At 49.9% G+C, this 142,720-nt stretch overlaps 1 protein-coding gene and 2 pseudogenes across 1 annotated transcript; 1 reads left to right on the top strand and 2 right to left on the bottom strand.

The window, feature by feature from the left end:
* Positions 1–2,310: 2,310 nt before the first annotated feature.
* LOC123928579 lies at positions 2,311–2,434 on the top strand (annotated as a pseudogene).
* Positions 2,435–68,044: 65,610 nt separating this feature from the next.
* On the bottom strand, positions 68,045–86,316 carry LOC123927640 (annotated as a pseudogene).
* A 16,679-nt stretch (positions 86,317–102,995) lies between these two features.
* On the bottom strand, positions 102,996–134,673 carry DPT (dermatopontin). Its single transcript, XM_045982781.1, has 4 exons — positions 134,314–134,673; positions 123,200–123,325; positions 105,927–106,034; positions 102,996–103,253 (listed from the first exon to the last, which is right to left on the bottom strand). The coding sequence occupies exons 1-4, from the start codon at positions 134,616–134,618 to the stop codon at positions 103,187–103,189; spliced, it is 606 nt and encodes a 201-aa protein (XP_045838737.1). The 5' UTR covers positions 134,619–134,673; the 3' UTR covers positions 102,996–103,186.
* Between the last annotated feature and the right edge of the window lie 8,047 nt (positions 134,674–142,720).

Raw genomic sequence — 142,720 nt, 5'->3', positions numbered from 1 at the left:
TGGGATGGAATGTTCTGAATAGATCTGTGATGTCCATCTGGTCCAGTGTGTTATTTAAAGCCTTTATTTCCTTGTTGATCTTTTGCTTGGATGGTATGTTCATGTCAGCAAGGGGGTGTTAAAGTCCCCTACTATTGTAATATTATTATTGATGTGTTTCTTTGATTTTGTTATGAATTGGTTTATAGAGTTGGCTGCTCCCATATTAGGATCATAGATTTTTAAAATTCTTAGATCTTCTTGTTGCACAGACCCTTTAAGTATGATATAATGTCCTTCCTCATCTCTCCTTATAGCCTTTGGCTTAACACCGAATTTGTCTGATATAAGGATTGCCACCCCAGCTTTCTTTTAATGTCTGTTAGCAAGGAAAATGATTTTCCACCCCCTCACTTTAAATCTGGAGGTGTCTTTGGGTCTAAAATGAGTTTCTTGTAGACAGCATATTGATGGGTCTTGTTTTGTTTTTGTTTTTGTATTTTTAATCCATTCTGATACCCTGTGTCTTTTGATTGGGGCATTTAGCCCATTTACATTCAGGGTAACTATTGAAAGATATGAATCTAGTGCCATTGTATTGCTTGTAAGGTGACTGTTACTATATGTTGTATCTGTTCCTTTCTGGTCTGTTACTTTTAGGCTCTCTCTTTGCTTAGAGGACCCCTTTCAATATTTCCTGAAGGACTGGTTTGGTGTTTGCAAATTCTTTTAGGTTTTTGTTGTTGTTGTTGTTCTGGAAGGTTTTTATTTCTCCTTCTATTTTCAATGATGGCCTAGCTGGATATAGTATTCTTGGGTGCATGTTTTTCTCATTTAGTGCTCTGACTATATCATGCCAGTTCTTTCTGGCCTGCCAGGTGTCTGTGGATAAGTCTGCTGCCAATCTAATATTTCTACCATTGTAGGTTACAGATCTTTTGTCCTGGCCTGCTTTCAGGATTTTCTCTTTATCTCTGAGACTTGTACGTTTTATTCTTAGATGATGAGGTGTTGACCTATTTTTATTGATTTTGAGAGGGGTTCTGTTCCTCCTGAATTTCGATGCCTGTTTCCTTCCCCACATTATGGAAGTTCTCCACTATAATATACTCCAGTATAGCTTCTGCCTGCACCTCTCTTTCTTCTTCTTCTGGAATACCAACTGTTCTAATATTGTTTCATCTTATGGTATCACTTATCTCTCGAGTTCTCCCCTTGTGATCCAGTGGTTGTTTATCTCTCTTTTTCTCAGCTTCTTTATTCTCCATCATTTGGTCTTCTATATCGCTAATTCTCTCTTCTGCCTCATTTATCCTAGCAGTAAGAGCCTCCATTCTTGATTGTATCTTACTAATAGCTTTTTTTGATTTCAGCTTGGTTAGATTTTAGTTCTTTTATTTCTCCATAAAGGGATTCTCTAGTATCTTGTATGCTTTTTTTCAAGCCCAGGTAGCATCTTTATAATTGTTACTTTGATCTCTAGTCCTGACATCTTACTAACGTCTGTATTGATCAGGTCCCTAGCAGTTGGTACTGCTTCTTGTTTTTTATTTTATTTATTTATTTATTTTTTGAGGTGAGTTTTTCCACCTTGTCATTTTGTCCAGAGAAGAATAGATGAATGACTATAACTAAAAGGGTAAAATGTTCCCAGAAAAATATACACTAAAAATATATATACTAACAGAAGGGACCCAAAACCGGGGGGGGGGGGGTAGGGAGAAGAAGGGGGAAAAAATATGAGTAAGCTTGTATAGAACAGAGCCACACACTTGATTTTGGTCTTTGGAAGAAACTGCATTCTGAATTTTTAAAGTAAGATAAATTTAAATGTATACAAAAATAGGGGTAAACATGATAAACAGATGGAATACGATTGTAAAGATGAAAATTAAAAGATTTTTAAAAGGAAATGATAGGATGAGAAGTTAGTGGAAAAAAGAAAGAAAAATTTTTGAAAAAAAAAAAGGAGAGTGTGATCAGGCTGGAGACTAGAACAAAGGGATTTACTAGATTTAGGATGTATTTTGGTTTGTTGGAAGAAACTATATCCCAAAACTTCAAAGAAAGAAAAATGTGTGTGTGTGTATAAATGTATATATATGGTTAAATACAATGAAAGGAGAGATATGACTTTAAAAATGAGAATTAAAAAGATTTTTAAAAAGATATTGATAAGATAACATGTTGGTTAAAATAAGAAAGAGGAAGCATTTTAAAAATAGAAAAGAAATAATGAAAACTTAAAAAATTTACTTTGAAAGACTAAAGAATCATGGGGAAAAAGCCATGAATTCTATGTGTTGCTTTCCCGAAACTCATTGATCAGTGAGCTTTGCGCAGTGACAGTATCGTAGCCAATGAGGTTTATCCGAGGCGCGATTATTGCTAATTGAAAACTCATTGATCAGTGAACTTGGTCTCAGCTGGACATTCTTGCTGATCTTCTGCGGGAGGGGCCGTTGCCCTGATTCTCAAATGTCTTTGCGGTAGGCGGAACCGCACTGCCCTTGCCAGGGGCGGGGCTAAGCAATCCGCTGGGGGTCGCGCTCGGAGCTTTTGTTCCCTGAGCGCTTTCCGTACCGCTTGGGAGGACGGGAATGAAGATGGCGGCCGCGCAGTCTCCGCTGGAGGAGCGAGAGCTCGGGGCCCTCCTCAGTGCGCCTCGGAGAGAAGCCGTCAGTCCCTCCCGTCTCCCTGGTCTCCGGCCGCGCTCCGAGCTCCCCCGGGCTGTGACCGAGCGTTTCCGTCTCTGGGCGCGGCCCGTGTGGCGTCTCCAAACCCAGCGATTCCCGCCGCGCAGCCACGCTGCTGCTCCCAGAGAAGGAAGGGGCGTCCCCGGATCTGCCGCTGCTTGACTGCGCCGCGGACCGCGGTTGATGCGCGCCCCGAGCCGAGAGCTCCCCGGCTGCCCCGCTCCGACCCCGGGAGCGCCGCCGCCCTCGGACGCCCGGTCTTCCTGGGACCCTGAGGGACCCGAGGCCACACGGTCCCCGCGAGGGCTCCGCCCCGCTCAGCCTCTGGAGCGACGTCCCTCCGGAGCGGACTGTAACCGTGGGGTTTGGGCCGCTGCTCTCTCCCCTGCCGGTAAGTGGCCGCCGGGCCCCTCCCCCGCGGTCTGTCTGCCCCGATGCCGCCTCCGCCTCCCGTCCCCGTGCCTCCGCCTGCCGGAAAGTGTCGCTTTTCTGTCGCTGGAGTCGCCGCCGCGGGGCTGGTCGGTGCTCAGGATGGTTTGGGACCTGTCCGGGGACTCGGGATCCGGTGACAGTCAGGTCTCCCGCTCCTCCGCCTTCCCTCTTGGGCGGGTTTTTGTTTTTTTTCTTTTTCTCGCAAGCAAAACTGCAGTAACTCTTGCATTAATATTGTCTCTTAAGACACTGGGAAACACTGCGTTCAAAGCTCTGATAACCGGCTTGTGGCACAGAAGTCCCCGTGTGACGGTGGGAGACCATTCATCCTAGTTAGCACAGCTGCACAGGGCCGGTGAGTCGGGTCCACTTACAAGCCGTGTGAGCTGCGGGGGTCTCTACCTGTCTACGTGTTTTTTTTTTGTTTGTTTGTTTTTAAAGATTTTATTTATTTATTTGACAGAGATCACAAGTAGGCAGAGAGGCAGGCAGAGAGAGAGGAGAAAGCAGGCTCCCCACGGAGCAGAGAGCCTGATGCGGGGCTCGATCCCAGGACCCTGAGATCATGACCTGAGCCGAAGGCAGCGGCTTAATCCACTGAGCCACCCAGGCGCTCCGTGTCTACGTGTCTTACACGTTCCTACCCTTCTAATCTTGATGTTAGGTTGGATTTATGTAAGTGTGCGGAATTTCTGATTTTTCTGAAATGCGTTTATTTCAACTTTTAAGATAAGAAGGTTGACTTCTTTACAGACTGGAGCAAATGTGAAAAACCCAAGGTATCACAGCTACATTTCTTATTTTTGTGTAGTGCTTGATGTATGCAGACTCAAAGAATTCAAAATCATTGAGACCATTGACTCTGATTTAAGAGAAACAGAATAAACAAAACTTTGTCCAGTGGGATCTGGTTTAATTGCTGTTCCCATTTACACTTAATTCCTGTTCTCTCTCCTGGTCCCAGGCAACCACTAACAGGCTTTCTGGACTTCCCTTTCCTGGGCATTTCATATAAAAGGAGTCATACAATATGTAATCTTTTGAGTCTTTGTCCTCTCACTTGGCACTCTTTTTGTGAAACCCGAGGCTGTAGGGTGCAGCAGTGGTCTCTTTCTTTGGGGGCTAAACAGTACTCCATTGCGTGAATATGCCACATTTCATCGATCTGTCCACCACCTGATGGACTTACTTAGTGGTGACTATGAATGGTGCTTATGTGGCGCTTCAGGTACAAGCCTTTCTGTGGACATAGGTTTCGTTTCCCTTGGGTACATACCAGCGATGGAGTTTCTGGGTGTTATTGTAAGCTCACGCACAAAATACAAGAAAGGGAAAGACTATTTTTCCAAAGTGACTGTATTATTATACGTTAATACTCAGCAACGTGTGAAGATCCAGGTTTCTCCATATCCTTACCCAAACTCGTTCTTACCTTTTTTTTTTTTTTTGTTATCATGGTCATTCTAGTAGACGTGACACAGAGTCTTGTGATTTTAATTTGCGTGTCCCTAAGGGTAACTGCAGACCAGCTGCATTTGAAGGGCAGGAGACGAAATGGCCGTCGTGTGGCTGGCACAGGGCAGGTCTCCGAGAACCTTCACTCCCTTTTTGGAGTCAGCAGGGGCTCCAGACCTGCACGTCTTACTTTTCAGCTTCTCATTCGGCTTAGCTTCTGTCTGAGGGGGCTTGGCACTCCCACTACTTAGAATCTTCCCTTAAGGCATGTTCATGTTCTCTTCTGCTTTGAATGGACCTAAATATTTCTTGGGACGAGGTGAAACACACATACACACACCGTCAAGAATACTCTCGAAGCAGCCCCAAACCTGTCACTTTAGAGTCGCACACTCGGAAGGTGGGATGGCTGGACACAGTTCTCCTGTGGCTGTGAACTTGCATTTTCTGTATGTGAAGTTACGTAACTGTTCAAGGGACACGGACCCACGAGTGAGGCTTCTCTGCTGTCTGGTTTGCATTGGGCAGCATGAGCTCTTCAGTTCAGATGTGGTCCTAGGAACAGGCCTGCTGGCTTTAGACCCGCAGCTCTGAACGCAGCACCCGGGCCCCTTGCAAACCCCCGTCCCCCCAGTATGTCTGGGGATCCCCAAGAGAGCTTTTAAAATGACAGTGGGAGCCCTGGAACTCTCTGCTGTGGCTCCTCTTGCTGTGCTCAGTGGCCCTCATGGCCAGCAGAGCTCCTGGTTTGGGCGCTGACAGGTGTGCTCTGAGCTGAGTTCCGTTTCTCTGGCTTGTCTCTGTCGCCTTGCGGAGCAGGTGGCTTACGTGGCCGTGATGCTCTTTGTCTGCAGGAATGAAAATGTGGCCTCCGAGCGTGTGGCGTTCCGGGGGGGCTGGGCCCCACAGCTCAGCCAGGAGACGCTAAAGGGGTACAGTGGTTGTGCACACTTTTTTCCTTGGCCCTGAGCTCGTCTGTCCCGCTGCTCGTCTGTCCCGCTGGCTGAGCTCGTCTGTCCTGCTGGCTGAGCTCATCTGTCCCGCTGGCTGAGCTCGTCTGTCCGGCTGGCTGAGCTCGTCTGTCCCGCTGCTCGTCCGTCCCGCTGCTCGTCTGTCCCGCTGGCTGAGCTCGTCTGTCCCGCTGGCTGAGCTCGTCTGTCCCGCTGGCTGAGCTCGTCTGTCCCGCTGCTCGTCTGTCCCGCTGGCTGAGCTCGTCTGTCCCGCTGCTCGTCTGTCCCGCTGCTCGTCTGTCCCGCTGGCTGAGCTCGTCTGTCCCGCTGGCTGAACTCGTCTGTCCCGCTGCTCGTCTGTCCCGCTGGCTGAGCTCGTCTGTCCCGCTGGCTGAACTCGTCTGTCCCGCTGGCTGAGCTCACACGAGTTCCAAGCACCAGTTCTTAAAACGACTTCAGGACTCCCTCCCATTCAGAGAGTTTGGTCATCACAGCAGACGTCCTTTTCCCATTTCAGACCTGTCCCATGTTCCTGCAATCACACTGCAGTGTGACTTCGGTGACCGCTCTCCCCCCATGACCGTCAAAACAAAGGGGTCCACTGGCAACTTCTGCATGTGTCTCAGAGCCAAGGATGGGTTTGTTCTATGTTTTTCCTTCTTTCTCTCAATTTCTCACCCCTCTTCTACGCGCATTGACATTGTTGTGAATCACTGGATGCTTGTGGGTGGGGGAGGGGTGCTGTCCTCTCCACGAAGGAGGCGCACTTGCCGGCCATCCCATCATGCCTCTGTTCTCTCAGATCCGATGATAGGATTTGATCTAAGCACAAACCCACAAGCTGACGGGGAAGTTACAACACTGGCATACGGACTCCTGCAAAGAACGGGGACAACCTAGGGACATTGCATTTTCTGTCACTGTCGGTTCAACGGGGCTAAACCCAGTCTATTCATTCGGACATAGACCACAGAACCTCTCCTGTACCAGCTCTCACTCAGCATTCTCCCGGCCAGTTCTTGTATCCCAATGTGTCACAATTATTAGAGTCTATGGTTTTAAATTATTTTTTTCTCATAGGCACTCACAAATTCCTTTACCCCCCCAAAACATAAAAAGGTAAAACTTATTATTATAATAGTAAACCTAGAGAACACACAGAAGTAAAAAGGAGAAAACAAAAACCATCTATCGTTTTACCATCCACGGAGACCGCGGGATGGCTACCATTTCTGTTTTGCTTTCCCTCTGCCCTTGTGACTTTTTAAAATTTCAATTGGGATTATATTTAATTTTGTGCCTTACTCTAAAAATTAGTAAAAGGTTATAAACCAAGATGCCTTTAAGATCTTACTATTGATTAATTTGACTGAAGAAATAAATATAAAATAAAATGAAATTTTTGTACAGCTAATACAAACCAGCCCCTACTGCTGAATTTTCCTTTGAGCCAAACCCAGAAGCCTCTTTCAGAGACTAGCCCCTACCCACTCTGCAGTCTCCTCGACAGCCACGAGAAGAAGAACACAGTAAGACAAAAAAAATGCAAACTGACGTTTTCAATTTCCGTCCCGTCTCAGTGTAATGGAAGCCCTTTGCCTTCCCTTCCGGCGAGCGTGTGGCCAAGAGCTACGGTTGGTAGGTTTCAGGACCTCCAGATGTTGGGCAGAGGGCCAAATCATAAATGCCTCTCAATAATTCTTACTTTGGCAAGGTTTTTATCTCTACCCATGAGATTTCTGAAAAATGACCCGTAGGTAACTTGAACTGAGTAGACCAACTCCTGTTTCAGGAGAACTGAGAAAGGGGGACTTATGATGACCCTCTGCCTCTTTTCCAGGCTGATGTTCACAGCGTGTTGTTGGAGAACAGATCGGTCCTGTCACCGTTTCATCTGTCTGTCTGTCTTTTTTTCTTTCTTTCTTTCTCTATAGCTAGCTTTATTGGAAGAACAGTATATAACACAAAACATACAAAGTATGTGTTAATCAACTGTTATTGGTAAGGCTTCTGGTCAAAAATAGTAAAATTAATTTAGTGATTACATTTTTAGGGAGCCGGAAGTTATACTTGGATTTTTGACTGCATGGGTTGGGTGTCTGTGTCCCAAACCTTCACTGTTTGAGTCGGTTGTATTTGCCCATAGGCACTAGTCTTGGGCTCTGAGTTCCTGTGGGAGGCAGCGAATCCAAGCCAAGACGCTGCTTTCTCTTAGTCATCAGTGTGGGGGTGGACTGGGTTTCTGATGTTATTAATCCCTGGTTTGTTGCATTGTATCCCGTTGGAATTCCTGCACTGACCTCATTCCTTGGGTCTTCCAGACATGAGGTCCATTCTGCTTTCCTAGTTAGTCTGACTGGTAAACCGTTCTGGTCTCTGCCTCTCTGCTATGTCATCTTGTAGCTTTTCCAAGTTCTGGCCCTATTCCTACCTCATAGCCATGAATCTACACGGGCTCCTGTCCATTTTTCTTCATTCTTACTATAAAGTCATCTGCTCTTCGACACTTGTCGTTTCTGTGTCGTAAGAACAGGAAAGCATAACATTGCGTGGTAGGTGGTCTGGTGAACTTTGGAGACCAGCTGCCAGGCTTCAAGTCTTGACCGTGTTCCGTGATGGTGGTACTGTCTTCTCCTCTCCCTGCTTCAGTTTCCTCACGTGTGAGGGAGAACGAGGCAAACATTTGTTCGGTTTAAATGAGTTAATTCATTTAGGACAATCCTGATAGGTAAAAAGTTTTAAATGAATGTTTTCAACGCGACTTCAGAATCTATACTTGTTTTGTTTTCTATCTTGATTCATCGAGGATATTTTCTTAACACTTTGATAATTTTATTCACTCACTTAAGGACCCTTGCCGAGTGAGTGTCTGCTTCGTATTCCTGCTGCTCTTCCGTTCCGTTGACAAACGTGCCTTCCGTGACGCAGGACCGCTTCAGGGCGGAAATTAGCTAACCAGCTTGGTTTTGGCAAGAAAGGCAGGCATATAAATTTATAAAATAAATAAATATACAAGGATGCAAACTTTTCTTAGAAACAAAGAATATATGTTGATTCTTGAAAATGAATGATTCTATATACAATGCCTATAGGCTAAATGAAACAAAGCAACATTATGCTGATTTCTGGAACACACATTCTCCCACTATTAAAAGAAATTTAAAAGAAATTAAAAGAAACTTTTGTTTGCTCTAACACTTCCTCTTTTTTATACTTATGAGGGGAACAGAAATGTCAAATTAAGCAGGGCAGGGAAGACTGTCCATCCCGTTCAGGGAAAGCTGAGGCAAATGATGAGTTAACCATCTGACAGGTAATGTTCTCTGCTTTTCTGAGATTTGTAGTCCAATTTTGCAACTCCGGTTGGAATGGGTAGAAGTTGGTACTGAGTTCACTTCAGTGGTAGGAAAGCGTCCAGACCCACGGTGCTCCGTGCACAGCTCCACCTTGGACGTCAGTCTCTGGTAAGTCGCAGGTTCCGCAGGACTGATGATGGCTCTGGAAACAAAAGCCTCCCCCATGCTCCCTTCCCAGGCCAGCAGCATGAACAGGTAGTGAGTTTGTCATTTTCAAGATTGCACAGAGACACAAATAGCACATCTCAGTCTACAAACAAAAGTGTACAAGAAACCTAGCTTTCTTGCTTTCCAAATCTCTAGTCCATGTTAATTTCAAGCCCCATTCAACTAGGATAGGGCAGTGTCTTCTCAGTCACCTTGGAGTCTCCTCTCCCCACTGCCATTACCGTCTGGGCTTTAGTCTAGTTAAGAGAAGGAATAAAGCCATCACACTGGGGCTAGGGTCCCTCTAGTCCTTGGCTCACACCGGCACACCAGCATCTGTGTCCATATTTACCCCTTTGCCCCCCAGCAGTGGGATTATACTGCTGCTTTTGTGCCCCACTTGGGGTCCCAGAACTTCCGCTGGGGCCCAAGCTCTGTCTTCAGAGTGTTATCGTCTCGCCCATCTCAAGAGCTAGTTCACACTCACTTCCTGCCAGAGATGACTCCTTGTCTCTCCAACGCTGTCTCATCTCTTTTTCCTCTAAGATTCTACCACATTCATCTGGCACTTGCCATTCAGACTGTCTTGTCCTTAAGCTTTTCCTGAGTGTCTGTAGGTCTTTTTAGGATAGGGCTCCACATCCTTTACCTACAGTTCCTCATTAATATGCCCTCGTCAGTTAAATTCGTATTCCGTCTGGCAGCTAAGGAGCCCACGAGCTCACACAGAGCAAAGTAAGGAGACGCAGGTTAACAGGGAGAAAATGCAGACACGTGTTGCAGGTTATCAAGCTTATGCACCAACAAACCAAAAACATGCTGTGTGTATATTTCATCTTCTGTACTACACTTTAATTCATAGGTGGTGTCTCTGTGTTCAAGATTTTTTATCTTTACCAGGATCCAGCCTGGTGACTCAGTTCACTGGCGCATCTGCTCTATGCTGACCCTGTTCTAAGTACCATGAAGAAATAAAAAGGAAATTAAAAAGTAAATAAAAATTCCAACCAAAACAATATCTCAAGAAGTTGATTGGAAAACCACGTACACAGAAATGATGACTAGATAAGCCCAAATAATGGACTCCTCCATCATCTCTGTCAGTAACACAGCAAGTTCAATTTTTAGTCTGGTTGTCTCATTTCTACCAAGTGCTCCTGCACTAGGCCCTGGTGATACAGAGGAAAATAGGACGTGGTTACAGGTTACATTTGATATGACTGCTTGGAATTTATGGTTATAAATAAGAACATGGCTACACAAGAAACTACTATTTCCTTAAATCAAATGCTCGTTTTAAGAGGTACCCCCGGGGCCCAATTTACCCCAGCTGGAGAAGGGAAACATATAAAGTATGGAGCTCTCAGGTGGACCAGAAGACTGATCTATAACCTCTCCAGCCAGAAAACTCACCAAACACCGAAACATATAACATTGTATCAGCTTCTGGTGTAATGATATAATGTTGCATGTGAATTATAGCTCAGTAAAGATAAAACCAAGCAAATTTTTCAAAGACGAAACCAAAACCAAACCAAAACAAACAACAACAACAACAAAAACAAAGCTCCCCCAAACCCCCCAGATGTCCTTCTTGGGTAGTTAACTTCAGGAGCAATTTTCTCCATATTGTTGGTTACAGACCTTTGTTAAAACCTGACTCACTGCTATTTGGGTAGGTCTTCCAAAGACTACACACACACTGTTGTGTACACTGAGACGCTCTGGCTGTAAAAGGGAGCACGCTTATTACGAATTACTCCGTGACAACAGCAACGTAAAGCCTGGAGTATGGCGCCCGAGTCCTGCAACGCTGTCAAAGCGAAGGAAACTAATTAAGGGCAAAACAAAACATCCCAAACCCCTGAAATCTCTCCCCAGTGGGCTATCAAATCACAGCAGACCCAGAAGTAGATTCTCTTCCTGTTGCAGTAAGAGGGAAACAGTTTCCCCAGAAAAATTTCACAAACGTTTCTGCCACCTGCAGGGTTTACCTTTTGTGAATTTCCCGAACTGGGGCTTTACTGCTCCCAGATCTGGATTTGTCACAATGTTTACTTATCTCTGGGTTGGTGAGGAAAGAACTTTAAAAAACTGAATATTAGATGCCAAGAAGACAGTACTATTTGGGTATGTTTCTATGGGACACTGAGTTTGTGAGCAACGCTGAGAATTGAATATATACTTAGGTAACTTCCCTGTAGGCTATTTTAATAATATTATAAGTTAATTTCTTTTGTAAAGTAGGACATACATGCTTATTGTAGATAATTTTTAAAAGCCAGAAGGATATACAGAAGAGATCAGAATCACCTGTAATCCCATCACCTAGAGAGAAAACATGCTGGAATATTTCTGTTTGTGTGTTTCAGATAGTTGACATTATACCGTTCACGTCCGTTCTTCTTTTTCTACCTGCTCTTATACTTACTACTACGCCACCTTGATTTGACGGTTATTTGATATTCATTGACGATGACAGCTAATGTTTTTTGATGCTGATATATATCATGTAATTTATCCCTGTCACAGTCCTAGGGGGTAGGTGATTTTATTAACCCATTTCGCAGATGAAGAAATTGGGCAAATATGGGTCAGGGAACTTGCTCAAGGTTTCCCTAACATTAAGTGCGGAATGGGGGTTGATCCAAGTTCGAGCCATCCTAGAGCCCAGCCGCTACACATCAGACTGTACTGTTATTGGTCAGGTTTTGGTTTTGCAAGCAGAAGCCCCTCAGCATTTTTCAGTGTGGGCTCTAATACCGGGAATGTAAGGTTTATACAGCCTGTACACACCTCCCACTGGAAGCGAGCAGTGATCAGGGAAGCCCTAGGCCTAGCACACAGGCGTGCCAGACCGAGCTCAGCTGCTGCCCCGCCAGCCGGCTGCTGATGCTCACGCTCACGCCTCAGCTCCTGCCGCCAGCAATGGCCTGTCCTTCCCTCCTGCCGCCAGCAATGGCCTGTCTGTCCTTCCTGACTTGCAGAGCTCGGGAAGTGCCGTCCACTGATCATGTCCACACATGCTTCCTGCTGCCAAGGAAATCTGAGAAATGTAGTTTCTAGGCCTTCAGCTCCCACGGTGCAGGGCAGAGCGCGGCTGGACAGGGAAGGCCATGAGATGCCCAGGGAAGGTGCGGCCCTGGGTTATGGGACAAATCGTGTCGTCCGTTGCAGTTACTTCTCTGAGCTCTGGTTGCAGGAGATCCTGGTAACTCGGGTCGCACCGCACAGTCCCTGCCTGCGAGCGCCTTAAACACCCGCCGCCTTCCCGTCCTCCCTGTGGCTCGGGGACCTTCCCACCTGCCCTGCCATCCCCCACCAGGCCGCCTGCCCGGTTCCCAGCGCGCGGCCACCGGAGGGCAGCACCTGCCCGCCACGGAAGCAGCCGGCGCCCACTTGGCCTGAGGGGGGGTCTCCGGGGCGGACCTTCCAGGCCAGGCGCGGGTCCCACCCCAGGCGTTGGCGCCATGGTCAGCTGCTTTCCCGCACCGGCCGGTGTCTGGCTGGCTCCGGCTTCCTTCTGGGGAACGCTCCTTCAGCCCCTGCGGGTGCACCCGCTTGAGGGGGGCGACGCAGGCCTGGGTGGGGGCAGGCGCTGCGTCATCCCGCATCTCCCGCGCTCTGAGTTGCCGCCACACTCCCCTCTGGGACACTCCTGTCCCTGTGGAAACCAGCTGGTGCAGAGGACAGGGTTGACTGCCGGGATGTGTCCTGACAGGCGGCTGTCCTGGTTCCCCATACCCTGGCTGCAGGGAAATTGGGGGCATCGCTGTTTGTCCACATTCTTCCCGTAGATCCCTAAATAACGGAATTGCTGTATAAGAGAAAATAAACATTTTTACGTGGTGGTAGGTATTGGCAGTTCAGTTCCACACAGTTTTACCAATTCCTACGCCCACTGGCTAGTAGTGGTGCTTCTGCTTGAATCCTGGCTCCCTGCAACCTGGGCCTAGTGGCGTTGGATCTGCCTCTGCTTATCATTATGTAGACGCTGCCCCATATTTATGTGTGCATGAACATATAGAATTATGTATTATATACATCTTATTACATGACAGGCACCAGAATATCTGTGTATGTTTCCCACAGGCTGCTTCAGTCCCCCTGTTAAAGTGAATCACGGGCTAGTGCTCTCTCTCCCATATATCTCTGCAGCTCCAAAACCAAAATCTCAAAATCTGAGGAAAGAAACATCCCCATATGCCCATAACTGTGGCAGTCCTCACTGCTAGTGAGTGCAAGGAATTCTTCCGCAAGTTGTAGGGCTGTAGCACGAAGGAGTAGGTTGAGCTGTGGTGACCCAAACCCCAAACCCCAGTGCTTTAAACCAGATACGGTTGTTTCTCTTTGTCAGAGCAACAGTCAGGAGCTCAGCAGGATCTCATCTGGTATGAGATTCACTGAACCAGGGTCATTCCACCTCCCATTCCCACGCTGACACCCACGTTCCACCCAGCAGGAAGCAGAAAGGGAAGGCATGCTCCTGCTTTCCAGAAGATGCTTCGCAGAACTTACACACACCTCTTGCTCCTGGAGCTCGCTGCCCAGAAGGTGGTGAGACGGCCGAGTTCAGCTGCAAAGAGGGTGGGAAATACAGTCTTCTTTCCAAGGGATCATTTTCCAGCTAAACATCAGATGAGTTCTGTCCCTGCCCCAGAGGCGCAGAAGTATAAGATGGAACATTTGCTCTTACGGGACACGATTTACTTATTTCCTGGAAAACCCGTACTCTTCTTTCACGTAGAAAATACAGTGCCGTAGGTAAGAACCTGTTGTTTTTCTTTCTCTTACTTACAATCTGCTTTTCCTTTGACACACGTTGTCGTTTCCGAGATGCTGCAGACTCATTCTGGACTTCAGTGGTGGTGATCTCTCTTGCTTTGCTTCCTTGGCGAGCCCGGCCTCTCTGTCTCACCGTGACTGCTCTGAGCGTAGACACTCAGCTGCAGCGGGGGGCTGTGAGTCTGCAAGTTTGATTCCTGTTCTTTCCTTGATGAAAGAACAATGCAAATGGGCTAAAATATCAGGAAGCAGAGAGAGAAAGTAAGAGATAAGAAGGAGACAGCAGGTCTGTGTGATGAGCGATGAATACAGCCTCCATCATCCAAATTAAAAACCCGATTTGGGCAGGCCGAGGAGCTTTAATGGAAAGACAGACATCGGTAGACGGGGCGGTTTACAGAGGCAGGGTCCCATCGTGGAATTGTACGTATCTTGTGCATCTCACGAAGCGTACAGCAGCCAGAAATTAAGATAATATGGTTTCGTAAATGACTGGCCATGTAAGTTAAGACTGTGGTATGAGTTTTGTGGATTAGTGAGCTCAGGCAAAGAACAGACATTAGCTTGAGCAATGGAGCCCAGAGGTCTTCAGTCTGTTTCTCTTCCCAAACCACGCAGCGAACATCTTCCTGCTGCCCGAGTGGTGGGGCCAGGGTTCTCTATTGCATTTTTGCCCATCTCTATTTTCAGTTTTCTTCTACCTCTCCTGCCACGTATTGGTGCGCTGTACTCTGCTCAGGAAGTACGCTAAATGAAACAGTCTGTGCGCCGTCGACACAGTGATGATGGACCTGAGTCTAGAGTGAGTCGCCTAGAGAGCATGTGTTCCCAAGCCCTCAGACTTCAGGGATTCGAACCCTGGAAATTCTTCCAAGATCAGTGGGTCTCCAGGTGCCCCCAGTCGGAGTTGTTGCTGTAGGCTTTTAGCCACTGGTTTAGACCGGCTTCCACCCCACCCCTAGCTCTGGGTGTCTGTCCGTCTGACTGGGTTATTGTTAAAGGTGAGTAAATTCAGTCAAAGCCTGTCTGGAAGGAGACTTAACACCCTCAGCACTCAAGGAACCGGACTTCAGAATGCGCAGATGGACAAGGAAGGGACGCACACAAAGTCAAGTGAAGGGGATCTGATGAGTCCTGACGTTGGGGCAAAAGTGGGTGAGCCTGGAACACTGGGGCTCAGGACAGCGCGGGGATTGCGGGTGAGCGCACGAGTCTTTGGAGTCATCCATGCTCAGTCACAACCGCGCCTCCTCACAACCATGGGGGGAGGACAGCGGGGGTGGGGGGGGAGGGCTACTTTATTTTACAGTCGAGTGCCCGCCCAAGGTCATACGGTCGGGGGACCGGGATGAAAATAGAACGCAGGCATCCCGACTTCCAGGCCAGGGCTCTTTCCGTTATGCTGCAGCGGCCTGATTCTAAGAGACCCACATCCAATGCCCAGAAAATGCCACGCGGAGGACGGCCGCAGCACTCCCAGCTTCAGTCGGGGGCTGGGGGGTGGCGGGAGCCAGGGGAGGACGTGGGGATGCCGTCCTGCCGTCCGGGATGTGGAGTCTGTTTTTATGGCTCATGCCGCTCCAACTGGCATAAACAAGGCATAGCTGAAGATTAAATGTCCTGAACACGATTAGCCCGTTAGGTCTCTTGATACCTTCCCCAGACGGCTCTGCTCTTTTACGTTCCCGGTCAAGTCTTGTTTATTCGGTTTCTCGCATGTTCACGAGGAGATGTCCTCTCCACTGCGTCTCTTCAAGGAGCCCATATTTCCTCCTATACTCTGGGAAGGAAGAAAATTCCTTTTAGTCCAGAGTCAGGTCATCAGGAACTTTTGTGTTGCCATCCCCTACCCCTGCCTCGGCCACCAACTTGTCTCTGTCTGTCCGGAACTTTCTCCGCCGAAAGTCTCATCCTTTAATTCGGGATAAACGGGGTTGTTGGTCATCCTTCCACGCTGGGATTTTCCGCGTTAGCTCCTCTTGCTGCCTCGGGGGTTATGACGCGAACCCCGCAAGATGCCTTGTGCTCACTCGAAAGACGTTCGGTGCTGTCTGCGTCTAACAAAGGCAGAAGGAAGGTGAACTGGGCAGCACAGCCTCGTGCTCTGGAGGACGAGGAGAGACCCCATGAAGGTGAAGGGCAGGTTCTCTGGGGCCTGGGCTTCCTGGTGGGATTTGAGGAGCTCCTCGGGGCGGAGGAGAGTGGCTCTGGGCGCTGAGAGGTGAGAGGAGGAGAAAACAGCAGTTCACTCTTGCCTGCAGGAAGTTAGGACTATCCCATTACCTGAGGGAAAATTCTTGTTTCCAGGGTAGAACATTCTAATAAAGTCAGGCAAGGAACAACCACTTATGACGTCAGTTAGCCAGGGGGTGTTTGAGAAGAGTTAGCACAAACCAGTTTGTCCTTCGTTTCTCTGGGCGGCTTTCCCTGGTGCAGGGTGGGGCACCTGCAGGCTGTCCGGGCAGGTCAGGCCGGGCTCTGTGCTGGCAAAGAGCTCAGAGCACTCGCAGGGATCCCCTTCCCAAGTGTTCCGTTTCTGAGGTCAGAAAGCTTTGCTGTTTCGGAGCCCGGCTCTTGGACAGAGGGGAGGGCAGAGGAGGGCAGCCCAGCAGCGTTTCAGATCCCCCTGTCCGTGCAGGAGTCTGGATGACTGAGAAGATGAATTCACTGCAGGCGTGCACGGGGCTTATGTAACCTGCAGGCAGTGAGCGGCTCCACGGGCAGGGCCAGCGACGCGGGGGTGGGGACCCGGCCGGCAGGCACCGCACTGCAGATCCCCACAGCGAGCAGGCTCGGAGGCTCCGACCCACTACCGCAGTGGCGCAGTGCAGAGCCGCAGCCGGGCTGGGGGAGGGAGCCCAGGAGCTTCCGGCAGCTCCTGGGGCTGCTTTGGCCATGCTCATGGGGCAGGGACGGTGGGGAAAGCTGCCTCACCGGGCCCCTTTGTGACCAGAGGTGGGGGCACGCAGTGTGGGAGGGAACTGAGGAGACAAAAGGGAGGGGAAAAGCCCAGCGGCCCTGGAGCTGCTTTGTTGAGGGGTAAGGGATGAAGGCAGCAAACTGCTGTGACTGATTAATAGCGTGATTTCTCTTTGGGGGCCTCTCCCCCAGTTCCTTCTTCCCTATAACCGCAGCCACACTCCTCCCCATATCTAACTCTCCCAAGCCTCAGCCGACAGCCGCCCTCCCCAGCACTACCACCCGGTAACTGGCCGAAGCTCTGCTGGGGTCCTCATGTCTGGGGACAGTCAGCATCGCCGCTGGGGAGGCATCTCCAGGCTGGGGCAGTCAGGTGGTTGCAATTCCACAGGATTTATTCGACTTTATTCTTTGCGAGGAACCAGGTGAGGCCCTTCAGGGCATGTTTCTGCCCTCTGGGTGTTGCAGGACAGTGGGGAGAAGTAGGACGGGCCCAGATAAATGCAGCATCGAGCCTCACATGGTTCTTGCAAACCTGGAGGGAGATACAGACTGCTATACCTTTTCCTGTAGGTTCAAATGCGTAAATCTCTTTCCTTAAAAAAAAAAAATTATTTGAGAAAGAGAGAGAGAGAGAAAGAGGGAGAGAGTGAGTGTCGGGGGAGGGGCGGAGAGCCAAGAATCTTCAAGCAGACTCTCTGCTGAGCACGGAGCCTGATGGGGGGCTCACCCCCAAGACCCTGAGATCATGACCTGAGCTGAAACCAAGAGCCAAACCCTCAGCCTACTAAACCACCCGGGCGCAACACCTCTGTCCTTCCAGCTGATTTGGAGGACCAAAACGTGGATTATTTTGTCTGATTTCTGCAAATCTGATTGGGTTGTCAATAGGACAAAAGCTATAGGTGATCATTGAACTTCACTCTTTTTGCGAAGGCGAAGAAAGCATCAGGCGGACCCGGGAGCGAGTCTTGGCACGGCGTTCGCTTGCTTTGTGCCGTCGGCCGAGTAGCTTCACTTGTCAGTCTTCGCAGCTGAGAAACGGGGCTTTGCAGAAGGCGATTAAGAACACGGGCTCTGAAGTCAGGCTGCCTGGTTTAAATGGGAATCTACCGCTCACTCACTGTATGACTTTGGGTGAGTTGCTGAACCTCCTGGTGCCTCAGTTCCTTCATCTGGGAAGTGGGCATATTAATACTACGGAGCTCTTAGCACTGCGATAATGATTAAATATCCTGACATACACACAGAACTTAAAACAGTGGCTGATACAGAACGAGTGTTTTATCATAATGACAACAACAGTAATTTCATCACAAGGTTTCTGTGATATATAAAATTAGATGGTGCACATAAAAGCACCGGGAAACTAAATGTGAAGACGCGTGACCATCTCCTTCTTTCACTTACAATGAGTCAGGAAACAACAGAACAGCGTTTCTGTACTAACATCCTGTTCCCAGAATTAAGTCTAGCATGAGTAGGTAGTTTTTCCTTCTTTTGCCACTTTTCCTTCTAGAAGATGGAAAGTAAAGCTGATATAGGGAACGATTGTTAATACGATATCATAGCCCTTAGCACTATAATTAAAAAGCCATGCCAAAGTACAGTCTTCAAAAAGGCAAAACTTGTGAGTCCCATATAAATGCAAAAATGAATAAATTTCCAACATTTTATTGAACCCGTGATTAGGGAACGAGCAAGATGCTGACGTCCGTGTGAAGGACTGTCTGAAGAACACACCGACACACACAGTCAGGGACAGAGCGACGGACCTGCTGACGGACGCAACCCTGGTTCAGGTCCGGGGGGCCGTCCGAGACAATGTTTGGGGTTGACTTGTCTGTGGGTGGAAGTCAACCACTTCTCTGCCCAGGAAACGCCCTTGTGCTCCTGTGGACGAGGTCACTCGCTTTACTCCCAGTTTTCCGAGCTCGCCTTCTGACGAGCTTGTCTAGTGAGTGGAAACAGCGGAAGACACACCGTTCTGCAGAATCCAGTGACCCCCAGCGAGCCTGTGCGTCCCTGTCGGGTCGTCACCGGAAGAGACTCCAGTAAAAGTCCTGAATAATTAGAGATAAATGACAAAGTACTTTGTGCTTTGGAAAGAGGGGAGATTTGTCAGCGGGTGGTGTGAAATGAGGTGAACCTACATTGGTGACGTTACCCGATGCACCAGTTTGGGTCCCCAGGATCCAGGCCGCCCTCCTGTAGCTGAGAAGCCGTCCCAGCGTGGTGGGTGACACGGGACAGCTGACAGCAGAGGCTCCGTGCTGCCGACAGACCTCTCAGGGACACTGCACGGCACACTCACTCTTCTTCCGGGGAGGAGTCGCGCCGCAAGCCTGCCTGGCCGTGAGACAGGGCCTGATGCCGGCGGGGGGCGGGGAGGGCACGGAGGACCCCTGTGGGCTGATCCACACAAAGCCCCTGAGCAAAGCTCCCCATGGCTTCCTGGCTTCCCCGGGCACAGTCGTACGTCCACGAGCCATGTCAGGCACCTTATTCAGCCTCTATGAAGCAGGAGACTTTTCCCCAACTCCTTCAGATATAATCATGGGCTAGTAGAAAACACTGAGAATCAGCACGATTGAGACTTCTTAGAAAGTTCTCCTAGAAACCCAAGGCTGAGTTTTCCCTTAGTCCCTAGAGGGGAGCTAGCTGTGTTGTTCGAAGCATGGTTCGGGAGCCCCTGGGTAACAGCCACTTTGAGTGTTGTCCCCAAACTGTGAACACGAGGACATTTAAACAGTCAGGGAGTCAGACTCTTCCTCGTCTCCTTTATTTGGAGGTGAGACCAGTCGGTTTCTCAGAGGTACCCCGGAGATGAAGCCGCTGAGAGACAAATGGCGGAGGGAGCCGTCCTCCGTTCGTGATGCTGGTACGACGTATGTCCTGTAGGGCTTCTTTAACTCCTCCTGATTTGGGGGAACCGGGAGAAGCGGAGGAAAACTCGGTGGATCAGTCAAATACGATTTATTCGTGGGCAAGCGAGGAGACGGGTTCCCTTCCTCTTTTCCTTACTAGGGCCTTACTACACACTTACTAGTGTGAGTGAATGTAATGGGAAGTGATGGGAGGGGGCGTTCAGAGCCTGTTTTCAGTCGTCCTTGCCCAAAGACAGCAATCAAAATGCAGGTGAGCGCTCTCTATCTTGCCAGAGGAAAGGGACACAGACTTGACAATGAAGGGGAAAATGGCTAACTCATGTTTCCTGGGGCCTCTCTGCCCACAAATGGCCTCTGGCCTGCATGCGGGGGATGGAGAGCCCGCAGACACGCTCTGTGTCCTGAGCCAGTGGCACCCTGTATCGACTGCCTGCTTTCTGCCCGAGAGGCTAAGTGCTGCCCGAATGCTCCCTTTCACTCTGCTGCAAGAGGGGCTGGAGCCAAGAGATCCTCTTTCTTCCTTCCTTCGCCTCGACCTGAGCAAAGATCTTGGCAGCTAAGTGGCTTTCCCCGAAGTCCCCCAGGCCCCGGGCACTTCTCTAACCAGAAAGGGCAGTTTGGAGCATTGCAGTCTGGCAGCATCAGAGATCCACTCTCGTTCTGACCTTCACTCTGAATAACTAGAGTCTTCTCATCTCACTAAACAAAGGAGATCTGGGGCAGCACGGGACAGAATTAGAACTGACCCACCAGGAGATCAGAACTCAGTCGGAGGAGGACAGCGCCATGCTGTAACTCAAAACGGAGAAAACTAACCAAATGGAGCCAGAGAGATGCCTCCTGATCTGCACTTTTTTTAGCAGAAAAAGGACTTTCAACAAACCGCTCCAACAGACAAATCAGCCGGGGATGAAATTTCCAGGGCGCCTCCTTCCCTGGCAGGAGCGATAAGTCACTCCCGGGCTGAGCAGCTGCTCGCCATCACTTAGGACTGGTTCCTTCCATCCAGTCCTGGGAGAGCCCCCGGCCCCTCCCCTCCCTGCCGGCCAGCACTGCTAAACTTAGCTCTCCCAGCGTGTGCACGGTCTATATTTAGTGCGTAAGAGTCAGAGCTCAGCATACAATCATAACGCCATCAGTCATCCCTGTATCCAAGAGCTACTAGAGAAGAATCCTTCCAAAGACCAGCTTGCTCTCCGCTAGGGTGGAAGCCATTCTAAGAGCGGGGAATTCACAGGGCCAGAGCGGTTTTCTCCTTACCCAGTAATGTCAGGAGCGCCCGAGATGACCAGGCACGCCGCCAAGGAGCAGAGCGTGGCTCCCGAGGGCCAGCGGGCAGGGGGAGAGGAGGGAAGGAAGCAGGAGACGAGAACGGCCTGCAGGTCCCGCCGCACTTGTTTTGTCCCCGTCGAACCTGCAGGCAACCGGGATCTAAAGGCTCTAGCTTGGATGCCCTTCTTCACGGGAATCGCCTGGAGGCCACTCGGTGGATTAAGAGCTCCCAGCCGCCAACCCGGCCTGCACACAGTGTTTCCTCTGCCACGCAGTATAGAAACTACCCCGTGCCCTGTAATGTGCAAATAAATCACTGGGGATGTTGTCAAAATGGAAGTTCCCGTTCTTTGTGTCTGGGCCTCAGATCCAGCATTTCTAATGAGCTCTGGGGGGAAGACTGGTCGGGCAGAGGTGATATCAGGCTGACCAGCTGGTAGCAAATCCAGACATTGCCTCAAGGGCCGAGCCTGCAAGTTCATGGGCGAAGGTCTTGTAGGAGGGGTGTCGGGAAAAGAGGAAAGTGACGAGTATTCGTTTACCGTCCCTGTCCCCATTCCTCCAGCCCACTGCCACCACGACTGCAGGCCAGCGGGACTGAACCAAGTGAGGGGGAGATCCCCGTACGTGGGGAAGAAAGTTCGTGTCCGAGCATTTCAGTTCCGGCCCGGAGCTCCTCCCGCTGTCCCGCCTGGAGACCTTCCTTGTGTCAGAACAAGCAATGTTGCCCAGGTCCCTAGACCACAGCTGGGGCCGGCGGCGGGGGCCCTGAGTTTTCCCACTGCTGAGGGGCCGTCCTAGCGGTCTAAGCCAAAGGGGAGGTGGGAGGAGGGTTCAGGATGCCGGTGAAGTGACAACAGGGAACGGGGAGAGACAAAATTCACCCGACAATGGAGATTTCATTCAGGCGCTTGCGGGAGGGAGAGCGTTTGTTCCTGAGCAGTGTCTCAAGGACGAGGAAAGTGACGGGCATTACGGAGGCGAATACATGAGAGTCGTGAGAAGGGTCTCCCCTGAGAGTAGTTAGAATACTGGGGGGCACGGCGGTCCCGTGCAGTTGGCCGCCTTAGAAACTCAAAGGGCAGGGATTTCTGAGAACCAAGGGGTGGGAGAGTTTCTGAACCTTTGTTGTTTTCCAGAAGCAAAGGACTCAGGTGGGTTTCAACCGGTCAGAGTATGAGGTGGTGACCATGGGCCGTGGGGCGGGGGTGGCGGGGGGCGAGAGCAAGCCAGAGCGCCCGAGAACTGGGGCCGTCTCTGCAGCACTTCCTGACGGCGGCGGGACGGCGGGGCTGGCCAGAGCCCGCGGCTGAGGGCTCGCCCTGAAACATCCCCTGCTTGCTAGGCCGTTGGTGGGTTCAGACTGGCCACGGTGGGAGGATTTACAGCAGGAGAACTGGCGGACACTGTGAATGGGCGTTCCTCTCCTGCCCACTCACAGACAGCGCTTACGCGCCGATCAGCAGCTCACTGCCCAGAAGGCCCTGTGCAGGAGGCAGCGTTGGAAATGGACCTTGAGAATTGGGGAAAGAAGCATGTTGCCTCTCTCCTTCCCAAGTTAATGCCAGAAGAGAGAGGGTACGTCCTCAGACTCCAAAATGGAGCGTCTGGAGCTGAAACGGGAGTACAGTGAGCATTGTTTGAAGTGAGGACGTATGGTCTGGACGAGAATCTTGGTCTCCGTTTTGAAATGGGATGAACGAGTTGTCAATCATTTAGATACTGTACGTGTGTGCCATTCCAGCATCCAGAGAATTCCATTCAACGGACATCTTCTGAGCATCTACATTCTGGTGATTTCATTACAAGATCGGTAGTGTCTTCTGAATTCTCAAAACAAGATTGCTTTGTGTTCTTTATTGTTTGACTCGTGTATTTTGTGCCATTATGATTACTTTTTAAAAGTGTGTACAGGGCGCCTGGGTGGCTCAGTGGGTTAAGCCTCTGCCTTCAGCTCAGGTCATGATGTCAGGGTCCTGGGATCGAGCCCCACATCGGGTTCTCTGCTCAGCAGGGAGCCTGCTTCCTCCTCTCTGTGTCTCTCTGCCTGCCTCTCTACCTACTTGTGATCTCTGTCTGTCAAATAAATAAGTAAAATCTTTAAAAAAAGTGTACACAATTATATCTACCACCTTCTTAATGAGGAACCTGGTATTCTGCCTTATTATGATGTAGCCAACAACATAGTTTAGTAGGGGCATGAGGAAAAATCCATGTTACGTCATATCAGAGTAGGACATTCAATACTTCTGGGGCATTGCCCTTTTGAAGGTGGCTATACGGTCCAACCAGTTAGCCTCACCTTTCCTTTACCCCGACCACTTCACAGTTCTTTATTATTATTTAAAAATTTAATTCCTGTAGTTATCATAGTCTTATATTAGTTTCCAGTGTATGAACCCTAGTTCTCTGTCATAAGAAGCATTCAGTTGTTCCTTATTTTTTTTTAACATGTGAACTGCTAAATCAGGAGTGATCAGAGACAAGAGTGGGATCACATCAGGACAAATGAACTCCGCTGTGGAAACAAAAACTGAAACAGACCCTTTAAAGCCTGTACCAAGTCCAGAACTCTGCTTTGGTGGATAAATAGGAGTTAACTAAAAACGTAGGAGGCGAAGGGATTCCGGTGAAGGGAAGTGCATTCGGTCCTGCGTTTGCACTATTAAGCGTTGGTTATTGTTTTAATTGAAACTGGAATAGGCTTGAGATAAAACCAGAAGTGGGAAAGAAGGAGGAATAGTTCAGAATGAGGCAATGCTCAACATCACTCAGAGCCTTACGGTTTAGTCTTACTTGGGAGTTTGAGCTTTAACCTGAAAACTTGAGGGAACTCTCAGAGGATTGGAATCAGAGCCGTAGAGGAGGCGGTTCTGGGCAGAGAGGGTTACACGGACAGCTGAGCACTGGGGAGCCGTGCGGGAGGCCAGCAGGAGGGTTGACGATCTGATTCTGCAGGTGTTAAGGGAGGAGTGTCTGCTGTCTTGGTGACGTGATTGATCAGTCGATCGGATATGGGGGTTGAGAGAGAGAAGAGAATAAAAAGACTCGAAGGTTTCTCTGTGTAAAGACTGAATGGACGGCATATCATTTGGTAAGATAGGGAATACAAGAGGATTTTGGTCAAAATCATTCCACATGTACCCGGTGAAAAGCATCTTGGGGAAGTTCACAAACTTCTTATAATTCTGTATCCGCCGAGTGACTGCATATGGTTTCAGCTTCCAGCCCGAGCGCGACTTAGCGGCCTGTCCTCATGATGGTTGATTATGGGTATACAACAACGATGTGCGTAGATCAAGTCATACACGACTAAGAAGGCAAATGTGAATCCATACACCAGTGAAACCCTGCACAGTCGCTGGACGCTCTGCTGAGGGAGGAACCACCTGACCGAGTCACCAGAGCCCATGGGACTCCACTCACTGCTTATAACTGCTCTTAAATGTCACTTGAGCTTCCATTTTGTGATGAAAAAACTTTAAATAATTTTGTTGATTGATCTTTTAAAATGTCAATGGAAAGAAAACACGTTACTATTTTTAACAAAATTAACTCCCTGGAACCCACTTTTGAACTCCTGGGCTTCTGCAAACCCCCATGATACAAACATTGATATTCCTCATTGGAACAGAGATCTGACATTGATTTAAGACGCGTGGTCCAGAGCTGTAACACCGAAAACCACTCTTTTGAAAAAGAAAATCCATCCAGAGTTAGATTCACTTTTAATGTAATAGTATCTGTTTGCTACAAATTTGATTGATTTAAAATATATTAGCTTACTCAACGAGCATGATCAATATTGGTGGAACTTTCCGATCACATGGATCTCTTCATTATTTTGACTTTCACCCATACCACTCACAAGCGTGTCTGCATCACACCAATCCTCTCTGCCTTTTCTGCCTCGTTAGAACGTGTGTCCTCTTTCCTGCCTGTCAGCTTCACTGTCTTTTTCAACCGAGCCTCCAAGTTCTGTTCCTTCTGTTTCCTCCGGGGCCACATACGATCTCTCTCTGCAGGATGTTCGACCTCACCCTTCCCAGTAACCATTCTGAATGTGAAGGTGTGCTCACGTCTCCTCTGTCTTATGGAAGGGTTCCCACCTGAACCTACTCTCCTGTTTTTCCCTTCTGTCCACAGCCACGTTTCTTGAAGCAGGGGTTTAAACTGGCTGTTACCATTTTATCATCTCCAAATAACTCTTTAACTCCTAAGCTTTCTGTTCCCACCACTTCCTTGAAACTGTTATGATGGTCATCTCTCCATCACCGAATCTACAGGCCACTTGATCTACAGTAAAGAGCTTGGATTTGGTTGACAGTGAACAGAGGAGTGTAATGCACCTGGCGCTTTATCAAGGTCACTCTGAGAGGTGCAAGTGTTGAGTCAGGAAGATCAAGTAGAATGCCATGAAAATGTTATTTATGATATAATGGTGGCTTGAACTACCATGGTAGCAACGTAGATGGTAAAAAATGACCAGATTCTGGGATGTTTTAAAGGCATAATTGACAGGATTTACAGACGGAATGGGGGTTGACTGTGAGAGAAGGACAGGAGTCAAAGTGATCCCAAGGTTTTGACCTGACAAAATGGGAGAATACAGGTGAATGCTATTCTTTCAAGTTGGGCCATCACACACACACACACACACACCCCTCCGACTACCCTGCTGTCCCACTACAGATGGTAAGAACTTTGGATGATGATACTGAGAAGCATGGAGATTTTAGAGCAGAGGAGTGACACAATCTGATTTACGTTTTAGAAGGTCACTTTGCTGATAGAGACGGTACATTAGCAAGGATGGAAGAAAGGGGATTCGTGAGATGGTTTTATAATAATGCAGGTGAGAGGTGATGGCGGAGGGAGCCAGGCTGGGAACAGTGGACGAGCTCAGACGTGATCAGGTCCTGGCTACAAACTGAGAGAGGAGATGGCGTGGCTTGCTGATGTGACGGATGAGTGACGAGGGGTCCGGGTTACCCTAAGGGTTTGGCCCAAGCTGCTAGAACAATGCAGTGACCATTTACTGAAATGGGGAGGACGATGAGATAAGCAGATTTGGGGATTGAATGGGAAATTAGGAGTTTAATTTTGGGGCATGATAAATGTGCAGTACTTATTTAAAAATCCAGGGGACTATTACCTGGAAATTGTATTTATGAGTCTGGTATTTAGAGAGTCGATTAAATTTGAGGTGTAGACCAGGGGATCATCAGCACAGACCTGGTATTTAAATCGATGAGACTGGACAGGATCACCACAGCAGTGGGGACAGATGGTGAAGACACCTGAAGGGTTAGCCCTGGACCTGTGTGCACTGGGGTCGGAGAGATACAAGTAGGAACCAGTAAAGAGGATTGAGAGCTGCCAGTGAAGAAGAGAAGGAACCAAGAATGATGTTCCCGAAAATAAATGTGTCCGGAAGGAACTCGTGATCCTCATGGTCAAGTGCTATTGTTAGGTTGGGCTCCATGAGTGGGAGAATTAATCCCTGGATTCGGCCACATGTGTGTCGTGCTTGGGGTTTTGATGAGAGCACGCGGAGAAGGAAGTTCTGACTGGAGTGAGTCCAAGAATGGAAGGGAAGACGCCGTGTGCCGACAACTCGTGATGACTGTTGCTATAACGGGGAACAGAGAAATAGGACAGTAGCGGAAGGCAGAAGTGGGGTTGAGAGACAGGTTTAAAATGAGATAAACAACAGTATGTTTGTGTGCAGATAAGAACATTCATTATGTAGGAAAGAGAAGAAACATTGCAGGGATCCAGATCTGTGAGAAAGCCCGAGGGGATGGGTCCTCGGGCACCAGTGGAAGGGCTGACTTCAGCTGGGACCATGGGTAGTTCACACACCGTGATGGAAGTTGACAGCTCGGACAGGAGAGCTGCTGGTAGGTTGGTAGGCAGGAGCATAGGGAAGTTCTTTTTTGATTGTTTCTAATGTCTACAGGAAATAAGAGTCAATGTCATCAACCAAGAACGAGAGCTGTGGTTGGAGGTTTCAGGTGGAGGAGACGGTGTGAGATTCTGGTCCAGGACAGGATGTAATAGGACGGGAGGGCACCACCAAGGGCCTCAGGGAGGCGAGCGGCTCTCCATGGAAAGGGACACTAGTTAGCCTGGTTATGTGTTTTCTCCAGCCGGGCTCAGGTTCGGGGAGAAAAGCATGGGCTACAAGCTCTCTTTCTTTTCTCATTTTTTTCTTGAAGCCAACAAAACTCTTGAAGCTCTTGGCAACTTATTTCGAACTCCGGGTGAATCCCAGATGAGAGCTGCGGGTGCTGGGGGTTCAAGAGAGCCGGCCCTTTCGTTGGAGCATCTGTCCTTCCCGCCGGTCGGCATTCATCCGGCAGGCCAGCCTTTCACGGCGCTGGTATTTAAGTATCCAAATGTGTTCTAAGCCAGACTGGCAGTCCGTCTATGCAGTCCCTGCCGTTTCCCTTTGCCCTAGAGGGGACTAAGGGACCCTTGGAATCTTGGGTCAGCCTAGTCTGGTCTGCGCCAAACAGAATCCACTTGCCCAGGAACACTAATAGATTGGATTCAGAGATAGACAAATTTGGAGTTTTTGTTATGGAAGAGGGGTGTCAGGGAAGGAGGAAGCTGGGGGCGGAGTGAAGTTTGTATATGATTTAAGTAAAATGGGCTTCAGGGAAAATGTACACCCCCCAAAAACCCCTGCACAAAGTAAGTGAGATAGGAGGTTAGCCTGTGACCTGGAGGTGTAGATACGTATCGATGCCCTCGTCTCTGTCGGCTGGCACGATTGTTTCGTGAAGTAGTTGGCATCTGTACCCCTAAAGTACTCGTGTCTGGCAGATAGGAAAGCTCAATACGTGGTAGAAAACATAATAATGAAGCTGATACATTGTTATCTTATCATTAGGACTTGCCTGGGGCTGAACGGCTTGTTGTTTCTGTGTCTTTTTGCAGACCATAAAGAAAATATTACTTAAATAACAAATTAATAGATTAATTGATCTGGCCGTCTACAAAGATGACATCCACAGCTCTATAACAGGACACGAATGTGATCCGTGGGTAATGCTGGGCAGAGAGACGACGTGGGGCAGGCGGCCAGGCACTCCTGAGCCACCAAGGCACCGAGCCAAAGCACTTAACTTTAAGAACCTCACTTTTCTGGGGCACCTGGGTGGCTCAGCAGGTTAAAGCCTCTGCCTTCGGCTCAGGTCATGATCCCAGGGTTCTGGGATCGAGCCCCACATCGGGCTCTCTGCTTAGCGGGGAGTCTGCTTCCCTCTCTCTCTGCCTGCCTCTCTGCCTACTTGTGATCTCTCTCTGTCAAATAAATAAATAAAATCTAAAAAAAAAACAAACCTCACTTTTCTGACGTGCGAACTAAAGAGGAACACCTGCCCTCGAGGTGGTTATCAGGGTGAGTATGTCCATATATACGGTGTGGTGTGAATGGTGTTGGGTACAGTGTATCCCCAACAATGGTAGCTGTGATCACTGATAATTTTGGTGGGTTCCCTGCGTGGGAAAACCCTTCCTCTCTTCTCCATGTGCAGAAATCGTTACCTTTCAGGGCCAGCTCCATGCCGGCCTCCACCAGAACCCTCTCCAGATTCCCCAGGTCAGATTTAAATCTGCTCTTCCTCTGGGCTCCTGCTACACTCGGCCTCCTCCCCACCCCCATGCAGCTTGGAAGTCTTTTTTCTCACATGTCTCTTGAGCTAGATTTCAGAATTTCTTTCATCCATCTCTGAATTTTCTTACCATTTAGCAGGACGGCCGGGATGCAGCAGGCATCACACAAATGTTTATAGAATTCACTGAGAGTTTACTTTCTGATCTACTTTCTCTCTTCTCCCTCATTTCCCCCGTGAGAATTTTGAGAATGCTCTGGAGTAGTGAGTGGTCGCATGGTCTCTGGTCTCTGAAGCCAGTAGACCTCTTCTGGAATCCCACGTCGGCAGCCGCACTGCATCCACTCGGCGTGCCGCAAGTCGCTGACATTAGCTTTCCATGTATCACGTCATGGTTATTCCAGCCCCCATCATCATCGCTAACACACAATTGTATCCTTCCCTTTCGTAATCTCAGTAGCGAAGAGGACACGTAAAACGCCGCCGGAGCATGGTACCAGAATGATACTTATGAGCCCTCACTTGATCTTGGAGACCAAGGTCGGCACCGCTGGCTCGGGCCAAGAAAAGATCACTCCCCCCGCATGTCAGAAAGGAAGCGTGCGGTTTTAGGCAGCTCCGGTTGCTTCCTGCACCGCTGATCCGAGTAATTAGAACAGATGAAGGCGGGCAAAGTATGGATCCCTCTTCCATGCCAGGGACAAGGTGGCATGTTGTGAAGACGTACAGCTGAAACTCTGCGGGCAGGTGTCAGTCACCAGATCTCCAGGGACTGGGCGAGGCTCAGATTTGATGTGGGAAAGTGACTTTAAAGGGGGGGGTCAGAGGACTGTGTGTTACTAAGCTGCCACTGGGACCTCCTCTGCCTCAACTGGGCTCAGGTTATTAAACATCTAAGCATAGGGGAACCGTGGGTCTGATGCACACGGTGGGGGGTGTCATGATGTACACGGTGGGGGGTGTCATGATGTACACGGTAGGGCATCATGATGCACATGGTAGTGGGGCATCATGGAGAGACCAGGAGATTCAGTCCCGAACTCATCGCTTCCAAGCTCTATGGCTTTTGCAGTTTACTTAATCTCAGGGAATTTTAGTTTGCCAAGGGCAGTTGGGGGTTAGAGATGATGTAACACACCCGTGCTCACTGACCAGGAGTTTTTGCTAAGGACTCTAATACCAGCAACCTGGTCTTTCTGATGAGAAGAAGAATCAAAACCGACTAACCATAAACAACATCAATTTCAGCTGAAGTGTTCTGACTGCTTCTGGTTTTGGCCCTGGGCCTCCTAAGATTCTTCTTGCCTTGGATCAAAACCTCAAGAGATACTGGGGCACCTGGGTGGTTCAGTGGGTTAAAGCCTCTGCCTTCGGCTCAGGTCATGATCCCAGGGTCCTGGGATCAAGCCCGGCATCAGGCTCTCTGCTCAGCAGGGGGCCTGCTTCCCTTCCCCTCTCTCTGCCTGCCTCTCTGCCTACGTGGTCTCTGTCTGTCAAATAAATTAAAAAAAAAAAAAAAAAAAAACCTCAAGAGATACTAAATTGGCTTTTTTCTATTCTGGATCCACTTCTGTACCCCAAATCTCAGCTTAGAAAATTCTCGAAATTTTTCTTAGGGTCACTGAGCTGGGGTGTGGGAGGAATCAGTGCCCACTCATTTGTACCATAGAGAAAATTGCTCAAGAGCACGGGGCTGCTGATGGGAGATTAGTGGCTTCATCTTCCTACACAAAGGACATTATTAATCTCACAGTGACGCACACTGTGTGACTCTCAGGCAGCTGCGGAGGGGAGGGATGGGAGTTGATCCACCATGTTACAGGAGGAGGAGGAGGAGGACTGACATATTTTAAAAAGGGGAGATGAGGAACATGGGAGTCACTGGTGGGCAAAACTAAAAGGAGGAGGAACAGGTAAACTGCGAAGGGAACCAGGAAAGAAGGAAGGAGATGGGAGAAGGAGGAAAGCAGAAAAGAGAAAGGGAAAAAAGGGCTTAGGGAAAGGATAGGAAGGAAGCATCATTGTTTAGGACTGAAACTCAAGCTGCGGTATGACCGATAAAGATTAAATTAGTAAAAAAACAAAAAACAAGGAATCAAAGAGGTCCCAGAAGGAAGATGTTCAGGAACATCTAAGTCAGGGGTTCTTGAGAATTAGATGAAATCCATGGATGAAAACAGAGCGTGTACATTTTAATTGTGCCCAGTCTCGGGGGTCTGTGGATTCCCTGAGGCCGTTCGTGGACTCCTCTCTTCACATATTCTGCTTTCCACATTCACGTACATTATTTTGAGACAGTGACAGGTCTGGAGCTTTCTCAGGTATATCTGAAAGTCAAAGAGTCATTAATATTACCTTTTTGGTGTCTTTTCAATTACATGAATATCACTTTTTCAAATCTAGTCATATTTATTTAGTCATATATATATACATATATATATTTTTTTAATTTCAGGAAGTATGGGTAGGTTTTTTTTTAAAAGATTATACTTATTTATTTGACAGACAGAGATCACAAGTAGGCAGAGAGGCAGGCAGAGAGAGAGGGAGAAGTAGGCTCCTGTGGAGCAGAGAGCCCGATGCGGGGCTCGATCCCAAGACCTAGGATCATGACCTGAGCTGAAGGCAGAGGCTTTAACCCACTGAGCCACCCAGGTGTCTCTGGGTAGTTTTGTTTTTATTTTAAATAACTCTTAGTAAATGGTTCAAATGTTTTGGGCCAAACAAAAAAGGATCCTGACCACTAATGAAATTGATCATTTGGGCGTGTAAGCCCTGACAGTTTTATCCTATTTCTTTTCGGTGCTGTACATGTCTGACTTAAGCTTTGATTTCCGAGATAAGCCCTTCAAGGAAGCATCTCCTTCGGAGACCCCGTCTTGGGTCAGCCCGGTACGGACACAGCTAGACGAAGAGCCCAGCCGCCACCTTCCCAGCCCCAGGCTCCTGTGTTTCCAAGATCCTGCTCGATCGCCCTAACTGACCGCCCGCACCGCTCCTTTCTTTCTCTTCCACGCCGCCATCCACTGGGACAGAGTGAGCTGCTCACCCGGGGTCCCCCGCTGTGACCCCAGTAAAACAGAGCCCCTGGCCCCTGTGCCCTCCCTGCTCTCTCGCACCGGCTGGCCGTGTGACCCAGATGTGCGAGGCAGTTTCCGGGTCTTGTCAGTAATAAAGTTCATTTTCCCAGTTTGCTGACGGCTGCGGAGGGCTGCGGCCACGCGAGGAGCACCAGGGCAAGTCACCCGCACCGCCGGCTCGCGGTCAGCTGAGACCCGCACAGACAGGACGCGTCTCCCGCAGCCGGAGGGAAGCGGGCAGCTGTCACTCTCACTCAGAGACGCAGGCGACATCCTGAGTCCTCCACGGCCATTCGGAGGCCTGCAGTGCCGCACGTGTCCTTCCCCAGATTCGTTCTTTTCTCCGGGGGACTCATCAGATAGTCACCTGACTCAGAACTCATAAGATGGTTCTGTTACTGACCGCGGAACGTTCACCGCCAGCTCCCACTCTTCTCATCCAAAGAGGGACTGAGTGGGGTTATCCTGTGGAACTTATTCTCATGAGTTCATTTACTGGTCGTTCTCCAAGTGTAACAGGTGTAAGAGACACTCAGACAACTTGTTAGATTATGCATTTCCAGGTCTCGTCTGTCAGAGTCTGAATCAGACCCTTCAAATGGGGCTCAGGAAGATACACATTTCAATTAAGCATTTTAGGACACCTTGACGCAAGTGATGTTTGGGGTGTGCAGAAGAAACCCTGTAGTTTGGCTGGTCTCAGTTTGTTTTTACGGGTAGAATAATGGGATTTACTTCATTAGATTGTAAATGTCTTGGGTGCCATATTCCTGCTGTAATTCTTAGCGTAGTATCTGGCATAGAGTGGGTTAAACTCAGTTTCTTCTCACAGTCCTCGGTTCCTAGTTGTTAGTATGAGCAGGGGGTGGGGCGCTGAAGAACCAAGCTTGGCTCGGAGGCTCTGGGCTGAACAAGAGATTGGGGTAAACGGTATGGCGGAGCTTTTGGCGTGTTGGCCTGGAAAATGACCTTGGTTTTCAGAACATCGAATTTTACCTATATTTTTATGGGAACGGTAATGCTTTTTATTCTCCAGAAGCAACTCAAGTCTCGTTTTTTGTGTCTCCCACCGTGCCTTACTTTGGTAAGATCTAATGTTGATGTATGATCTCCATTCCTCCCAACCTTATTTGTCAATGTCCTTAGCAAGAATTCTGTCCAGTGAGTGCTCTTTCTGGTTTATACCAGTCCTCAACAGTTTACGTATCAGACGTGGGGTGAAGGGTTGTACGTATCACATCCTAGTAAACACACGAGCTAAATTCTCAGTGTGCCCGGAGTTCAGGCCACGGTAGAAGAATGGACTTGGATGCATCCGGCCCCAGGGAGAGATGACGGATGACGGCAGGTAGAGAATCTGACTTGGAGGTATTGCCAGTCTAGCGTCAGTGGCCAAGACCTGTCCAGGTACCTCAGGAAACCCAGCTCTTTGAGAGACAAACCAGAAGTCACGGATTCTTGAATTATACCCAGGAAAGAGAAATTACATATGTGCTTCTAACTGCATCTTCACAGAAGTTCCAGAGAAAAATCAAGTGATTTTAGCCAACTAAGGCAACCTAGAGGGGTACGACACTACAGAGCCTGGAACAGGGACACGGGTGGACTGGACGACCTTTTCCTGCAGAAGGAAACAGATCAAACCAGGAAACCATGGATCCAAAATAAAACGTTATCCTGACAGCATTCCATCATTGGGCACCACAGAAAACGTTAATATCAGTCCCTGAGAAGCAGTTAAGCCAAATTAAAAGTTAACATCAGAGTCCCGCATACTGGAAAGGATTTGCTGACCACCTGCTGAAGGAAGTTCTATAGATCCCCTCTCTTTTAATCCCCTGCCTACAGGCTGGGCCGACAGGGACGCGGGTGCTCACTGCTGGGGACGCCAGCGCCGCCTGCGCTTTGAGTTTCTCCGCTGAAGAACTTAGACCCCGACCCGCGGTGGGAGGAACCGTCTGTGTCAGTCGTGCTTTTGTCAGTCTCCAGCTTATCCTGTGAAAGAATGCACAGAAGGTGGGAATTCTTAAGGGTTTTGGTTTTTTAAAATATTTTTATTTATTTATTTGACAGAGATCACAAGTAGGCAGAGAGGCAGGCAGAGAGGAGGGGGAAGCAGGCCCCCTGCTGAGCAGAGAGCCCGATGCGGGGCTCGATCCCAGGACCCTGAGACCATGACCTGAGCCGAAGGCAGAGGCTTCAACCCACTGAGACACTCAGGCGCCCCTCTTAAGGCTTTTTAAAAAAATTTTTAATAAAGTTTCTATTTTGAGTCCTGTTAGTTAATATGTAGGAATGTATCAGTTTCAGTGCACGATATAGTGATTCAAGAGTTCCGAAAGTCACCAGGCTCATCCCCTCGGGGCACTCCTGGATCTCCATCACCTGTCTCACCCATCCCCCACCCAGCTGCCCTCTGGGAACCATCCGTTTGTTCTCCACAATGTGGATCTCTTTCCTGATTTGTCTCTCTCTCTTTTTTCCTTTTGTTTATTTGTTTTGCTTCTTACATTCCCCATATCAGTGAAATCATATGGTATTTGTCTTTCTCTGACTTACTTTGCTTAGCATTATACCTCTAGTTCCATCCATGTTCTTGCAAATAGCAAGATGTCATTTGTTTTTATGGCTGGATAATACATTACACATATATTTGTTTTTGTATTTGTATATGTTATATATAAGTATACATATATATTTACATATTTATATATTATATGTAAATGAATACAAAATTAGATGTATAAATATATAATAACACAAATATGCATATTATATACAAATATATATATATAAATTATACATATATAAATTATACACCTTTTAATCCATTCATCAGTCGTCAATGGACACTTGGGCTGCTTCCAAATCTTGGCAATTATAAATAACAATGCTATGAGCATAGGGGTGCATATAAACCTTCGACTCAGTGTTTTTGTATTCTTTCAGTAAATATCCAGTAGCAGAATTGTTAGCTCATAAGATAGTTCTATTTCACACTTTTTGAGGAATGTTCATACTATTTTCCACAGTGGCTGCACAAATTTGCATTCCCACCAACAGTGTAAGAGGATTTCTTTTCCCCCACATCCTCACCAATATCTGTTGTTTCTTGTGTTGTTGATTTTAGCCATTTTGCTGACAAGTGTAGGGTAATATCTCATTATAGTTCTGACTGGCATTTCCCTGATGATAAGCGATGATGAGTATCTTTTCATGTGTTGGCCATCTGGTTGTCTTCTTTGGAGAAATATATATTCATATCATCTGCCCATTTTTTATTGGGTTATAGTGGTTTTTTGGTGTTGAGTTGTATAGGTTCTTTATATATTTGAATACTAACCCTTTATCAGATTTGTCATTTGCAAATATCTTCTCCCACTCCACAAGATACCTTTGTTTTGTTGATTGTTCCCTTTTATTTTTTTTTAAACATTTTATTTATTCATTTGAGAGAGAGAGAGCATGAGAGGAGAGAAGGTCAGAGGGAGAAGCAGACTCCCCATGGAGCAGGGAGCCCAATATGGGACTCAATCCCAGGACTCTGGGATCATGACCTGAGCCACAGGCAGTCGCTTAACCAACTGAGCCACCCAGGTGCCCAATTGTTCCCTTTTCTATATAGAAACTTTTTATTTATTTTGATGTAGTCCCAAGTTTATTTTTGCCTTTGTTTCCCTTACCTCAGGAGACATTACTAGAAAAAAGTTGCCAGGGTTCATGTAAAGAGGTTGTTGCCTGTGTTCTCTTGTAGGATTTTTATGGCTTCAGGTCTCACTTTTAGGTCTTTAATCTATTTTGAATTTACTTTTGTGTATGGTGCAAGAAAGTGGTCCAGTTTTGAAAAAGAATAAAGTCTAAAGTTTAAAGACTTAACATTATCAGATTTCAAGACTTACTTATAAAGACAAGTTGGTGTCAACATATATACAAAAAAGGATAGAGCACAATAAGAACACAAGAGACCCGAGGAATAGGCCCACATATGTATGGTCAACTTATTTTTGATATTTATTTTGGCAAAGGAATTCAGTGGGAAGAGGATAATCTTAGAATAAGTGGTGTGAAAATAATTGATATCCATATACAACAAAAAGATTCAAATCTTACCTTACATCAGATATAAAAATAAGTTTGATATGGAAAATCATAGGCTAAGTGTAAAAGTTAAACCTGTAAAACTTTCAGAAGAAAAAAGAAGAAAATCTTAGTGGCCTTAGGTCTGGCTGAGAAGGCTGGAGCCCAGTAGGGGGGTAGTAAGGAGCTGGACACGACTGAAGTGGGCAGGGTTGTTGAAGTTGAACTTACCTCTCAAGAGTGTTTTACAAAGTTGTTGACTATTTCCAGAAGGAAGTGTGTAGCATTTGGTTGTCCCTTGATTTATAGTTTAAAAAGCTCATTCTGAATGCCATTTGGACAATGTTCTTTAGTGAGGTTAAAGGACAAAGAGGCTGTTCAGTTAGGAGGCTGCGGTGGTGGCTGGGTGAGAGATGCCGGCGTCTTCCTGGGGGTGGTTCAACTAGAGATGGAAGGGAGTGGACAGACGCGGAGTACGTTTAGGGAGTGGAGGTGAATGGACCTTGCAGGTGGGTTGGAGGTGGCACGTGGTGGGAGAGCGAGACAAGAGTCAAGAGAAGCTGCTGGATTCTGGCTTAGACAGTACTCGGTGGGGTGGATTGATCCCTGAGCTGGGAAACAAGATCGGTGAAGGACTTTCAGATACAGTAGCTCTTTGGCTTTTACAACAATCCTTGCCAGGTAGTAAAAATTTAAGTCCTGCTCTACACATAAGGTAGTTAAGCTTCCACCAGAAAAGATCTGATTCTAGCCACCTGGCTGGTAAATGGAAAGGCTGTGTGACGATCTCGGGCTTCTTGGGGTGGCTGTCTGTTCCTTGTCTCCCGACCCAGTTGACTCCCGTGGAGCCAGAAGGAATTCTGATTGTCAGCGCCATCGCCGCTGCTGAGGACAGTCACTTGACTCTTCTCTGCTACAACTCTATTTCAGGTTAATTTACCTCGTACTTATGACGTTGACTCTCAGACGCTTTAACAGCTATTTCAGACTTCTGTTTCTGCTAACAGATGCACTGTCCCTGTTTTTGGAAGTCAGATGACGCACGGGAAAGGTAATGTGATAGGAACGTTTTGCCCCTCATAAATCACTGACTCAAGTCGTAACAGATTATGAGAGATACAAATATCCTAATGGCCCTTTGATGACACCTAGAAGGATGCCAGTACATACTTGGGTTCCTCTTTGATGTTTTACTAGTATTGACGTGGGATAATACGGACCATCCAAACGCGGTTTAAGATGCTTCACACGCATTATCTCTGCTACGTTTCACAACAACTCCGGAAGGCTCAGGGAGGTTAATTTCCCCAAACATCTAGAAAGTACCTGTGTGAGTATTTGATTTCAAGTCTGTAAAGCCCAGCCAAGGTCGTGCTCCTTCGCTATGACACTACTTACCGGAGGGAAGAAATCCAATGCTGCTTCGGTCTTGCCCCCTTGACCTTCAGTGTCCCTCTCCTGCCTCCCCTCCTCCAACTCGTCAGCATTAGTGAAGGGAAGTAAGCACAGTTCCTGCAATTGCTTGCTTCAGTAGAGAATTTATGATCTGGGGACACCTGGGAGGCTCAGTCAGTTAAGGGTCTGACTCATGGTTTTAGCTCTGGTCGTGATCTCGGGGCCCTGGGATTGAGCCCCTCATTAGGCTTCATGCTCAGCAGGGAATCTGCTCCCCCGCTTTCTCTCCTTCTGCCTTTTCCCTGCTTGTGGGCTCTTTCCCTCTAAAATAAATACATGAATAAGTCTTTTTTAAAAAAGAAGTCATTATCTGGAAGTATTAGAAAACTTGTCTCTCAATCATTTTGTAGACAACGCCTGTACAAGGGTCTTTGATCTTCTGCAAGAATGACACCCATTCGTTATTCTGTTGTTTTATATGCTGTCCCCATATTTCTTCCTCACAAACACTGTGTGGAAAAACTCTGTTACTTAATGCGGGTGAATTAAAATAAAATTTTAACACTGTCCTTTAGAGATTTTTCCAAGTGCCCTGGGAATATGCAAAACAAGTGACCTGTTGACTTTAGATCTATAACCCGCCACGCTGTCTACTGACAGCTTTCCACGGAAGATAGGACGTCATCAACATTACGTCCGTGGAAGTTTGGTTAATAAAACTAACCGAGGGCAACATTTAACCTGTGTTCAATAAGGAAGATCTGTCTGGTTATCTTTAGTGGAAACTTGGGTGAAATGTAGACAAGCAATTTAGATATGTTTTTAAAATTTAATTTATTTATTTGACAGAGAGAGAAGTCACAAGTAGGCAGAGGCAGGCAGAGAGAGGAGGAAGCAGACTCCCTGCTGAGCAGAGAGCCCAGGACGCTGGGATCATGACCTGAGCCAAAGGCAGAGGCTTTTGCCTACTGAGCCACCCAGGCGCCCCAGATATAAGTTATTATTAAACATAATATTAACATATTATTAAACATAAATCTCTTTTGAGGGTTTTGCTTTCTTTTCCCATCATGTAGTGGTAATTAGCCGAGTTTCGCTGGGCCGTGACTAACCCACCCTTCTCGGCAGGCTGGGCAGGAGAGCAAGATGGCGCTGGTGGGACCTGTCAGCCGCCCAGTTCTTACAGTGCTCTGACGGTGACGACGGAGGTTTCTAGAATAAGAAATTCAGCTCTGGCTGCTGTGTTTTCTCTAAGTACAACACAGTACAACACAAAACAGAGAGCACTCTCTTCTCTTTTCTCCCTCATGCTTGTCCTTGCTTTCTTCTGATCCACCCACGTGTGGGAGGCTGTGTGTGTGTGTGTGTGTGTGTGTGTGTGTGTGTGTGCGCGCGCGCGCACGACCTTGCTGAACTTTCCCTTAGAATAAACGGTTGGGCATCACTAGTCCTGGGCTCTCTGGAGATTTCCAGAGTGACACACACACGTCTTCTCCCCTTTGTCCTCGATGCAGCAGTTGCTTTTCTCACGGCAGAGGCGCTAACGTTTTCAAAGGTCAAGCGCGAGCCAAGGCCAGAGCCTGCTGCGGGAACAGCTTGTGACCTGACGGGAAGGACAATGGTGTGTGAGAGTTGGAAGGAGACATCGGATGTTTTTCAGTTCAGCTTCCCACTTGGGAATGTCCCGAGTTCCTTTTTTAATTTTGAAAACCATTTTACTGGCAGATATTTGAGAGTATTAGCAAAGGTTAAGGAAGGCCAGGGAAAGGTGTCTGGTGACGGAAGGCTGGAGACGGCGCCCGTGGCCGGGTGCCCTTCCGTGAGGGGCAGGAGGCCAGGAGAGGAGCGAGATGGTGCCGTCCCCGCGTGTGCGGCTGTGTCACATGGCATCCCGCAGGGCAGCCCCGCGCTGCCCGTCCTGACACTGCCCTGCATCTCTCCTCTTCCCTTGCCCGTCCCCACAGCGTTCCAGCTGTCCCAAGTGTCACACGTTTGATGTGAGACGTCGCCCACTCTTGGTTGAGGAAGAGCAGACCCTGCAGAGCCCAGGGAGGGGAAAGACAGCGTCGGAGGACGTGGTGTGTGCATTCGAGCCGGCCTCGCAGAAGCGTAAGCATTGCTTCCCTGATTTCCTCTCCAGCCTGCCTCAGACTCACACACTAAACTCAGAGATGAGACTGATTTTGAACCGAGGCCGTTTTCACTTCAAGGAACTTGCAGAACTGCCTTTCTTTGGTGAGGAAATGTGTCCGGGATTCCTGCAAACAGTGCAAGAGGAACGGAGAGGGGGTGGAGAGCAACAAGTGAAAAGATTGCTGACGATGAGACCCTAAAAAATAGGTGGGATCTAGGTAACTTGTGATGGAGAAATAGTGGCTTTAGCGTGTAGGCGAGGCCTGTCTGTAGGAGTAGGTCTGAAGCGTCTTGGGGGACGCTGGTACCTGGCAGTGAGCTACGGCAGGACTTCTGGAGCGGGAGGGAGGGTCATCTGGGATGGAAGGAAGGGGAGGAAGGAAAAAACTCACTTTACTTGGGTTCACGTTCTGCTGAGACTTTGTCTTGGCATCGGAGATCTAGTCTTGCCCTGAATGGAAATTCGCTGTTTCAGGACTTAGGAAGTGTTCCACCTGGCATGTGCTGGACCGTCGGTTGCTGATTTAGCGTCTCTCCACCCTCACTTCCCAACAGACTCAATTTTTTTATATACAAACTTTTGGGAGAGCCACTTGTCTAGGGAAGCCTCCCAGGGCCTCTCTGGGATGGAGGGTGGCGGGGTTCAGACTGTTGTAAGCCAGTCGAAGTAGTTCTGTCCTCCAGGAGTCTTTGGTTTGGACACAGACAAAAGACAAACCCGGCCATCATCACATGAGGAAACGTCTGTGGGGGCTCCTAAGAAGTTACCTTGTTTTTTTAAAAGATACACAGAGAAGATGGTTTTCTCTTCCTCTGGATGTTTTAGTGTTTGGATGATGTCATATGAGGAACTACTGTAGAATTTCTAACCAGGACAAGAACTGCCCTGAGGACAAAATGAACCACCCAAAATGGCGGAACAGAGGGAAAGAACTTGGATCCTTACTGCTGTTGTTGAGCGATTAAATCAACTGAAATCACAACCACTCAACCTCTAGAGTTCTTGCTTTGTGGCATAATGAATTTTCTTAGAGGTTTTGGTGGTTTTTTTTTTAAGTTTATTGAAGTAAATTAACATACCTTAAAATATATACTTTTTTGCATAGAATTCGATGAGTTTTGACAAATGCACTAGAGTTGTTCATCTGTTGTGTATTGTTAAAGTATGCTTCGTGATTGATCAATTAACTCATTTTATTCAGATAATTCTATTGTGCATTAACTATAGCAACTAGGTTCTGTAAAGAATATAAAATGAGTCATGGCATGGCCTTTTGCCTCAAGCAAATATTCATTTATTTCATAGGAAATACACAAATAAAGGATGATTCTGTAATAGGATTACTTGAAAAGAAAACACACCAGAATCCTTAGTTTCACTCATTCATTCATTTCATCCTTAAATAAATATTTGTTGAGTGCCTATTACATGTCTGTTCCTGTAGATCTGTAAATAGATAAAACCTACCCTTCCCTCAAGAGAAATCTGAAATATAAATTAAAACTTAAAATACAATGAAATGTTTTCTATTCAGAGTTCTAGTAACTTTTTATCAGCGCATTAGTTATGACATATATGAATTTATACTTTGAAATAGTTTATTTGTGCAGACTTTTTCTGTTCTCTTGTTTATAAGACCCTGAAGGAGTTATATAATCCCATATCAGACTCATCCTATATCCTCAGAATAACTAACACATTGTCTTGTCTATAACAAGTGCTCAAAATAAGTATTTGTTTCATCAATTAAATATTTTTTGGTTAATGAACCAACTTTAGTAAGCTTTGAAGGACATACCACATTTGCCTCAAATGCCTGGATTTTCTTTTTTTTTTTTTATTTGTTTATTTACAGCATAACAGTGTTCATTGTTTTAGCTTCTGATTAAAGTAATGGGACTGAAAAAAAAAGGTAATAACATTTATGATAAAAAACTTTTCAAACAAAAGTTGTAATTAATAACTATCTTTATATTGGTGTTTCTAAGCAACATTTAAAATAAATTAAGTGTTCCATCTCTAACTTTTGACGAAGACAAATTAAGTGTCCTGTCACGTTGAGAGTTGGCTGACTAATGGTTTAGTGAAATTCCTTTGACCTTCATTGAAGCATGATTTCTCATATCAATGGAACCCAGTGTTGTCAAACAGTGATATATAATTTTTCATAATTCACTGTATTTTTAACTCTCCTTTCACATTCTTCATGATCTCCACATTATGCCCTTTGGATCTACTGGCTTTTTAAAAAGTTTTTATTTATTTATTTATTTATTGTTTTTAATTTTTTAAAGAATTTATTTATTTATTTGACAGACAGAGATCACAAGTAGGCAGAGAGGCAGGCAGAGAGAGAGGAGGAAGCAGGCTCCCCGCTGAGCAGAGAGCCTGATGCGGGGCTCGATCCCAGGACCCTGGGATCATGCTGAGCCAAAGGCAGAGGCTTTAACCCACTGAGCCACCCAGGTGCCCCAAAAGTTTTTGAGTTAGTTAACATACAGTATTATATTAATGTCGGGTGTATGATATAGTAATTCAACATTTCCATACATCACCCAGTGCTCAGCACAGTAAGTACGCCCTTAGTCTCCATCACCTCTTTCCCCCTCCCCCTCCCCTCTGGCACCCATCAGTTCGTTCTCTATCATTAGAGTCTGTTTCTTGGTTTGTCTCTTTTTTTTCCCCTTTGTTCATTTGTTTTGCTTCTTAAATTCCACATACTGAAATGTGATGTCATATGATATTTGTCCTTCCCTGGCTGATTTATTTTGCTTAGCATGATGCTCTCTAGCTCCAACTGTGTCCTTACAAATGGCAAGGTTTCATTCTTTTTTATGGCTGAGTATTATCCCATTTTATATGTATATAAATATAATATATTATATATTATTATAATTTTATATGTTTTTATATATTATATATAATGTGTATACACACACACATGCACACACACACCCCACATCTTCTTTATCCATTCATCAGTCGCTGGATGCTTGGGCTGTTTCCGTATCTTGGCTATTGTAAATAATGCTGCTATAAACACTGGGGGACACGCATCCCTTTGAATGAGTGTATTTTGTATTCTTTCAGCAAATATCTAGTGGGATTGCTGGATCACAGGCAGCTCTATTTCTAACTTTTCGAGGAATCTCCACACTGTTTTCCACAGTGGCTGCACAAGTTTGCATTCCCACCAACAGTGCAAGAGGGTTCCTCTTTCTCCCCATCCTTGCCAATACTTGTTTCTTGTGTTGTTGATTTCAGTAATTCTGACAGGTGGGAGGTGGTATCCCATTGTTGTTTTGGTCTGTATTTCCCTGATAGTAAGTGATGATGAACATCTTGTCATGCGTCTGTTGGCCACATGGGTGTCTCACCTTTGGAGAAAGGTCTGTTCATGTCTTCTGCCCATCTTTGTAAACGGATTATTAGTATTTTGGGTGTTGAATTTGATAAATTCTTTACATATTTTGGATATTAACCCCTTATGAGATATATGTCATTTACAAATATCTTCTCCAATTCTGCAGGTTGCCTTTTAGTTTTATTGATTTTGTCCTTCATTGTGCCAAACTTTTTATTCTGATATAGTCCCAGTAGTTATTTTTGCTTTTGTTTCCTTACCTCAGGGGACCTGTCTAGAAAAACGTGGTTATAGCTAATGTCAGAGAAACGATTGCCTGTGCTCTTTTCTAAAATTTTTACGTTTTCAAGTCTCACATTTAGGTCTTTAATCTATTTTGAATTTACTTTTGTGTGTGGTGTGATAAAGTGGTCCAGTTTCCCAACACAATTTGTTGAAGAGACTCTCTTTTTCCCATTGCATCTTCTTTCTTACTTTGTCCAAACTAATTAACCATACAGTTGTGGGCTTATTTCTGGATTTTCTCTTCTGTTTCCCTTGATCTGTGTGTCTCTACTTGTTCCAGTACCATCCTTTTTTGAGTGCTACCGCTTTGTAACGTGACTTGAAGTCCAGAATGGTGAGCTTCCAGCTTTGATTTTCTTTTTCAGGATCGCTTTGGCTATGCAAGGGTTTTTGTCATTCCATACACAGTTTAGGATTGTTTGTTCTAGTTCTGTGAGAAAAAAATGCTGTTGGTATTTTGATAAGGAGTGCATTAAATTTGTAGATTGCTTTGGGTATATAGAAATTTTAACAATATTTGTTCTTCCAGTCCATGATCGTGGGATGTCTGTCCGTTTCTTTGTGTCTTCGTCCATTTGTTCATTAGTGTTTTATAGTTTTCGGAGTGTGGGCTTTTATGTCTTCGGTTCAGTTTATTCCTAGGTATCTTATTATTTCTGATGCAATTGAAAATATGACTGTTTTCTTAATTTCTCTTTCTGCTGTTTCTCTATTGGTGTAAAGAAATACAACAGATTTCTGTAGATTGATTTTGTATCCTGTGACTTTACTGAATTTTTGTATCCATTCTAGCAGTTTTTTGGTAGAGTCTTTTTGGGTTTTCTATGTATAGTATTACGTCATCTGAAAACTTTACTTCTTCCTTGCTGATTTGATGCCTCTTGCTTCTTTTTGTTGTCTGATTGCTGTGGCTAGGACTTCTAGTACCATGTTGAATAAAAGCAGTGAGAGCAGACATCCTTGTCTTTTTCCTGTCTTACGGGAAAGAACCTTAGCTTTTCCCCATGGAGGATGATGTTAGCTGTGGGTTTTTTATAAATGACTGCTATTATGTTGAGGTATGTTCCCTCTACACCTACTTTGTTGGGGTTCTTATCATGAATCGATGTTATACTTTGTGAGATGCTTTTTCTGTGTCCTTTGAAGGGATCATATGGTTCTTATCCTTTCTCTTATTCATGTAATATGTACCATATTGTTTGATGCAAATATTGAACCACCCTTGCAACCCAGAATAAATCCCACTGGGTTGTGATGAATGATCTTTTAATGTTTTGTTGGATTCAGTTTGTTAGTGTTTTGTTGAGGATTTTTGTATCTGTGTTCATCGGGGATATTGGCCTGAAGATGTCTCTCTTTTTTTTTTTTTTAATATTTTATTTATTTATTTGACAGAGAGGTCACAAGTAGGCAGAGAGGCAGGCAGAGAGAGAGGGAGAAACAGGCTCCCCACTGAGCAGAGAGCCCGATGCGGGGCTCGATCCCAGGACCCTGAGATCATGACCTGAGCCGAAGGCAGAGGCTTAAACCACTGAGCCACCCAGGTGTCCTTGAAGATCTCTTTTTTAGTGATGTTTTTATCTGGTTTTGGTGTCAGGATAATGCTGGCCTCATAGGACGAATTAGAAAAATTTCTTTCCTTTTTTATGTCTTGGAATAGTTTGAGAAGAATAGGTATTAATTTTTCTTTAGATGTTTGGTAGAATTTGCCTACAAAGCCATGTGGCCTGGACTTTTGTTTGTTGGGAGTTTTTTGGTTACTGATTCAATTTCTTTGCTGGTTATTGGTCTGCTCAAATTTTCTATTTCTTCTACTTTCAGTTCTGGTTGTTTTTATATATGACTCTAGGAAATTTATCTATTTCTGCTATGTTGTCAAATTTGTTGACATATTGTTTTCACAGTATTTTCCAATTGTTTGTGTTTTTGTGGTGTTGGTTGTTATTTCTCCTCTTCAATTAGTATTTTATTTATTTGAGTCCTTTCTCCTTTTTTTTTGACAAGTCTGTCTATAGGTTTATCAATTTTATTGATTTTTTTCCAAAGAACCAGCTCTTGGTTTCTTTGATGTATTTAATTTTAATTAATTAATTGATTAATTTTTTGGTATGATTCATTTCTGCTGTGATCTTTATTATTTCCTTCCTTACACTGGTTTAAGTTTTGTTTATTGCCCTTTTTCTAGCTCACTTAGGTGTGAGGTTAAGTTGTTTGAAATTTTTCTTGCATCTTGAGGCAGACTTGGATTGTTATAGATTTCCCTCTTAGAATTGCTTCTGCAGCAACCCGAAACTTTTGGACCATAGTGTTTTCATTGTTGTTTGTTCCCATGTAATTTTTATTTCTTCTTTCATTTCCTGGTCAATCCATTCAGTGTTTAGTAACATGTTTGTCAACCTTCGTTTTTCCTTTTGGCTGACTTCTAGCTCGCAGCACGGTGATGAGAAAATAAGCACAGTGTGATTTCGACCTTGAATCTGTTTTGTGGGGTAACGCGGTCTCTTCTGGGAATGTTTCATGTGCACCCGAGAAGAATGTGTGTTCTGCTGTGTGGGGATGGAATGCTTTGAATACATCTGTGAAGTCCATCTGGTCCAGCGTGCCACCCAAGGCCATTGTTTCCTTGTTGATTTTCTGTTAAATGGTTTGTCTTTCCATGTATGTGGGGGAATCAGGGTCCTGTACTATTATTGTACTATTGTCAATTAGTTCCTGTATGTTTGTTATTAACTGTTTTATGTATTTGGGTGCTCTCATATTCGGTGCATACATATTTACAATTGTTCTATCTTCTTGTTGGATTGTCCCTTTGATTATTATGTAGTGTCCTTCTTTGTCTCTTCTTACGGTCTTTGTTTTAAAGTCTAGTTTGTCTGATATAAGGATTGCTACTCCATCTTTCTTTTGAAGTCCATTTGCATGACGGGTGTTTCTCCATTCCCTCACTTTCAGTCTGCAGGTATCTTTAGGTCTAAAATGATCTCTTGTAGGCAGTATAGATGGGTCTTGTTTTTTTGTCCATCCTTTCACCCTGCGTCTTTTGATTGGAGCATTTAGCCCATTACATTCAAAGTTATTGACAGATACATACTTATGACTATTTTATTACCTGTTTTGTGGTTGTTTCTGATCCTTTTTTGTCTTGTGGTTTGTTGGTTTCCCTTATTTGGGTTTATTTCCCTCTTTTCTTTGCATGTTTATTAGTGGTTTTGATTCATGGTTACCATTAGGTTTTACGTAAGCTCTTCTGCATATAGGAGACTCTGTTAAGTCAATGGTCATTTGTGTTGGAGTCCATTCTTTCCTCCCCTTCTGCCCCACACCAACATTATAGTGTCACATTTTATATCCTTTATGTCGTGAGTTCCTTGACTGAGATTTTACAAAAATATTTACTGCTTTTGTGTTTTCAACCTTTATGCTGTCACTTTTAGTCTTTCCTGTCCACCTACAAATATTCAAATATTTCTTGCAGGGTTAGTTTAGTGGTCATGAACTTCTTTAGTTTTTATTTGCCTGGGAAATTCTCCATCTCTCCTACTCTGAAATGATAGTCTTGATGGATAGAGTTTTTTTTTTTTTTAAGATTTTATTTATTTATTTGACAGAGAGAGATCACAAGTAGGCAGAGAGGCAGGCAGAGAGAGAGGAGGAAGCAGGCTCCCTGCGGAGCAGAGAGCCTGATGCAGGGCTCGATCCCAGGACCCTGAGATCATGACCTGAGCCGAAGGCAGTGGCTTAATCCACTGAGCCACCCAGGCGCCCCTGGATAGAGTATTCTTGACTGCGGATTTTTCTCCTTCAGCATTTTGAATATATCATGCCACACCTTTCTAGCTTGGGAGATTTCTGCTGAAAAATCCCCTGCTGTCCTTATAGGTTTCCTCTTGTATGAAATTGTCTTCTTTTTTTTTTTTTTTTGGTCTTGTTGCTTTAAACGTTTTTCTCTATCACTATATTTTACCATTTTACTTACAATATGTCTTGCTGTGGATCTATTCTTGTTGATTTTGTTGGTGGTTCTCTGTGTCTCCTGGATCTGGTTATCTGTTTCCTTCCCTAGATTAGGGAATTTTTCAGCTATTATCTTTTGATAGAAAATAAATTTTCTGTCCCCCTTTCTCTCTCTTATTCTTCTGGGATTCCTAAATGCAAATGTTACTACATTTAATGGGGTCATTGAGTTCCCTGAGTCTAGTCTTGTTTTGCATAATTTTTTTTTTCTCTGTTTTGTTCAGCTTGATTACTTTCCATTACTTTGTCTTTTAGGTCATTAATTCACTCCTCAGCCTCTTTAATCCTTCTGTTCAATCCTTCAAGTGGTTTTCTTTGTTTGTTGAGCCCTTTATCTCTGCTGGGTTATTCTTATCTCTGTGTTAAGGGAACTCATTCATGTCTTCCACTCTTTTCTCAAGGCAAGTGAGTATCCTTATGATCAATATTTTAGATTCTCTATCAGGCATGTTATTTGTATCTTTTATGCTTAGATCTCTGACCATGACCTTGTCTTGTTCTTTCATTTGTGACAAATTTCTGTCTTTTCATTTTGTCTAGATCTTTGTGCCTCCTTGTGTATGTTTGAAAGTCAGCTACATCTCCTGTGCTTGAGTGTAATGGCTTTATGAGGAAGAGGTTGTGCAATGTCCTGAAGGGCCTGGAACTTCTGGAAGTGTCCCCAGTGTGTACTGTGTGTGCTCTGCTGTTGTGTCCTGGCCACATTGTCCTCTGTCTGCAGGGGCTCTCTTTGCTTATTGTGGACAGTGTTTAGTCCCTGGCCTGTGTGTGGTGAGTTTTAACTAGGTATGCTCTGGTATGCTTGTGATATACGACCTATCTCCACCGCCACTGGAACTGAGGCCCTGCAACACCGCAAGCTGAGAGACACGGTGTGCACAGCTGTTTGGGCCAGTCTTCTGCGGCATGGAGCCTGCTGCTCTGGGACTGCAGTACGTGTGACTGTGAAGGACAGTTCCACTGGAGTGCGGGGGGCAGGGGCTGGTGTAAGCAAATTAGGTAGTGAGTGGCACTGGTTCCTGCAGGGTGGCCCGATGCTGATGCTGCAGAGCGGGAAAGGGAAATGACATCTGCCACTTCCTTTGTAGACCCAGAAGGGTCGCTCCATGAATGCTGCCTCTCTGGGACATGCTTCAGGTTGGGCAAATAAACTCCCCTCTGGGGCTCTTTGGGTCTCTGTCTCCATGCTGCGTGTCTGTGGGCTGTCTGCCTGCCTTCTTGTCAAGAGCCCTGTAATGCCTTCTAGATCCAAGCAGGCTGAACTTCACAACTCCAGGTTTTAAGCACTCTTGGTTGCCAGAAGTCATCAAGTTTGGCCTCTCTTGCTTTCCCAGCCACTTGCTATGGGGGTTCATTTCCCTGCGAGCCCCACATGCTAGTGTCTCTCTCACCCTTTTCTGCGACCGTGGCTCCCTCCCCACTGCAGCGCTCATGACCCGTTTCTCTTCCAAATTGCATGTCCGCACCTCCTAACCTCTTTCATGTGGCCTCTTCTTTCTCTTTAGTTGTGGAGTTTGTTCTGCCGGTCTTCAGCTCAGTCTCTGGGGCACGTAGGGTGATTTGATGGCGATCCAGCTGTATTCAGTGAGGAGGTGAGCCTGTAGTCCTCTTACCCTATTACTGTCTTCCCCTCTTTGGGTCTGCCTGGTCTTAACATCTGGTTTTTGAAGACTGCTACATGCTAGAACATATATGATTTATTTCAGTTCTCACAACAGCCTTGTGAAGTTTACAACAACTCCAAAACATCAACTTCAGATGCTAGTAATGTAAATGCTGTGCTTCTTTCTAAATGGTAGGTGGGCTCTTGTCCAAGGCTGCATTATTACATAGACATTTGGAGTGAAACAAGGAGATCTGGTTCACTCAACTAGGCAGTTAATTTAAACCCTCTTGTTCTTGTTCTGATAGTGCCTTAGTCAACTGTTCGAATTCACCTGCTTTAGCTTTTGTGTAGTTGTGTTTCATGTCCTTCTGAAGAATGGGACTCTCCAGAGGCTGGCCTGCCCCTTAGCACTTGCAGAGGGCGAAGGGGAGGGAACTGGAGAGAGGGGGGCATTGGCCCCGGCACTGCGCTACCAGCAAGATTTAGGAATGTTTTCCCAAAGGGTTACACTGGGAGGCTGTGTAGGGAGGAAGGCTGTTATGTTTGAAAACATTTGAGAAGTGCCCTGTATCGTAAGCTGCCCTGCAGCAAAGAAATAATTTTTAAAATTTTTATTTATTGTTTTAATTTATTTCCAGTGTTCCAGAATTCGCTGTTTATGCACCACACCCAGTGCTCCATGCAATCCGGGGCCTCCTTAGTGCCCACTACCAGGCTCCCCCAACCCCTCACCCTCTTCCCTTCCAATACCCTCAGATGGTTTCTCAGAGTCCACAGTCTCTCATGGTTCGTCTCCCCCTCCGATTTAACCCAGTTTTTTTTTCAGACTTTACCAAATCAAACCAAACCAAGGAACAAAAACCAACATCCCCGGTGGGTGCCTGTGTTGGAAACATTCAGTTATCCGTGGACGGGTAGTCTGGAACGCCCGAGCCAGGTACTTCTCTCGGCACCAGGGATTACAGCCCTTAGGAGTCTTGCTATATAGGGCTATATCATGGCACACACTAGGAAACCCTGGTCAAGGAGTTCTTCATCTATTTTCCGTAAAGAGGGAAAATTCAAGGATATGGAGTTCTTGGATTTTTAAGTATGTGGAATGATGACTAGTCACCAGAGTAGTGGGGTCTCATCCTGCTTTGACCTCTGTCATATTCTCCAGAAACAGAGGAGTTACAGCAACCAGAGAGTCTGAGGGCTTGGAAGGATGCTTCTCTCCTCATTCTGCAGCCCCGTCTGACCCACCTGCACGCTCGTATTTGTTGGCCAAGTCCATGAGCCTGGCACCAGCTGGTCAGGCAGACTCCTCCCTCGGACCTGTCCTTGTTTCTTCCTGACCTGCTTTTGTTCCCGTTCTCATCCCGACTTAGCCGGGAGGTTTTCGAAACACCGTAAACCTCAGCCCATCTTCGACCCATTTAGCCTTTATATTTGTATCCATTTTTCTTGGTTGTTTCCTACAGACCGAAAGGAAAAATGAATTTGGTAGTTAGGTCACGGGACCTTCAGGGGAAGGGTTTCTGAATAGTGGCAGAATTTGAAGTGAAATGGAAAAGGATTGAGTGTTGCGTGGGATTAGGAAGTTGGTGATCAGTGTGAGAACGTGGGATTAGGAAGTTGGTGATCAGTGTGAGAACGTGGGATTAGGAAGTTGGTGATCAGTGTGAGAATTTGGGGTCAGAGTGAAGAGACATATGAGAAGCTCACTTCGCTAATATAGCAGGTCGGCCCGCATGAAAACTCACTGACGTAGGGAATAAGTTAGCTGTAGGGTGAAGTCAAGGATCCTGAGAAAGGAGATTTCTCTTCTAACTGAAGGAGAAGGAGTCAGGTTGGCGGAGGGATTAACCACGGAAAGGGGAACGTTATTCTTGGCTGAAGTGGGAGTGGAGAAACGATGAACATGGGGCAGAGAAACGTGGAAATGGACAGATCCACTGGTTACTTGGTCTACTCAAGACCACATGCATTGTGTGATCTTCCTCGATGGCCTGTGTGACCAGAGTGAACTTTTCTGTAGTCCAGAATTGGTGCTAAAGCCCAAAGGTGAAAAAAAGTGGGGGGGTTCTGAGTGCTGGACATTCTAAATTCAGGGTCTGCCGGATCATTTTCCAGGTACTAGCTCAGGTCCCATTCTCCCACCAGCCACTGTTCCTCCCTATGCTGTTATAACAGGGTCTGAGGACTGAGTGGAGAAGCGTCACCTTGGGACTCCCAGTTCATGGAGAGAGACTTGGCCCTTTGGCCCATGGGAGGGGCTTCCCTCCCTGAAGTCAAGGTGAATGGAGACTGTCCAAGAATTGTCAAGATTGGTCGTTTCTGCATGAAAGAAAGTTATTGACCTTTCATTCTCCAGCTGGTTTCTGCTTGGCCAGCTCATTCTTAACGGGCCCTGTACCACCTGAATAGGAGAGACAGAATTGGAAAAAATGGTATGTGGGACGGTCTGCCCAAGAAGGATGCCCGCATGTTCCCTTCAAGAGCCCAGTCCCCAGAAAGTACAGAGATGCTGACTCTGGAAGAAAGATGATGTCGAGGAACCCAAACCTGCTGATAGGCTTCGGGTACTGGGTTGAGGCAAAGGTGTACGGACATCAGTGGGCAGCGGCACAGATCTGGAGGTCCGACTGCTAAGGAGGCCAAGACTGGCAGGGGACCACTAGTGCATAGAAGATCTGCTCAGGAGCAAACCTTGTCAGTGGGGTGCACCACAGCTCTCAGGGACTGTGACGTGTCCTGCGGACGGTGAGCTCGAGCAACTAACCCACGAGTGGGCAGGAGCTTTGTCATGTAGAGTCAGGCGTTTGGCAAAGCAAAGAAGCTCTAGCTAGCACTGAAGTTTATGAGGAGGAGATGGTTCTTGAATTTGATGTAAAAGATTTATACACAAAATGGCATTAACCTTAAACGTTAAACTGAGGCTCTTCGAAGAGCCACAGAATTCCGGAAGCTAAGAGATGAAGCTGCGATGCTGTCCAGGGACCCACTCCTCAGCTGGATAGGAAGGTTCAGTAAAAGTTTCAGGTTTGTATTTCCAAGGAATGGACACTCTGTAGCCAACCAGCTACAAATTAACCAACTGGGACTTAAAGCCCACTCCCTGTACGTGAGCTCCTTGAGAGCGGGGCCTTGTTTATGTGGACACTTTCTCTACAGTCGCTTTCAGGATTTACATTGCTGTTGAACACCTGATCCTATGCTAAATGCCTACTGATGCATGAGTTAATTGTTCAGGTTGGTTTTTCCCAGAGGCTGACAGAATATGTTTACCTCTGCTGGCTTATGTAAGTGGAACAGTGGAGAGCCTGGCCCTCATGAACTGAGGGGAGGCCATAAGGGACACATGGGAATGTGAGAAAGTCTGATCATATTGAAGGCCAGTCCTTACCTCTTTGTCCTTAGACTCTCAAGGGAGACCCTCTTCCGTCCCTGACCCATGGAGTTCTGTCCATTTCTTATGACCAATTAAAGCCTTTTTTTTTTTTTTAAAATAAACTCCCATTTTGACAATCTGGTTTCATTCATTTATTCAACAAATATTTTTGAGCTTCTCTTATCATCAAACACTGGGCCACGGGCAAAACCCTCCTGTTGTCATGGTCTGGGGAAGGAAGGACACTGAATTAACGACAGGATCTCACAACAAGTGCACAAACACAAGGAGGGCCCAAGGGTTGTGTAGGAAAGGAATCTGACTCTGTGAGAGTGAAGGTCGGAAGAGAACCGTCCCCTGGGCTCAGGGAAATCTGGGGCTGACGGATGAATGGGAGAGAATGGGTCAGGGGACGGGAACTTGGATGAGATCAGGGGACAGTTTTTTCCCTGACACAGGGAGCCCTGTGCAACCGTCCCACGGTGGGAGTGACATCTTTGGGGAGTTTATAAGGTGGTGAAGGTACAAATTAGATTAACTCTTGCCTGATTTGACTAGGATGGGTGAAATGCCTGTCCTTTTAGCCCTCCTATTTCCTCAGATACAAACCAGGGAGTGGTTTTTGCTCATCGGATACTGAAAACCTCTCACAGGTACCCCGTGACATGGCCAAAGGGCCTGAACGAAGTCAGGGAATCCACACCAACTTAGCGGGGCAAAAGGTGGGGGGAGGAAGGGACCCGAAGATTGGAGGGGAACCTCTTCCAGACCAGGCTGTGCCTCTTCGTGGACGGAACAGTCATCTGATTCCCGCATTCGCTGCCACTAGGAGTTTGAGGGAAGTGTCCCAAATGCATTCTTCCAGAAGCTGGTGCTAAGACGGCCTCCTGATCCTGTTTCCTAAGAGGCGTGATCACTAAGGAGCTCAGGAGCCTAACGATGCGGGGAGAACAAACGGGCAATCTGGTTCCTGATTTTAAAGCAAAGCAAAGTTTCCTGCATTAAAGACTCAGTGAAGAGAAAGGAGAAGAGGATGGACAGAAAAACCGGCGCGCAGCTGTGGGCGCTGACTTCCTGCCAGCCCGCCTACCCGCTCCGCGCCCCGATCAGCAGCGCCATACCCGGTGGAGCCGGCCCATGGAGCCTGCGGTCTTCCGCGAAGCAGAAGAAGGAGTTTACTGATGGAAAGAAATACTATAAGACAGTGATGGTTTTGTTGCAAAACAAAACAAAAGATGATGAAAAGGTTTCACTTATTTGTGGAGCATAACAAATGACATGGAGGACATGGGGAGATGGAGAGGAGAGGGAGTTGAGGGAGACTGGAAGGGGAGATGAACCATGAGAGACTATGGACTCTGAAAAACAACCTGGGGGTTCTGAAGGGGTGGGGAGGTTGGGGGAACCAGGTGGTGGGTAAGAGGGAGGGCACGTATTGCATGGAGCACTGGGTGTGGTGCAAAAACAATAAATACTGTTACGCTGAAAAAAATAAAAAAAAAGATTTTATTTATTTATTTGAGAAAGAGAGGGAGAAAGAGAGAAAGAAGGAGGGGAAACAGAGGGAGAGGGACAAGCAGACTCTGCACTGAGCCCAGAGACAGATGGGGGGCTTGATCCCATGGCCATGATCCTGAGGTCCTGACTTGAGCCGAAACCAAGAGTCGGAGGCTTAGCTGACTGAGCTACCTGGGCATCATCCCAGTCACGGAAAACTTTAAAATCACTTTTTGCAAGACTGAAAATTAAAGCTGCGGGTTTGGTGTCTGTGGGACCCCGAGTTGCTCCCACTGCCACAGTCCCTCTAGATGTCATGCTTCAGGCTTTCCTCCCTGAGTTCTTGTCTGTCTCCTCTATCTGTCCCACAGCTCTGGAACCAGACAGACCTGCAGGCAGATCTCGGGCGGTCTCTGCCGTGGGAAGCCCACGCCATAGGGCTGGGGGAGGCTGCACAGTTAACGTCTGTCAAGTCTTAGCGCCTGGTCCTCAAATCTCAAATGGGAGTGCCATGACTGTAGGCATTTGGGGTGCATTTTTGCTCACTGTTGCCTCCTCATTGCCCCAAACAGGGCCAGGTGCCAAAGTGGGGGATCAGTAAATACCTGTAAGTGGGTGGACGGCACGAGGTTCTCAACTGTTAGAGCCTTCCTTGAAGTCCACGTCCCTTGAGAAAAAAGTCCTCTCTTTTTCTGTGACTTTGTTCAGTATCCAGCAGACCGTCGCTCCCTCTGTCCACTCTTGCCCTTCCTCTGAGCACGGAACTGCTCTTCCCCTCAACCCTTATGCCTTTAGCATAAAGGCCAGTTTCCTCATGTGGCTGACGAGCACGTCGTGATTTGGTCCTTGTCTACTTATTCTTCGTCGTTGGTTCCCTGATAGCTACTCCTTCCCGTCGGTGCCTGTGAGAGAGTGGCTCTGGGCCCGGGTCTGCTGGACTCAGGGTTCCTCCAACGAGCCACATCGCTTTTGCTTCCAGGCCTCCCGTCATGCTCCTGCTTTTGCCCCAATATTCTCTCATTCTCCTTTGTCTGGCCGTCTCATACTCATTCTTCGAGCTTCAAGTCAAATGTCTCTTGACACCACGGTTTTCGTTGAGTCTCTAAACCGGGTTAGATATTTCTTCATAATTATGTTCTCCTAACACTCCGTACGCCTCTGTTGCATCACTTAGCGGGCATGGATATGTGTCGCATGGGTTTGGTACTGACTGGAGACTCAGCGAGGGCCGGCGCCCGACCGGAGTCGCTCAGTCCGATGTCCCTGCGGCCTCGCCTAACGTGTCACACTCAGGAGCTGCTCCCGGAGATAGCTGTACGTAAGTTTCAGGAGAGGAACACATACAGAGGAAAGGTTTTGGACTCAAACACATCTGCTTCTGGTTCTACCTTCACTGTCTGCTTCTCCTGTGATTTTGGCCGAGACGCTTACCTTTATAGAGTCCTAACGTTTGCTTATGTAAAATAGGGTTAATACAACTGATCTCCTAGGGTTTCATTTAAAGGTTAAATTGGATACAGTAAGTAGAATGTCTCAAACAGTAGCTGGTTCATAATGCTTAATAAAGTTAATCATGATCACTACCATCACGGGTGATCGGACTAAGCCTGGCCTTGAAGAAAAGCTCCTTAGGTGCTCGTTGAGAACAAGTAACACTGGACAAATATTTAGGAATACCTGCTTCCCTTCTTGTATTCCTAAATTAATCTCTGGCATCAAGCTAAGTTAAATACACTCGTGGTCTAAGGATGAAAAGCAACAACACACACGTGTCCCTGCACTAATCTCAGTGACCACCTAACCCTTCATAAAGCATTTGGGGCTTCCTGTTTCTCTTCTTACATCTGGCTCACATGTAGCCTTGTTATCCACGACTCAGGGGAGCAGAAGGGAAGTGAGCTCTGTGTGTGCAGTGTCCTTCGTTTACCTTCTCTCGTGTCTTGACTGTCAGCAAACAAACAGAAAGCTTGTGGTGGTGAAAAGCATGGCCTTTAGAGTCAGCGACTGAGGTCAAACCTCAGCTCCCCACTTCCTACGTGGGCCACCTCGGGCTGGCTTGTCCCGCGAACATGATTATGTTGTGAAATGGTAAAGGGCAGACATTTGTGAGGCTAAAGAGTTATTTATGTATTTAAGAAGAATTGTCCGAGTCCTCACAGAAAGACGCGTGTTGCGGAGACAACAGATTATTCTAGGAAGGTTCTCATCACTTGTCCCTGGACAGTGTTGCCGTCACTGTCAGTTGGCACCTAGGTGTGTGTGTTTGTCAGAGCGGAGACGGAGGCTGAATGGGAGAGCCGAGCCGGCAGGTGATGTTTGAACGCAGGACAGGTTTCACGTGAGGTAGCGTGCGTTGCCCTTGTGAGATACACATCGTCTGGATAGATTTCTGCCCCGGTCGAGGGAGACGAATGGATCTCAGGGGTCACAAGAGCATCACGCAGGGAAGAGAGCACGACTCAGCAGGGTCTTGAAATGTGGTCGTGGGTGTTGTGCTGCGTGCACGTGGCACGTTGGCAACTGCTTTACCACCGGTGAAAGGAGACTTCCCTTCAGCAACTTGGCGGCATCGGTTGCATTTTCTTTGGTTGTATCCTCTAGTGACTTAGCAAAGAAATGCCGAACTGGTTCAATTACAAAGAAAAAGAATAGGAAGGAGGAGAGAATCACATGCTGTGACTGTGACGGGAAGCAAGGGTGGGACAGTGGTCCACGAGGCCAGTAAAATCTCCTTAGGTGGGTGAAGGGTCTTCCAGGCTCTTGGGTAGAAAACTCTGCTCTGTTAATTCCTTGTGTTGTGCTTTGTTGAAAAAGGAATTGATTTTTGTTCTCTACTTAAGAGAAAGTGGGGAAAAGAGAAAAAAATACAGGAGACAGTGATGTACAGAAACCCTGTTAATGTAGACAGAGGAAGGGGAAAATGTCCCGTCGTTGTTTTTCACCATTCACACATGGGTTTGTAGAAAGAAAGTCTTTGGAAGACCTATAGCCTTACCTGACTTGCTCCCTTCCCACCCTCCAAGCATGGGGGGTCCTGGCTCTTTTCTTGTGGAGGACTTCCTCTCTGGCTTCTGCTGTTTTCAGGCCAGGCATCTGGTACAATATAGATCAGTGAAAGCCAGAGTTTGCCGGGCATCTCTGGGATCAGAGTATGTCCCAGTATTGCCTGTGATCACACACGAAAACTCGAAGTCCATTTTTATTGATCGGCTTTTAGGAAGCGCAAAATGCGAGCAAACACCGTAAATTGGGTGAAAAGCAGCCAGTATCCAGTCGGCGTTCAGGTGTCCTGGCTACCTGCTGTGGATCTGAGCCGCTCCTCCTTAGAGACAGTTCATCTGGATTCTCCCTTCACGGACGAGGCTGAGCACATGAGTCCGTTGTTGAAAGTTCTCCACACGGAGGGGCCTCGGCGTTGACCACCCATGCTGGTAGTCATGACGGTGTTGAGCACTTTTTTAAGTTCTTCTCTACAAATGTGCGACAAAGGCAGGGCTGTCGCGTGCTCGACGATTTAACCTTGTACCGAATGCGGCCACGTCTCTACTGGACTTTTTGTACGTTTCCCCCACAGACTCTTTCGACGTAGGCAAACTTCAGCCATTCTACAGGTGGAGAACATGGGCCGCCAGTGCTCCTTCCTGTTCTTTGCTAAGGTGCCTGGGGGTGACGGAGAAGACACACCGCAGACTGGTGTAGCTTAACATCAGTAAAGAGCAGCTTTGCCGAAGGCCTGTATGTTTCCTACTGTTTTTGTTGACGGATACCGCGTAGACACACAGCGCGGGACACTCTGGCGAATTCCATGCAATAACCACCAACTTCAAGAGTTGTCAACCTGCAACTGTTTTCAGTTCCTAAAATGCCAAATAAATTAGACTCTTTCTGTCCCCAAAATGACATATGGTTTTCCGATACTGTATGGCAACCTGTGGCAGAGGAGAAAAGACTCGAAGACAGTTTAGAAGCAAGAACTCACACGAGTAGTTCCCACGGAAGAAAATACAGAGGAAATGTAGTATTGCAGCGGTCAGCTGGCCCCGCTCCCTCTAGGACGGGAGCCCTTGTCTCTCCGCAGCCGGGAGGCTTTGCAGCCGAGCACAGTCCACTGGAGCCGTGTCTGGCATCTGCCTTCCGAACAGCAGAAGAGAGCTGCCTTGCCCAGCTGTGCCTGTTGCAGGCCGCCGGCACCCAGGACTGCCAGATGCGGGGATGACGGAGCTGACCTCTGGCTGCGGTCTGGGGGAACTCTGAAAGACAGCATCCTCCAGAGCTCTGGCAGGACTGGCTGAGACCGCTGTTGTTCCTGTGGCGAGCTTCTCTGCCCTCTCTGCTTCTGACAGCCCTGCAGGGCATAGGAGACACTCCCCAGGAAACCCGCTGCACGCGGCTCTCCGCGCCTGCTGCCCAGCAGACGTAAGGAAGAGGCACGGAGGGTCGCTAGCGTTAGTGAGCACCTGACACGGGCCTGTGCCGCGTGCCTGACCTCAAGTGCTCCGTGCAGCAGGTGAGGGAGAGCTAAGGAAACAGAGACTGGCAAGGTCAGGGAGTCTGTCTGTAGCTACACAGTGGGGAGCAGAAGGGCTAGGGTTCCCACCCAGGCAGCCTGGAAGGGCGGGAGGAGATAAGCGAGGTCAGAGAGGCAGGAGAAAGGAGACAGTGGTCCGGGAAGTGGGGGCACATGGCCCCCATATGAAGGGGGGATGGAGGGAGGGTCTGAGAAGGAGGGAGGGAAGGCCTTTAGGCTTCAAGTGTGAAATCAATGAAGGCAAATTATTCAACTTTCTTTTCAAAATGTATACCTCACTTTCACCAAAATTTTGAGCCAGAATGTTTCTCTAAGCCTCAAAAATAAATGCCTGCGAAGCACCTGGGGGGCTCAGTCCATTAAGCATCTGCCTTTGGCTCAGACCGTGGTTCCGGGGTCCTGAGATGGAGCCCCACATCGGGCTCCCTGCTCCCCGGGAGTCTGCTTCTGCCTCTCCCTCGGCCCTTCCCTCTGCTTGTGCGCACTCTCTCTCTCTCAAATAAATAAATAAAATCTCTAGAAGAAATGCATGCATTAAAATTCTGGAGTCTGTTAAAGGCAGGTAGCGGTGCAGACCCAAAACAGCAGGAGTCTAGGGCCGGGCTCTGGGACCGGCCCTGTGGGAAGCACCTGGCCCCCACCTCGTCGTCTGTGACTGAGCAACTGCCATCTCAGCCCTCGTTCCTGGTGAGAGGCTGCTGCTTGGCCACGCTCCAGGTTCCTCGTAGGGACGACCAAGCACGTACACTGTCCTCAGTGTGGCACGGGCCCCACTGACCGGTCACAAGCAATGACAACGCGTCATGGACCTCTGAGCCCAGCCCAGAGTTTGTTACCCTTTGTCCCATCATGGACTCAGATAAGGTGTCCTTAAGGCAGCCGCACGCCGTCTGTGAGCCAGAGAATGCTGTTCAGGATGTAGTCGTCTGATGCCTCTGATTCGGCACACGGGTATCCCTGTTTTAATTCCAGGAAGTACGTAAGGTTAGAAACTCATCAGAAGGAGTAATTAGATCCCTCTTGGACGGGGGTGCAGAGAAGCGAAGAGAACCTTCTCGCACCAGAAACCCATTGCCCCCAGCCGCGGCCTCCAGCGCGGCGACAAACTCCCGTGCCCCGTGCGGAGCACCGGGGCTGGCACAACCCGCCGCTGCCGTGCGGCGTGGGCGCCTTGCCTGGCGCTCTCCTGCCCCACACATCTAAGTGCACTTTGTGCCTGAACGAGGCCTGGACTTTGAACATGTCTCCACCTCCACGGACGGTGGCAGCCGGCAAACCCTGGGTTAGGAGGTGGGGCAGGCGGTCTCCCGACTTGCTCTGGTGAGGGGGACAGTCTGCGTGAGAACCACACACATGGGGACACCTAGAAACTGTCCATTTGCTCTCTCCCTCCAAGTGCACGTCCTCCTGGGGGCTTCCCCTGAGGAAGCCGCAGGCTCCCGCCCTGGCCATCGTCCCATGGCTGACGTCCTCCCTCTTCCCGCGTGAGCTCGCAGGTTCGTGAAGGACAGTCTCTCTGGGCTCTTTTCCCTCTGGAACAGACGTGGCGGTGGTTATCCTGCCCGCTGTAAATCACAGAAAAGACAACCAGCATTTCTCTGTTCCTCCTGTGAGCTGGGCGTGGGACCAGGTGTTTTTTACAGTGTTTTTTTCATTTTGTCTTCTTAACAAATCCCTGAAGTAAGAATTACTATCTTCCCTGTCCAGGTTCATTACCCAAAACTCAGAGCTAAGTAACTTTTCCAAGGTCGTTCAACTAAGAAATGGTGGCCCCAGGAGTTAGAGCCGGGAGACCGGGAGACCGCTTTGTTCCAGCCAACAGGAAGCCGGTGCGTGACTCTTAAGCAAGATAATCTGGTTTTTGTTTCAAAGGGTCGTTCTTCCCACTGTAAGAACGGGCCGCAGGGGAGCAAGAGCCAGACCAGGGAGAGACCGCAGAAGGCAGACAGACGAAGACCGGACAGGCTCAGGGGCTGCGCAGTGAGGCAGACAATGGCCTGGGGACTGCATGTGGCCCTCGCGGAACCAGTCTGGCAAGCCCCGGAGTAGGAGATGGCGAGCTGTTTCAGTCGTGGAGGGAGTAGGACAGGGTTGGGCTGGAGGCGGGAGGGAAAGTGGCAGAGCCCAGCCGAGGGAACCCACAATTGGCCAATGGTGACGTCATTCACAGACAAGAGGAAGACCCAGGGAAGAGAGGCTTGAGATAGGGAGATTTAAAATATCATTTTAAACTTGTGTGAACAGCCAACACAAACCCCCTTTTTAAGGTTTTTTTTTGTGTGTGCATTAAGGCAGTAAGAGTGGTGAACAAAAACTGTCTTGTTATTGGCATTATGATCCCCATTTTATGGAGGCGTGGACTCGCATGTTCTGAACCCTGTCCGCACTAACCTGCTCCCTGGAGAAGCACGCACAGGACAAAACGTGTTGTTGCTGTCCTTTCACTCGAATCACTCGGCCAGACCCCATGACCCACATTCTGTACTCAGACATTTGGCTGCCAAGGCTTTCTTTCCTTTTTTCTCTGCCAGGAGAAAGTTAATAATTTTATAGAATTGTGTCCCATAAATTCAATTTTCAACTTCTGCTGTGTTTTTGGTTTTACCTGGCAAGTCTTTCATGTGTCCTGGATGAACTTTCTGGGGACAAATGAGCAAACACATTTTTTGGTGCTGTTTTGAGCTTTCGGAATGGTGACTCTCTTCGAGCCTCCGGCTGCCCCTGCCCCCAGAGAACCATAGTCTTCGGCTCTTGGGGTGCACTGTGGCCGTCAGGCAAGGGCACCCGCGCCTTCGCCATCTTCCTCTGCCAAGCCAGCTTCTGTTCATCTAATGCTCTGGTGTCCCTCCTGACCCCTGGGACCTTACTCCATCACTTATCATCGGAACAAAAACACAGTCACTGCCCAACAGGCAAACAGCCAGGGAGCGTCAGCCACACCATCAGCCTCCACAGCTCCCCTGTGCCCCGTCTCTTCTCCTTCCCTTTTTAGCCAAACCACTTGAAGGAGTCCAGTAAACACACTTTTTCATTTACAGGCATTACCCATGCCGCCCTCTGTCTCCGGCAAAGTCAGCTCCCGGTTACTGAGAACTTAGATCCCCCCGCACTGCGGAAGGCCTATTACGTTGATTTTCTCCTTTGGATCCTGACGGTGCCGTGAGGAAACCTTTACTATCCCCCATTTTACAAAGACACCGAGTCTGAGAAAATTATCCTGCCCTCTGTCACTCCTCTACACGGAAGACCAGGGGTTCAAATCCAGAATGTCCTCCATCCACCCTGAACAGCCAGACAGTCTCCCTTGCAGACCAAGGTTTGCTTGCTGACTTAGTAAAATGGACATTTGGAATCGGAACACAAGCCCTCGTTTGCCTGTTGGTCACATGGGATTGTACGTTTTCTTGCTTATTTGTTTTTCCAATACCAAACTGCGTTTGCTGAGAATTTCCTTACACTATCTGGGGCGGGGGGGGAGGGATAGAGAATTTAAAGTTTTATCACTTTAGGAAAGCAAGGCCTTCTAGATGGTAATTCTTGACATCTGTAAAGAGCCCAAGGCTTTCACCCAATACTGACGTCTCTTCTGTGTTCCCGCAGAGCAGATCCGTCTAAAAGCAGTGGACCGCGGACACACACGGCCGCCGAGCTCTGCTGGGAAGTAACAAATGCACGCACCTTCACGTGATTCAGAAATACCGTGTCTGGGTACTGCAGTCACACGCGTGACAGTCCCGTCCCCGTCCACCCCGTGCCCGTGGGGCCTGAGGGACGTCGTCAAGGGGTATGGCTGTGGGTGGGCGTCTGCTCAGATGTCCGGGTCCAAGCCAGGTTACTTACCTGGATGTAGAACCCCGGTCATTAGAGCCAGGGAGAAACTCTTCTTTTCCTGTTTCTTAAATTTTTCTTTTTTCAAAAAAACTCAGCTTTATGGAGGTATAATTGGCAAACAAAGTGGTAAGATATTTAAAGTGTGTATCGTCATCAGGGTAATTTGATACATGTATACACTATGGAAGGACCCCCCCATCAACCGTCTCACGTACGTATTGTCTTGAGAATATTAAGTTCTTCTCCCTCAACAGATCTCAGTTGTCCGTTTACCAACTACAGTTCCATGTTTTACCTGACGTCCTCAGCCCTTATCTTTTAAAAATGTATGAACTATTGTGGCCAGACAGTGTTTTATTAGTTTCAGGTGTACAGACCTTTTCACCTTACAGCGGAATGTTTGTGCTGGCGTCATTCATTTCCCTGCCCTGGTCCCTGGCAGCCACTTTCCTGCTCTCTTTCTATGAGTTTAATTTGTTTTTCTTTTCCCTTTGGATTCCACATACAAGAGATGCTCTGCAGTCTTTGTCTTTCTGTATCTGACTTATTTTGCTTAGCATAATGCCCTCAGGGTCCATGCGTATCATCCCAGATGGCAGGATTTCCATCTTTCTCAGGGTCGAATAATATTCCAGTGTGTGTGTGTGTGTGTGTGTGTGTCTGTGTGCGTGTGTGCATGTGTGTGTCTGTCTGTGCATGTGTGTGTGTGTGCGCGTGCACATCACTTCTTTATCCATTTTCCCATCGATGGGCACTTCGGTTGTTTCCCATTTCAGCTACTGTGAATAATGCTGCGGTAAACATGGGAGAAGAGAAATCTTTTCAATATCCTGTTTTCATTTCCTTTGGGTATATACCTAGAAGAGGGATTTCTGCATCATAGGATAGTCCTATTTTTAGTTTTTTGAAGAACCTCCTACTGTTTTCCACAGAGGCCAAACCTATTTACGTTTCCATCCACGGCGCGTGAGCGTTGGCTAGGAAGCACTTGGAAGACCCCACTTCTGCCGCTTCACGGGGAGCCGAGGTGCGGATGCTGCGTGCGTTGCCGAGCAGGTTTCGGAGAGTCGGGGCTGACCCCGGTTCCCTGGAGCAGCGCTCCCCCGCCCTCCGTCACCTCGTGTAGCCGAGTCCTGTGTGCGGAGACACACGGGTTTGGACCTCGGGGTTCGAGCTGGCCCCTCATTGGTATGCACCACGGCGCTCCTGAGCCAGGCTGGTGATTTCCCTTCTCTGCAGACTCCCCTGGGGGGTGAGAAGCTTGACATTCCAGTCAGAGGCTCTGAGATTCTGAGCTTTTTAATGGAATGTGTCCTAGTCTCCTTGTGGACTGGAAAGAGCCAGGACGACGTGCTTTCCGCTGGCTGGGGAGCCCCCGGCTCAGTGACTGCCTGGTGCAGGTGTGCTCAGTGGGCCCCGCAACAGCAGACCACGGCTCTCTGCCACGTTCATCATTTCAGCCAGTTCCTTAGGCTCCAGCCTAAAATGGCCACTAATCTCTACAGATTCTGTGTGCCAAGCTCCAGATTCGCTTCTGCTGACAAACATGCTGATCCACGCGCAAACTTGGAGCAGAGAAAAAGAAAAGGGACAGGCAGCGGCGCATCGAGTTTCGGCCGGCAACGCGCACCGTCGCGGGCTGACGCGTGTTCTCGGCCGGAGAAGTGGATGCCGGTTCAGTGTCCCAGAAACCGGTGAAACCGTGGTCCTCCATGTGAAATCGCACTGTGAACCGGGGGCCTAAAAGCCAGCCAGTGTCTGCAGAGAGCCGGGACGTGCTGGCGTGGTCATTCCCGGGGCGCTCGTCACTGTCCCGCTCGTCACTGTAGTGCTGGTCCCTGTCCCGCTCGCCCCCGCTTGCCCCTCCAGCCCCAGAGTTTCTCGGAAAGATCCCGCCCGTCCAAGTGCCGAATGGAAGTGCAGGAACGAGCGCCACGAAGACCGCGGCGTTCGGTTTCTGTCTCCTTCAACGCGAGTCCTTAGCCCAGTCACGGAGCCTCCCGGGGCTTCGCGTCAGGCTCTTGGTGCTGCTGTGACAAATGGCCACATACCTCGTTTTCTGAAACAGTCACGGACATGAATCTGTCACGTGCTTGAGGCCAATCTCAAGTCCGAAGTCGGTGTGGCTACGCCGAAGTGACGATGCCGGCAGGGCCAGGGTCCCCCAGAGCGGCCTGCGCCGACCTTCCTCCCCTCTCCCAGCTGCCGGCCACCGGAGGGAGCGGCGCGTGGCAGGCGGCAGCGTTTTGCTCGAAGCGTGTTCGCTGGCGGCTCCGCTCTTGCAGGTGCTGAGAACCCAGTGGAGGAGAAGACAGACCAGGTCTCTGCGCCTGTGGAGCTTGGTCTGGCGGCTTATAAATGGCTGAGCGGACCCTAAACGCACGGTCGTGAGGAGGAGACTTGTTCTACCCGTTACCCACTCGCCCCCGACTGCTTCCGTGCAAAGCCCTTCCTGGTGGCCCCCACCCCACCCCACAAAGCCTTTTTGGTCTGGTCCCGCGTGCTTGAACTTTCTTCCGAACCCCCCGACGGCGCACTCTACCTGACTGGGTCTCTCCTATTCTGTTAGGCCTTTTTAAAAACGACTCTCGGCAGCCTCTTGGGGTCCCTTGCGTCAGGCCCAGGATGAGGCTGGGGCTCCGGGCCCCGTGTCACTTGGGCAGGGAAGGGTCACCGCTGCGGTCCACTGCCGAGCTACCAGGACGCCACGAGGGAGTTCTGTGACCAAAAGCGTTCGATAATAGTGGTCCCGAGCCGCGTGTCCGGACGCGAGCTTCTGTGACAGCACGCGTGGCCCCGCTCAGCTCTGCCGGTGCCCAGCTGCCGCCCCTCGCCTCTGCCCAGAGTCCGAATCCGGAGGTCTGTGGTGGGGCAACACCCCCCGGGTAGTTCTGGTGCCCGGTCCCGTGTGCACGCCGCTGCTCCCCGTGACTGCATTTTTACCAGATGGTAAATCCCTTGAAAAGATGAAGTGCTTCTCTGTTTGTCCCTCTAGCCGCCCCCACCAGTCCACAGCAGGCACCCTCAGAATTTTGGGTCTTCAAGACAGTCAGGAAGGATGTTGTGTTGCAGCAGCAAGAGCAGGGCAAACCCTGTTGTCTTCTGCCGGGGACACTGACGCTCCCTCGCGGACGCAGAGCTGGCAGCTGGCTTCTCGTCTCCCTTTCGGGGCTCTGGGCCGAGAGAGTGACATGTCATTTCTGCTCCCAGCTCACCGGCCAGGACTACTTACGGTCTGACCCGTCCAACTCTAGGGGAGCTGAGAAATGAGCTCCTACCCCGTGCTGGAAACGGAAGCACAGGGAAGCCTTGGTACTCACACCGACGGCGGCACAGTGCGTTCTTCTGGCTCACCGACATCGGGCACACCTCCCCTCCCACAGACAAGTACGCTCCTGCCACCCCCGGAGACAAGCCAAAACCTCTACGTGGACACGGGCTTAGTCACCAGCGGAAGGTCTAGGGGCTGCGGGTGATGCGAGGCGGTCTCTGTGTTAGACGGTGATGCTCGGGGGTCTCCACGCTAGGTCTGTGTGTTGTGCGGCTCTCGGGATGAAATTAAAAGGCAGGTCTTATGTCCTGTATTAGTTTCCTGTGGTCGTCATGACAAGTTACCAAGAACTGGTGGCTTAAAACAATAGAGAGTTATTGCGTCTCACGGTTCTGGAGACCAGAAGTTCGAAATCGGGGTGTCAGGAGGGCAGTGCTCCCTCCAGAGACACTGGAGAGGCTTCCTCCTCGCCCCCTCCGGCATCTGGGGTCTGCAGGTGTCAGCAAGTGACTACGCCACTCCGTTCTCCGCCTCTGTCTCCCCGTGGCGTCTCCCCGGCCGTCTGTGCGCGACACCAGTCGTGGTGTCGGTCATCCGGGCCGGTCATCCGGGCCCTCTTCCTCCAGGAGTCTTCACTACGTCTGCAGAGTCTTCCTCCGGAAGACGGTCACACTCATAGTTTGAGGGATTAGCTTACGGACATGGCTTTTAGGACATCGAAGGCAGCTCACTCTCATCTTTCCTCTCACCAAAACACACATCCATCCACCAGCAAAGTATGTTCAGCTGACCCCAAACTTTCCAACTTTTTGCCCATAACAACAGCATCGGCTCTAAGTCCCAAACTTATCTAAACGTCTTCAGTTCAAAAAAATCCCTACTGTCGTGACCTGAATCATTTAAATGTGTTTATGAATGACTCTGAGTGTGTTCATCCTGGAGGAGAAAACTCCTCTCTCTTTAAGAACTCATGAAACTAGAAAACAAGTTACATGCTCACCAGACACAATGGTATGATAGGAAGAGGATAGAGATTCTCATTCTAAAAGGGAGGAACTGGAGAAAATGAAGACGTCATGGGTCCCAAGCAAGGTCTAAATCCAGCAGGGGAAATCCTGTTGGTTCCAAAGCAGAGACTAACCCTTTGTGGCAAGACTCCCCCCTTTGGGCCCATGATGGCTCGACTGGTCTCTGTGCCACCCGTTATAGCTCTGTCCTTGGCGCCATCTTTCCTTTTTTGCGGGGTAACCTGTTTGCAGTGAGTAGCTCTAGCAACCCAGTTCAGGACTTGGGAGTCCCACAGCCTTCTCTCATTGTTCCTGTCTTTGTCCCCCTCAGTACATTGTTCCTGTCTTTGTCCCCCTGTCAGTTATTTTTGATTATAACTACAAAGACCCTTTTTCCACAAATAAGGTCAAGTTCATGGGTTCTGGGGATTAAAAGGTTGGGCCTGTCTTTCAGCCCGCTACATGCTCCCGTCCCCGTGTTCCATATCCTGCAGTAGGGTACAGGTTCCTAATTTCCTAAGTGAAAAGAAGGTGAGAATCTCCGGTCGCTGGTCTGTAGCAATCCTGAACCCTGCCCTGGCAGATGCTGTGATGGCCTCTACTCTGGGAGTGGGAAACGCCTCTCGATTGACCTGTACCCTTGGAGTAGTTCCCCAGCCTGATGGTCTCACAGACTTCCCCACCTCTTGGGAGATCCTTCTTTTTCCGTCACCCTGAAATGGTATTTAGAATGTGCGCTTCTCAAGATCGGAACAGCTTTCTCAGTCATAGGCTGGTGGGATCCAAGTGCCATTTCAAACTTCGAATACCGTAAACATTCTTAGTCTAGGCTCATGGTTTCTTCCGCAACGTAACACTTCAGAAACTCCTGGGATCCTCGCCTATCTGCCTCTGCTGGGTTCTCCGTGCCGAGAGCCACACCTGCAGTTCTTTCCCAGACACTCCGCACATCTGGATACTTTCATGATTGATCTCATGGTGTTCTTTGAGATCCCGCGAGCTTCTCAGTCTAGCAGGCTCCGGCGGGAGAAGCACACGTCTACTCTCTCCTCTCTGAACCGTTCTGCTCAGCTGCAGGTGTATACGGGGAGCCCTGAGATTACATGGGTCTCTGCTCCAACACACTGTTTTGTTTACAGGCTTGACCCACGGGTGCTATGATCATGCCCTTGATTCTGTCCTTTACGCAAGGCTGAATTTTAGTTGGTTCAAAGATCCTCACAGTTTTATATTTTATGGCTTAGCATAATGAAATGTACCTTTTCTAGCCCTATCACACCCAAATGCCTGGACATCCTCTGTTTCTTTCTCTGGGCTTATCTTTTCCTTCTGCCTTGTCAAGTTCAGTCTGCTAAACAAACCGTGCTACTCACGGCCTTTGTTGTTGTTGAGAGAGAGACAGGGTAAGAGGGAGGGAGAGAACCTGGTAGTTGTGGGTGGAGCGGCAGAAGGAAAAAGAGAGAGAATCCCAAACAGGCCCTACACCCAGCATGGAGCCCAGTGTGGGGTTGATCCCATGACCCTGAGATCACGACCCGAGTCGAAATTAAGAGTTGGACACTTAAGGGCCTGAGCCATCAAGGCCCTCCTACTAACATCCTTTTTCTAGCATTTTCTCTGATATGTGAAAGTTCATTAAGGACCTCATTTGCCTTCCAAGTTGTAATTGGCAGCATTTTTATTAGATACTTTTTCACTGTTAGCGTTCGTCCAGCCTCCGATAATAGCTTCAGTTTGCGAATCAGCTAGAAAGTGTAGATTTTATTGAAGTAACAAAAGACTTCAAAACGTTTTTAAACAAAGTTTTATTTTTTGTTCACATTCTATGTCTAATGTGGATTGGCTGGGTGGATGGAGGGTTGCTTCTTGTCTTCCGGATTCCAGATGGTAATGGTGTGTCTTACATAATTTTCAACGTTAGCATCCGTGTGTTGTCTACATGTTAAACACTTTGCCAACAGAACACAAAAACTAAAGAAACAATTTCCTTTCCGTTTAAACTTACCGCTAGCTTCATTCAAATAAATAGAAAACTCTTAACTTAAAACTATTCACTTTTTGAATTTTATTTATTTATAAAGTCACGTTATTTTTCTTGTCTGTGGTGGCCACAGCAGGAACCTGGTGCGGGTATTTACAAGATGGCCGGTGAATCCCTGATAGGGAGACTTGGGGAACACGGCCTCTTTCCAGAGGTCAGGGGTGACACAGCGTAGGTCTTGGAAATGACGTTGAAGGCGGCCGTGGCAAAGCTGCCCGGTGTGGCAGAGCTGCCCCTGGCTGGGCTGTAGCGGTCCTCAGCACCGGCCGTCATCAGGAGCTTCTCGGGCACAGGGGCTGAGACCATACCTCTGGGGGCGCAGTGAGGTGCCCTTGGGCAGAGCCATAGCAGCCGGTCACCTTGCCTGGGACAGCGTTGGGTGGGCACATCTTGTTCCCCAGGTAGGCTTGCCACATGGAAAGCTCGGCCAGGATGATGGCCCCATGGGTGGAAGCGGTTACCTCCTTGGAGCACTTAACACCCAGCCCGACGTGTCCACTGTAATCCCGATGGCAACAAACGTCTTGAACCTGGTCTGCTGGGCAGCACCGTCTGCTTTCGTGCCGGCACGGTCTTCAAAACCTCATCCTTGAGGGATGCGCCCAGGAAAGAGTCCGTGATCTTAGATTCTCTGATGGGCAGGGAGAAGGTATAGATCCCCTCAGGGACTTGATCTTTATGTCCTTAACCAGGGGGCCCAGTGTGGTGACGGGGATCCACCCCTTGTCCTCGCCCTTGCCTTCTTTTAACCCACTGAGCCACTCAGTCACCCCTCAATTCGCCCTTGCCTTCTTGACCTCCCAACCTCTGCCCTACCCGGACCCACTCTGATCCCTCCCGGATTCCAGCCTGGACACCCTCAGGAAGGCGCTGCGGGAGCCCCCGGACTTCCATCCCAGAGTCTTCCCATTCCCATCTCCTGCTGCAGCTCTGGCGTTACCGGCCATTTGGTGTTTTCTTGGAGAAGAAGCAGAAACCATCTTATTTTTTAAATTAGCAAACCTTAGTTCTCAGTTACTGAGCAAAACTTACCAGACAGCTGAGGAGCTGAACCTCCATGGCCCACAACAACGTGAGCAGCACAAGCGATTTCTCCTGGCTTCGGTCCGCAGCGTGGTTGACGGAATAATCCCAGCTCCCAGGCCAGCAGCGCCTGGGATGAGAGGCATTTCCTCAGCGTGCCCCGTTCTCACCCTGCGCTTGCAGGCCCCTCGGTGGCTGGGCGGGCCTGGGGCTATTTCTGACCCCCAAGTGCTAAACAAAGTAAGACCTTCCGTTTTCTCTCCCTCTGCCCCCATGACCAGCAATACTGGAGACGATGGCTGTTCCCTAGGCCTGGGCTCCACAGTAGAGAGATGAGAACAAAATCTGAACTTTGTATTTCAAAACCACTTGAAGTTCCTCCGGCACTTCAGCAAAATCTGTACTTGCAAATGTGTTAAATTGGAAGGAGAGTGTACTGCAAACCCGCTGGGTTATCTAACAGGTCACGAGGGGAAGCTGAACAACAAAAAACCATTAAAGGACTTGAAGGCATCACGCCCTTAGGAGACCCTGGATTTGAAGACTGAAGGGTACTCAGGGCTCCTTCTCTTTCAATTCTGCCCACCCCCCCACATCAGGTTTTTTCCTTCCCTTTCGGCACAGGTCAGTCTTTCCACAGATGAGAAAATATGACCGTGGGCAGTGTTTTAGTTTACGCATTAGTGTTGGTTGCCTGAAAGGGACTGGGTTAATTTTGTCCCAAGTACGTGAGGAAATCCAAGAAACAGACTCACCGGTGTGCGGCAGGTACCTACCCTGGACCGATCAGCGGGGGTCGTGACGTACTTGCAGTAGCCAGCTGACGGGGGTGTGAGGCCCTGGGCTGTGGGAACAGCGAGGACGGTGAGGCTGGCGAGGACAGTGCTCATGTGGTTTCCTGTGCTCGTGTGGTGACTTCCTTCATACCCACGTGAATGCGGCAAGGGTTTCGAGGGGGTAATTCCCCGCATAAGCATCTTCACTACTTGTTCAAGTGTTCTTTTTCTTCTTCTTTTTTTAATGTTTCCTCGCTAAATTTACTAGCTAATTAAACAGGTTAATAAACCATTTATTTTTGGACTCATTTAGGAAAAGCCAATATTTTCTTTAAAGCGTGAGGACAACAGAACAAGCAGTTCCTGAGGACAAGGTCAAACATTTCCTAGCTGAGATAACAGTTCCAGAAAGTCTTTCATACCCTTGACTTCTTAGTGGAAGGAGTTGGAGAGGAGTTTGTTTCTTTCTTAGGGCACTGTGGGTCTCAGAAAGACATTAGTCAGAGAAATAATCTTCTGCTCTTCTTTCTGGGTTTATGAGATATCGCAGCAGGCTGCAACATCAAAATTGTCACTTAGATATGAGTTGACTGACTCACAACTTCATAGCGGTTCCAAAAGCTTTGGCTGCGTTCTGTCCTGAGAGTGTGCATTTATTCAGTCTTTCTTTCCAAATAGTAAATGCCAATACCGGCAAGATCATTGCCGTACCTCGGTAGTAAACTTGACCACGCCGAGTCCTTGTTCATAGCGCATGCGCTGTGCATCACGGGCAGGGGGATGCTTCCTGCTTTTTCTTTCCTAAAATGCAGGTGACGATACTGACCTCATGTGAAAGGGTCGATGCCAGGAACTTTATTATTCGTTTCTGGTCAGCGTTATTTACGATTGCTTAGTTTCTGTTGATATATACATTTGAGAAGGATGTATAACAACCTTCAGAGTCTGACTTGTTCAACTGTTTGAGGGATAACAATAGAGTAAAGTAAATAAAGTCCTTGGAAAGCTTGGGCCTTGGTGGGACCTGAGGCCGCCCCATGGCTCAGATGGAGAATTCTCAGTGTCTCCCGTTTTCTCTCAATGTTCCCAACTTATTTGTTGTCATCAACAGGAAGGGCCTGAAGCTGAATTGTTAAAAAATATCTGTCTTCCACATAGCAGTTTTGGCAGTTATGAGATTAAAATAAAATAAAGATCATTTAGAAATATAAGTGAGTTAATATTTACTCAGAGTAATGCTTCAGTATTGGGTTCCTTGAAGTGAACAGAATGCTGCTTAAAAAAAAAAAAAAATCAGGGCACCTGGGTGGCTCAGTGGGTTAAAGCTTCTGCCTTTGGCTCGGGTCGTGATCTCAGGGTCCTGGGATCGAGCCCCACATCGGGCTCTCTGCTCAGCGGGGAGCCTGCTTCTTCCAGTCTCTTTCTCTCTGCCTACCTCTGTGCCCAGTTGTGATCTCTCTCTCTCTCTGTCAAATAAATCAATGAAATCTTTAAAAACAAACAAACAAACAACCAAAGAACAAGAGAGAACTGAAGTCCATGCTGAGTCATTAGTCAGCTTACAGCTTCCTGCGTCTGCCTCCCTAGGCTTGCTGCCGGACGTGGAGTTTACAGGGATGAGCAGGAATGACACCAGGCAGGGAAACGAGGTCAATGGGAAATACACAGGCATGTGAATTACAAAAATCGATGATATTGTTTCAGTTAGGTCTCTTCATCCCGTTGTTAAACTCTCATCTTAAGACTTGGTGCCAATTTTGTTTTCTATTTGGTTTCTCACCTGGACTTCGATAGGATACATTAGTTTGGTTTTCTCTCCCTTTTTGATGGTGGAGTTTCTCTGGCTTTTTATATAAACTCTCTTCTTTCTATGCTATTAAAGTTATCTCTTAAAACAAAAGCCTCATTATATCACTTTCACCTTCAAAGTCTTTAATAGTTACCTGTTAGGAGCGACGTCAGGTAAGGGCTATAATCATGAAATTTAGAAAGTGCCAGAGCTTTGACTAATATGAGGTCTTGGAGAAGCTCTTCAGCTCTTCTAATCCTCCAGGACTTCACTGGTAAAAGGGAGGCACTAAGGTTATTTTTCTCTTAGGATCTTCGTGAGGACACGTTCCCTGGTTTATGATGACTCAGTCAATCGTGGCCGTCATGGTCGTTTTCTGTTGCTTCGAAGGTGAGATGCCTTTAACACATCACTTTATCAAGGATACTGCAGAGATTTCTTACTGGCTGAGACTAGTCTGGATGATTCAAAAAAAAAAAGGATTTTATTGCGGGCGCCTGGGTGGCCAGTCTGTGAAGCATCTGCCTGCAGCTCAGGTCGCGATCTGGGGGTCCTGGGATGGAGCCCGCGTCAGACTCCTTGCTCAGTGGGGAGCCTGCTTCCCCCTCTGCCTCTGCCCTTCCCCTCCGACCCACTCACTCTCACTCTCTCTCGTGCTCTCTCTCCCTCTCAAATAAGTAAATAAATAATTTTTAAAAATTTATATATTTGAGAGGGAGCGAGAGCACGTGATGCACACAGGCAAGCAGTGGTGGGGGGGCGGGCCAGAGGGGAAGGAGGATGGAGAGGATCTCAAGCAGACTCCCACTGAGCAGAGAGCTTAATGTGGGGCTTGATCTCATCACCTCGAGGTCCTGACTTGAGCCAAAACCAAGAGCTGGAGGCTTAACCAGCTGAGCCATCCAGAGGCCCCATCTGGATGATTTTCAGTTGCTCTTGTAATTCCAGGTTTTCTGTATCTTCGGCCCACTCTACTCTTAAATTTGTATTGTAGTCATGAAAGAATAGTGTTTAGTCTACAAATCCCTAGGAATTGGTTAAAATAATCCTTGACTCATGTCTTAAAGGCCACAGCATGGTAATGAGACAGGCGATGGTCCTTCTGCCGGCTGCCAGTGTCCGTGGGATGCTGACCAGAGACACAGATGAAGGACTTGGTGACTTGGTGGCGATGTCCCCAAGGCCTTCTGTCCAGCAGTCCTCTCTTCTGTGGTGATTGTTATTTATAGCCTTAATTTCTGGAGCATGTAAGTAAGTCACCTCAAAGGAAAGCAAAGAGCTAAAAGGAGATGCTAATTTCCCTTGTATAATTACGACTTCAAATACAATCACACTGAAAATTATACACTGAAGTCTATATATATATAAAGAGAGAGAGAGAGATTTTATTTACTTATTTGACAGAGAGAGAGACAGTGAGAGAGGGAAGATAAGCAGGGGGAGTGGGAGAGGGGGAAGCAAGCTCCCTGCCAAGCAGGGAGCCTGACGCAGGGCTTGATTCCAGGACCCTGGGACCATGACCTGAGCTGAAGGCAGAGGTTTCACCCACTGAGCCACCCAGGCACCCCTGAAGTACATCCTGATTACATTTCTGACTTATGAATTGAAAGTCCCTAAAGTGAGAGATCACATTGCTGTAGTACTCACAGGTCTTAAGAACTTTAACCAAAATGCCTCATATCCTTCCTTTATTTATACAGAGAGCTGAATTTTTCTTGGGGGGGAAAAAAGGGCCAAAGCAGTATCTTGATTCAACTATAGCAAAATTAAAATCTTGGATCTGAAAGTTCCTTCCAAAGTCTTTTGCCTGTTGTTCGTTTTGTTTTGTTCTTCTGTCACGGAGGAGAGAAAGATGGTGGTGCCGAGCTGCCATCAGGGGGAGAAGGGAGAGAGACTCTCAAGCGTCCCTTCTTATCTGCATGCAGCATTTTCCTTCTTTGGAGGATAAATCCCGATATGATCAGGATTTGGGACACCTTTCCTAGTGTTTGAGGATTAGGGTTGATGGTCAAGTCTAGTGGCTGGAGATGAAGGGAACCATGTCACATCTAAGATAGGAGGAACTAATCTTCACTCATCTTTTGGACCCCAAAGAGACCAATAAAATACTAATTGGGCACAGATGCAGACCCTTCTTAGTCCTCGTGCTAGAAGAACATTGTAAATGAAGCCGAAGCTTGATTTGAACGTTTCAGATTATTTAACAGTCATGATTGTGAGGAAATAGTTGGAATAATGGGTCTTCTGCGGCAGTTCAGGGCATACATACATATGTACACATCAGAGTGTGCGTGCATCAGGGCTGTGGTTCGACTGGTACGTGTTCCTCCTCTCGGGACCTGGAGCAGAGATTTTCTAGAGCTGTAGTTGGGTATCTTGGAAGATAAAGGGAACTCAGGAGGGTTTCACACTGGAATTTAAATGTTCTAATCGACGAGTGACCCCTGACTCTTCCACAGAAAGTTTGTTGGTCGGGACTAGTCCAATGATCTCCCGAAACTCAAGGAGGCTATGAAGGGCAAGTGCTCAGATGGGGTCATTATAATGACTACTCGTCCCTCCTCCAGAAAATGACTGGCTCACAGACCAGCATGACTGTTGACTGTAACCACACTGAGAGAGTTACTGTCCCTGAAGAATATGTCAGTTAGATTGTACGTGAAAGTCAACCACCTAGTACCATGGGAGCAGAGCTGGATCTTGGTATTGGCAACAGGCTATCCAAGCTCTTTCTGGGAAAGAGGGGTTAGATGGATAGACGCAGGCCTTTGGTTCTTCTGACAGGTAAATCCCTGCTGCAGAAATGGAAGCATTAGTTCAGTAAAGCCTGAAGTCCACTCAGCATTTGATTCTTTCAGTTCTCCTTGATCTCGTTTTATTAGAATCAGGCTTTTCTGCAAAGGGAGTGGTAGTCAGGTGGAAGCCACATCCAGTTCACCCAGTGTGGTTTTATTTTACATTAATACTTTGATATTCTGGCTTTATAAATGTGTTTTCTTGTGAGCTTCATTAGCCTTCACTCAGCTTCTTCAGTTAAATCAATCCCAGGACACTGAAGAAGTGGACTTCCTGCGCTAACGCAGCTGGAGTCGGGCCCTAAACCATACACAGCTGTCCGGAGGAAGGGGCTGGTTTTGTTTTGGGGTGTGTGTGTGTGTGTGTGTTTCAGGGAAGTTGGCTGGCTTCCCATGAGTGACGAGTGGCCTCCGCTAGTGCTGTCAAAGTCTCCTTCTACATAGTCCTGCTGATACTTACTTAACTCTATCAGGAACACATATGTAGCCCACATTTTAAACTGATGATAACCAAATGAAAATCAAAGAATTTGTAGGAAAACTCCTAGAAAACCACCTTAATAAAATACAGAGCAGCACACTAAGGCAATGTTCTAGTAACTACAAGTACCATTATTACTTACTACTTCCAACCATAATTTGAGACATATGGAAATGCTTTTTCTACTGGTATGTTAGAATTTACAGGAATGCTTCAGCTGCAGTATTCTGGCAGTAAGTACAGAATGTAAAGTTTTTATTTATTTATTTAAAAATTATTTTATATTAACACATAATGTATTATTAGCCCCAGGGGTACAGGTCTATGAATCATCAGGTTTACACACTTCATAGCACTCACCATCGCACATACCTTCCCCAATGTCCATCACCCAGCTACCCTCTCCCTTCCCCCTTCCCCCAGCAACCCTCAGTTTGTTTTGTGAGATTAAGAGACTCTTATGGTTTGTCTCCTTCCTGATCCCATCTTGTTTCATTTATTCATTTCCAACCCCCCAAACCTCCCACATTGCCTCTCTACTTCTTCATATCAGGGAGATCATATGATAGTTGTCTCTCTCCGATTGACTTATTTCGCTAAGCATAATACCCTCTAGTTCCATCCACTTCATCGCAAATGGCAAGATTTCATTTCTTTTGATGGTTGCATAGTATTCCATTGTGTATATGTACCACATCTTCTTTATGTATCCTTCTGTTGATGGACATCTAGGTTCTTTCCATAGTTTGGCTATTGTGGACATTGCTGCTAGAAACATTGGGGTGCACGTGTCCCTTCGGATCACTACATTTGTATCTTTAGGGTAAATACCCAGTAGGGCAATTGCTGGGTCATAGGGTGGCTCTTTTTTCAAGTTTTCAAGGAACATCCATGCTGTTTTCCAGAGTGGCTGCACCAGCTTGCATTCCCACCAACAGTGTAAGAGGGTTCCCCTTTCTCCACATCCTCACCAACACCTGTCGTTTCCTGACTTGTTAATTTTAGCCATTCTGACTGGTGTGAGGTGGTGTCTCATTGTGGTTTTGATTTGTATTTCCCTGATGTCAGGTGATATAGAGCACTTCTTCATGTGTCTGATGGCCATCTGGATGTCTTTGTAGAAAAGTCTGTTCATGTCCTCTGCCCATTTCTTGATTGGATTATTTTTCCTTTGGGAGTTGAGTTTGATAAGTTCTTACTATATTTTGTATACTAGCCCTTTTTCTATTATAACATTTGCAAATATCTTCTGCCATTCTGTCAGTTGTCTTTTGGCTTTGTCGACCGTTCCCTTTGCTGTGCAAAAACTTTTGATCTTGATGAAGTCCCAGTCGTTCATTTTTGCCCTTGCTTCCCTTGCCTTTGGTGATGTTTCTAGGAAGAAGTTGCTGTGGCTGAGGTCGAAGAGGTTGCTGCTTGTGTTTTCCTCAAGGATTTTGATAGATTCCTTTCTCACATTGAGGTCTTTCCTCCATTTTGAGTCTATTTTTTGTATGTGGAGTAAGAAAATGGTCCAGTTTCATTCTTCTGCATGTGGCTGTCCAATTTTCCCAACATTTGTTGAATAGATTGTCTATCTTACATTGGACATTCTTTCCTGCTTTGTCAAAGATTAGTTGACCATAGAGTTGAGGGTCCATTTCTGGGTTCTCTATTCTGTTCCATTGACCTATGTGTCTGTTTTTGTGCCAGTACCATGCTGTCTTGATGATGACAGCCTTGCAGTAGAGCTTGAAGTCAGAATTGTTATGCCACCAGCTTTGGTTTTATTTTTCAACATTCCTCTGGCTATTTGGGGTCTTTCCTGGTTCCATATTAATTTTAGGATTATTTGTTCCATTTCTTTGAAAAAAAAAAAAAGATAGTGTTTTGATAGAGATTGCATTCAATGTGTAGATTGCTTTAGGTAGCATAGACATTTTCACAGTATTTGTTCTTCCAGTCCATGAGCATGGAACATTTTCCCATTTCTTTGTGTCTTCCTCAGTTTCTTTCATGAATATTTTATAGTTTTCTGAATATAGATTCTTTGCCTCTTTGGTTAGGTTTATTCCTAGATATCTTATGATTTTGGGTGCAGTTGTAAGTGGGATGGACTCCTTAATTTCTCTTTCTTCTCTCTTGCTGTTGGTGTATAAAATGCAGGTGATTTCTGTGCATTGATTTTATATCCTGACACTTTACTGAATTCCTGTATGAGTTCCAACTGTTTTGGAGTGGAGTCTTCTGTGTTTTCCACATAAAGTATTATGTCATCTGCAAAGAGTGAGAGTTTGACTTCTTCTGTGCTGATTTGGATGCCATTTATTTCTTTTTGTTGTCTGATTGCTGAAGCTAAGACTTCTAGTACTATGTTTGATAGTGGTGATGATAGTGGACATCCCTGCCGTGTTCCTGACCTTAAGGGGAAAAGCTCTCAGTTTTTTTTTCTATTGAGAATGATATTCCCTATGGGTTTTTCTAGATGACTTTGATGATATTGAGGTATGTACCCTCTATCCCTACACTATGAAGAGTTTTGATCAAGAAAGGATGCTGTATTTGTCAGGTGATTTTTCAGCATCTATTGAGAATATCATATGGTTCTGTTCTTTCTTTTATTAATGTATCATATCACACTGAATGATTTGCAGATGTTGAACCAACCTTGGAGCCCAGGAATAAATCCTACTTGGTAGTGGTGGATAATCCTTTTAATGTGCTGTTGGATCCTATTGGCTAGTATTTTGGTAAGAATTTTTGCATCCGTGTTCATCAAGGATATTGGTCTATAATTCTCCTTTTTGATGGGATCTTTGGTAATGCTGGCCTCATATAATGAGTTTGGAAGTTTTCCTTCCATTTCTGTTTTTTGGAACAGTTTCAGAACACTAGGTATTAATTCTTTAAGTGTTTGGTAGATTTCCCCTGGGAAGCTGTCTGGCCCTGGGCTCTTGTTTGTTGGGAGATTTTTGATGACTGCTTCAATCTCTTTACTGGTTGTGGATCTGTTCAGGCTTTCTGTTTCCTCCTGGTTCAGTTGTGGTAGTTTATATGTCTCTAGGAATGCATCCATTTCTTCCACATTCTCAAATTTGCTGGCGTATGGTTGCTCATAATATGTTCTTATAAATGTTTGTATTTCTTTGGTGTTGGTTGTGATCTCTCTTCTTTCATTCATTATTTTGTTAATTTGGATCCTTTCTCTTTTCTTTTTGATAAGTGTGGCCAGGGGTTTATCAATCTTATTAATTCTTTCAAAGAACCAGCTCCTAGTTTCATTGATCTGTTTAATGTTCTTTTGGTTTCTGTTTCATTGATTTCGGCTCTGATCTTTATTATTTCTCTCTCCTGCTGGATTTGGGCTTTCTTTACTGTTCTTTCTCTAGCTCCTTTAGGTGTAGGGTTAGGTTGTGTACTTTAGAGTTTTCTTGTTTCTTGAGAAAGGCTTGTTTTCTATATACTTTCCTTTCAGGACCTTTGCTGTGTGCCAAAGATTTTGAGCAGTTGTGTTTTCATTTTCATTTGTTTCCATGAATTTTTTCAATTCTCCTTTGATATCCTGGTTGACCCATTCATTTTTTTTAAGATTTTATTTATTTATTTGACTTACAGAGATCACAAGTAGACAGAGGCAGGCAGAGAGAGAGGAGGAAGAAGGCTCCCCGCTGAGCAGAGAGCCCGATGCGGGGCTCGATCCCTCTTGACCTGAGCCGAAGACAGAGGCTTTAACCCACTGAGCCACCCAGGCACCCCGACCCATTCATTTCTTTAGTAGGATGTTCTTTAGCCTCCATGTATTTGGGTTCTTTCCAGCTTTCCTCTTGTGATTGAGTTCTAGCTTCAGAGCATTGTGGTCTGAAAATATGCAGGGAATGATCCCAATCTTTTGGTACTGGCTGAGATCTGATTTGTGACCCAGGATGTGATCTATTCTGGAAAATGTTTCATGTGCACTAAAGAAGAATGTGTATTCTCTTGCTTTGGAATGGAATGTTCTGAATATATCTGTGATGTCCGTCTGGTCCAGTGTGTCATTTAAAGCTTTTATTTCCTTGTTGATCTTTTGCTTAGATGATCTGTCTGTTTCAGTGAGGGGAGTGTTTAAGTCCCCTACTATTATTGTATTATTGTCAATGCATTTCTTTGATTTTGTTATTAAACAATTTATATAATTGGCTGCTCCTTTGTTGGGAGTGTAGATATTTAAAATTGTTAGATCTTCTTGTTGGACAGAACTTTGAGTATGAAAGAGTGTCCTTCCTCATCTCTTATTATAGTCTTTGGCTTAAAATCTAAAATATCTGATATAAGGATTGCCACCCCAGCTTTCTTTTGATGTCCATTAGCATGGTAAATTGTTTTCCACCCCTTCACTTTAAATCTGGAGGTGTCTTTGGGTCTCAAATGAGTTTCTTGTAGACAGCATATTGATGTGTCCTGTTTTTTAATCCATTCTCATACCGTGTCTTTTGATTGAGGCATTTAGCCATTTACATTCAGGGTAACTATTGAAAAATATGAATCTAGTGCCATTGTATTGCTGTAAGGTGACCATTAGTGTATGTTGTCTCTGTTCCTTTCTGGTCTGTTACTTTTAGGCTCTCTCTTTGCTTAGAGGCCCCCTTTCAATATTTCATGTAGGGCTGGTTTGGGGTTTACAAATTCTTTCCATTTTTGTTTGTCATGGAAGCTTTTTATCTCTCCTATTTTCAATGACAGCCTAGTTGGATATAGTATTCTTGGCTGCATATATTTTTCATTTAGTGCTCTGAATATATCATTCCAGTCCTATCTGGTCTGCCTGGTCTCTGTGGGTAAATCTTTTGTCAATCTAATATTTCTACCATTGTATGTTACAGACCTCTTGTCTACAAGTTACATACCTCTTGTTGCTTGCTGCTTTCAAGATTTTCTCTTTGTCACTAAGACTTGTAAGTTTTACTATTAGATGATGGGGTGTGGACCCATTTTTATTGATTTTGAGGGGATTCTCTGTGCTTCCTGCATTTTGATGGTTGTTCCCTTTGCCAAGTTACAGAGATTCTCTATTACAATTTGCTCCAATATACCTTCTTCCCCGCTCTTTCTTCTTCTGGGATCATAATTATTCTAATATTGTTTCATCTTATGGTATCACTTATCAAATATCCACCTTGTGTTCCAGTAGTTGTTTGTCTCTCTTTTGCTCAGCTTCTTTAGTCTCCATCCTTTGGTCTTCTATATCACGAATTCTCTCTTCTGTCTCATTTATCCTAGCAGTAAGAGCCTCCATTTTTTATTGCACCTCATTAATAGCTTTTTTGACTTCAACTTGGTTAGATTAGTTCTTTTATTTCTCCATAAGGGATTTTATTTCTCCAGAAAGGGATTCTCTAATATCTCCCATGCCTTTTTTGAGCCCAGCTAGCACCTTGATAATCATCATTCTGAACTTTACTTCTGACATGTTACCAATGTCTGTATTGATTAGGTTGCTAGCAGTTTGTCCTGCCTCTTGCTCCTTTTTTGGGGTTTTTCCACCTTGTCATTTTATCCAGATAAGAATATATGAATGAGAGAGTAAAATACTAAAAGGGTGGCAAAGACCCCAGAAACTATATCCTAAACAAATCAGGACAGACCCAAAACTAGGGGGAGAAGAAAGGGGGGAAAATAAAAAAATAAAAAACATATATATTAGACCAGTGAATAGAACAGAGCCACCCACTTGATTTTGGGTGTATTCTGGTCTCTTAGAAGAAACTACCTCCCAAAATATTAAAGAGAAACTTATATATATACAAAAATAAGGGCAAACATGATGAAGGGATGGAATGTGGTTGTAAACATGAAAATTAAAAAAGATTCTAAAAAATGAATTGATAAGAGATGTTGGTTGGGAAAAAAAAGGAGAGGATGTGATCAGGGTGAAGCTAAATTTAAACTATATTTTGATCTATTAGAAGAAACCATATCCCAAAATTTTAAAGGAAAAAAACCCCTTATATGTATACAGAAAATAAGGTTAAATACAATGAAGGGATAAAATAAGAATATAACACTGAAAATTTAAAAAGGCATTTTTGAAAAGGTATTGAGATAAAGTAGTTAAAAAAAGTTATAAAAGAGGAAAAGTTAAGAAAAAATAGAATAAGGAAAAATAAAATAAAATAAATTTAACTTTACAATTCTATAGGATCATTGGAAAAAAGCCATGAATTCTATATGTTGCTTTCGCCCAGCTCTGGAGTTCTGCAGTTCTCCATCAGTGACCTTGGTCTTGTCTGGATGTTCTTGCTGATCTTTTGGGGGAGGGGCCTGTTGCCGTGATTCTTAGGTGTCTTTGCTGGAGGTGGAACTGCACCACCCTTGCCAGGGGCCGGGCTAAGCAATCCACTCCAGTTCACGCTTGGAGCTTTTGTTCCCTGAGCGCTTTCCATACTGCTTTGGAGGACGGGAATGAAGATGGCAGCCACCCAGTCTCCGGCCAGAGGTGCCAAGAGCTCGGGTCCCCACTCCTCATTGTGCCCTTGGAGAAAAGCTGTCAGTCCCTCTCATGTCCCTGGTCTCCAGCCGGGCTCCGAGCTCCCCCGGCCTGTCACCGAGCGTTTCTGTCTCTGGCACACAGCCCCATTTGGTGTCCAAACCCAGCAGATTCCTGCTGCTCTGCTCTTCTGCTGGGTCTCCCTGGATCTGCCACTTGTGGGGTCCCTGCTGAAAGAGCAGTGGCCTGACCGTGCCACGGATCACTGTTTAAAGTAACACGGAGCTGAGAGCTCACTCCTCAGCTGCGTCTCTGTAGCCGGCTTCCCCGCTCTAATACCTGTGAGCTCTGCTGCAATCAGACACCCCATCCTTCTGTGACCCCATGGGACTGAGACCACACTGTCTCTGAGAGGGCTCCACCCCCACTTAGCCTCTGGAACAACATCCCTCAGTGGAGCAGATTCTAAACATTTGGATTTTGTGCTCTATCGCTCCTCCGCTTGCCAGGATTTGGCCCCTCCCACCGCAGTCTATCTTCCTATGCTTTTGGAGTCACTTCTCCACACGTCCTACCTTTCAGAAAGTGGTTGATTTTCTCTTTATAGAATTGCTTCTGTTCTTCTCTTCCATCTCCGGTTGGGTTTGTAGGTGTTCGGAATGGTTTGATAACTATCTAGCTGAATTCCTGCGACCGATGTCATCTCAGTCTGCCAGTCCTCCGCCATCTTGCTTCTTTCCCATCCCAGAATGTAACACTTTATTTTTAAATTTTATTTATTTATTTGACAGAGAGAGAGAGAGAGAGAGAGAGGGAGAAGCAAACTCCCTGCTGAGCAGAGAGCCTGACATGGGGCTCGATCCCAGAACTGTGGGATCATGACCTGAGTTGAAGGCAGACACTTAACCAACTGAGCCACCCCGGTGCCCCCCAGAATGTAACATTTTTTTTGTTTAAAGATTTTATTTATTTATTTGACAGAGAGAGAGATCACAAGTAGGCAGAGAGATAGGCAGAGAGAGAGAGGAGGAAGCAGACTCCCCGCGGAGCAGAGAGTCCGATGCGGGGCTCGATCCCAGGACCCTGAGATCATGACCTGAGCCGAAGGCAGCGGCTTAATCCACTGAGCCACCCAGGCGCCCCGAGAATGTAACATTTTAATGTGGGCCTTATTTCAAGCAACTGAGGCACAGAACGGGCGCTGACCCCTCGTTTTGCCCTATCCTCCTAACTTCTTTTAATTCACCAGCCAGGGGAAGCAGTGCAAAGTGATAACAATAATGTGATAATTCTGTGGGCTCTCTTATTCTTTGATGAAGGAAATCATAAAGTTTGCATTTCCGTAGGGGGTTCTCTTTAAGTATGTTTTCTATCAAATTGTGGTCTAACATAGTCATGCTGTGAGTCAATATCTTCGTGTTATCATATAAAGATTTTATTTATTTATTTGTCAGAGAGAGAGACAGAGAGAGAAAGATCACAAGTAGGCAGAGGCAGAGGGAGAAGCAGGCTCCCTGCCGAGCAAGGAGCCCAATATGGGACTCGATCCCAGGACGCTAGGATCATGACCTGAGCCGAAGGCAGCCGCTTAATCAACTGAGCCACCCAGGCGTCCCTCCGTGTTATCATATAAATTACTGCACAAGTCAGAGAGAACCAGATCTGTGCTACCGCCTACCTCTCCGGTGACACAGCTGCTCACTATGCCGGCCTGGCTTGGCTGCGGTTTCAGGTTGTTTAATTGAGCACAGATTTCCGTGGTATTGTGAAGGCATTTTGTAGTTGTGGTTAACATCCACAGTCCGTTGATTTTCAAGACTGTCTTTGATGATCTGTGGGCTTTATTGAATCAACTGGGAGATCTTAGAGCAAAACTGAGATTTCCCTGAATCTAGAAGAAATTCTGCCTGTTGACCACAGCAGAGTGTCAGGATATACATATGTCTTATTGGTTGTTTCTCTTCTAGAACCTTACGATGCCTTTTCTTGGTCCCAAGTGGTGGGGAGCTGCTCTCACAAATACCAACAAGTGTGGAAGTGGAATTAGGACTAGATAATAGAAGAGTTTGGGGAGACATGATAGAAATATCCCAGACTGCCTTGAAGAGACTGTTGGTAGAAAGACAAAAGTTGATTGTGTTTCTGGCGAGATCTCTGAAGGAAATGAGGTACATATCATTTAAAACTGGAGAAAAAAACTGTTGTTTTTATCAAGTGTCAGAGAACTTGGCTGGATTGCGTTCTACTGTTGGTTGGAAAGCAGAACTTGTAAATGCTGAACTTGGATATTTTGTGAGATTTCCAAGCAAAGTATGAAAGTTGCAGCCTGTTTCCCCCTTGTTGCTTATAGTCAAATGAGAGAAGAATGAGAATTTGAGGGAAAAATGTTAAACAAAAAAGAGCCACCATTTGATGATTTGAGAGGTTCTCAAACTATTCAGATTGTGAAGGATGCTGAAATTAAGAAGTTCACTGTTGAGTAAAAGTGTTCTGGAGAGAAGGCCAGGGGTATGGCTGGACAACCTTTTGTTGAAGAGATCAAGTATGTAGCTTGGATCCAATTAGCCATCAGAAGGATTCTGGGATAGGGATGGGGTTATTCAGGGGAAATCTTGTTTAATAAATGGGTCCCTTTGACACACATGGGGGGACCATAGGCTTTTGGGAATGCCAGCAGAAACACTTCCGAGTTGTAACAGGAAGGACAGTAACCGAACAGAATTAAAGAAAAAAAAAAAGGTTGTCAGCTTTCCAAAATTCAATGAATAGGACATGTTTGCAAGGCTGCAAACAGGCGCTCTTCTTCAAGGAGCAGGAGGGACATGGAAGCCCAGGACTGAGGGCACGGGAGCAGCTCCTGGGGGCGCAGAGGACGGTGGGGTTGCTGTGGGGGCAGGAGCTGATGGAGTTGGCTGTGTGCCCAGGGGCGGGAGCCTTAAGCCACGGAGGACAATTCGCAGGTCTTGAAACCTAAAGGAATTTTCCTCCTTGGGTTTTTTTTTTTTTAAAGATTTTATTTATTTATTTGACAGAGAGATCACAAGCAGGCAGAGAGGCAGGCAGAGAGAGAGGAGGAAGCAGGCTCCCCATGGAGCAGAGAGCCCGATGCGGGGCTCGATCCCAGGACCCTGAGATCATGACCTGAGCCGAAGGCAGCGGCTTAATCCACTGAGCCACCCAGGCACCCCTCCTCCTTGGGTTTTGAACTCTACTGGGGCCAGTGATCCCTCAGTTCCATCCAATTTCTCCCTTTCGGGGTAAGAACGTCAACCCTACACCTACACCACTATCGTGTCTTGGAAGTGGATAGTCTGTCTTCTAGTTCACAAGTCTACAGATGGAGAGGAATTTTGCTGTAGGATGCATGGGTCCTAGAGTCTCACTCATACCGGACTCAAACGACCTAGGTGATGGAACCGGGGAACTTTTGAACTGATGATATTTATAGAAGACCTTGGACTTAGAGTTGATGTTGTTCATGAGTTAAGACTTTGGGGATGTGGGGATGGAGCGAATATATTTTTCACAGGGAACAGACATGAAGTCAGAGGGCAGGGTGTAGAATGTGGTGGGTTGAATAGAGGACCCCTGAAATTGTGTCCATCCAGAACCTCAGAATGTGCCCTTACTGGGAATAAGGGTATTTGCAGATGTAATTAAGGTAAGAATCTTGAGCTCATCCTGGACTAGGGTGAACCCTAGACCCAACCATGTGTATCCTCATAAGAGACAGAGAAGAAGAGGCACAGAGACATAGGGGAGAAGTTCACGTGAAGGAGTTAGATGGAGTCATGGTGGAGTTAGAGAATGGGACGTTGCTGCGATGAGCCACGGAATGCCGGAGGCTCCGTGTGCTGGAAGGACAAGAAAGGATTTTCCACTATAGAGCACGAACCTGCCGGCACCTTGGTTTCCAACTTCTGATCCCCAGACCTGGGAGAGAATATATTTGTTGTTTTAAGCCACCAGATTTGTGGTAATTTATTAGGATAGCCCTAAAAAACTAATACATAGCCTCATATCTTATTTATAAACACAAATTAACATTTATTATGTGACTGCTGTGAAAGGTACTGAAAGGTACTGACCTAGATGTTGGGGACATAACAGTGAGGAAATACATTTATAAAATATACCAGACAAACAAAATGAAATCATTACCACATGACGTGATAAGTTCTATGATAAGGATAAGCCTAAGAAGCTATGAGGTTGCAGAGTGGGGGTACCCAACCCAGTCTGGGGTATTTAGTGAAAACCTCTGAGAAAGTTAGGAGTTCATGGGGGAAGGGGATGGAGTGAAAAAAGAGCTTGTAAAAATCCCAGAAGCTAGGGATTCTGGAAAGTTTGTTCAGGAGACAGGAATTACGTAAGCCTGGAGTTCCGGGAGCGATAGCGACAGAAGGAGGTGGAGCTTAGCTTGGTGCTGGTGAGGACGGACATGAGGTGACAGAGGGAATGACCGCAGGGCTTCCAGCACTGTAAATGTTGGGCCATTCGTGGAAGAGAAGCAGGAGGGTTTGGGAAGGAGGCGGATTTCGGCTTTGAGCCAAGTCCGAGGGAACGGGGCTGCCCAGTTGGACACAGCGTTATCCCCCGCGGTTAAGTTCATGGAGTCTGGGAAATCGGAACGAAAATCTCTCCCGTAGGGGCAGCGTGGTGTTTGCAAATGGAACCGGAGGGAATGAAGAGAACTGTTTAAAGAAGGAAGGGAGACCGGCTGGAGAAGCCAACAGGGGGACATGCCAGTCGAGGGCGCGGTTGTCACGAGAACATCTTGGAACTGAGCTGGACCCTGGAGGCAGAGAGTGAGACGCTGCAGAGTCGGGGAAGAGGCAGGGACCGAAGGGTGGGGTGAGGCCCCGAGGAGGCAGGGGAGACGCGCTCAGGGCACGGGTGGGTGTTTGGAGCTGAGTGTGGTGGCGTCCCCCCGTTCCAGGGAAAGAGGGATGCACCGGGCTGCACAGCGACTTCTGCGGCAGGAGCTTCGAGAAACTGGACATTGTTTCCTTTGTCTGTGGCCACGTAACCGCACACCGGGCCACTATGACGATGGCTGTTTTAGGGTTTCTGTGGATCAGCACAGCCTCGCCGGTGCCTCTGGTTCCCGGTCTTTCCCGGGACTGTCGTTGAGCTCTTAGCCGGACCTGCAGTCATCTCGGGGCTCGCCTGGGCGAGAAACGGTGGCGCCGGCAGCCCGGCCCCTGCGCCCCAGCTGGGCCTGACACTCGGAGCCTCCTGCTGGGCCTGACACTCAGGGAGCCTCCCGCGGGGAAAACAGTGCTGGGAGAGCCCTGGCGTCCACTTAAGAAACCGGCGCAACATCGTGGAACAAAGATACCCCGAGGGTGGCCCCCAAAGGAGAGAACAATAACTGCATTTGGCCCGCATTGTCCCTTCCCGAGCCAGCCCTGCTCGGCACCAGAAAGGAGCGGCCCCGCGCGGAGCGGCCCTCAGCGGCCGGAGGACAGAGGCGAGCCCCGGGCTCCGTGGCTCTCCCAGGCTCCAGAGAAGGCCCCGCTCCCTTCGCCGCACCCAGCCTGGCCAAGTGGCGGCTCCTGCGGGCAGCTGGGGACAAGGAGGAAAGCAGGGGCTGCCTTTGACAGCTGCCACCATCCCCGGTGACTGCTTCGCAGAGAAGCGCCGCAGAGTTCATCCCTGAAGCCGCTGAGGACGAGCCCCGCAACGGCAGACGCCGCGCCCTTGCCCGCTCTCACGCCACGGCCCTGGCGGATGGCTCGCCCCCGCAGCGGCCCGTGTGGCCCGTGTTCGGTGGCCGGCCGCATGATACCCCTCCCCGTCACTGGCCTTCCGGCCGTGCCCCTGCGTGCTCTCAGCCCGACCGCCGTCTGGAGCCTCCGCGGCCACGCTCCCGCGACAAAAGCCAGCAGCCACCGCTGGGCTCGTGAAACGCAGCGCCCGGTCACCAGCATGCCCTGGCCCTGCCCTGGCCGCCAGCCCTGGCCCCATCGCCACGGGCGTCTACCAGTGGCCCCGGTCATCACCGTGGCCTGCGGCGGTCTCCAGCCACCGACCCCGCCGTGGCGTGGGGGACCTGACAGCCCTGTTTGCCATGGCAGACGCCCCACCGGCTGGCCGAGGGTCACCTGTGTGTTGACGGAGAAGTGTCTGGGGACATCCCAAGTCCGGGGAGATGAGAATGCTCAGGCTCACTGAGCTCACGGGTGACACGGAACATGCACGTGACAGGGTCCGCTCTGTGGCACGGGGCGGGAAGAGCAGGGCCGCGACAGTGCTTCCCCTGGCCACACTGTCCTGGGGGCGCAGGGACCCTCTGCTTCTTAAAGGGAAGCGCGAAGAGGGTCCTGGGCGTGGTTTTCAACGGCCACAGCCACAGCGTCTGCTGAGGGACAGTGGGACGAAAGGCGTTGAGGAACTGGGCCGCTCGGACGGCTACGGCTCCCTTCAGACCCGCGCGCAGGAGAAGGCTCTCCGCCCCCGTCCGCGCAGCACATCGCCAGTGGCGCCTGCACATTTCGAGCAAAGTGAAAAACCCCTCAGAGGAGAAACTTCCACGAGGAGAGCCTCAGCGTCACAGACACGTCAGCCACGTCTGCTCTTAGCGCCGTGTACCCGGGCGCAGGGCACGGGCGACTCAATGTCCCATTTTCTTCTGTGAGAAGTAGAGACTGAATGGAATTGACCAAGATTTACATTTGCAACGTCTGCCAAAACAGGCAGATTTGCTCAGTCTACTTTGTGTTCAGAGATCAAGAATCTTTTTTTTTCTGTTTTCTGTGGTTTCTTTAAAATCTTCACGGAATTTAAGAGAATGGTTGGAAAATTCGTTTTTCAAACCAGGTCTGGAGAGCGAGAAAGAACACCTTTCGCTGCCTCCGTTCGACTCCACCCATCACGGGGACAGCACGCATGGGTGAGATCCGACCGAGTCGCGCCTCCACTCTGAGGGGCCAGCGCATTTGTCATGGAAACTTCCTTTTTCAACAGCGGGCACTTCGGTTGCAGCCCGAGTCAGAACATGGAACTACTCGGTCACAGTGACGCTGAGAGAAAGATAGGACGATGTCTACTCATTTGTGCGGTTGCTTTGTCAACTGAGCATTGGTGTCCTTTTAGGGACCTGGAGAAAATAGTCTCTTCGCTGAGAGACAAGCGTGCCTGCCTCGTCTCGAATGTAGGAGACCTGGTCTCCGCGTCAGCCTTTCAGTAAACGTCCCTTTGCGGCGCCCAGCGCCGGCTCTTCCGGCAGATGGTGTGCTGTGCTCCGCGTGGAGCCAAATGACAGCCACGGGCTGTAGTCACGTGTCAGTAGCACGGGCTACTCAGCACCCCCATCCCGCTGTACCTGTCTTTCCAGCTGTCCTTAAAATAGTCATTTAACCTTCTTTTCTGGCAATTTGCATGTCACGCTGCAGTCGGCATTGGAATCACTCGTTTTCATGACCTGAACTCTTAGGAAGCGGATCACAGTAGTCACGAAGTGAAAAAATTAAACGAGGTTTACTCTGATAAAAAGCACGATAATTGATCCAGAGGCACGGTAAAAGGGGGACTGTTAAAGGCTCGTGATTACTGGGCGCCGGACCTGCTCCCGAGGGGCTCGGAGTAACTCAGCAGTGACCCACCCAGCCGAACGGCAGGTAGCGGCCCCGGCACCAGCAGCTGCTGTGGTCTGTACGTCTGTGTCCCCCTCGAATGCACATGTGGCAGGCTCCCGCCCGTGGTAACGCCATGAGGAGGTAGGGCCATCGGGAGGGGCTTAGGGTGTGAGGACGGGGCCCTTTCGAGTGGGCTTCCTGCCTTACCAAAGAGCCCCAAGAGGCTCCCTCTCCTTTTCGGTCACGTGAGGACAGAAGAAAGACACCGTCTGTGAACTAGGCAGTGGGCTCTCAGCAAACACAGAATCTGCCTGCGCCTCGATCCGGGCTCCTGGCGTAGGACGTGTGAGAAATCGCTTCCTGTTGTTCGTACGCTACTCGGCGTGTGGCATTCCGTGACAGCGGCCCGGACTAAGGCGGCATCATGGGGAGATAAGCACCAGCAGCCGCCCCAGAAGGTAGGGGACCTGCGTGGCTGTCATTTGGCATCAGAAATGGCGTAGTTTCAGCCCGATGTTTTGGGCTGTTGTATGGGTTTTGTACTTTCCCCTCATTTTCCATATCCATGGCCGCTGGGCCTTTCTGCATCCCCCGGAGAGAGGAGACACGTTCGGTGCTGGAACAGGGGCGATCTGGGTGAGCTGAGACGGTTGGCCGTCCGGTGCTACACGAGGTCCCCATGCACCGGAAGGACCAACGCCCTCGTCCAGTGGAAGCACAGCTGAGGCCCCTGTTCCACATTTGCCACAGCGGTCTCTGCTCACTTTCCCAGGGAGTCCACTTCTCTCTCCCCTCGGTTGTTCCCTCTCAGCACACTTCGGGCTGGCCATTTACTTTGGGGGTGAAAGTCAGGGGTGACCTTGACCTGCACCATGGAAATGGAGCAGCGAGGTGATCGCTTTGTTGTTCTTCTCTAGTAAAAATAAGACAACGGGTTCAAAACGGAGCTGTGCATGCTGAGCCCCATATTACAAGCTGAAACGTAACCTGATTACAGTTTCAGCTCTGCCAGACATGGAATTGTAATCTGGTCCATCAGGAGTCACCCGATCGGAAGTGGTTAGGTAATCTGCCCGACGGATCCCTGCCATCCCCTGAAGGAGAGTAACTTAGTTATTACCAACCCAATTTTCTCTTTCTTCCCTAGCATCATTTCCCTGTTCCCACTCCCCTGTGTCTGTAAAAGTCTTTCCTCTTGTCCAGCTACTTGGAGATCCTTGGAGATCAGATATTGGTCAGTTCAAATCAATGTTTGCTCAAACTCTTAAAAATTTTACTGTGCCTCAGTTTCTTTGAACACCAGTCAATTTCAGAACGGCTCAATTAAGGTAGGAGCTTTCCCCGAGTTCAGTTTCTCCAGATGCCTGCATCTTCACCCCCAGCCCGAGGACATTTGCTCACAAAGCCTTGCCTCGGCACCACCCACCCATCAGCCTGTGATGTGTGAATCATCTTAGGTCTCACCTAAGGGGCCTTGAATCTAGGTCATCTTGATTTTTTCCAGTATTTATTTCTTTTATATCCATATCTTCTCCATGACTAGATTACGAAGTCCTTAAGGTTAGGGTCACCATATACATTTTTTCCTTACTAGTTGTTACCCCTTGTAGCTCCTGTCAGAGTATGGGGCCCACACTTGGTGCTCCGGGAACACCTGCTTTATGACTCTTCCCTGCTTCAAAGCTGAGGGCACGTGGGGAATCCTAAAAGGACTTACTCATGCAATCCCAAAGGACAGGTATGCATGCAGAATTAATGCTAATTGAATCAGCATCTGGTATTTATGATATGTTTTACCGCAACTAAATTGATCTTCACAACACCTCAGTAAGGAAGGGAGGAATTATGGTGGCTGTCTTCATTTTACAGAGAAGGACTGACTCATGAGAATTGAGTCACTTGCTCAAAGTTGTGCAGAGTGAATATCCCTGTGGCAGAATGAGAACCAGGTGTCCTGACTCCCTGCCCCATGCTCTCCCTACGGTGCCGCCCCGCTGCCTTCCCAACTGGATGACACATTTCCCCACCACACTCCTCCGTAGCGCGTCATCAGTTGTCTTTGAAGCAGGAACTCTCACTGTGAAGAAATTCCTTTCCTGCTTTTCTTATCTGCACTAAATATACCTGAGAGTTGTGGTCCTGGTTACGGGCAGATTGTTTGCATTTTAAGGGACAGTGTCCTTCAGAGAGGATGTTTGTCCTGGAATCTAGTTGCACCGGGGGCCCACGGCAAGGTAGAAGCAGCTGGCGGATTCCACAGAGTCGTTGAGGCCCAAGAGGCTAACAGCCCGGGTGGCACTCAGGAGCTTTCTCTTGTTGTGATACTTCAGAACCACTGTCGCTAACGTTGGCACTTTGAAGAAGCAAGCCAGTCCCTGGCTCTCTAAGGATTTACCGTGGTAAATAGACTTGCCATACAAGAGCTGGATGAAAGCTAAAAATTTGCCTCAAACAGTGAATGTTGTCTTCTAGTCAAGGAAAAAAAAAAAGAAAATTAGAAGTTCCTGAAGATTCTCTTTTTAGTGATTCAGATTCATAGTTTAAGACATACTTTGAAAAAAGAAATAACACATACCTTGAGTGTCATAGAAAAGTGGAGAATTCTGTGAACATTTAATAAGTATGTAATGCTCAAATGATAGCAATAATCCATCCAGCAATTTAATGTTAAAAATCAAAATAGGGTTTTGTGGAAGAGTGTAGAGATAGGAAGGAAGCCAGAAGGGACTAATATGAATATTTCTACATGGCCAAAATATATTTTAGTGGACTCTCTATCACAGAAAATGCAGCTCAATGAAGGTACGGTGAGGTCTGTAAACAGGCATCCGGCGTCTTACGTAACCCTGGAGGAATGCGGTCATATTTATTTTGGCCAAGACTGTGGCTTTGTTTCACTCTTAAACATTTTAACTCTAGTGCTCAAGTCACTTGGTCAAATAAATCAGATGTATTGTTTGTTTGTTCATTGCCCTGATGGGCTGCTTGATGGAACAATTCAACCGTAAGGTCTGGATTACGGCAGCATTGATGGTGTCTGTAAATCCCGTCCAGAGACTATTGTGTACTTTTTGGAGAAGATACATTGTAGATTTCTTAGTCCAACATACGTAGATTGTAACGAAATCTACACAATCTACGCTGACAGGTTTCATCCATAAACTCTCCTGCTGGAAGGAATTTGGAAGTACTAATGATACTTTTTCGCAACATTTGACATTTGCCTCCTGCACCATACTGGGAAGAGCTTGGACTTGGGGGTCAGAAGATGTGAATTCAAGTTTTAGTCTTGTCTCGTGGCTATGTACTTGGGCAAGTCACAGTCTCGGGGGCCCACTTGCTCATTTGCAAAATAGGGGCGGTAACCCCCACCACGCGGGTCTGTGAAGAGCTGGATGGTTGTCTCCTATGGCTGTTGTTGGCGCGGAAAAAATCCCCTGGAAATTAAAGCTGTCAAACACTTATTCCGGCAATGAGACTTGCAGCTCAGGAGACACAGAATCACTGTAGAAGGCTGACCCGTGTTCTGAGGAAGACACAGAGGGGGCAGAGTTATAAGGCCAAATGTCACGAGTCCAGTTCACACGTATGTCCTCTGTGAAACTGGGTTCACTGGGATTGCTTGGATTAACGATGCAGACGAGGGATTGAAACTTGTTAGATCACCGTGGCTCCTTTCCAAGTGAAGAAGGCAAGAGATTCACCTGTCAGGGTAAGGAGGGGTCAGGCCGGGTTGAAGGCTTGCAGCTGGCGATGAGTTCGTCGTGCCCTGATGAATATCTGCATAAATTCCTCCCCTCTTACGGCCTTGCTACCCTGTTTTATTTTATTATTTTACTTTATTTTTTGAGAGAGAGGGTGTGTGGAGTAGGAGGAAGGGAAAGGGGGGAGAGGGGCAGAGAGAGAGAGAAACTTAAGCAGGTTCCACACCCAGTGTGAGTCTGCTGCAGGGCTCGATCCCATGACCCTGAGATCCTGACCTGAGCTGAAATCAACAGTCAGATGCTTAACCCACTGGGCCACCCAGGTGCCATGACCCTATTTTATTTATTTTATTTTACCTCTTTTAAGGTTTTATGTACTTATTTGAGAGATGGAGAGAGCGGAGGGGAGGGCAGAGAGAGAGGGAGCAGCAGACTCCCTGCTGAACAGGGAGTCCCATGTGGGGCTTGATCCCAGGACCCCGAGACCATGAGCTGAGCCAAAGGCAGGTGCTTAACTGACTGAGTCCCTTAGGCACCCCATGACCCTATTTTTTTTTAATATATATTTTTTAAAGATTTTATTTATTTATTTGACAGAGATCACAAGTAGGCAGAGAGGCAGGCAGAGAGAGAGAGAGGAGGAAGCGGGCTCCCCGCCAAGCAGAGAGCCCGACGCGGGGCTCGATCCCAGAACCCTGGGATCATGACCTGAGCGAAAGGCAGAGGCTTTAACCCACTGAGCCACCCAGGCGCCCCCCATGACCCTATTTTAAAAGGGACTTTCTAGCTAGGCTTGCTTGCTCCATTTCAAAGTGTCTTGTTAGTGCTCGTGGTAACACCTGTGAACAGAGCACATGTGACCAGGACTAAGGCGGTGCTCAGAGGCGGAGACCACTGGGCATTTGACAAGGAGACACAGCGTGAAGCGGCTGCGGGCCCTTGGGTCCCGGGGGAGCCTGCCCTCTCCCGGCTCTCCGAGGCCCTCAGCTGCCCACGCTCCACCCGCAGCCCGGGCTCGGCTTCGGGTCCCCATGGCCAGCTCTCGGGCGCTGTGTCCACGGACTGTCTTGCTCTCGGCGTCTCTGTTCTACCCAGATGCGCCGCGAGCTGCCGAGTGTCCAGAGCCGCCGCCGTCGGTCCCCCACTCAGGGCGGCGCCGCGCTCACAGGGAGTCTCGAGTCCACAGTTGGTGGCCCGTGGGCAGTTGCTGGGGCTTGTCGCGGGCGAACAGCGACACAGTGGGCGTGCCGTCAGATGCCATCAGCAGCTGTCGTGCCCCGCTGCCGTGTGTCACTGATGAGGAAAGGGAGTATAAGACATTCTGAAGACGATCTGCGTTTTTATTTTCTACTTATTTTTTGTGATATCATCAGTTTTCCATTTGCACCGAAGAGTGTTTACGGGACATTGTCCTCTCTTGAAGACGTTTGATGAGAACGTAAGTTCCTTAACATCCTGACACACACAGAATTCACGCCGCCAAGCGCCGCACTTCGGCCCGGAGCTCGCTTTCCTTTGCAGCTGTTCCTGCCCATGGACGTGCCCTGAGCCCGGCTCCTGGCCAGCCTCGCACCTGCCACCATGGGCCAGGGAGAAACCCGCACAGCTCCTGTCCTGACGGGATTCACTGCCCGGCGCTGGGAACCGCATTTAAATGGCCCCCGAGAGGCACCATGGCAGCGGCCGCACATGGTGTCCCCGTGCAGCTTCCAGACGCCGCCCCGGACACCAAGGAGGCAGGGAAGTGCCGCAGGGACAGGCCGAGGACACTGGCGCGCAGGGCCCCAGTGCTGAGGGAAGGACCTTCCGACCGCCCCCTGGGGGAACGCAGGGTGCAAGGCCAGAGGAAGGACCACTGCCGGCTCCTGCTGGTGGCCCTGGGAGCCTGGGCTCGGAAGGGGACAAGGAGGAAGGTGGAGGAGGCGGCCAGGCCCAGTGCTGGGCGGTGGTTTGGGAGACCGACGGCGGTTCCACTGCAGCCGCTTGGCGGGGCGGCAGGGCCATCCTTCCGCCTTTGAACAGTCGGTGGGGGACACACGGGTGCTGATGCCGGTCGCCGGGTCAAAGGGACAGAGGGGACGTTTGGTTGCGGTGGCAACAGGAAAACGCACGGGTGGGACGCGCGCTGCGAGGTGGTGCCGCTGGGCGTTGGTGCAGCAGCAGCCGGGCCTTGGGGACGGCAGCGCAGCGTCCGCGCGGGAAGGGGGGTGCGGGTGTGGGGTTACCTCGGTGTCACCGACGTGTCTCATAGGGCAAGTGAGACCAATTCTGCGTGGCCGGCGTCCAGGCCCCGGGGCAGCGTGTGGAGGGTGCCGCGTCACTGGGGAAAGGAAGTGTTGCTTCGATGTGTTCAGGAGTTAGGAAAGGATTGTTTTCAGTTTGTATCGAATCCTAGTAGCTACAGTGTGACTGAGGCCCCGGTGTGCGGTGAGTGTGCGGTGAGTGTGCGGTGAGTGTGCGGGGTAGTGCCTCAGCGCCTCGCACCACCCCGGGCTCCCGACAGAGGCTCCCGACGACGCCTCTGCAGCCCGGGCCTTACGGAGCCCGGCCACTCGCCTCCCCTCTGGTGGCCGTCAGTCTGCTCTGTAGTAGTTTGTAGTAGTGCTTGGTTTGCTTCTCTCTTTTCTCCCATTTGCTCATTTGTTTTGTTTCTTAAGTGCCACAGATCAGTGAAATTATATGGTTTATTTTTTGACTGACTTGTTTAGCTTAGCGTAATGTACCCTAACCCCATGCGTGTCCTCGCAGCTGGCAAGATCCCATTCTTTCCTGTGGCTCAGCAGGTCCCGTCACACCCGCACGCGCACACGAACGTGTGTGAGATGTCACACGTGTGATGTGCTGCTCGCTGAGTTAGCGCCGTCCGCCGTCCTGCGGCTGTGAGGTGGTATTTCACTGCAGTGATTTCTCTGACTTAGCACTTCTCTGAGGGTGAGTGACGTTGAGCATCTTTGTTATGTCTGTGGGCCGTCTGGGTGTCTTCTTTGGAAAAATGTCTATTCATGTCTTTGGCCCAATTTCTTAATTGGATTTTTTTTATTGTTGAATTATAGAAATTCTTTATATATTTTGGATACTAACCCTTTACTGGATATATATTTGCAAATATCTCCTCCCATTCTGTAGGTCGTCTTTTAGTTTTGTTGACTGTTTCCTTCAATGTGCAGAAGCTTTTTGTTTTGATGAAGTCCTGATAGTTTATTTTTGCTCTTGTTTCCGCTGCCTCAGAAGACATATCTAGAAAGAGGTTGTTATGGCTGAAGTTAAAGAAGTTATTGCCTGTGTTCTTTTGTAGGATTTTTATGGTTTCCTGCCTATATTTATATATTTAATCCATTTATTTTATTTTATTTTTGTGTATTTTTATTTGTTTTTATTTTTGTGCACATATTGCATTTATGCGCAGGAAGATGCGGAGACACAACCGTGCGGGCGGGGCCAGCAGAGCCATCACGCGGCTGTGGTTGGAGGGTCCTGTCCTGCTCGCCGAGGTTGGGTGGGCTTTCTTGAACCGAGGGTTTGTTGCGTGTACACGTCTCAGAGGCAGATGGCGAGTGCTTCTGGAGCCGCAGGAGGCACAGTCGGTGCCTGACCTCACAGGGACGGGGACGGCCCACAGGGGTGCGGGGCAGCGGCCTGGTGACGCTCCGAGCTCCGGGCTGCTGCTGGGGCCTCGGCGCCCCCGTCCGAGCTCTTCCCGCAGGGCCGCATGGAAGCCCCCGGGCGCGAGTCGCTTCTTCCTGTTGTGCGGCGTTGGTCGGTGGGGCTGTGACCCGTGGTGTCCGTGCCATCCCTCCTCGCCCCCCATGGGACTCTGGACCCCCGGCCGCCGGAGGGGGGAAGCCGGGCTTTGAGAATGGCCAGACTTGGGTCCAAAATTCCCTTCCCCCAATGGGTGAGCTTGGGCAAGTTCCCTTCTACTTCAGGAGCCTCTGAGGCCGCCTCTAGTGTCTGTAGACGCGCCCGCACAGGACCAAGAGAGCCTGCAGCGGCCGCGGCCCGGACCTGCTCAGGTGCCCAGCGCAGGGCCCGAAGATCCCGCCACCAGGAGCCGCGCCACCAAGAGCCTGGGAGTTGAAACCCGCCCCGCCCCGCCCCAACGCGGGGGCTGGCCGTGAGCCTGCCACGGACCTCGATGGGCTCTCGCTCCCTGTGGGGAAGATGGAAGACGGGGCGTCACAGTCCCCAAGACCCCCCGAGGCCCCGGGGACACCCTTACTGCGGGCTTGGCCCACGGCTGGCCTGAAGCCCGGCCTTCTCGCTCCGGCCCCGCAGCCTCCTGCTCTGTCCGCCCAGCGCGACCCTCCTGTCTCGGCAGCAGCGTCGGGTTCCTGCGCCTCTCCCTGCGCGCTCGAGCACAAGCTGCTTTATTTTACTTAGGAACCTTCCCAGGGTTTAGTTCTTGTCGCCCCATCGGGAACACGAGTCTCCCGGAGTAAGGGGGCGCCGTGTGCTCCGGCTTCTTTCGCTCTGGCCGAGCAGCAGACGGGACTGCGACAGCGACCGCCTCACGTGCGCGCCGCGCAGAGGCGGAGCTTTGGACTTTAGAACAAGGAGCGGCCCCACTGCGGAAGAGCCGGGCCTGTTCCTCCGCACCAATAAGCTACTCGTTGACCCCGATCCTTCCTTTTCTTGTCCCACAGCCCCGCACAGACTGGCGCGCTTCGTCGGCTGACCTGCGCGCACCGAGTAAGAGCTGCTTCGCTCTGAATTCGCACGGGGCCGAGTGAGTCCTTCTCCAGACGAAGCTGAGCTGTTGTCGCCGCCAGAGATCGTCCGTTCCTTTGTCCTGGAGGCCGGTGGGCAGCGCCAAGCCGCGTGGCACTGTAGGGTCTCTGCAGGGGACAGGCAGATGTGACTCAGAGCGAGATCAGTTTCCAAGAGCGTCTTTCCCGGGGGAGCGCCGACGAGCTCACCTCTGGGTCTGCCAACGAGAGGCCCCGAAGACTCCGACCAGTGGAAATCCACCCGCCCCAGACCGGGAAGATGCTGGACGGCGGCGTGGGCTGTGATCGCCTGCCGGGCAGCCACGGAAACAAGAAACCCTCTGGCTCTGAGAAACCAGTTTTACTGCTCGGGTGTGACTCCACGAGTAAACTCTTCGTGGGAGTAACAGGCGGCAGCCGGGGTCACGTGGTCCACATGCCAGCGGTCGTGGTCTGTGTCGGTGCTCGTCTCGGGGCATGTCTGCTTCTGTCTCTTCATTGACACCCGCTGTGTGGGAGGGACGTCAAGCAGAAATCACGACTCCGTCTCCCCGGGGTTCATATGCTGCCACCGGGTGTCAGGACAGCGTCTGAGTTCATATGGGGCCGCTCCTATTTGACTGACCCGAGCCAATGCGCCCGGTCACCTCAGGGGTGCGAGCAAGGCCCTACGCCAGGCTCACCGAGCGCCCACCGGTGCCGACCGCTCACATGCTGGTTTCCCTGCAGTTCAGGGGTCAGAACAACAGCAAAATTGACATTCGGGGCCCTAGAATGGTGACATCCACTTTCTGAACGTGTCGGTGACAGCGGGGACAGATTGGTGTGTTTTCCAACTCACTCATCAGTAGTGAGCAGCGCCTTAAAGCGTAAGATTAATGGTCACCTCGTGCTGCTGGAAAAAGAAAGTGGCAGATGGCATCAGCCCTCGTCGGGGGAGGTCTCTGACACTCAGAAATGCAGATTAGTTTTCAAATCCGTGTCTCTGCTGTCCGCTCTACGTAAGACCCCTCGCTAGGCATTCGAAACCTGCCAGAGAACGAGAGAGACAGGAGAGAGAAGGAAGACGGTATCGAGGGAGGGAGGAAGGGACCCCGGGCAGGTGTCAGAAGGCGGAGGGAGTTTTCTGAGGAAGCCGAGTGTCTGCTTGGCCCTGAAGGACGCCAAGGACTTTGGTGAGTGGAGGGCGTTTCAATGACAGTTTCCCACTGGCCACCCGACAGACCGAACATCGGTTCCGTTGTCCCTGCGGCTGGTGAGCAGCTTTGGAAAGAGCAGGTGCGTCTGCGTGTTGTTAGAAGCCCCCAGGCGGTGGTGACGGAGGGTCCGGATTCGTGGTCTCTTTCTGGGAAGCCGCCATATGCTCAGCTTTCGGCTGGAACGAGGTCCTAGGGCTGAACTGTTGGGCCGTGGCGACTGTTTTTGTTGGATAAGATTAAATTACTTTTCTTTTTGACTATGAACACAGTCAGTGGCAATTGTTTTTGAAGTTGAGAAAGGCAGAAAAGGAGAGAACAAAGAAACAGAAAGGGATGCCACCGTGCAGACAACGGAATAATCTGCGTTTTTGAGTATTTCTGGCCTGTGGTTTTCACTGACGCAGACGCACATTCACCCTGACAGCGGCTCCTGTGGCCGCATCAGGGAGGGAGGCGGGGGTCACGCAGCGGTAGGTTTCCAGCGCTCACGAGGCACAGCAGGCTCTGTACATGAGGAGTTCTGACCGGTTTGTAGTTGTAAGGAGGCCGCGGACGTAGTCTCCCTCCACAACGAGATCGGACGCTCTCCCACTCTTTGGGCAGAATCTCGTTCTGCGCCGAAGTCGTAAGTTCCGGGAACTCTGAGCTCTGTGTGACGATGATCAGTCACTAAAAATGACTCTGGAAGTCGGCGTGCTTCGTATGCTTGCTTCGCAGAAAGGAGTGAGCCGATAAAACGAAACCCAGCAGTGCAGTCAGCAAAGGCTCACACACCCAGCTGGGCTTAGCGCGTGGGACGGCTTCCCTTGCTCCCTGACCGTGGACCCCGTGGCCGCCGGTCCAGCCGTCACTTCTCAGAACTCAGCAGAAGTGGGTTAACAAGTTGACCTGAGGCTTCGTGGGGCGCGTGGACGCTGCTGACTTTGTGGGACCTCGGTTGCGCTGGCCCGGCTGTCTGGGTGGGGCTGCACCAAGCCACATTCTCCCTTGCTGGCGGGGGAAGGGCTGAGGGGTGAGGAGAGCCGAGCCCGGGGCTAGACGGAGACCAGCTGGGGAGAGGAAGAGGCCGCACAGCGAGGTTCGCACGCAAGCAGGAGAAAGCCATGGGAGAAGGGAATGTCCAGGTTTACCTTTTTGGGTTTTGCGCTCGCTGATGCTTCTGTGAGAACAGTCTTCCGAAGGAGCTAGAGTGTCGAGTTTTGTGTCTGGTCAAGACAGTTGATCAAAACGATGGTATGTGGGGACGAAGCCCGCGTGGAGAGGGACTTCCTGGGCCGTGGCGGTGTGGGAGGAGGAAGGGGGGTGGCGAGGAGGGAGCGTGGGCTGAATCCCCGCTCCTGGACTTGCAGGAAGCCGCAGCCGAAACGCAGTTCCAGACGCACGATGAACGGCCGTTCATTTGCCCGAACAGTGGAACCCGCGATGGCACTCCCGGGCGCTCCCGGTCCCTCTGTGGTCGTCGTGACGGCGTGTTGGGCCAGGCTCTGCTCAGGTCAGGGTTTCCTCGGGAAGCTTTCCCGGGCCCGTCCGTGTCTTTGAGTCTTCCACCACGTTCCCATTGCCCGAAATGCCACCATGCCTTCTCGGCCCCTACCCTGTCCTCGTTCCTGAAGTGCTGCCTGTCCCCGACTCGTGCCCCGGGGCTGCATGGTGCTGTGCTTGTCCGGCTCCCTCACCCTCTGGCCTGGAGCGCCGGGATGGTCCTGGAACAGTGACCGGCGTGTGACAAACACTGACTACGTTGTCGACTGAGTGGCTGAAGGGAAGAAATCCACGGGAGCAGAAAGGACGCGCCATCTCTTTGGAAAACTGTTCCCACTGGTGACCTTACTAACATCTCCTACCCGAGGAGCGTTATCTCTGACGGAGCAGCCGCAGCCGCAACTCCCACTGTATTACCGGGCGCGCACGTGCGAGACACCGAAACCTCCCGGACCCTTCCAGCAGGCTGTGGGCCCCACGGCTCTTTCTGCTGGCAGGAAAGTCCGTCGGGACAGGCGGGTGACCAGGCCAAGGTCATGGAGCCGGTGAGTCATGGAGCGGGAACTTGGGCCCGGCCGCTCCGAACAAAGCCCCACTTGCTCTTGCACTTGCCTGGGTAGCCCCTTGCCCTGGGGGCCAGGCGGAGACCTCGCTTCCTCAGGAAGCTTTCCCACACCTGTAGCTTCCCTGTCCATCTTCCAGGACCGCTGTCCCCGGGAGGGGGGATCCTGTCTCTCTTTTTCCCACTTTGTGTGGCCACCGTCTTGGGAAGCTGTCGGCACAGGGGTTCCTGTCCGTACCGGGCAGAGGAGGCAACGGTGGCCTGGGGATTTGTCTAGGACGAGGGCACCCCGTCAGGGTCACAGGTCAGACTCCACTTTTCAACTCTCATCTCAGGCTTCCAGTCTGGAAGGAAATGCCTTAGCAAGGGTCCTTCCAAACAGTTTGGGGCCAACAGCAGAGTTTACAGAATTCTAGAATTGCAAGAAACCACCAAAGCTACCTGAATAAATGTCCTCACAGAATGGGGGGGCGGCGTGTCCGAGGCGCCGGCGCAGCGAGAGTGCGGGGTTGGCCCCCGGCCGACGTGTGGCTCCTTCCGGACGGCGAGCGATGCAAGGTGCAAGTCGCTCAGATCTGGACCACGGCGATAACGTCTTTACTGTCACTGTCCTTGGCCTCCATGCAAAGAGTAGCTTTTCCGTAGTAAAAACCTGTTCACTGTCCTTGGCGCAGGCACTCACCAGGCTTTATCAGGTGTTTTTGGGCTTTGCTCTCTTGCAGGCCCCGGGATGGCCCCTCCAGCCCACATGCCCTCCCCTGTGGCCACTCTCACCGGCCCTTTGTTCTCCTCCTGGCTGCCTCCCAGCTGTGCTCCACAGGCCCAGCGCAGGCCGTTTCCCGGCTGCCATCCTTCACCGGCACGGCAGACGCTGAAATCCTAACGGCTGCCTTCGCGAACGATAACCCGGTACAGGTTGCTGTCGGTGAAAACTGCCAGGGAGGCAGCCAGCGCGGAAATGGAGCCACTCAAGCAAAGCCATAATGTGAAAAATGGCCTTATAGGGCAAAGAGGAGGAAGGGAGGACCTCGGAGCCCCGCCTTCCCCTTCAGGGTCCCAGGATGTCGCCGTGGGAGACGCACCTGCACTGCCCAGGGCCCACAGTCTCGGCCACCGGCACGACGAGGGGGTTACCCCGTGGTTCTTCCAGCCACTGCTCTCCGGGGTCCACTGGGGCAGCGGAGACGGAGGGCGGCCCAGATTTGAAAACAAAAGGTCAACGGTGAGGATAAAGGGAACAGGGCCCCGTGTCAGAAAGTGCTGCGGACGCTACATCTAAACTAACGCCACGCCATGTGCTCATGGGACATAGTAACAACCTTTAAGACGTGCGTGTGGCCTGCGGTGGCAGGATGCTGACGGCAAACCCGGTTCGGCTCAACGCCCAAAACCGTGGTTCTGCCTCTTGTCCAGTCCTTCGTGGCACTTTGTTCCGGTCGTTAGACTTGCTGACCGTGCTCTGTCCCCATCATTGCTATAAGGCACAGGGCTTGGCACAAATCACAATGCTGAGCCACATTTTCCAGATGAGTCACCGGAAAGGGGAGGGCAGAGAGCAGAAACTGACCTCCGCGCCGGCCGCGTGGTGAAGGTTAACGTTTTTATTCCTTCTGTCATGAAGACAGCACAAAGGGCTGGGGACAGAGACATCAGAGGAGGAGGAAGGGGAGTGTTACCTCCGCAAAAACACCCCGAGCTCTGCAGAGAAGTGGAGTGGAGGCTCAGGGCAGCCTTTCCCAGCCGGAAAAGGGCATCGATGCAGGCGAGTCTGCCCGTGACTCCCAGGGCTCCGGGAACCATGACTCTCCAGGTGCCCGTGACCCAACCCCCTTTTCTATTCCCAAAGCCACCCAGCTACTCTTTCCTTGCCCCCAGGTTCCTAACCCGAGTCCCGTTCTCTCTCCTCCCTTGTTCCCGTCTGGCGCGAGCCGCATCTGCGTAGTTTCTGTGGTTCCACATCTTTGTTCTTACTGGTGCCTAGAACCTTCCTGCAGTAGGGAACGTTTCCAGTGCTAGGGCGTCCAGCTCTGCCCAGACCCTGTATCCCTGCACTTGACCTCCGTCTGCACCCTCCCGGAGCTCGGAACCCTGCACTTGGGACGTCCAGACAAGCATGGCTGATGGGGTGGGGGGCAGTGGGCACATGTCCCCTCAGGGCTTGGTGAGGACCCCGGGTCCCATGCAGACACCCTGACCTGCAAAGAACGTCCACTGCCGCCTTCTCCAAGCTCTGCCGTTCACTCCACTACCCTGAACCTCCTACAGACACTGCTCGGCCCCAGGCCTGCCTGCAGCTCATCTGGTGGCAGAAGCAGGAGCGAGGCTCCGGCAGGTGCTCCTGGAAGCGGCTCCTTTCTGGCTGCGAGCGCGCGCCCGTCTACGCCGCGTGCAGGGAAGCCATCGTCAGTCACACTCAACGGTCGCTACAGAACATGATGAAAGTGAGAACGCGCTTTAATTGCGGATTTTATTGTAAGCGTGATACTTGTTAGAAAGGCCCAGGAAGCTGGCGCGGCAGCCGCCAACCAGGTCAGGGGAGGAACAGAGCAGAAGACGCACCGGAGGTCCAGCGGAGGGCGACGCGGGCGGACGCGGCTGTCCTGGCTCCCTGGCCTGCCCCATGCTCGGCGAGCGGCGGACCTACACGCTTGCAAACTTGCAGTCATAGTCCGTCATGCGGCACATTATGAACTTCCACTGGCGGTCCCTGTGGGGACAGAGTCAGAAAGCTGAGGCCAGTGAGAAAGGTCCCTGCTGCCCAGAAAGCGCTGAATGACCTTCGGAGGGCTTGGGAACTGAAGGGGCGCCTGATCTCACTTGGTTCTCTAGGAAGCCTCTCGAAAACCATCAGGCACTCATCTGTGAGGGGCGCAACCCTCGACACCTTCCGGCCCAGGGCACTCGGTGGCCCGTCCCTTGGGGTCAGCTGCACCGCTCTGTCCGCGGATACCTCGAGGACACACAGGTTAGCAGCTTGAAATACAAGCATTCATTCAACCTTGTCTCCATCCTGTGGTCAAGAATCTTAACTAGGCCACCCGTTGGCTCGTTTAATCTCTTACTGTGGACCAGTGGGTGCGTACACGTGTGCGTACCAAGTTCTAGGCTCCACACTATACACGTGTGCAGCAGAACACACGACTGGGGGGACATGGACAGAAGGGAAACAACTCGGAAACCCCAGAGAGTGGAAAGGAAAACGCCGCTGCTCCTGCGAAGAGAGACTGGGCTGCGTCTGCGTCCAGAGGTCAGGCACGGAGGGAGAGATGTGGGATTGCTCAGCTTTGGGAAACGTGGTGTGGATGTGTTTCAGGGAACGTTCTTTGCTGAGGGTAAGCCTGGCACAAGTCCTGAGAGCCCGTGCCCAGCTACGTGCTAATATTTATTCCTGCGGCTGTCCGCAGAGGATGTGGCTCTTCCAGACGGAGAAGGGCAAACTGGTGGCGCGCGTTTATAATGACTTTCGTTACCGCGGCACCGACAGGCAGATCAAAGGCTCCTGGGCGCTCACGCCCCTCCTGTGAGAGGCTGCGATGCTGCAGAGCAAGCTCAGACGTGGTCCTGAGAGAACCGAGGGACACAGCCACACCCAGTCTTCGATTTCTTTCCAGGGCGGTGGCTCCCCAGCAGGGGCACTTTGGCTGCCCGGGACAGTTTCCTTGTCACAATTAGGGGGAGGGGAGGTTGCTACCGCGGTCCAGCGACGGGGCCGAGCCTGCCACTGAACACCTGGGATGACAGGATAGGCTCCTGCGACAGAGAACTCATCCGTCAGCGGCGCCCAGGTTGAGCGACTGGGTGCCAGGAGGAACACACCAGATGTGCCAAAGTCCCCCAGTGGGTCCTATGCTGGTGCCGTTTCTCCAAGCCGGTGGCCTTAGCATCGTTCAGCAGAGTTGAGGGACGCGTGCTGCAGATCGTTAAGCCACCGATTGTTAATGACAGCGGTAAGACCGCCCGGGTCTGCTCATTTTAAACAAACGCGTGACACGGCATCTCAGTTTTCCAAGGTTCTGGGTTCCTCCACGGAACTGAAAGATTTCAAGCCAATGGGAACTGGATGTTTAGACTGCGTATGCGTGTATGTGTATATATAATAAAGAAAATAGCACCCCAAATTATGACCGTATATAGTCAAAATTTTATTTTATATATAGAGAGAGAAAGAGAGAGAGAGTCGTAATTTTGGATGGTATTTCCTTTATTATGTTCCTTCTTGCCTTCTTAACCAGGCAATGCAGAACTAATTTTCTTACTGACTTGGAGACATCGTTAAGCATTACTGGACGCCCCCCTGCACCGTCATCCAGTCTGTCCTTCGGGGAGACACAGCTGCTAACTGTCACCAGGCTCCCACGGTTTTGAGTTCTTAAGTCTTTCCTTTTCTTAAATATATTTTGTGTGAGTGCTCGGTCATTTCTCTGTTCTCGGTGCTGAACAGTTCTGTTTTACGTGTGCTCGTCCCTGTTCAGTTTTTAGTGTTTGCTTCTAGAAAACAGCTAAGTAAGCTACTTAGAAATGGATATAAAATGAGGGGCCCCTTGGGGGTAAACATAAGGTCTCTGTGGAGCCTGCACCATGTCGGGCGCCTTTTCAGAGCTATTTAATGTTTTTTTTCCCTATTGTTTTGAATTCTGGGCCATGCTAACTTTGGTTAGTGCGATGTCATTTCTTTGAAAAACATAAATATCCCTGAGAGGCGAGTCACGCTCACATTCATCAATGTCCATTATTTAATGAGCGAAGGTAAGTTCTGCTGTTTGCAAAAGGTTTATGGTGGCTTTTCAGGGATTCATGTGCCGCGTTCACGTGCTCACCTGCCGGGGAGCACCTGATTTTACTGGCGCCTTCGACACTAGCTGGGAGAAGTCGTCCCCTGTTCTCATTGTTTTGTGTTTGAGCGGTTGGGAGAGGATTGGGAGCTTATTAGGAAAGGAGATGCAGGAATTTTGCTTGCCTTCAGGTTATGTAAATCCTCTCCTTTCCTTTCTGAGTATGGGGGGGTCCCTCCCCCTCCCTTCTCTCCCTCCCTGCAGCCCCAGGTGCGGGTCGTCGGGCAGCCACAGGGGTCCAGGTTGACAGTGGGTCCTCCTTCCCCGATTTTTGCCCTCTCCTCCCGACACGGGGTCAGAAAAAGTGCTCTTTGAGATCGAGCAACGGGCAGAGCTTAGAACTGGCGGGCAGAGGCTTTCCTGCTCCTGGAGCCCGTCCTCCTCCCCACGGCTGAGCTTCTCCCCGATGTGGGTTTGTGAGAACAGCGCCTCGCCCAGGGCCTTCCATCCCCCAGACAACTCTCCGGTTATTCTAGACCACGGAGAAATAAAGTAGGGAAAATCCCGGAGACCCCTGCCGACGTGGTCTTTGCCCTGGGAACGCTCACCTTTCCACTGCCGAGAACGTGGTGGTTGCGCCTCGCATGTAATAGTCGTAATTGTAGGAAATCATGTCCATTTCCTCCCCGTAGTGGCCTGGGTATTCTGTGGTCAGCCTATGTGGGAAGAATGAAAAAGTTTAGAGGAAAAAGATAAAACACACTATTATTACAAAGAAGAGATGGCATTTGAACTTCACGGGAAGTCCAAGCCGGAGTTAGATGGTCTCCGCCAAGCCACTGCAGGCTGCGGACAGGTGGCTGGTTTCCTTCGGCTTCTCCTTTCTTCTCGTCGCTAAACTACACACTGAAAAAGATGGAGATGAGTGCTCAGGTCTTGAGGAAATATTAATATCAATATTAGTCCACGCCATTCAAGTCTGCTGGAATCAGGTTTCCAAACTGTGGATTGTGATTGTTAGCAGATCATGAAATTAGTTTCATTGGTTATTACCAAATGAGCTTTGAAAAAGACAAAGTAGAGATATATCAGATAAGTTTGCATGTGCGTGTGTAAAAACTTTGTTTCAAATGTACTGTATACGTGTATTTATAATGTATGGTGTGATCATTTAATATGTATTTTTTTACTTTGAGTCATGATTAAAGTGTATAAAAATATTAGAGTAATATTTAATCCCCACAAAATCTGCCTTTTCCTTGTTCACCATTGTTTTGTGGCACCTGAAATAGTTCCTGCTACGTAGTATTGGCTGAATAAATAAATACCCTTGGGAGAGTCTCTTAGTCTTCGTTTCCTGGTCAGTAGAAGAACGGAAGTGCCCTGTCGGTCGGTCAGTGGGACTAGTACGGATGTACGTGATACGTGAACGGTGGAAGCTGGATCCTAGCAGCAGTTTTGTTTCTTCTTCCCCCTTCTCCTGCCCCTTCTTTCCCCTCCAAGATTAAGTCAATCCCAGGCCTCTGAGTAGGTCTGCTGTGGTCTTTCTGGAATAAATCTAGAATCTCCTGAATCTTCTAAGGGGATCTTTGGGCCCAAAATAGTCCTTAACTGTGACATGGGTCTGCCACAGTCTTTACCTGTATCTCCAAGCCAGTCACCGAGTGTCAGTTGCTGACTTGGGTTCGCGAGGTCATTGCATGTTGTTGTCGCGCATGTTGACGACAGAAAGATGTCCCACTCTCTATTGCAAGGATTATCACAAAATCTTAAAAAGACTGATTTGTAACGTGGGCGGTCTCTTAGGAGGATCTCCGTTTGGATGCAGCGAGCTCGATGGTCAGCTCACGGCAGCCTGGAGTTAGCTGGGGCCCTCGAGCCCCTTCTCCAGGCTTCTGGTTGTTCCGTCACATTCCACAGCTGCCCTTGTTCTGGGACTTTTCTCAGGATGTAGTTATGCTTCGTGAGGATGCCAAGCCCAACCCAGAGTGGGTTCCATGTGTTTTCACTTACTGTGTTCATGGAGGGAAACAAGGCTCTGCTAATACAGAAATCTGTTTTGTGCTTCTAAAGAGACCCAGAACAAGGACTTCCTCTTTCTAATAAAAGTGTTAAATGACTCATAAATGGACTTAATAGGGCCTCACTTGGATCCTGTTGACTTGTGATCCCTGAGGATTCTCACACGTGTGAGACTAAAGTTTACCCCAAAAAGAGGCATTGGTTGTAAACGTGAATCATGCAGATCAGGATTAAAAGAAATGGAGTAGGAGGGGTTTTCCTTACTTCACAGAATACAAAATATTTTCCAGAACTTTGAAGCACTCTTGGGATTCAATATGTAAAAGCTAATTGCCATTTTTATATGTTTTGAGGCAGAAATTTCACACGGCAGTACTGCACTACGCTGCATCCAATTGCCAAAATTGTTTGGAAATAATCAGTCAATGGTATTTATTTTTTAAGTGTTTGCTGATTTGATGTCAGATTACTTGGTTAGTTCAACAAACTTGGAATAAAGTGGAAAAGAGAGGCTTGCATTTTAAAAAATGAAGGTTTAAGCTTTAAAGGGAAGTAATTTATTCAATACTTTACCTGGCATTCTCTATTGGTTCATTTTTGGTAGTGATCAGATACAGCCCCCCCCCCATTAGCAGTTTGTCTGGAGGCCTCCCTGGGGGCTACTGGACAGTAGATTTCTAGAGTGTCCTGGAGAAGGCCTGGTACGCGGTAATTGGTACATTTCCATCTGGGTCCCAGCCCAGTTTTTGTTTTACTTGATTTTTGGTGGTGGTGGTGGTTGTTTTGTTACAAAAATAAGTTTATACCATCTTCCAGAACCCTGGATGAAGGGGCCAGGGAAGGAATTTGGACATTGATGGAAATTATGCCTGCTTTATGAAACCAAAAACAGAGAGAAATGGCCCAAATCATTAGTAGAAAGCAAACCTCCCAAGACCATCCGCAGAGGGAACCACTGTTTCCATATGATCCAGGACCCTGAGTTTCAGCATCAGATAGACGTGTCTCCGTTCGGTTCTCGATGACATCAGGCACACACCAAATGTTTAATAAATGAAAGCCCAGTATTCGCTCCTCCGAGAAGACACGGAATTTAAACTGTCAGAGCTAGACACCGAGATAGGGACGCAGAGCCTTGTCAGGAAGTTTAACGAGGCTATGAGGAAGCAGAGGATCAGGGTTTCATAAGTGCTGGCGTCAGGCTTCCCGAAGGCGGGGGCTGGGGGCAGAGCTGTGCACGGTGCCAGCTTCCGTGAGCACCAGGTCACTCCAGGTAATGTTGTTGCAGAGCACACTTCCTACGAAACACTGTCCTACCTTCCTTGACCAACGACAACGATCGAACAAGCCCTCGGCTTGGTAAGATGAAGGGAAGGACCAGTCAGTAAGGCGCCTTTACTCAACGCAGTGAAATGGGTACATAACTGAAGCTCTACTGCTGGATTACAAAGAACTCGTGTGTGTGCGTGCGTGTGCATGTGTGTGTGTGTGTGGTCCTCCTATCACTTCTAGATGAGTGACTACTGGGGTGCACCTTCTCACCCCATAATACTGTCTCTGTCATCTGCAGAAAAGATGAGACCAGACAAATGCACGAGAAAAGCTCAGTGGGAACTTGATAACACGGAACCACTTGTGCAGCTCCTCAGTGGGCCTGAATGAGATGGAAGGAAATTAATAAATCTTAGGAGCCGAAGACAACCTGGTCAAACAGAGGTGATTTATAAGAGAGAAGATGTTCTCATCTAAGGTTCTCAAAGCACGGAAGTTATCAACAGATCCGACTAGAATCAAGACATGGCTGCTGAGCAGTCCGCCGCCGGAATCGGAGCTCCCCGGGGAGAGGGCGCAGCTCCTGTGGCAGGAGAATGGGACAGAAGTGGCCCGGAGATACGCTGTTGCACCCATTTTTAAAGATTTTATTTATTTATTTGACAGACAGAGATCACAAGTAGGCAGAGAAACAGGCAGAGATAGAGGAGGAAGCAGGCTCCCCACTGAGCAGAGAGCCCGATGCGGGGCTCGATCCCAGGGCCCCGGGATCATCACCTAAGCCGAAGGCTTAGCCGAACCACCCAGGCGCCCCTCTCACACCCATTTAAAAAAAACGGGAGTGGAGATACAACTTGGTTGGCTAAAGAGGCGAGTTTACGTGTTGTCGGAGGTTTGGTTGAGGACCGGTTTTAATAGTCGAAAGAAAGGGTTTTAAATTTGTTCCTCAGAAGACAGTGACTCAGTATAAAACTGTATCAAAATCCACCGCTACTACTGATTACGGAGCGGTTAGACCTAAAGTCAAACTTCACGCCGCAGGTCTGGTCCGCTGGCAGAGAGCACAACCGGATCGTAGTGAGCAAAATCACATTCTCAACCTTATCCCGCATCATGGGACACCAGAGACGCACACCCCATGCCTCCGTGCTGTAGGAACTCCAAGAACACCCATCATTTCCATGTTAACAAACCAGAATGGGGGTGCCCAAGGAAGCTTCAGCTTTTCTCTAAATGAGTATAAACTGAGGCTGTTTTCTGACCCATTCTTTGAGCAACTCACATTCAAACAATAATTTCAAGGAGCTTCTTCTGGTCAGGCCAACTTCTAATTCTGTTTTGCCCCTATTTTCTCCACGTCCCAAACACCACCTTATTTTAAGTATCTTATACTAATGTCCTGTTACTTGTTAGCACCAAATATGTAGCATTTGATTAGAAAAAAACACACAACAGGATTCTGCCCCCAACCAAAAAAACAAACCAAAACATAACAACAACAACAACAACAAGACCACCAAAAAACCAAACCCAAACAAAACCCCCGGGATCCAATGCAAGCATCTTGTTTCATGATGATGACCAATCTGGCGGGCTCCTTAAGGGGTCAGAGGCACCTGGCAGCAGATAACCTTACTGGTCTCGTTCACCACGGCCTGGACGAGAAATTCAGCATTTGCAGAGTGGAGGTTTGAGGCTACCCCACATTCTACTTCCAGATACAAGGAGCATGTCCCTCGCGGACAGGCAAGTCAGTGAGAAGTTTCTAAATAAATAGAATCTGTTCATGACCCATCCTCTTGCATGATGCTTTTCCGGGGAAGCTCGCAGGAATTAGCCTATTTCACGTTGGACTAATTTGCTCATCCTGGCACCCCCAATAGGAACTGCATCAGAACTTACTTGAATTCTTTTTGCAAAAAGGAGAAAATTAAGACCCCAATGCAGTTATGTGTGGAGGAAAGCACCCGCAAAGGAGCAGCCACCTGGCTTGCCCCCCAGATTGCTGGGGAACTGAGCCTGTGGGGCTGAATGACCGGGTCCCCATGGCCCTCCTCTGTGGGGAGACCCTAGACCCTGGCGGGCATGAGAAAGGACCTCCCATGCTCATGTCTGTCTCCTTGCCGTACTTGGCAGATTTATATTTCAAATGGTCCAAATACGTGTCACCATACAGGGAAACGCAGTTCTAGAGATATCTCTGACTTAAATTACAAGGAGGAAAAACCTCTAAATATTTTCCAAATTGCTCTCTTGGAACCGAGTTTCTAGCTCTCTATCCGTGCCCGGGGCTGCTCAGCAAACACGTCTGTTTCGATTCCTACCGGCTTTCATCAGCCACATTACATCATGGTCACCTTCGTCCTAAACACTGATGGGGACAGCTCCACCTCCAACATCTCCGCTCCAAAGAACATAACCCCCTGCTTTGTTTCCTTCCAGACGCCTACTACCTGGTATTTGCCATGTGGGTCTGACTTTCTCCTCCGGACTGAGAGAGCTCAGCACTGTGCAGGTTGGTGCTGGGGAGGCAGGCAGACACGTCTGGACAGAGTTTGGAGCTTTGAGCAGAGCTGCTTGTTCCTTGCCTCACTTCCCTCCTCTGCGGGAGAAGTAAAGGAGATACCGTGGGCTCATGCTAGGAGCTCAGTAAACGCAAGTATCATCATCATCGCTACGGGAACGCATGGCATCAGCATCTGTACGTGAACTTACTTTGTATCCATTCGCGCCGGCTGGAGCAATCAAAGACTGTCTCGAGATTCAAGGAAGGCGAGCGGACCAGCCGAACGCGGTGCGGGGTCTTTCTCTCTGCCAACAGCTTCCGTCTTGCTCAGAGGAAGCGGCTCAGAAGCATCTTCTCACCACCTCTGGGCGCAGCCCTGCCCAGGGGCGGGAGGCGGCAGAGTCAGCAGTGGGGCAGCCTGAGAGGTCATTCCTGTCCCCGCTGTGATAGCACGAGGACCGGCTGTGCCAGCACCGACTCGCATTCAAAATCGGGACCAGGAAGGGGGCGGGACGGCGGCGGCCGTGACGGTCCGGAGAGCAGCTGCGCCGTCGGGGCACCCCCAAGAGGCGGGGGAAGAGCAGCAATTCCAGGACCAGGAAGTCCACCCCCTTCCGGCAGGCTGCGGAGAGCGCCCGGAGCCACGGGAACACACCGCAGGGAAGCGCCGGCTCCGGCGAGGGTGGAGCCGCCGGAACAAAATCGGGACCTTGGCACCGGCTCCACTGACGGACGCCGCTCCGGACGCTGAGCGGGGTGGAGCCCGGGGGGCCGTGGCCTCAGGTCCCTCAGGGTCACAGAGGACGGGGTGTGGAGCGGGGAGCCGGCTGCAGAGACGACGGACCAGTTCTCAGCTTGGGCTTACCTTAACCGTGATCCGAGCGCGGACCCCACAAGCCGCAGATCCGGGCAGACGCCGTCCGTCCTCTTCCAGGAGGAGCGGCCCAGGAGCGGCGGGAATCGCTGGGTTTGGAGACGCCACACGGGCCGCGCCCAGAGACGGAAACGCTCGGTCACAGGCCGGGGGAGCTCGGAGCGCGGCCGGAGACCAGGGAGACGGGAGGGACTGACGGCTTCTCTCCGAGGCGCACTGAGGAGGGCCCCGAGCTCTCGCTCCTCCAGCGGAGACTGGGCTGCCGCCATCTTCATTCCCGTCCTCCCAAGCGGTACGGAAAGCGCTCAGGGAACAAAAGCTCCGAGCGCGACCCCCAGCGGATTGCTCAGCCCCGCCCCTGGCAAGGGCAGTGTGGTTCCGCCTACCGCAAAGACATTTGAGAATCAGGGCAACGGCCCCTCCCCCAGAAGATCAGCAACAACGTCCCGCTGAGACCAAGTTCACTGATCGAGAACTGAGGAACTCCAGAGCACGGCGAATGTAGCACATAGAATTCATGGCGTTTCTCCTGTGATTCTCTAGTCTTTCCAAGTTAAATTTTTTAAATTTTATTTTTTTCTTATTTTACTTTTTAAACTTTTCCTCTTTCCTATTTCAACGTTTTTATTTTATCTTATCAATACCTTAAGAAAATACTTTAAATTTTTCATTATTATAGTCATATTCTATCCCTTCATCATATTTAAACTTATTTTTTGTATACATATAGGGTATATGTATTTTTTCTTTAAAATTTTAGGATACAATTTCTTCTAATAGGCCAAAATATAGCCTAAATCTAGCACATGGCTTTGTTCCAATCTGCAGCATGATCACATTCTCTCTTTTTTTTTCTTTACCAACCAACTTATCAATTCATTTTTTAGAATCTTTTTAAAATTTTCATCTTTACAGTCATAGCCCATCCATTCATCTTGTTTATTTTTGTATATGCATAAGCTTTTCTTTTTTTTTTAAATTTGGGAGGTAGTTTCTTCTAAAACCAAAATGAAACCAAAATCAAGTGTGTGGCTCTGTTCTATTTGCCAGTCTAATATATATATATATATATATATATATTAGACTAATATATCTAATATATATATATTATATATAATATATATATTATATATATTATATTATATATAATATATATATTATATATATTATATTATGTATAATATATATATTATATATATTATATTATATTATATATTATAATATATAATTATATATTATATATAATATACCATTCCCCCCTGGTTTCAGGTCTCTTCTGATTTGGTTAGTGTATAGTTTTCTAGGGTCTTTGCCACATTTCAGTATTTTGTTCTCTCATTCCTCTATTCTTACCTGGATAAAATGACAAGGCAGAAAAACTCACCACAAAAAAAGAACAAGAGGCAGTATCAATGGCTAGGACCTAATCAATATAGACATTAGTAATATGTCAGAACTAGAGTTCAGAATGACGACTGTCAAGGCACTAGCTAGGCTCAAAAAAAGCATGGAAGATATTAGAGATATTAGAGAATCCATTTCTGGAGAAATAAAACCCCTTTTTGGAGAAAGAAAACTAAAATCTAACCAAGTTGAAATCAAAAAAGCTATTAATGAGGTGCAATCAAAAACGGAGGCTCTTACTGTTGGGCTAAATGAGGCAGAAGAGAGAATTAGTGATATAGAAGATCAAATGACAGAGAATAAAGAAGCTGAGCAAAAGAGAGAAAACTACTGGACCCTGAGGGGAGAATTCAAGAGATAAGTGATACCATGAGACAGAAAAATATTAGAATAATTGTGATTGCCGAAGAAGATGAAAGAGAGAGGGGGGCAGAAGGTATATTGGGCAGATTATAGCAGAGAATTTGCCTAACTTGGTGAAGGGAACAAGCATCAAAATAGGAGGCACAGAGAACTCCCCTCAAAATCAGTAAAAATAGGTCAACACCCCGTCCTCTAATAGTAAAACTTACAAGTCTCAGAGACAAAGAGAAAATCCTGAAAGCAGCCCAGGACAAGACATTTGTAACATAGAAGAGTAGAAATATTAGATTGGCTACAGACCAAGCCACAGAGACCTGGCAGGCCAGAAAGAACTGGCATAATATACGCAGAACACTAAACGAGAAAAACATGCAGCCAAGAATACTATATTCAGCTAGGCTCTCATTGAAAATAGAAGGAGAGATTAAAAGAATTTGCAAACACCAAACCAGCCTTACATGAAATATTGAAAGGGGTCCTCTAAGCAAAGGAAGAGCCTAAAAGTAACAGACCAGAAAGGAACAGAGACAACATACAGTAACAGTCACCTTACAGGCAATACAACGGCACTAGATTCACATCTTTCAATAGTTACCCTGAATGTAAATGGGCTAAATTCCCCAATCAAAAGATACCGGGTATCAGAATGGATAAAAAAAACAAAACTCATCAATATGCTGTTTTCAAGAAATTCATCTTAGACCCAAAATCACCTCCAGTTTGAAAGTGAGGGGGTGGAAAACCATTTACCATGACAATGGACATCAAAAGAAAGCTGGGGTGGCAATCCTTATATCAGACAAATTCAGTGTTAAGCCAAAGACTATAACGAGAGATGAGGAAGGACACTATATCATACTCAAAGGGTCTTCCAACAACAAGATCTAACAATTTTAAGTATCTATGTCCCTAACATGGGAGCAGCCAACTATATAAACCAATTCATAACAAAATCAAAGAAACACATGGACAATAATACAATATTATTAGGGGACTTTAACATCCCCCTCATTGAAATGGACAGATCATCCAAGCAAAAGATCAATAAGGAAATAAAGACCTTAAATGACACACTGGACCAGATGAACATCACAGATATATTCAGAACATTCTACCCCAAAGCAACAGAATACACATTCTTCTCTAGTGCACACAGAACATTCTCCAGAATAGATCACATCGTGGGTCACAAATCAGGTCTCAGCTGGTACCAAAAGATTGGGATCATTCCCTGTATATTTTCAGATCACAATGCTTTGAAGCTAGAACTCAATCACAAGAGGAAAGTTGGAAAAAATTCAAATACATGGGGGCTAAAGAGTATCCTACTAAAGAATGAATGGGTCAACCAGGAAATTAAAGGAGAATTGAAAAAATTCATGAAAACAAATGAAAATGAAAATATAACTGCTTAAAATCTCTGGGACACAGCAAAGGCAGTCCTGAGAGGAGAGTATATAGTAATACAAGCCTTTCTCAAGAAACAACAAGAGAAGTCTCAATACACAACCTAACCCTACACCTAAAGGAGCTGGAGAAAGAAAGGCAAAGAAAGCCTAAACCCAGCAGGAGAAGAGAAATAATAAGGATCAGAGCAGAAATCAATGAAAGAGAAACCAAAAGAACAGTAAAACAAATCAATGAAACTAGGAGCTGGTTCTTTGAAAGAATTAATAAGATTGATAAACCCCTGGCCACTCTTAACAAAAAGAAAAGAGAAAGGACCCAAATAAATAAAATCATGAATGAAAGAGGAGAAGAAATACAAACAATTATAAGAACATATTATGAGCAACTATATGCCAGCAAATTTGACAATCTAAAAGAAATGGATGCATTCCTAGAGACATATAAACTACCAAGAAATAGAAAACCTGAAAAGACCCATAACCAGTAAGGAGATTGAAGCAGTCATCAAAAATCTCCAGACAAACAAGAGCCCAGGGCCAGACAGCTTCCCAAGGGGAATTCTACCAAACATTTAGAGAAGATTTAATAAATATTCTCCTGAAACTATTCCAAAAAAATAAAGATGGAAAGAAAACTTCTAAACTCATTTTATGAGGCCAGCATTACCTTGATCCCAAAACCAGACAAAGACCCGCTCAAAAAGGAGAATTACAGACCAATATCTGTGATAAACACAGATGTGAAAATTCTCACCAAAATACTAGTCAAGAGGATCCAACAGCACATTAAAGGAGTGATTCAGCATGACCAAGTGGGATTTATTCCTGGGCTGCAAGATTGGTTCAATATCTGCAAATCAATCAACGTGATACAATACATTAATTAAAAAAAAAAGACAAGAACCATATGATACTTTCAATAGATGCTGAAAAAGCATTTGACAAAGTACAGCATCTTTTCTTGATCAAAACTCTTCACAGTGTAGGCATGGAGAGTACATACCTCAATATCATCAGAGCCATCTATGAAAAACCCATAGTGAATATCATTCTCAATAGAAAAAAAACTGAGAGTTTTTCCCATAAGGTCAGGAACACGGCAGGGATGTCCACTATCACCACTGCTATTCAACATAGTACTAGAAGTCCTAGCCTCAGCAATCAGACAACAAAAAGAAATAAAAGGCATCTGAATTGGCAAAGAAGTCAAACTATCACTCTTTGCAGATAGGATATTTTATGTGGAAAACCCAAAACATTCCACTCCAAAACTGCTAGAACTCATACAGGAATTCAGTAAAGTGTCAGGATATAAAATCAATGCACAGAAATCACTTGCATTTCTATACACCAAGAGCAAGACAGAAGAAAGTGAAATTAAGGAGTCCATCCTATTTACAATTACACTCAAAACTGCAAGATACCTAGGAATAAACCTAACCAAAGAGGTAAGAATCTGTACTCAGAAAACTATAAAGTACTCATGAAAGAAGTTGAGGAAGACACAAAGACATGGAAAAATGTTCTGTGCTCATGGATTGGAAGAAAAAATGTTGTGAAAATGTCAATGCTACCTAAAGCAATCTACACATTGAATGCAATTGCTATCAAAATCCCATCCATTTTTTTTCAAAGAAATGGAACAAATAATCCTAAAATTTACATGGAACCAGAAAAGACCTCGAATAGCCAGAGGAATGTTGAAAAAGAAAACCAGAGTTGGTGGCATCACAATTCCAGACTTCAAGCTCTATTACAAAGCTGTCGTCATCAAGACAGCATGGTACTGGCACAAAAACAGACACATAGATCAATGGAACAGAATAGAGAGCCCAGAAATTGACCCTCAACTCTATGGTCAACTAATCTTTGACAAAGCAGAAAAGACTGTCCAATGGAATAAAGACAGTCTCTTCAACAAATGGTATTGGGAAAATTGGACAGCCACATGGAGAAGAATGAAACTGGACCATTTCCTTATACCACACATGAAAATAGACTCAAAATGGATGAACGACCTCAATGTGAGATAGGAATCCAACAAAATCCTTGAGGAGAACACAGGCAGCAACCTCTTCGACCTCAGCCACAGCAGCTTCTTCCTAGAAACATCACCAAAGGCAAGGGAAGCAAGGGCAAAAATGAACTACTGGGACTTCATCAAGATCAAAAGCTTTTGCACAGCAAAGGAAACAGTTAACAAAACCAAAAGACAACTGACAGAATGGGAGAAGATATTTGCAAATGACATATCAGATAAAGGGCTAGTGTCCAAAATCTATAAAGAACGTATCAAATTCAACAGCTATAGAACAAATAATCCAATCAAGAAATGGGCAGAGGACGTGAACAGACATTTCTGCAAAGAAGACATCCAGATGGCCAACAGACACATGAAAAAGTGCTCCACGTCACTCGGCATCAGGGAAATACAAATCAAAACCACAATGAGATATCACCTCACACCAGTCAGAATGGCTAAAATTAACAAGTCAGGAAATGACAGATGCTGGAGAGGATGCGGAGAAAGGGGAACCCTCTCCACTGTTGGTGGGAATGCAAGCTGGTACAACCACTCTGGAAAACAGCATGGAGGTTCCTCATAAAGTTGAAAATAGAGCTACCCTATGGCCCAGCAATTGCACTACCTGGTATTTACCCTAAAGATACAAACGTAGTGATCCGAAGGGGCATGTGCACCCGAATGTTTATAGCAGTATTGTCCACAATAGCCAAGCTATGGAAAGAACCTAGATGTCCATCAACAGATGAATGGATAAAGAAGATGTGGTATATATACACAATGGAATACTATGCAGCCATCAAAAGAAATGAAATCTTGCCATTTGCGTCGATGTTGTGGAACTAGAGGGTATCATGCTGAGTGAAATAAGTCAATCGGAGAAAGACAACTATCATATCATCTCCCTGATATGAGGAAGTGGAGATGCAACTTGGGGGGCTTGGGGAGTAGGAAAAGAATAAATGAAACAAGATGGGATCAGGAGGGAGACAAACCAGAAGAGATTCTTAATCTCACAAAACAAACTGAGAGTTTCCGGGGGGAGGGGATTAGGGAGAGGGGCGTGGGGTTATGGACATTGGGGAGGGTATGTGCTATGGTGAGTGCTGTGAAGTGTGTAAACCTGGCGATTCACAGACCTGTACCCCTGGGGCTAATAATACATTATATGTTAATTGAAGAAAAAGAAAAAGTAATGCAGAGAATATGTACAAGTAAAAAAAGAAAGTCTGAACCTTGAGATGAGGAGTGAAAGATTCGCTTTGATTGAGGCTTTGGGGTGGAAAGAGGAGAAGAAAGTTCTCGTTAGCTGATTCTGTCGTTGCTAACTAGAGCTACTCAGGAATAAAGAACCACGTTCTCTGGTGTAGGACCTGAGCTTCAGGAACGGAGGGATGATAAGCCCCAGAGAAAGTGACCTGTAAGGTCACAGAATGTCAAGGTTGGAAGAAAACTGAAACGTTATCTCTGTGGATTCTGAGAATAACATTATTTTTCCTATCAAAACATAACTTGGAGTGAATCTGATGAAAGCCCTTGGGTCTGGAGAAGAACCATGCATGGAAAAGGAAATCGGTGCTCGATTCACAACCGTTGGTTCCCAGGACCAGGGCCTGCGGCCGGCCACCCAGGCCGACGGGGACGGTTCTGCACATGGTGGGCCGAGGCCACAGCTGCTCGCAGAGCGGGGACTCAGTACCAGCAGACTCTGGGTGGGGGGGCTTCTTCGGTGACACGTGTCTGTGGTTTGCAGGGGACGGCACTGAGCCCTTGAATCCTCACACATAAGTAAGTACGTGTAAACCTACGAACGTCTCCCACCTGGGGCGGCCTGTTCGGCGACAGCAGGTCTGAGCGTGTCAGAGACTCAGCCTCTGCCAGAGTCCGGCCAAGACAGACCGTGCAGGAGCAGCTTCGGCGCTTGCAATGAGGGCAGGGCCTCCCGCCCCGTCAACGGAAGCCTTGTACTCACGCGGGCGCCGGCTGGGCGGTCTGTCCTCCCCCTGCGCGGCGCTGCCGCCTCTGCCCCCGCGGGCGTTGCAGACGCCCGTTCAGCGAGTTCACAGCGCGGTCGGGCTCGGAGCCGCGGGTGGCTCGCCACTGGGAGAGAGCATGTCCCCAGCCGCGTCCGGTCCCTGGGAGTTCATTCAAGCAGGCGAAGTGACGGGACGGAAGGCGTCGTGCAGGCGGCAGCTTCTGTAGGGGGAAGGCGCGGGGAGCACCGTGAGAGGCCGCGGGAGGGACCGGGTGAAACGGCGCTTGCAGGAGACCCTTGTCACCGCCGGAGCGTCCCCCTCATGGGCGGGTCCCACACTGCGATGGCTCCTGCGGGCCCGCGGTGTCGCTCACGGGGAGAAGCGCGGTCGGGCTCGGGAAGGCCGAGATGCTGCAGAGAGACTTGAGTTTTGCCCCGGAGGCCGCGTGTAGAGGGACATGCGACGTCGTGACTCAGGCCATTGACGATGGTGCTGAAGCGTCCAGACAGCCGGTGGGAGAGCGAGTCACACGCTGCGGGGTGCGGCTCCTGCCGCGGCTGCTCGCAGTTTCCCTTCCAGAAAGCTCCGTTTCCTCCGACAACTGCGGTGGCCCTCGGCTCTGGCGCCCTGTGGTCAGAGCCAGAGGCCGCCAAGCCACGTCTTCCTCCGGAGGCCTGGCTCCAAGCCGGCCGGCCGTGTCCTCCTGAGTAGTTCTAGCCTCGTCCCCCGGCTTCTGCTGACCATCAGCGACACATCTCGGTGGCCGAGTGGTGGGGGAGGGGCGGGCCCTGGCAGACCAGGCTCGGGGACGTTCTGCCGCAGGGACCTGAGTATCTCGGGTGACCGAGGAGAAGCGGCTCATCTTTTACCTCAGGACTTCGCTCCCGCACGCGTGTTTCCAGGTTCATTCAGTTCTTCACGTCTTAGTGCTGGCGCTTGCAGGAGAACTGAACGGTCGTTCCCAGCGGCTGAGCGACCGAGGACCGCCAAGTGGGGGGGGGGGGGGCGGGCGGGGCTGGACCTCTCCGCAGGCGACCACGGACATCGGGGGCAGCGTGAGAGAGTGACCGGTATCTTGAGATGTAAAGACCTGCATGTCCTCTGGGTCTCGGCTCCCAGCAACACAGGTGAAGGTGGGGCGACGATCTGGGACAGGGATGCAGACCAGAGACGCCCCAGAATGTGGGGCTCTGGGAAGATCAGGTATTTCCTTTGTGTCCCCCCTACCTCGGCTGTTGGACGATTTCTCCAGCACGAGTGAGACTCTGTTTCTTACCTGCCTTATCGCCAGAAGCTGGGGCCCTAAGTCCACTCCCTCTTGCTGCCCTGCTCGGCCGGAAGCCAGGTGGCCGGCCAGTGACTGGGCGACCACCGGAGGGGCCGACGCTCTGGAGAGAAGTTGTCCCCACAGTGATGGGATACGCAGCTCCCCCAGCTGCCCCCTCCTCTGCCGGGGGAGCAAGGGGTGCATCCCCCCAGGAGACTATCCACGTGGACCATCTCTTGCTTCTCTGCTCCACCAGCTCCAGGCACTCTGCCTCCTGCAGGGCGACCCACCCCGACGGCGATGACCTTGGGCAAAGTCAGTCCTGTTTTAGCGAGGAGGCTGGGTCGGCCCGGGAGCTGGGAAGGTGGCAGGGGACGGGTCAGCTCTGTGTGATCATGGTCAGTGCCAAGTCTGGACATATATTATCTCGCTTTGTCCTCACAGAAATAGGAAGAGGCCAAAGTTATCGTTTGTTTGACAAACGCTCCTGAGTACCAACGAAGTGCTTGGCATGAGTTAAGGGCTGGACCACATCCGCACAAAGGTCTTTGCTTGCACAGAGCTTACATTCTAGGGCAGGGGTGAGAGAGTGCGATTTAAAAACAGATTAAAAAAAAAAACTTTTAGAGTAAGTGAATTATATTTCCTGGGCCTGTTCACCGTATTCTGCATGCCCTTCGGAATCACTTCTGCAAACACTCATCCCGTAATTATCCAGCAGACACTACGTTCCAAGCATGACACACGGCGCTGGGGGCGCACGGTCGACCTGTGCCCCGATGCTCCCAGTCCAGAGCCAGTCCGAGGCAGCGCTCCAAGCGCCAACAGGCATCCACAAGGGGCAGAAGGCAGGCCCCACACCCGGTCCTCCCCCAGCCCTTACACCGTGCCCCATCCCCCCGCAGCAGCTCAGGGCTGATCTCCGCATCCCTTCTCTCCAGAACTTGCTCCTCCAGACCACCAGGAGTACAGGGTACGGATGCTTTCCTTTGGAGCCTAAGGCGACATCTTGCTAATGGGGTGACGGACTATTAGTCTGTTGCTTACTCTCACTCTCCAGAGAATTCATTTTCATTTTAACTGGCTCTCCCTGCCTCTCCGCAAGGGAGGCGGATTTCACCCGGGGGTGGAGGGCAGGGGAGGGGCTTCCTGTTGGCAGACCAGGGACAACGGGAAGATTGGGGAAAGCCGTGCTTCTCCAGGCATCGGGTAGGCTCTACCGTCTCTCCCACTCAGTGAGGTCCAGGCATCTTACGGACCTTCTCCCCGTCTTTGAAAGCAGTTCTGGGCGTCTGGACTGCCTCTTGCAAAAGCACCTTTGGCGTCAAGGAAGTTTTAGGGCTCAAACAGCCTCAAAGGTCTTTTGGTGGCCTTCAGGGGGTTCGAGGCTCCTGGAGATTCTGTGCAACTTTGGGTCTGAATACGGTGACGTGCCTTTCTTTTTCTGGAGGCCAAGACCTACAGCTTTCATCGGATTCTCAAAAGTCTCAGACCCAGCAAAGGTGGCCGTCTTCCAAGGGATGACTTGAGGCCCAAGGAGAAGGGAGGTGACGTTCTAGCTCAGTTAAAGCCCAAGAGGAGGGAGGGAAGGGGGAGGGTGGCGGGGGTGGGGGAGGGGTCAATACCGGGAGCTCGAGCTCCTCGCTGCCCCTTCCCTCGGTGTTTCTGCCATCCGCCCCGGCACGTGCAAGCTTCAGGCCTCTGCTTCGGGACCTGTCACGGTCCTAACAGCCTCGCCACGCCGGCTCCCCTGTCGCGGGGGGGTGAGGACTGCTTGATGGCGGCGGCTTTGGAGAGCGGCACAAGGCCTTGCTGCGTCCTACAGCTACTGGTGTGGGGGGCTTCGAGCTCCGCGTTTACTGTTTCTCGTTACTTTAAACAGAAAACTCTCGGCATTTGGAGTTGCCCGTGCTGAGTGTCAGGGCGCCCTGCTGGGGCAGCTTGCGGTCATGCTGTCTGGCGGCAGGAGAAAGCGCGGCCCGCCAGGCTGTCCTCTCCAGCACCGCACCGCAGAGAGCCCAGTCCCTCGAGGGAGCCAGACTTCAAACACGGACACTCTGGGACCCCTCCGTCCCAGGCAGAAACGCCCGGCTGGTGTTCAGACTGAAGAACTTGGGACGCGCTGTGTCGTCGACCCCCACTGGACATTTCCTGCTAAATAAATATGTTCACACCCCCAGCCAGTTTGAAGCCTGGGTCGGTGGATGTCTGGCCTCAGTCCAGGGAGCACGAAAGGGGCAAAATTACACAGGCTGGAATTACGAATGGATCTAGAAAACAGTAGCCTTTCTCTCGGGTCTGTAATTATAGACTATGTTTGCTGCTCTGACCTGTGGCAAGGGAAAAACCAGCCCCCGGACAGGTCCAGCAGCCGAGGCTGCGATGAGACGATAATGTGGTAGAGGGAGAGAGCACTGCCTTGGGAGTCAGCACACCCAGCTGCAGGGGTGACCCCCGTGGAACGCTGTGGAACTCTGGACGAGTGACCTCCTTGTTCTATGGGTTTGTTGGGCTCTTTCCTGCCAAAAGAGGGGTGTAGAGACGTTGGCCGATGAGCCAGGAGGTCCCTCCCTGCGGAAACGTTATTCCAGCCTTTTCGTGAATGCTGTGCATTCGTTTCCTTCCGCCTGCTGCCCGCTGCCTTCCAGGCTCCTTCGTGAGGCCCGGGCTTGTCTGACGTCAGAAACAGGGACCGGCCCGCGCCCTCCCCAGCTCCCCTGCAGCCCCAGGAGTGTCCAGGCACTGCGCTCGGCGGCCAGGCTTACCAGCAGGAGTAGGGACATCTCTTGCTGTAGCGACAGCAGTAAAACTGCCACTCCCGGTCCAGCACGGACTCGAAGTAGCGGCTCTGGAAACCGGCCACCAGCCCGTTGTTGGAGCACGTCTGGTACCTGGAGAGATGGGAACGAGTGAGCAAACAGCAAGGACACCACGACCCCAGGCCCCGCTGCCCCCACCGTCCCCGCAGCCTCCGCCGCTGCCGCAGCTCCCAAGCCAGCCCACGCTGTGACGACCTAGATTCCTGGCAATTCGTGCCCCTTTGGGGGGGAGGGCTGAGGGAGAGAGACTCTTAAGCAGGCTCCACACCCGGCGTGCAGCTCAACACGGGGCTCAGTCTCAGGATCCTGAGAGCATGACCAGAGCCAAATTCAAGGGTCAGACACTTAAGCGACCAGGCCATGCAGGTGCCCCAATTTTTCCATGTAATGCAGATGAGAAAGACTTTGCTGTACTTGTAGAAATAACACGTGGTCACCATTACAACTCCGACGCTCAGGGTTTCCGCTGAGGGAAACTGGGGAGCCTGGCTCCTGAGAGATGTCGATGAGCTTATACTTACAAGAATGCACGCACGGATGGACAGAGAGGCATCTTTTACAAAATAACACAACGTTATTCCTGCTGCTTAAAAGAGAAAAAATACTTTATTTTACTCGATTTTAAAATAAGATGACAAAGAGAAACAATGAATCGATGAACTTCAAACAATGTTTGTCTTGCTCAAGAGCAGAGCCCCTGGAGTTTGCACGGGACACTCATCCACTCAAGCCCCTGCACCTCCAAAGCCCAGGTGGGCACGGACAGCACGGACGGCATGTCATACGGGGCACCCGTGGGAAGCTGGACCACATGCCCGGGTTCTCAGCACTTAGCGGGGATCTTCTTCCTGCCCGCTAGACTGTACGTCGTCAGGGTGGGCTGGCTTGGACTTAACCCCGTGCCCACGGTGGGTCCCAGCACACGGCACACTCCTTCCAGGGTGGTGACAGGCTGACTGACTGCCTCAAGCTCCCTGTAGGGGCCTTTTTCCTGTCTTAGATGCTCTGTTCTATTTCTTCAAAGAAGGCAAAGCCTCCTCTTTGGTCCACAGACCCTCCCTCTTTCTTTCTGTCTGGTCTGCCGAGGCCTCCAGGCATGGACCCTGTCATCGTCACGGCCCCTTCCTAACTAAGTTTGGCTGTGGACGCTATGACCATTTCTTCCCTCGTCCCATCCCCACGACTGCTTTCTCCTGGCTCCAGCCCAAATTCCACCAGGACCCGAAGGCTGCCACTTTCTGCTGGATGATGGGGATGCCATGTCCACCCGGCCTTGTGCAGGGCGGGATCTCTCACAAGTCCTTCCGAAGCCAGCCCTCAGCTCCATCAGGTTCTCCGTGTTTCCCATCTCCCAGCCACTGGTCACGCTTGCACTCATGAGCGCAGTAGGACGGTGTCTACGTGTCAGGGCGTGGCGGTTCCAGAACACAGCCCCGTTTCCCACGTACAGATATGTTCCCAGATAATACAGCAGATAAAGCAAGAATAAGTGCTCCGTGCTGAATGGTGAGATCAGCACGTGTCTCAGTTTGCTGAGACACAAACTATAAAACCAGTGATGGTTTCTTCGTAATCGCCGGAAACGACCCCGTGGATCTGAAAAACTGGTATTAAATACACTTCCTGTCTCTGCGTGGAAGGCATCTGCCCTTTTCATCCATTTATTCCTCATTCACTCATTTACGCATGGCTACACGGCAACACGCATGTATTTGTTTGTCCGTCCGCCCCACACACTTGTACCCGGCGGTCCTTCTGCACCAGCCACCACACGACCGTGCTGAGGGCACTGAGGAGTGGCTTGGTGTTGGGCAGCCTCGTGTCTCAGCCGGACTTGCCTGTCCCTGGGATGTGTTAGTGGTTCCGGCGGACCCCAGACACACTGACGGGAGATCAGGAATGCGGGTTAAACTGCGTTGAGACCCAAGCCCCTGACCCACTAACCTTCTTTGCTCTAACATTGCTCACGGCTCCTCGGGAGTCTTGCCGCTCTGGAAAACACCTGCCCCACTCGGGACTGTGATTGGAACGGATGCTCGGGTCTGGGGCAGGGCGTAGTCCCAGACAGCCTGTCGCATCCCTTTCTAGCAGTGCGAGTGACAGCCGTTCAGGAGGGAGCACCGAAGTTGTAAACGGGCGTCTGCCATCCTCCTCACCGTCACGACAATTCTGGTTTCCTCCACAACAGTCCTTTCGAGACCGAGCCCGGCTGCGGTTTCCCTGTCTCTGTTGTTCCATTGTCTGGGTTTGTCCTGTGGGGACAGTGTTCCCAGGGGGGTGAGTTCCCTTAAGTAAACATCAGAGTAGCAAGCTAAGCTGAGCTGTTTCACGGGGTGCAACCCCAGTTCCGTGAATGCCCGCCGGCTGTCAGCCAGGCAGCTGGCCCCACGACCCTATGCGGGAAGTGTGTGTGTGACTCCCTCACACACCACCTCCGATGACGCTGCCCGGGAAGACCAGAGAACAGGGCGCGGCTCTTCTCCAGCTTCTGTCCCGAGGCCTTCCCCTTCTGGGAGAGCGTGCGGGCTGGGGTTTGGGAGGGCATGTGGTCAACGCAGGAAATCACTCCTTCCAGAACCGGATTTTCGCGGGGGCACCTTGTCACACTCGTGTGGGGATCAGTGAGCGGAACGGCGAGGAGCGTGGACGGCGCTGCTGGGCCGGGCTGCGGTCACCCTGGCTGTCATCTTGGGTGTAGGCTTCATTCTCTGTATTGGCCTCAGTTTTCTCTTTTGTAAGATGGCATAGTGACGAGCATACTCATTTGGGTTCATGAGATGACGCACATGTGTCCTGGCGCTCGATGCGTCATTGATGACTGTCACCCTAGTGTCCACTCGGCCGCCGCGACTGGGAAGGCGGGGCCAGCGCTGCCTGGTTCCAACTGTCCGGTCGGAGCAAAGCTGGCGGGCGCAGCGTGGCCCCGGGCTGCTGATCGCCCGCTCGAAGCTGCCGGCGGGGGCTGGGGAGCCGGCGGCACACAGGCCCGCGGCCGCGCGCACATGAGTGGACGGTGAAGACCTTACAGGGAACGTCCGCGCCGTCCTCAGTCTGAACTCCCCGCGGCGCCCCGCGGCAGCTCTAGCCGGTGTCTGACAGGAGAGCGGACCGGCGGGGCCTGGTCGCAGCGGACACGGGAGAGCCCCCGCCCCATCCGGAAAGGGCCTGCCGCCCCCCAGAAGTTTGCAGGACGCAGAGTGACTGAAGCTTCCCCACACCGCCTTCCCCTCAGGAGGCTGCTGCAGGCCTGTCCCTTCCGACCGCCGTGTCGTACGCGCTCCTTCTGGACCGGACTGGCTCGCGCGCGTGGCCGCAAGCGCAGGACCGCACCGGCAGGAGCCGAGAGGGGCGAGGGCGGCCGTGAGCGTGAGGGCCGTGGGCCGGCATCGGTGGAGCGACCCAGACTCAGTTTCTGAGGGGCTGGTGGCGAGAAGACAGGCCGAAGCCTCCGCCCCACGTCTCGCCCGCTCGGTGCTCCTGCGCGACCCGGCCGAGCCGGCACCGACGCCCGCAGACCCGAGTCCCCGGCGCGACTCCCAGGCCGCTGGGCCCCGGCCGCGGGCAGACTCTCCCGCTGCGGCCCTTCGGAAGCTGAAGGCCCGTCTGTTTCACAGACCGGGTCGTTGTTGGCCCTGCCCCACCGGAAGGAAGAAACCTTCTAGAAGGCGGGTCACAGGCAGCTCGCAGCCCTCCCTGGACGGCCCGCGGGGACCTGCTCTGAGCCCGCGGCCTCCCGTCCAGGAAGCAGCAGGCCGGCCGCCCGCGCCCTGTCCTTGCCACGGGACGAGGCGCTGTACAGCCGCACCAGAGCCCCATCTCGGGGAAACCGGGAGAACAGGACCTGAACGCGGTTTCTTCTGAGGCCGAATCTCCGCACGCGAGCTATGCGGGCTCAGCCTCGCGTCAAGACCGTCCTCTGCTTCCCGCTCATCCGCTGGCCGGCGTTCCTCTGTCTCCTGGAGTCCTCGTTGGGTCCGGGCTGTCCGTCAGGCCGAGTGATGGAGGCCGGGACCGGCGGGAGTGCCCATGTCTGGTCTGGCTGGTGAACTCTTCTGTGGGCTTTTAGTCCCTCCTCACAGTCTCGGCTGGTTTGGGCCCAAACTTACAAAAAGTCCAAGCTCTCACGGCGACGGTCGGTCGTAGGACAGGGTAAAGCAGCGCCCTCCGGGTCAAGCTTCCACAGTCACAGCGAATGGGCGGGCGGGTTGCGCAGTCGCCTTCCTCCAGCCCCGCAGACGTGCGCTGCGCTCCAGGCCCGTCAGCTGGTCTCCCCCCGCCAGCAGGGGTGGAGCAAGGGCTCCCTGCACGGGGGGAGACTACGGGACACGGCCTCCCATACTCTCCCCAGTTTCCCTCCCAATCCAGCTTGACGAGGGCTTAAGTTCCACCGAGAGAGATTCATTATTTTAGAATAAAGCTTTGATGCCTCTTAATTCTCTTTTCCCCAGAATAAGCCTTTGAGTTGCACTCCAAGTTTAGAACACAGTCCACAGGGTTTCAGAATGTTCATTAAAGCTTCCAGCCAACACTCACCGGAACTACTCTCTGCCTGGTTCTGTGCTTGGCCTGGCCTCCTCCCCAGAGAGCTGGATGGGCTCGCACCTGCCACGGCAATACGGGTGTCGGAGGGAAGGAGATCGGCACCACAGCCGGAGAAGAGAAGCGGGAGAGCGGGTGTGGACTCTGGGATGGGCAAGTGGCAAGAGGAAGCGGCAAGAGGCGCTTTGGGGACAAGGCCTGTCAGTGCCGTTTCTGGAGGTAACTTCCGCCGCGTAGGGGAACGTGAGCGCTCGGCCTGAGTCGGCGGCGCCGCCCGCCCCTGAGAAAGACTCTCCTGTCTTCTCTGTGTCTGGTTTCGAGTTCGCCTGCCTGTCTACCAGGTTTCCAGACGGTGACGCACAAGGACCTGCTGAGTAGCTTCTCTGGACAAAAGAAAAAAACACAGCAGGACAGAGGGAGAAAAACATGTTCTCCCTAAAATACAAATTCCTGCCCCATTTTGGAAAAATGCAACCAGTAGAGACGATCCCAAAGGCATCTGAGAAGATCCAGATGATCTTATTTGACATGTTAATGTCCTGAGGTTCATTATGGCTCGAGAGCAAGCCCAGGTCAGGTGGGGATCTCAGGCTCGGGGACAGGAGCCCACGGACATCAATTACCACAACATTTGCTAACCCAGAGATCGAACAGTACCTCAACGTCTCTGAAAATGTGAGCGATATTCAAGACACTCATAATGCCCGCTTAAATCTTCACAGATTGAAACTGAATTACACGTCCCTAAGCAAAACGGTAACATCAGGGGCCTTTGTAATGGACCGATTTACATCTCTTCTCTAGCTTTTAAATGGACTGTGATATCTGAGTTTCCGTTTCCACAGAGGGGTCATGAGAGCAGAAACAAGTAACCTTTGTCAGGGACCTGCCGCTCCGTGCCCGGTGCTGTGCTCGGAGCCGTAACCCCGTTCATTACTTCAGTCACCAATACCGTCTCGCGACACGGGCTTGCCTGCCAGCACCGGCGTGCGACCTTAAGGAAACATGAGTTTGAGACATGTTGTGATCCTCTCAAGGCCGCACAGCGTAAGGCCTAGATGTTATCTCACTTACTTCCGTCTTTGTAGAGGTAGAAATGGGCTTGGAAAGATGACCCGCTTGCCCAGCGGTAGGAGGGTGGCTCCGGAGCACTGTCCTGTCTGACTGCAAAGATCCTCTTTCCATTAAGAGGAAGGTCTCGTAGCTCTGGGGAACCTCTTATTTCAGGAGAAGATCGTGTCTGGCAGGCGCGTCCGCAGAGGCAAACCCTCTGCTGGGATGAGTGCACATTTGCCATCCTTGTGAGCACAGCCAAGAGCCATTTTCGCAAAACTCGAGTCCCCCAGACGACTGATTCCTAGGACTTAGAAGAAGCGTGACCACGATGGGGAGTTGGCCAGAATCCCGCGGCGGCCATCTCCCTTCTCCCATACTTGCCTTCTTGCTCTCAGAAGTCACTCTTATGGGGCTGCGGTATGTTCCTGAGCCTGCCTTTGTCCAAGAACAGAAACGAAGCCAACCTTTCCCGTCGGCCAGCAGCATTGGGGCATCGAAGTGTCTGGCTTGGGCCTCTCCCTCTGCTGCTCACCCGCTCCCAGCAGCCAAGCGTCCCGATGCTCTGAGCCCCACTCCCTCCGCTGCCGACCCAGGGTGTAGCGGTCTGCCTCCCCGCATCACCATGAAGATCAAGTAAGACCAGACCGCGAGTGACTCAGGGCCACAGACCACGAGCGACTCAGGGCCACAGACCGCGTGTCATTCGTCCTCATGCTCCGGGAGTCCGGCAAAATCTGTGATAATAAGCATCTTGTAGTGAGTGAATGAGCGAAGGAGTGTGTGTTTATAAACCGGCCCGCACCACAGAGACCAGGCCTGGGGGAAAGCACCACACGGAACGCACCTGTTTCACGGGTTTCTCCGTCGCCGACGCCCGGGGCCTTCACTCCTCCGTGAAGCGAGGACGCTGCCGCGGCCGACTGCCGGGCCTCTCCTGGGCTCAGCTTCTTTGGTCCTGCGGCTGTTTGCCTTTAAACTACCAGTGTGGGCCCTTGTTTTTAAAAATCCTCTTAGACTGAAGTAATCGTAGATGTACATAAGAGTTGTCCCCTGACCTTGTCTCTCAGAACTCTGGTTCCTTGATCCGCGCCGAGGAGTTACAATCGCTGCAAATGTAAGCTCCAGACGTCATCTGGGTTGCGTGTTTCCTCACGAATGTCTTTTTCTGTGTGTGTGTGTGTGTGTGTGTGTGTGTGTGCCAAGATCCACACCAGAATGCGGCATTAGGCCCATGTGGTTTTTGAGATAAAGTGCTCATGATTGTAATTTTGAACGTTTACCGAGACAGTAAGATTTGGGGACCGTGGAGATCCAATAAAGAACTCATCGGAAGTAAGTGAGTCCGACGTCCTCTGTGCACGTTTCAGAGAACCTCAGGGAGTCTCAGGGCGACCAACACAAGTAGCCAGAATGTGAGGCGGACAGTGAAGCCGGGCCCTATAAGCAACAGGACACCGAGAGCCGAAACTCCGAGCGGTTTCCCCGCAGGCGCGTCCGCAGTCTTCTCTGCTGGGCGTGGTGCGGACACTGGCCGGGTCGAACCGCTCTAAACGCTGGCTGGTCAGATGTAGGGGTGCGGCCGCATTTAGTGGTCCTACTATGCGCCACACGCTCCAGGCCCTGGGGAATATTCTGGGCCGTGTCAAATAAGACAGAGTCCCTAACTCCGTAAAGCTTGTTTGAAGGCGACAGACAGGCCACAAACACCGGTCGGGTACTGACGGCGCCTCCGCAGCAAATGCGAGGCAGGTCAGGGAGCAGAGGGTGGGAAATGTGGGCTGGACAAGGGGGTCTGCGACTCTCAGAGGAGGCGGCGCTGTGGGCCCTGAGGGCTCAGAACCGTGAATGGGGGGGATCGCTCTGCGAGACCCTGGTCTCCGGGAGTCAGATTACGGAAACCCGAGCTCCTGTCCTCTGTTCTCTGCTTCACGTTGGCCTTGATGCTAACCTGGCTCTGGGGGTTTCCTTCTCCTCTTCTCTGCCACATGGCTTGTCTCTGGCGACTTCATAAATCCCGGTGTCAGCCCTAACAGAAGCTGCCATTTAGAAACACCTTCCCCAGTTTCCCTGAAGCCCAGAGACCCCGGGAGCAGGAGAGGAAAGCAGGCGCCCAGAGCCGTTCCTTCGAATTCAGGCTCTACGTAGCCCGGCTCGCCCCGGACCAGCCGCGTGTGCTTCCGGACTCGCAAAACCGCAGACCGCGGGCGACGTGCCGCTCACACGGAGTCCTCTGCCCGCTGCTCCTGCACGGGGACCACCTGCCGGCGTGGCCGCCGCACCCTCCCTTCTTCAAGACTGAGGATTCGGGTGCTCAGGACCACAGGGCTAGGGGGGACGGAAACTGGGGCCATGGATCCCGGTGTCTTGACTCTACGGCCGGAGCTCTGTCTGCCACACGATGGCTCAGCCTCACCTGACGATCCCGGCTACGTTTGCCCACGCGGGACCCACGTGCCCCAGAGCCTGTGCCACATCACGTGACAGAAGGTTCCGGGGACCAGGGCAGACCCTGAAATGGCAGAGTGGCTCTCCTGGGCTCCGGGGGCAGCCGGCGCGCTCCAGAGTCTGGTACCTGAAGAGGTGGTTTTCTCCGGAGAAGCTGTAGCCAACAGCAGGGTTACGAGCCGCTCAGCCATGCTCGACGCCCCTTTCATTTATTTATTTATTTTTAAAGATTTTATTTATTTATCTGAGAGAGAGAGTGAGCGGGATAGAGAGAGACTCTGAAGCAGATTCCAGGCTGAGCACAGAGCCGGGCGCTGGGCTCGATCCCCTGACGGCGGGATGAGCTAAAGCCGAGTCCGACCCTTAACAGACCGAGGCACCGGTCGCCCCGTGGAGCACGTTTTAAATCTCTGCTTCCGTTCGCAAGCGTCTTTGCAGGTCTGTGTCCTGTTGTCAGGTCGGCACCTGAGCTCCTCTCCCTCCTGAAGCAGACCTGCGAGGGGACCCCATGACGGACCGAGCCAGAGTCCCAGAGCCGCCCAGCTCTGCCCCAGAGCCGATCGCCAGCCCCGGGGGAGTGGGACTGCTGGTCGGCTGAGGAGCAAATTCTTTCCTTCCAGACTCTTCACTGAGACTGGAGTCTAAACTCAAACCAATAATCATCTAAAAAGTGCTTTTGCGGTCACTGGTATCAGACCTGGGGCAGTAGAGTTTTACTGTAAAGGAACCGTTTTTCATGTTTGGGCATTTTTTAACTCTGTGATTAGCAGAGAAGGAGGCAGCAGAGGGTGGACAGGGAGAAGGAAACTGTTGCGTCAGCACAGCCCAGATGTGGGGGAAGGGGGGGTGGTCTCGTCTGTCGGCCTCTTCCTCGACCCCCACCGGCCGAACAGAACCGCATCGCGTCCACTCCCTTCCTCTGTCACTCTTCTCCCAGCAGCCTGGGAGCTGCGGACACACCAGACGCAAGCTGGCACGTTTCCGACTCAACACCAGTTGTCCTCTCTCCCAGCAGGGAGACGCAAGGGTCAGCAGAGCGTGAGAGAAGCCCAAGTGCACTTTCGGGGCCAGACGAGCGTGGGCGACGGCGGCTGTGGCTCCTTCTGAGGTCATGCAGCGTGACACTGGTTTTCCACTCGAGGTGCGAGCCCAAGAGTCGAGCCCCTGGGGCACAGTCACGTGGTCTTGGAGCTGGACCGAATGCAGGCCTCCGATTCAGAGCCCAGGCTCTTCCTTTGGGGTTAAGAAATCACCTCTGAGCGCTGTTTCCCACACGGCTCTAAGAAGGGGCATTAGAGGGGGCACCGCCCACGCAGCAGCCCCGACAGGAGGACCAGGCGGGCCGTGCTCCATGTCGAGCCGTGGGCCTGGCTGTGGGCATCGTCGAGGCGGGGGGCAGGGGGGGAACTCCTATCAGAGGAGTCCGGGTCATTAAAGCCGCTCAGCAGAGACGGTCGGCGGACGGCGAAGGCCCAGGAGAGGGCCACACCTGCTGCCGGTGTTTGACCCCCGCCCCTGCCCGTCCCCAAGCTGGCTGGGCCCCTCTTCCGTCGCAGTCACCACGCCGGCCCCCGCTCCCGAAGGCTCAGCGTCCTCTGCGACCTTGCAGCTCCCATCCCCGGGGAGCCCTTCCCTGGGTCCGGCGCCAGCCCCTGGCCCACAGCAGGGGGGCAGCAGGCTGTCAAGTTTCTCGTCGCCGCGGCCAGGCTCATGCACTTCGGGGTTAAGAGGCTCTAGATCCGAATCCCGGTTCTGCCATTTGCTGGCGGAGGGGACCCCTGGGTCTCAGACCGCAGTCTGGCTTCGCATAACGACTTCCGGATTCGTTCTGAGCGCTGGGGGGGGGGGGGGGGGGGGGGACGGTGCTAGCCCGGGCAAGCCCTCCCCGCGCGGTGGCCGGCTGGACGACTCAGAAGTCCCCTGTCCCTCTTGGTGTCCCGTCATGGTGCGGTCTGCGGACTGCACGATCCCCCAGTTTGACCACCCTCGACCCGTTCTCCGCCACGTGCTTCTGGAACCCTCAGAGAGCCCTGCTCTGCAGCCTGGACCTGCCTCCCCCAGAACCCCCTCCCTCGCCTCAGCCCCGGGTCCCCGCCCTCCCCCCCAGCTGCCTGCAGGCAGTAGTGCGGGGACAGGTCCTGGCCAAGCTCCTGGCCAAGCTCCGGGGCTGGGACCATCACACCCGCAGCGAAGCCCCAGCCTGGACCATGTGCACGCCATTGACTGCGGCAGAGTCCATTCGGGCGAGAACAGCTCATCTCCCTGGAAGTCTTTAGGAAACGATTCTCTGGCAGTGAAACCCACTTTAAATTCACAGAGAGGAGGATCTCAGTTCCTGCAACCCAGAGAGCACATTTTTACTGGATCAACAAAGACTTAATTTCCCTTCTCTTTGCCTCAGTTTCTTTGTCCTCCCTTCCACAGTCACTTGCTTCAAGTCCGGATAAGTTACTGCCGAGTGAAAACACCAGTGGACATCACAACAGTGTTAAACTGTTTCTTTAAAGTGTCTTCGGGGCGCCTGGGGGGCTCAGTGGGTTAAGGCTCTGCCTTCGGCTCAGGTCATGATCTCAGGGTCCTGGGATCGAGCCCCGAATCGGGCTCCCTGCTCAGTAGGGAGCCTGCTTCCCCCCGCCCCCCTCTCTGCCTACTTGTGATCTCTGTCTCTCTGCCAAATAAATAGTCTTTAAAAAAAAGAAATTTGTAAAGTGTCTTTAAAACTTTGAATTTCTGTACTTATCCTTTTTCAGGCTAGGACACATTTCACAGACCCATGGCCGTCCCTGGACCAGACTGAGAGGAGGGCTTGCTTCTGGAAGGAACAGACCACAGAGGAGCCCATCTGCTGTGGGCACTCCCCATCCTGGGTTTCCGTCTGTCCTGAAGGCTACCGGGCAGCAGGCCTGCCCCCCAGAGAACGAGTTCCCAGCCCCCATCCCCAAAGGCTGGGGTCCAGGTGCCCCCAGAGGAGGGATGGCTACCCCGGCCACGCCCCCTGGCCGTGTGCAGACTGCCCTTACCACTCCGTTCCGGCTCTGTTGATCTCCTCCCACCAGCACTCCGTGGGCTCCCCGAGGCTCTGCGGTGTGGGCATGCAGGCGTAGTTCCACTGTCGGTCCGAGCCCTCCTTCTTGCTGAAGATGCTCCGCACGGCCACCACCACCTGCCCGTGGGGACACTGGTAGCTGAAGCCCTGCCGGTTCAGGTTCACCCACCCGTCGTCGCTGTAGTCGTGGTACTGCTGGTACGGGTACCCGTAGTCTCCGTACTGGCCCCAGGCCGCGGAGACCAGGGGCAGAAACACGCAGAGCACAGTGAGGTCCATGCTGCTGGGCTCTGGCAAGCACTGTCACCCTGGGCCGCTGGGCGGACCGTTTTATGCGGCGGCCGCCGACATGTGGCTTGCAGATGTGGGTGAACAGGCTCCAGCTGCTCTGTGTCATCGCTGCGGCAGGACTCTTCGGCGTGGAGATCCTGGCCGCAAGGCCGTCCAGCTCGTTTTAAGGTGGAACTCTAGGAAAACGTAAGGAATGTGCAAATGAAAGAAACGCCCTGGAGAGAGACCAGCTCTACAGACGGATGAGACAGGCAAACGCTTCACCGCCACGGAGGGGTCCCCTCCCCTGGCAAGCCCCTCCTGTGTTCCCCCAACTCGCCTTCCGGGACCCCCAGACACCCGGAGGGATTCCAGAACACCAAAGTCATGGGGCGAAGGGATGGAATCAGTAAGATTTCTGCAGGGTGAGATGCCTGGTTTCTTTTAGGTTCTCAGCCCGCTGTCTCCTGACCGTGAGCGTAACGGACTGCGTGCCGGCGTGCAAGGCTGCCCTGGGAACCGTCAAGTCACACACGGAGGTGCTGTGGGCCCCAGGGAGGGGACGTTCAGGATGGTCTCTGCCCTTGAGCCTCTGCCTAAGCTGCTGGAATTGGAACAAGCTGCGCTCTGCTCCCAAGTGTGTAGTGAGTTTAATCGAATCGTCTGAATTTGTCCTTCAGAGTTTTTGTTTTCCTCCATGTTCATGGTTTTCTTTGAAGTATAATGTACAGAAACTAAAATTCATCTTTAAAAAGAAAGATATTATTTATTTATTTGACAGAAAGAGGGAGAGAGAGAGAGAGCCCAAGCAGAGGGAGCCGCAGGCAGACTCCCCGCTGAGCAGGGAGCGGGGCTCGAACCCTGGACCGTGGGATCATGACCTGAGCCAAGGGCAGACGCTTGACTGATGGAGCCACCCAGGTGCTCCTGAAATTCATCTTTTAAAATATTTAGCATACGGTCACTTAACCGGGGCCATAACTGAGACATAGAGCAGGTCCTACAAACCCCCGCCCCCCAAATCCCACTTATACCCCTTGATAGTCAAATCTCCCCAACGCGCTGTTCCTGGGAACCCCTGACCACTCTGTCACTAGTTTTGCTATTCCCTGAACGCCCAGTCATGCAGGCGTACCTCAGTAGTCTTGTGTCTGACTCCTTTCCCTGAGAATAGTGCTTTCAAGGGACGCCTGGGGGCTCGGTCGGTTATGTCTGCTTCGCGTCAGGTCCTGATCCCAGGGTCCTGGGATCGAATCCCGCATCAGGCTCCCTGCTCAGCGGGGAGCCTGCTTCCCCTCTGCCTGCGTGTCCCCTTGCTTGTGCCTGTGCTCGCTCGCTCCCTCTGACAAATAAATAAATAAAGATCTTTAAAAAAAAGGAAAAAAGAATAGTGCTTTCAAGTGCTGCTTTGAGTGGTTCTGTGGTTCGGTGCTGGTATATAGGCTGTTTACCAATTTACCAGTTGAAAGACTTGGTTTTTTTTTTTTTTTTTGTTTTGTCAGGTTTGGTAACTGTGGGGGGGAAAAGCTGCTCTAAACATCCATCTACAGGTGTTTTGTGTGTAGACAATTTTTTATTTCATTTGGGAAAACTCCTAGGAGTGGGCTTGCTGGACCGTAAGGTAAGTGTATGTTTAAATTTATAAGAAACTACAGGATTTCTAGACTACCTGAGCCATTGTGCTCCCCTACCGGAAAATTGCCATTCTTTCTTTACTTTAACCATTTTAATAGGGTAATAGGTTTCTAGTGATATTTCAGTGAGGTTTTGATCTGCATTTCTCTAATGACTGAGGATTTTGAACATTTTTTCATGTATTTATCAGCCACCATATGTCTTCTTCGGGGATTTAGCTGTTCAGATCTTTTGAGCCCCCGGTGTCTCCCAAGTGCACAGTGTATCTCATTTTTCATCAGGGTTGTCCTTAAAGAAGTTTCTTTAAATGATCTCTTAGGCCCCTGTGAAGCTTGTTAAAATGCAGATTCCTGGGCTCCACCTGAGAACCTAGTCAACCATAGCCTCAAAGGGATGCCCAAGTACCACAGCTAAAAACAAAGTTTACCAGGTGATTCTTGTTCAAACCAAGTTGAAGAACCACTTTCCTAAAGAAATGTGGAGCTGGGGAAAAGAAATCACACTATAAATCCCAAGTCCCACGTCCAACCTACAGCACTTTCACCAGATGGCATGCAGGCTGGATTCATCACGATGACCTTGGAGGAGGAAGAACGTCCCACACGGAAGGAAAGCAGGCGTGTGCGCACGCGCGCGTGTGTGTGCGCGTGTGTGTGTGCTGGGCACGCAGCTTGCTCTGAGGTTATGGTTACCAAAGGGAGAGGAAGAGGCTCTGGGCTGAACAGGGGAAGGAGCCTCAGTTTTGTTTCCAGCATCATCTTTTCTCACCACTTCATCCCTAAGCAACTGCTCGCGACTGGCTGCTGGGGTCCTCCAAGCTTAGGGTGACCCCTTTGATTTTTAACATGCTGGAGCAACCGTTCTCAAGCTTGTCAAAAGTCAGCACTCAAGAATTACCTGCGGAGCTTGTGAAATACACCAGGGTTTCAGCCTCTTCCCAGACCACCCGGACCAGAAGCTTTTGAGCAGGGCCCCGGCTCCTGTATGAGTCTCACGCAGCTTTGAGAAACACTACAGAGAGGATCGAGCGACTGATTGATCGATTGATCGGTTTTCCTCCATCCCTCTCCCCTGGAGGTTTTAAATTATGACCTCCTGGTGCTCAGAGGTCTCTCCTGCACTCTGGTATGACGTCGGAGTAATCCTAATCCTTAGAGAACTTCCATAGGCAATGCAAGCCACGGAAGCACTTATCTTGACGGAACATTCATTTCCCAACCATTCCGGGGCCTGCCTGTTCCCTGTTCTGGGCAGACTCTCTCGTCTTGCCGCTCAGAGACACCCCGGCTGGACTCCCTCCAACGTGGGGAACTAAACATCTTGATGGTTTAGGCCAGTCTGGGTGTCGAATCCCGTTACGCGGAGCTGAAAGCGTCCCAACTTACGCGATGGCTCGGGGGCCATCAAACTGCCGAGGGCTTTGAGTGAGTTGCTGGAGGCCTCGCGGAGAATGGTTTTCCCGAGCGGACGTTAGGAACCTGTTTCACCGGTGTGCACGTTACCGTGCACTTCCAACTGGGGACTCCTATTCTCTCTCACGACCTTATAATGTATAACGTATATCCGTGAGGCGTCATTGGGTTCATTTCCACGGATGAGGGAACTGCGTCAGGGGGGCATTTTGGCTCTGATCTCTAGAGCGGGGAGGGTCCGACCGGTCGCTTGGGCCCATCCTGGGATTTCTTTCCTTATTCCGTCAAAACCGCAGTCACGGACTGTACGTCCGCACTTAGAACAAGTTGCCACACAAAGTATTCATGAGGTTATGGATGCTACCGAAGCCTATCTGAGTCCAAGTCATTCGTTTTATTCCAGAGCCCACATAGGAATGACGGACTGTCTCATTTCCTAGAAGTAATGAACCCGAGCTATTCTGGAGAAACTCAGCCAATGAGCTTTCCAGAGCCTGGATGATGATGAGGAGGAGGAGGAGGAGGAGGATGAGTCGTCGTCTTCTCCTTCTTCTTCGTCTTCCTCTTCTTCCTCCTCCTCTGGCTCCTTCTAACAGCGTTGCTGACACTCAGCTCACATACCACACGACTGGTCGGTGAAGCCACGGAAGTCCACGGCTCCCGGTGTAACCACACTGTACTGCCATCACCACAACCAGTTTTCGAGCGCGTTGGTCGCCCAACGGGAACGCCTGTGCTCTCTGGCAGTGACCCCCATTTCTCCCCACCCGTGAACCCCGGGGAAGCACTAATCTACGTTCCGTCTCTACAGACCTGTCCAGCCTGGACACTTCGTGCGCACAGAATCCTGTGGTCTTCTGTGACTGTCTGCCACCTAGTGAAGCTGTTTCCAAGCTCCGTCCCTGTTGCATCGTGTGACACGACTTCGTTTCTTTTTGTTGCCAGACGACGTCCCACTGTGTGGGCATCCCGCAAGCTGTTTACCCACTCATAGCTTGGTGGACATTTGGGTTGTTTCCACCTTTTGGCTGTTGCCAACAATGTTGTTACGAACATCCACGTGCAAGTCTTTGAGGGACCACAGGCTTTCATTTTCTTGGATATACACCCAGGACTGGAACTGCTGGGTGTCGAATAACTCCGTGTTTAACTTTTTGAGGAACTGCCCGTCTGCTTTGCAACACAGTCGAACCACCAGCAGTGTGCAAGGTGTTCCAATTTCTCTACGTCTTCACCAAGACTTTTAGTAGGTCTGGCTTCTCCGGAAAGCTGTGGAAAGCCACAGCCGCTCTGGTGACACTTTTTGGGGTCTGGATCCACTCCCATCTGGTAGCTTCCTCAAAGATATAATTCCTTCTCGAGAAAGGCTGAGTATACTCTTTTCGCCTGATATCAGTGGGGAGCCCCCAGAATGATGCTGGAATCAACTTACCCCTCTGAGTGAGTTATTTTTACGCTTTTTGGATTGGAATAGATCTCGTTGCACGCTGGCAAGAAAAACAGTGTGTCCTCATGGTGTCACTGTCGAGCAGACCGAACCCACCGCAGTGTTGTGGTAAGACCACGGACAAACTTTGAGGAAGGCAGAAGGCATCGCTCACTGTGGTGCTTGGAGGAAGGTGGTTGCCCCAGATGAGCGAGCAGACGCTTAGCCGAAATACTGGCTGGAAATTATGGGAAGATTCCATTTTTGCACACTTTCTTTTTTCCCCTTTTCACGATTGCCTATAACCGGGATGTCGCTGCAGCTCTCTGTACAAGGTCTTCACACTCACACTGTGAGGAATCCATGCCACGTGTCTGTCCCAGAAGGACACTTTCTTTCCCACAGGTGTTCTCTCCCCAAAGAACACTTTCCGGCTTCAGAGTTTAGCTGAGGAAGGTCTTAAACAGCCTCCGCGTTCCCAGGCTTTCCTCTTGTCCCTCCAGCTCGCCACGGTTTGCATGACCCACTGTTTTCCTAAGATCGTGGGGATCTTAGGATCCCCACCATTCTGCCAGTTGAGGCGAGCCCTGAGAGCTCCCAGTGAGGTTAAAGATGCTTGTGTTGGAGGCAGCAGGAGAGAGTGAGAACCACGGTTAATGAGAGGGGAGAGGGACGGTCAGGAGCGGGTGGGGCACAGAGCACCTCCTGTGTGCCCCGACCTGTGCTAGGACTTTACGTGTGACTGGCCGTTCGTCTTCCCACGGTTCAGGATAATCATTTCACGGTTGAAGAAAATGAGGCTGAGAGGGGACTGGTAACTCACCCCAATTTTTACAGACGGCACAAGACACAAAGGGGGCTTGACTTCATCAGCCTGTTTCTTCTAATGAGCCGATTCTATTATCCCCCATCCCAAACGGTCATGGCGGGACTTCAGAGCTGGGACAGATGATGCTGAAATGAGCAGAGGTGCTTGGCATCCACATAACTGGGTCAAAATCCTGGTGCTACAAGTAAACCAAAGGACTAAGCCAGTTTCCTGACTTTGGCGCTAGTGATGCTTTGGGCCAGATGACTCTGCAGTCCTGAATGCGGCAGGATGCTGGGCAGCATCTCTGGTCTCTGTCCCCTCACCACATGCCAGCGGCACATCCCTCCCCCACAACGTGACAATCAAGAATGCCTGCAGACATTGCCAAACATTTCCTGGGGGACAGAATCCTTTCTGGTTGAGAACCGTGGAATGAGACAAAACCTGTTTGATCATCTGTAAGACGGGGTGATCACAGGACCTGCCCCCTCCCCGCCATGAGACTGCTGTGACCAGAGGATGCCAGACCGTAGAATGGTCTTGGAAAGCCTTGTGGATTGCAAAGCTTCCCCCGATGTAGGCTGTCATTATCCCTCAGAGAAACACCAGCCACTGGAGCAGAGGGGCTCGTCATGCCAAGCAGTGGAATGAGTGCCCGACCCCGCCAGCAGCCCAGTACCCCTGAGCATGTGAGTGCCAGGAGGAACTCGTTTGGGAATGGTGAGGCTAGGAATGCAAGTTTTACCACCCAAGGGCTTCAGTACTGCACACGGGTGAGTGTGGATGGCAGAGGTCACCGAGAGAGTTGGCAGAGGTCGGGAGGACAGGGCTGGGCACAAGAGGCAGGAGTGAGGGAGAATTCGGGAGGTCTGGGAGCAACAGGCGGGAGGAGGAGGCTTCGTGGTGGAGAAGGAGGTCTTAAGTGGTGTCACCCCAAGCCGATGTTCCAGGTTTGAAGTGGCTTTACGAATGCTCAGACCTGGTATAAACCATGCCACGAGCAGGGAGAAGGCCCCGGTACATATTTATTCTCCTCTACTTGCGGGGCTCCAACGAGAATCCGTTTACCTTTGCATTGAAGGAGGTGGTGAAGGGGGCTTCACCAGTCCTCTACCGCCTTTGAAATGGAGGCTTGGGGAGGTTGAGCCCTGTCCGAGGTTACAGACCTACTGCATGACAGCGTGTGGATATAAATCTGTGCCTCCCAGTTCCACGTGGGGGGAAGCACCCTGCCTCACTCTGACCATCCCAGCGAGCCCTGCTGGGTTTCTCGGGGCGCTGCAGGACCAGTCAGAGGCCCCTGAACCTGACTTGCACGGAAGTGAGGCGGCCCCCCTAGAGTGTTCTGGAAGATCCCATACACATGTTGGCCATGCCCTGTCCTCTGACCACTCTGACAGGTGTGGGGCTGGGTTTGGGCAGCGGAAGCAGCCTCCCCGGAAGGCCCTTCTCCAGAGCACTTCCACCGTCTCTGCCAGCGGCTTCCCCCCCAGCACCGCTGTCTGCCGCTTCCTCTGATCACGCCCGCTACCCTCCCGCTAGGATCCGGCCCTTGACGGCACTGCGGCAACGACTTCCGTTTGGTATTGGTCAGTCCCTTCGCCTCTAGCGTTGGGCGCTGGCCGTGGTCACGAGGAAGCCCACCGCGTTCCCGGGGCCTAGAACACGCGTCCGCCGCAAATCAGCAATTCCGGTGAGTGCGCAGGCTGCGGGGTCACCGCGGCCAGGGACGCGCTGGAGTCAGCCGTGCTGAAGCAGGGGCCCTGGAGATGGGGCCCCCGCCTCCGTGTTTGCAGCGCGCTCTCCCCGGTGGCCTTTATGCACCCCAGCGTCGGGAACCGCAGGCTGCGGTGCATCTGCCTTCCCTGATTCTGTGTCGGTCCCAGCCTGCGGCGCCGCCGGGCAAGTCTCCTCCGCCAAGAACCCAGCCCCGCGCGGGTGCCGCTGTGCCGCTGTGCGGGGCTCTGCGCTGGGACCCCCTGTGTGGAGCCCGACTCCCGCCCTCCACGCAGACAGTGACCTGGCAGAACGGGGAACGGCGGCGCTGCCCCTCCCGGCCGCGACAGTCCCTCGCGCTGTTCCAGGGCCGCCGCGCTCGCCGCCGGACTGCGTCGGCTCCGCTCACCCTGGGCCTCCGCGGAGTGGAAGCCGCAGCAGAGCCGCGGCCAAAGCCCTGCCGTGTGCGTGCGTGTGTGTGCACGCGGGTGCGCTCGTGGTTCACACATGCACGCACGCGGCTCGCTCTGACCCATCATGGAAATTAAACGAGACGGTAAACAGCGCCAAGTGCTGCCCAGAGTCGCGCACTCAGAAGAGGGGACTGGTCGCTTTCCAGGTGTCTCCTCTCGTCCGGCCTGTGCGGCCCGGGTCACGGCCGCAGGGTCCGAGTCCTCCCTCCGGCTCCGGGGCCGGGCCAGGGCGGGCACCGAGGACGCCGGAGGATGACAGGAGCCGCGCGTCACCCAGGCCTCGGGCTCCCGCCTGCCGGCGCCGGTGGGCAGCGGCCGCGCTCGTCGCCACGACGCCTCGGCGTCCGGCCGGTCCCGCTTCCGAGGCTTCGGGTCACCTCGGCCGCCCCGCCGCCACTTCAGGCCGCAGCCTTCCGGCCCGGCTGCCCCGAGGGGCCCGACTCAACCCCGCTCCGCCCGCAGCGCTCCGGCGAGTTCCCTCCGCCGCCCCAGGCCGGGCTGCGGGCGCGAGAACGGCCGGACCCAGCGCGAGCCCCGAAACGGGGACCGGCCCGGGCGCGTCCGCTCCGGGGAGAAGGCGGCCCGACGACCCCGCGGCTCCTCCGCCGCGACTCGGACACGCTCCGTCCCAGGGCCCG

Source organism: Meles meles, chromosome 17 (genome assembly GCF_922984935.1).
Source record: "Meles meles chromosome 17, mMelMel3.1 paternal haplotype, whole genome shotgun sequence".
Taxonomy (NCBI): Eukaryota; Metazoa; Chordata; class Mammalia; order Carnivora; family Mustelidae; genus Meles; species Meles meles.
The sequence above is the reverse complement of the archived record's forward strand: the minus strand, read 5'-3'. Positions and strand labels throughout refer to the sequence as shown.

Coding starts and splice junctions, on each gene's coding strand:
- DPT (XM_045982781.1), bottom strand. CDS start 134,618: ATGGACCTCACTGTGCTCTGCGTGTTTCTGCCCCTGGTCTCCGCGGCC. Junction 123,326..134,313: donor AACAGAGCCGGAACGGAGTG/GTAAGGGCAGTC, acceptor CCATCTCTCCAG/GTACCAGACGTGCTCCAACA. Junction 103,254..105,926: donor ACGTTCTCGGCAGTGGAAAG/GTGAGCGTTCCC, acceptor CTGTCCCCACAG/GGACCGCCAGTGGAAGTTCA.